Source organism: Silurus aristotelis (assembly GCF_946808225.1).
Source record: "Silurus aristotelis genome assembly, chromosome: 9".
Taxonomy (NCBI): domain Eukaryota; kingdom Metazoa; phylum Chordata; class Actinopteri; order Siluriformes; family Siluridae; genus Silurus; species Silurus aristotelis.
Genome location: NC_139582.1, coordinates 22098208 through 22241731, shown reverse-complemented (window position 1 = coordinate 22241731; position 143524 = coordinate 22098208). Strand labels below are relative to the sequence as shown.

The following is a 143524-nucleotide window of genomic DNA, read 5'->3' as shown; positions in this document are numbered from 1 at the left end:
TTTCTAAATTTTAGTCCTGGGTTTATCTCTAAAAAATGTAATTACTTTTAAAAACTGACAAACCACTTTAAGTTTTGCAATGGCTTAGTTGGCCACTTGACCTAAATACAACTGAGCATTTATGTCCCTTTGGTGGAAGGCAAAATTAAAACTTAATTGTTTTATTTTTTTTTTTTTATTATTATTATTATTTTTTTTACTTCAGTAGACTTGGGTGGATTGCTAATATAACAATAATATTGTCAATTATTTTTAAAATTGTTTTTATATTAAAACATTTAGAAATTTGTAGATAGATAGATAGATAGATAGATAGATAGATAGATAGATAGATAGATAGATAGATAGATAGATAGATAGATAGATAGATAGATAGATAGAACTTTATTATCATTGCATTGTACAGGTACACAGCAAAGAAATGCAGTTTGGCATCTACCAGAAGTGCAAAATGTAGCAGTCGTGCAAAAGTGCAGATAAATATCTAGCATATTTACAGCAAGTGGTATATATGAAAGCATATGTACAGTGAATAAATATAAAGGCTATAACAGTGCAGATATGTGTGGACATACAGGAGTACAGTGAATAAATGTAAAGGCATACAGTGAATAAATATAAAGGTTATTACAGTGCAGAGATATGTGGACATCATTAAGAATTACAGAAATGGTTCTAAGGCTATGGCATTGAAGAGGAATGTGCAGAAGTGAAAGGTTACAGATTACAAGATTATTGCATTTAAGGAGTTAGCAAGATGAATAAACAGTCTACTATATATATATATATATATATATATATATATATATATATATATATATATATATATATATATATATATATATGTAGCGCGTTACTTTATACATTTACACATTAATATCTGAGTTACTTTTTTTTTTTAAAGTAATGCGAGTTACATTTCAGTTAAATTATTTTGCATAAAAAAATCAATACTGAATTAAAATGAACGTAGTCACGTAGAATCGCGCACTCATACGCGCGAGCCGCGGGAACAGAAGCTGGTCAGAAGCGGAGATGGCAAACCAGGGCATTACATTACTGTGATGGAAGTGTTCTTATTATTTTGAAATAGTCGAGGAAAAGGAGAAAGGAATAATGGTTAAGTGTAGATTATGTGTTGGTGAAAAGCTCTTGTCAACTGCAAAAAATACCACTTAAAAAAAACCCATCTGCATGCAAAGCACAGCACTACAAATGTGTGTGTGTATATAATGTTGAATATATGCAACATTATGCAATGTTGCATATATGGAAATGGAGACAGGAATATAGAAAACGTTTGCCGACTTTCCACCACTGCAGCTCTATGGACTGCTCAGAATAAAGGTTTTCCGTGGGAGACACATGTACGATGCCATCGCAGCGAAGAAAGAGAGCAAATTCACAGCTCATTTGCTCTTTGTGGGAAGATAAACTGCCACGGTCACTGATAATAGCGCGAACTTTGTAAAAGCGTTCAGAATGTTTCAAGCTGATGATCATGGGCGTAAATCCCGGGGGGGACGGGGGGGACATCCGAGGGTTGTTCCCCCCCGTCCCAAAAAAAAAAAATTATTAAAAAAAAAAAACTCTCTCCATTATATGTATTCTCTATTATATGTAAACTATATGTATGTATACCTAAAGTAATTGTGTAAGTAGGAAAGAAAAAAAAACGCAAAAATTGTATTTAGAAACAGTTGAGTCCCCCCTCTCCTGCCTCACAGTGGTTTGACCAGCTGCGTGCATTCGCAGTTCATCTCACTTTCTCTACACACACGAGTCAGGTGTGCGGTTCATCTCACCTGCTCTACACACACGAGTCAGGTGTGTGTCTGCGGGTCAATTAATGTTCAACTCCATTAACTAGGGTATTTTATTCACTTTAAATAAAGCGATTGTCTTTAATGTAGTAGATGTAGTCTCATTCATAAATTAGTTGCGGCAAAAATGCTGATTAGCGATGTAATTTTCCATGAATCTGCTCTATTAGCGATTAAAATATGACTTATCTAGTGAACGTTAGCTTGTTTACAATAGCTTGTAGCATAGTGCACTGTCACTAACACGCCAAAGTCGTTTCCCATGCAGTGTTTTATTTGGGACGACTTGGCATAATGTTAATTTAACATTAACACACAATTAGCATATTGTTTATCTGTGCATTTACTAAATGAGCACTGTGCTACATCCGAACTGACCCACTGTATTTTTATGTATAATCAATTTCTATTCTGTTCTTAAGTGTCTTAATTAATTTGTAAATAAAATGGTAAACATTTTTTTAATTCCTTGTTTTTATTGTTGTGATTATTTATTTATGATAGTTTTACTTTATTTACGTAAAGCACTTTGAATTACTATTGTAATTGACGCAGTCTCCGTGCTACAAGAATAATGATAGAAACAAAGTTTTTCACTGTGGGGTCATATCTTTATACTGTTAGTACAATTTGACTATTATTTGTGTCCCCCTTCAAAAATTGCTCATGAGAAATTTTATATTTATTGTCCCCCCCCCTACTGTTAAATTAAATTCACGCCCATGCTGATGATGAAGCATCGAATGATGTAGACGAGGACGAGGTCATATTTACGGGATTGCACGATGTTTTACGAGATGACAGCGAAAGGTATGTTCTCCCTTCACATCACTGGTGTGCAGCCCACCTTTAACCTTATATACACGAACGATAGTTACATTTCTGACGGCGAAGGCAGATTGCAAAGCAGTGTACAGAAGAGCGACTGGAAAGTGTTCAGCCTTGTGGTCAAAATTTAGTCGATCATCTTATTGTTCTCTAAGAAGTTATTAAGAATTTTAAATGTTTAAGACATGTCTTTTGCCCTAATATAACTTATTTCTTAATGGCAATTATCTATATTACACCTGTTACATTTGTAAGGCGTGAAAGAGATACAAGTAATGCAAAAGTAATATAACGCATTACTTTCCATAAAAAGTAACTGAGTAACGTAATTAGTTACTTTTTTTGGGGAGTAACTCAATATTGTAATGCATTACTTTTAAAAGTAACGTTGCCCAACACTGTATATACAGTGAGGAAAATAAGTATTTGAACACCCGGCTATTTTGCAAGTTCTTCCACTTTGAAATCATGGAGGGGTCTGAAATTGTCATCGTAGGTGCATGTCCACTGTGAGAGACATAATCTAAAAAAAAAATCCAGAAATCACAATATATGATTTTTAAACTATTTATTTGTATGATACAGCTGCAAATAAGTATTTGAACACCTGTCTATCAGCTAGAATTTTGACCCTCAAAGACCTGTTTGTCTGCCTTTAAAATGTCCACCTCCACTACATTTATTATCCTAAATTAGATGCACCTGTTTGAGGTCATTAGCTGCATAAAGACACCTGTCCACCCCATACAACCAGTAAGAATCCAACTACTAACATTGCCAAGACCAAAGAGCTGTCCAAAGACACTAGAGACAAAATTGTACACCTCCACAAGGCTGGAAAGGGCTACGGGGAAATTGCCAAGCAGCTTGGTAAAAAAAAAGGTCCACTGTTGGAGCAATCATTAGAAAATGAAAGAAGCTAAACATGACTGTCAATCTCCCTCGGACTGGGGCTCCATGCAAGATCTCACCTCGTGGGGTCTCAATGATCCTAAGGAAGGTGAGAAATCAGCCCAAAACTACACGGGAGGAGCTGATCAATGACCTGAAAAGAGCTGGGACCACCGTTTCCAAGGTTACTGTTGGTAATACACTAAGACGTCATGGTTTGAAATCATGCATGGCACGGAAGGTTGCCCTGCTAAAACCAGCACATGTCCAGGCACGTCTTAAGTTTGCCAATGACCATTTGGATTATCCAGAGGAGTCATGGGAGAAAGTCATGTGGTCAGATGAGACCAAAATATAACTTTTGGGCCATAATTCCACTAAACATGTTTGGAGGAAGAAGAATGATGAGTACCATCCCAAGAACACCATCCCTACTGTGAAGCATGGGGGTGGTAGCATCATGCTTTGGGGGTGTTTTTTTGCACATGGGACAGGGCGACTGCACTGTATTAAAGAGAGAATGACCCGGGCCAGGTATTGCGAGATTTTGGGGAACAACCTCCTTCCCTCAGTTAGAGCATTGAAGATAGGTCGAGGCTGGGTCTTCCAACAAGACAATGACCCGAAGGACACAGCCAGGATAACCAAGGAGTGGCTCTGTAAGAAGCATATCAAGGTTTTGGCGTGGCCTAGCCAGTCTCCAGACCTAAACCCAATAGAGAATCTTTGGAGGAAGCTCAAACTCTGTGTTTCTCAGCGACAGGCCAGAAACCTGACTGATCTAGAGAAGATCTGTGTGGAGGAGTGGGCCAAAATCCCTCCTGCAGTGTGTGCAAACCTGGTGAAAAACTACAGGAAATGTTTGACCTCTGTAATTGCAAACAAAGGCTACTGTACCAAATATTAACATTGACTTTCTCAGGTGTTCAAATACTTATTTGCAGCTGTATCATACAAATAAATAGTTTAAAAATCATATATTGTGATTTTTGTTTTTTGTTTATTAGATTATGTCTCTCACAGTGGACATGCACCTACGATGACAATTTCAGACCCCTCCATGATTTCTAAGTGGGAGAACTTGCAAAATAGCAGGGTGTTCAAATACTTATTTTCCTCACTGTATTTGCAGCTGTATCATACAAATAAATAGTTAAAAAATCATACATTGTGATTTCTGGATTTTTTTTTTTTAGATTATGTCTCTCACAGTGGACATGCACCTACGATGACAATTTCAGACCCCTCCATGATTTCTAAATGGGAGAACTTGCAAAAAAGCAGGGTGTTCAAATACTTATTTTCCTCACTATATATATATATATATATATATATATATATATATATATATATATATATATATATATATATATATATATATATATATATATATATATCCCGTGGGCTCACCACCTGCAGGAGGGACCGTAAGGGACCGGTGCTGAGAGGATTGGGCAGCAGTCGAAGGTGGGGGCCTTGACAGCCCGATCCCTGGACACAGAGAAGTGTCTGGGGAATCTGCTTAGACTGCTGCCCACGTGACCCGAATTACGGATAAGCGGGAGAAGATGAAATTAAATTAAATTAAATTAAATATATCTATCTATATATATATATATATATATATATATATATATATATATATATATATATACAAAATAATAATTTTTTTATAACTTTTTATAACACTGTGCACATATATTTTTTATATATGTTATGTTCTTATATTAGGTATGTAAATTGCTAAATATTTTGCATTAATAGTATGGATGTAAGCCTGCAGTTTATCTGTTAAGATGAACAGAACAGTTGCTAAGGACTGGGTCATCTTTGAGCACAGTATAATAATTTACCATTGGTGCAACAACGAGCCAACATGTCAGCAATCAAAACAAACACTCAATGTGTATGTTGTGGTTCGACAGTCAGACGCAATGTGGTGGATACTTAAACTGTTATTTTGACTCTTAAATTGTCTCAGCCACTGACATTGGGTAGCATTTCTCCCCTGTTATGCGAAGCTGCATGTTTCAATGTATCTGTAAACCAGCTCAGTAGAGGTTAGATGGTTTGTGGTAGGTTCATTCCTGCTGAGGCCAGCATGTGTGTTTTTTAACTACACTGCTACTATTCTGGAGCATTCCATCAGGACAGTACAAAGAGTGTTTGCTAATGTAGCAAAGACATCTGAGATGTTCTTGTGAGAGTGCTGGGTTTAATAATAATCCCATCATCCTGCAAAAGTTTATGGAATGCAAGCTTGGATTGTAATAATAAGGACTTACCACTCAGCTTTTGAAAAAAAAAAATTGTTTCTTCCACTTGCTGCTGGGATTATAAACTGCAATATTTGCAATGCTTTTAACTTTAGATTAACTTTAGATTTAATGCTGGAAGCACGGCCAGCATCTCTAGGCAATTGATGTGCCACATTAGATGGGACCCTTCCATTAGACCTTGGGACTTTCAGGACTTTTGGTCGATGCCCTCTTATTGAAAATTACAGTCTTCAGATCTGTCACTTCCCAGGGCTTTGACTAAGAACGCAGTTTGTGCGCCTCCCGGTGGGAGGTGCTGGGTTGAGAGCGACTTGGGAGGTACCGCTGGAAAGCCGCTGCCTGTTTTTTCGCCTCCTGAAACCTATTGACTACCGAATTCATGGAGTGAGGGTGCGTCCAGCCATACGGCTCTGTCTCTGTCAGAGAGCTTTGACAGAGTGAGCTATAGATGCCTCTCATTAGAGGCTAGGGTGGCCATCGCCCAGCCAACAGCCTTTGCGGTCTCTTTAGTGACTCTTGTATGGCGAAGCTTTTGCACCTGACCACCCGAATTGCCTTACTTGTCTAACTCTTGTAGCAGATCAGCCTTATACGCCTGCAGCACTGCTATGGTGTGCAGGCATCCAGTGGCCTGACCTGCTGAGGCATACCCCTTACCCACCAATGCCGATGTAATACGCAGAGGCTTGGTGGGTAATGTTGGGGTCTTAAGTGAGAATGTGATACCCGTGGAGAGATCTAGCGTCTCTTCAACGAGGCTCATCACACCATACCGTTTGAGCCCCATGACGTTAGAACAGTGGTTCTTAACCTTGTTGGAGGTACTGACCCCCACCAGTTTCATATGCGCCTCCACCGAACCCTTCTTAAGCGGGGCATGTCATCACGAATCATAAGAGTCGGGTGTGTGTCTTTACCTCCGCCGAAACCCTGAGACTGACTCACCGAACCCCTGGGGTTCGATCGAACCCAGGTTAAGAACCACTGCGTTAGAATATAATGCCGTTTTAGGGATAAAGGGGCAGGCCAAGAATGGTTTCTGGGAAAGAACGGTAGACGCTGACATGGAGGTTGTGATGCCGGGAGCAAAAAGTGCTCGCCGAGCTTACTGGACGGAGGGGCTACTCAGAAGAAGAGAGGCAGAACTGCATGCTCTCATCAAAGGAGAAAGAAGCTGCTGAAAGGCGTGCAAAGGCTTTAAATAAAAGAAAAAAACTTTTTGTAAATTCACAAGATGTAAGGATATGTATTAAAGAGTAAACAATACCTAGACGGCCAACAGGAATGTGTTGTGTTATTTTGTGCTCACCAGACATATCTCCTGTGATAAAAATTTTAGCAGATCACGCCGGTGCATTGCTTTGCTTATGTCTGCTTCAGAAAAACTGGCAGGTCAAGGTGCCAGAGATTCCTCTCAGGAGGGATCTTCTCTCTCAATCAGGGGGCACAATAGACCCCACCCAGAGTTGTGGAGACTGTGGCTGTCCCCCACCGAGGTGGTAGGGGATCCAGTTAACTGCCCGGTTGGTTCAGTGCTGGAATTCCTTCAAGAACAGTTTGCCAAATGGTTGGTTCTGTCCACCCTAAAAGTATACACTTCCATTTCCTCTCTTAAGAGAGTAGGGAATTTGCAGGCCCTCTTTGTGGTCCTTTCTATTATGGAGTTCACACCAGACATGACCCAGTTCCTTTCTGTGCCGTAGAACTGGTTACATTCCTAAGGTGCCCTCAGTCGTCCTACGATATGTTGATGGCTCCAGGCATTTTATCTTCCTCCTTTTCAGGCCCCATACCAGGAAAAGCTAAATCGGCTTTACATTTACAGAATGAGTTCGTGGAGGAAGCGGAACAACTATTCATTTGCTATGGCCCTCTTAAAAGAGGCCTCCATGCGAAAAAGCAGACGTTTAGCAGGTGGATTGTCGATGCAATTCCATCCGCCTACGAGTCCTCTGGTCGCTGGACGCTTTCTTTGGTGTCAGAGCACACTTAACCCGCAGTGATTGGGTAAACTCCTCTGGAGTTAAGATTCATGACTTCTGCAACACTGCGTGCTGGTCCACCTCACTGACCTTTGTCAGTGCCACCACTGGCCCCTCTGTCCTTCGACCTAGCAGTGCATTCACACACTAGGCAGGGACTGGTCAGTCTGTCTGTATTGGACTCTTGTTCCCGAAGCGTTGTTGACTCAGCTTAAGTTCCTTAATGGGAACGTCTCCAGGTTACGTGTGTAACCCTGGTTCCCTAAAGAACTCCATGCCTCCATGGCACATTGCCGGCATCCCTGCAGTGCTTCCTTCTCCTTACAGAAGCTAACGCCTGCTTTACTTCATGTGCTTTTATAGCTTCCTGGTCGGGATGTCACCCCGCCAGCTTTCCATTAGATGGATTACACACGTTATTCAGAGCGTGGACAATGCGGTAGCGGTTTCACAGCATTGTTACTCTTACTTTTACTATTAAACATAGCCATGAGTTCTTTTGCTGTTTTGTTTATGATTTAATTTCACTAAACGTTTAAGTGATTGCCAATCACAGTCATTCAAGATTTTTTTCTCAGACCATATTTCTTCATCGAAGATGATGGTTCCCCACTATCCTTATAGTTTCCAATGTCTGTCGTTTCAGCAATCTCCTTAGATGTTTTATTTCCTTGATGCATGCCAATAATTTGATCCTTCTGAAACAGATTAACATCTTTTCCACGACCATAGGATGTGTCTTTCGACATTGTTGTTTAAAAAAAGAGAAGCTATTCACTGCATCAGTTAGGGTTAAAAAAAAAAACGTGTTGCCAGCTGAAACATAATCATCCATTCAGTATTTAACCAGTGGGAAGCTCTTAACCATTTACTTAGTTAAATCCAGGTGATGCTTTTTTTGGCAGGCAGTGTTATGCAACGGAGTAGCACATGTTGGCAAACAAAAAGCCAATAAAATAAAGACTGATATATAAAACAAAAAATGTTTTTAAAACATGATATTTAGTAATATGATGCAATGCTATATAGTACATGATGCCTATGACCAGCAAAGTCTAAATTTTAAAATGTCACAAAATTGTTCAATAAAGGGCTTTTAGTTCAGTACATGTTTACCAAATGCAATCCTTTTTACTTGCGGAACATAGTTACAATCTGAGTTTCCTCAGGAACGTATAAATTGGTGGACCAAAAGTTTGTATTCACAAAGCTTCTCTTATATATATATATATATATATATATATATATATATATATATATATATATATATATATGCACCATTATGAGGAAAAGAAATATATATGCACCATTTTTGTACCATACTTTTTAAGTAAATTCAACTTAAGTAGGTTTTAAGTAAAAATAACAAGAAAATATTTTCCCATAAACTCAAATGTTTGAGTTTACTTAACTTTAATACTTTATAAAAATGTACGACCAATAATTGTTAATTAATGACAATTAATTACAAGTTGTATACATTTTAACTTCCAGCTTCTATGTAGCTAATTGACATTAAAGCAACATAATTAATTATAACACAAAATGCAACATAAAATATAATGCTTTAGACCTGTAAATATTAAATGAAATTACCCAAACTGTTAACATTCAGTTATGTGCAACATGCAGTTAACATCCCACTATTTTAATAAACACCTTAAGCACAGTGCAAAAAAAACATTGTTTATTCTGGATGAAAAAGTTCAAAGTTTCTCCAATATATTTAGAAATACACACTTTTATTTGCTAATAAAACAACATTTTGGCACAAATGAGTTTAGACACATTTATATTTTCCTTTAACAGTAATTATCAAGCTTTTTTAAGCTTGAGAAAATAACAGTTTCTTTAACATTTACTTTTAAACATTGCAAGAAAAACAGAATACTGACGTATAATATGGAACGACATGAGTAAGCCATGTACTGTAAGGTAAGTACATGTATTTATTTTTACATATTTTTTTACATACTCAGTTTTTTACAGTAACACTGTTAAATCTGTAATTGTTAAACATTGCTAATAATAAAAATAAAAAGAACTACTTACAAAAAAAAAGATATTTTATGATATGATACAATATGTCATTTCTCTTTTTCTTTGGCAACCACTATTTAGTGCAAACTAACAACAGAACAAAGATGTGTGTCTTTCATTTCTGTCAAACAGAATGCAAAAGTATCTTTTAACAATGTAAACAATGTAGCTTCTTCTTCAGAGAAATCATTTTTGGAGAAAGTGTGCTACTGTCTAGCTCCAGTAGAATCTTCTGGAAAAATCCAAACGTGTAGTTTTTTTTGGGTAACTTAGAATAATTGCATAAATTATGTCTAGTAGCAAAACACATGCCTTTGCAACACCTGATAACCCTGTCAAGACCTTAATACCTTCCAGCACTATCACAGTCTCTAAGGGGTTGTTTCTGGAGCCATCTTTTGTTATGGTCCTAAACGCATACTGTGGCAGTTCCTGCTGGTATATGTCCCCATTAAGATCCTTTAATTAAATAAAAGCATGCCAAATTAAGGACAAAACATGATTTTTTATTTTAAACAATGATGTAAAACAACAATAAAACAATGTCTATTTATTTTTTGCCTTTTTATTTGAGAAATACATCTCTTCCACATAATTCAGGTCTATTGTTTCATTTGTAGCTTATTAATTTTTGTTGTTCAATGTATTATTTAGGTTTAGAACTCTTTTCAGTGTTCTCAGACAGGTACACTGTTAACCCTCGAATCACAACTTCTCTGCTGTCTGAGATGTGTGAGCAATGCAGTTTCTGTTGGGAATGTGACAGAAGCACAATGTTGATGAGAAAGAAAGGTGCTCCCCAGGTGTCTTTACATAATCAGGGACATGGTGCCTTTTCAAATGCGAACGAAGGGAATTTAATGACTTAAATAAACATGGGCAATTTAGATAAACACATGAACTTGATCTACTGTATGTCGACCTAGACAGTCATGTAATCTATAATGTTTGAGTAGGTCTGCTTTTTTTTTATAGAAAACTGAGCTGCAAAATTTGCATTACCATATCATTGTGCGCTAGGAGGAAGGGGAAAACTGAAATGACTAGTTGATGTTCAATCAATGTCTTTAAATAGCCAATTGAAAGTGTAAAAACACATTAAAAAAACAATAAAATATATATTGTAAATTTTAAACTGCAAGTGCTTTTTACAGGGTCCTAAAGTACTTGTTTGGGTTTTTCTGCTGCATGGAAAGATGAACATTAATAAGAAAAGTGTTAAACAAAAACAACAATAATAAACAACAGGAAATGGTAAGAGAGAAAGGGTGGAGTGCTGCAGAGATGGTTGTTCTTGTTAAGGGTTCTCTCTCCACAAAGAAATGCTGGAGTCCTGATCGCAATATCATCTGCAAACATTATCCATGGAGACTCCTATCTGACCTTGTCTGTCAACCTGTCCATCACCACTGCAAACAGTAAAGTGCTGAGGGCCGATCTTTAATGCCTTCACCTTGAACCAGTCTCCCATTCTTACTGTTCACCTCACTGCTGTCATACTGTCCTCATACATGTCCTGCACCACTCTGACGTACTTCTCTGATACACCCAACTTCCTCATACAATACCACAACACCTCTCTAGGCACTCTGTCATACTCTTTCTCTAGATCCACAAACACACAATTCAGCTCCTTCTGGCCTTCTCTATACTTCTCCATCAACATTATCAAAACAAATGTTGCATTTGTAGTGCTCTTCCTTGGCATGAAACCATACCATTGCTCACAGATGGTCAACTCTGCTCTCAGCCTAGCTTTTACTACTCTTTCCCATAACTTCATGGTGTGACTGATCAACTTTATTCTCTGTAGTTACTGCAGGTCTGCACATCTCCCTTACTGTTAAAAATCTGTACCAGCACACTCCTTCTTCATTCCTCAGTCATTCAACCTTCCAAACTTTGTTGAACAATCTAGTTAAAAACTCCACAGCCATCTCTCCCTAACATCTCCACACTGCTACTGGAATGTCATCTGGGCCAACCGACTTCCCTCTCCTTTCTCTTAATAGCTGCTCTCACTTCCTCCTTACTTGCCACATCATTCTTTACCTGTTGCTGCATCTCCTTGTACTCCTGAATACTTTTTCATCTCTCTGAAGATCCCAATTCTGTTTCACCATTCTCTTTCTCCTTTTGCTTTCCTGCACTTCCTCGTTTTACCACTACATCTCTTAGCTGTCCTCTCTTTCCAGATGTCACACCAATTACCTTCCTATCTGTCTCCCTTAACACTTCTGCAGTAGTTGCCCAGTCATCCAGCACTTCTTCACCACCACCCCTGTCTGACCTCTTGCCTGAATCTCACACTACAGTGTTCCTCCTTCCATTTCCACCATCTTATATTTTAAGGTCCTCACTCTCCTCCTCTTCATCTTCATCTCCAAAGGCATCCTACAGACCACCATCTGATGCTGTTTAACTAAACTATCCCCTGCCAACACCTTACAGTAAATAATCTCTTTCAAGTTTGTTACGTGCTGTTTTCTGTTTTTTTCTATTTTCTCGAACCCCCTTGTGTTGGCTCTGTCTTTGACTCGCTACTGTAATATAGGTGAAGTCACCTGTTAAATGTAGTGGAGGACTGGGGAAAAGGGACCAATAAAGAGCAAGAGCCTGACCAGAGTAGGCGTAACCTAGAGTTCTAAAGCCACAACCTGAAGCCCTGCCCAAGAGGACGGAAGAGGAGGGAGAGTGTTTGCTAGTTAAATAGATAGGTACATATATACATGAATATGAAATGTTAGGCAGAATGTACAGTAATATATATATATATATATATATATATATATATATATATATATATATATATATATATATATATATATATATAAAATAGTGCAGATGTATGTAAGTCACAGTATGTGTAGAGAATGAGGAGCATAAATAAATACAATATATAATATGATCTTAGTCTGAAAAAACCCAAGTTTGCCCTGTTTGCTACTTGCCCTGTTTGTTAATTGACCTCCTGCATAAAATGTAGTCCATCTGTGTGCACCTTGCTCCATTCCTATACGTCACCATATGCTTCTTCTTCTTCAAATATGTATTCACCACTGCCATTTCCATCATTTTTGTAAAATCTACCACCATCTGCCCTTCCACATTCCTCTCCTTAAGGCCAAACCTACCCATCACCTCCTCATCACCTCTTTTTCCTTCACCAACATGGCCATTGAAGTCTGCTTCAATGATCTTTCTTTCCTAGGTGCATTCTCCACCACTTCATCTAACTTACTATATAATTTGTCTTTCTCCTCCATCTCACAACCCACTTGTGAAGCATAGGCATTTCCAGCTTCACGTTCCCACCCTATCAGAAACTCTCTTCACCTCCACTACACTCTTATGGTACACTTTCTTCAGGATAAATCCTACACCTTTTCTCTTTCCATCCACCCAATGATAGAAAAGTTTAAACCCCCCCCCCTCCAATGCTTCTATCCTTACTTCCTTTCCACTTCTTCTGAATACACAACATGTCTACCTTTCTCCATTCCATCATATCATATCGGGAGCACCATTCCTCTCCACTTCACGTGTCCAAGAGCTTTGCTCTCAGTCAAGCACCCACCGAGAAACCTGAAAGAGCTCTGGTTAAAGGAGACTCTATTCTGAGGCACGTGAAATAGGATAGACCTTTAGGGGCACCAGCAGCACAGGTCATGTGTATACCGGGAACCAGGGCGCCAGACATAGCAGGTCAGCTTAGGTTTTTAAAAAAGCACAGGCTCTCTAAGATAGATTTTCACACAGGATCTTATGATATATGCCACCGACAGTCAGAGATTACTAAGAGTAAAATTATAGAGGTGTGTAAATTAGGGCTGTTAGGGCTGGACGGTATCCATCCCACTTGGGAAGGTGCTGCTCTCATTTCTTGTAGTATAGGTCATAGTCTCAAAACAGCACTAGTTAAAATGTGACTGTCCAGAGCCACACTCTTGATTTGTTATTAACATTTGAATTAAAAATAAAAAATTTAGTCATAATTTCAGTCTGAAGCTATTTCAAACCATTACCTCGTCTCTTTTAAAATCTGCCTTAGTCATTGCATTAGTACCTTAACACGTTACCATGTAAGTGTACATTCATGTCAGCTACAGCAGCGAGTTTTATCAATAATCTTTTGAAAATTACGATATTAATTAGATTTCCGTCTGACCCCGCAGAGCTTGACTGGGCCACTGAATACCTAGAACAATGTTCCGTTACACTATAGATGATGTAGCGCCCCTTAAGACCAAAATGGTCAGGGAGAAAAAATTGGCACAGTGGTATAATGATCATACATTATTTTACAAATATGAGGGAACTTCTGTTTTATGTTTTATGTGAGGGTGGTGCAGGACATGTATGAGGACAGTGTGACGGCAGTGAAGTGTGCAGTAGGTACGACAGACTGGTTCAGGGTGAAGGTTGGACTGCATCAAGGATCGGCCCTGAGCCCTTTCCTGTTTGCAGTGGTGATGGACAGGTTGACGGACGAGGTCAGACAGGAGTCTCCCTGGACTATGATGTTTGCAGATGATATTGTGGTTTGTGGTGAGAGTAGAGAGCAGGTTGAGAAGAGCCTGGAGAGGTGGAGATATGCGCTGGAGAGAAGGGGAATGAAAGTCAGTAGGAGTAAGACAGAGTACATGTGTGTGAATGAGAGGGAGGGCAGTGGAATGATGCGGTTGCAGGGAGAAGAGGTGGAGAAGGTGGAGGAGTTCAGGTACCTGGGGTCAACAGTGCAAAGTAATGGAGAGTGTGTTAGAGAAGTAAAGAAAAGAGTGCAGGCAGGGTGGAGTGGGTGGAGTAGAGTGACAGCAGTGATTTGTGATAGTAGGGTATCTGCAAGAATGAAAGGTAAAGTTTATAGGACTGTGGTGAGACCTGCGATGTAGTATGGATTAGAGACAGTGGCATTGAGTAAAAGACAGGAGGTGGAGCTGGAGGTAGCAGAGCTGAAGATGTTAAGGTTTTCGTTGGGAGTGACGAGGATGGACAAGATTAGAAATGAGTTTATTAGAGTGACAGCACATGTAGGATGTTTTGGTGACAAGGTGAGGGAGGCGAGATTGAGATGGTTTGGACATGTGCAGAGAAGGGACATGAATTATATTGGTAGAAAAATGCTGAAGATCGAGCCACCAGGTAGGAGGAACGGAGGAAGGCCAAGGAGGAGGTTCATGGATGTGGTGAGGGAAGACATGCAGGTAGTTGGTGTGAAAGAGGCAGATGTAGAGGACAGGGTGGTATGGAGACGGATGATCCGCTGTGGCGACCCCTAATGGGAGCAGCCGAAAGAAGAAGAAGAAGAAGAAGATGTACCAATATGATCCTCCACTCCTACTTAGATCAAAAGGTGAAGGCTATTGGTTGGTACCTCAAATAATGAAGACTACATCAGGGGGCAGATTTTTTTCTTAGAAAGCCCCACAGTTATGGGACAGCCTTCCAATCAGTGTTCGGGACTCAGACACAGTCTCAGTGTTCAAGTCAAGGCAGAAAACGTATTTATTTAGTCAAGTATTTTTATCAGTAGATTTTTCTTAGGTAAAGGAGCAGATCTGGAAGGATTATGGATATAGAGTGGTGAACTGGAATATTTTTATGCTGTCGTCCCCTCACTCTCAGACGTTCACTCAGGTTTGTTGATGGTGGTGTGGTGGGTCGACTCTTATCCCAGAGATCCCTCATGTCTGTGTTACCTTCTGGCTCTCCCTTTTAGCTTTGCTGCATAGCGAGTCTTGCCAGAGTCCCAACTGCACAGTGACCTTAACTTTCATACAACAATAAGGACACAAAATAATCCATATCATTCTCTTCCTGTCACCCCTCTTCTCTCTTTCTCTCGGTCGAGTTAAACATGCTCCTGAGGTTCCAGTGACCACTGTTCCTGCTCCTCTTCCCTCTGCAGATCTTGCCACTTCATCCAGGCCTCTGGATAGTGTTATCTTCAGTTGGAGGACACTGTGCAGCTAGGGATGGTTTCTTATCAACACCTTGTGTGGTTCCATGAAATTCCGGAGTACATTTACATTTGCGGCATTTAGCCCTTATCCAGAGCGACGTCCACCGCCTAATTGTCAGAACAGAGAAGAGCCCTGAAGTATACTTATCTCTCATTCTAAGAGAAGGTGGTACCAGTCGAGCAGTGCTGGAGGATCTCAGACAGCGTGGTGCAGTGCGAGATGTGATGAGGTCTCTGAGGTAATATGGTGCTGGTCCATTTTTGGCCTTGTAGGCAAGCATCAGTGTTTTAAATCTCATACGTGCAGATACTGGAATCCAGTGGAGGGTGCGCAGCAGTGGGGTGGTGTGGGAGGACTTGGGCAGATTGAACACAAGTCATGCAGCTGCGTTTTGGATCATTTGCAATGGACGAATAACTTTCAGGGGAAGACCTGCCAGCAGAGAGTTGCAGTAGTCCAGTCCGAGGTAAGAACGGGAGCTTTGAGGATGGATTTGGACTGTAGTTGATGTAATGAGGTCTCTGAGGTAAGATGGTGCTGGTCCATTTTTGGCCTTGTAGGCAAGCATCAGTGTTTTGAATCTCATACGTGCAGCTACTGGAAGCCAGTGAAGGCAGCACAGCAGTGGGGTGGTGTGGGAGGACTTGGGCAGATTGAACACAAGTCATGCAGCTGCATTGTGGATGTATTTGCAATGGACGAATAGCTTTCAGGGGAAGACCTGCCAGCAGAGAGTTGCAGTAGTCCAGTCTGAGGTAAGAACGGGAGCTTTGAGGATAGATTTGGACCGTAGTTAATGTCAACAATTTCCTGCTTCATTGACTCAGGACTACAGTTTGCTTCTGATTACCATTACTGTACCCCACAACATCGTATATCTGCAATAAATGTACATTCAGTGCAACCCAGATGAGGATGGGTTCCCTCTTGAGTCTGGTTCTTCTCAAGGTTTCTTCCTTATGCCATCTCGGGGAGTTTTTCCGTTTGAGTAAGTTTAAGTAAGTTTTAAGTTTGTGATGCTGGATGCCCTTCCTAATGCAACCCTCCATTTTTATCCAGGCTTGGGACCGGCATAAAGAGTTCACTGGCTTGTGCAACCCAAACGGCTGGGTTATATTGCTTACAGTCCTCAACAACTCAAGCAATTCGCCCTAATGCTGGCTGCGTTCATTTAGAAAATCCAGAACAACGATGTTGCACACCACAATAATGCAGATGGTTTATAATGTCTGCCACTACCAGACACATCTCAAGTTAAAATAAACACTTAAGAATTGCTCCAAATTAAACTTCTGAATGTCTTTCAGCAATGCGTATCAGCAATGTACTGACATTTCAAGAAAATAGGGTACGACTCCACTTTGCCGGAAGTAATTGAAATGTCAAGTCAAGTCAAGTTTATTTGTATAGCGCTTTTCACAACAGACATTGTCTCAAAGCAGCTTTACACAAATCAACAGTTAAGGTGAATGGTGTGAATTTGTCCCTGATGACCAAGCCCTTGTGTAGACTGTGGCAAGGAAAAACTCCCTTAGATGTTATGAGGAAGAAACCTTGAGAGGAACCAGACTCAAAAGGGGAACCCATCCTCATTTGGGTGACATCAAGAGTTTGATCATAAATCTTTCAACAATACAGAACACTGGAGAGTGAGAACTAACATGATTACTCGAGTATAAGATTATAAGTGATGTTCTTTCTGCAGTCTTATACAGTCTATATGGTTAGTAGCTCCTAGTTTTATAAGCTCAGCATTTGTGATCATCACAGATCCAGCATCAGCTTCTCCATGCCAGAGCCTTTAAACACTCCAGGAGGTCCAATGTCAAACTCCACACATGTAGCGGGATCCAAATGGCACTGGTACATCTCTAGATGGTTCAGGATGTTTGCGAGTTCGGCATCTACTTCTTCAAAGGTCCGTAATCATCACGAGGTGGGAGGTGACTGGAGCTGGCCAAACCTCAGGGTGTCTCGGGATGGGGAGAGAAAGAGAAGCAGTGGAGAGGAATTAGCGTAGCTGCTGTTCATGATATTAACAGCACAAGTTGATAATGTGCATGTGATCAGATGTTCTGGAGCACAAAGTTATGTGATGTGTGTGTTATGTGTAGGCTTTGCTAAAAAGATATGTTTTTAATCTGCACTTAAACTGGGTGAGTGTGTCTGAGCCCCGAACACTGTCAGGAAGACTATTCCAGAGTTTAGGAGCTAAATGTGAAAATGCTCTACCACCTTTAGTGGACTTTGCTATTCTAGGAACTACTAGAAGCCCAGAGTTTTGAGATCTCAGGGAGCGTGGCGGATTGTAGCATGTTAAAAGACTGGATAGATACATAGGAGCCAAACCATTTAGTGCTTTATAAGTGAGAAGTAATAGTTTGTAGTCGATTCGAAACTTAACAGGAAGCCAATGTAGGGACGATAGGATTAGGGTTATGTGATCATATTTTCTTGACCTTGTGAGAACTCTGGCTGCTGCATTCTGGACTAACTGAAGCTTGTTTATTAATGATGCAGGACATCCACCTAGTAATGCATTACAGTAGTCTATTCCGGAGGTCATAAACGCATGGACGAGCTTCTCTGCATCGGATATAGACAACATGTTTCTTAACTTAGAAATATTTCTAAGGTGAAAGAAGGCTGTTTTTGTAACTTGGTTGATATGATATTTGAAAGACAAGTTGCTGTCTAAAATAACTCCCAGGTCTTTTACCGTTGAACTAGTGGTTACAGAACATCCGTCTAACTGTAGGTTGAGATGCTGGAGCTTCTGTATACTAGTTTTTGGGCCGATGAGCAAAATCTCAGTCTTATCAGAATTTAAAAGTAGAAAGTTATGGGTCATCCAATCTCTTAATTCCTTAACACACTCAGTTATCCGAGTTAATTGAGCTGTATCGCCTGGTTTAGATGAGATACATAGCTGAGTATCATCAGCATAACAATGGAAGCTAATTCCATGCCTTCTAATAATATTTCCTAACGGAAGCATGTATATTGTGAAGAGCAGGGGTCCTAGAACTGAACCTTGCGGCACGCCATAATTTACTTGCATTAGCCTGGATAGCTCTCCATTTAAATCTACGAAATGGTAACGATCGGACAGGTAGGATTTAAACCAGCTTATTGCCTGTCCCTGAATGCCGATGTAATTTTGTAAGCGATCTAGGAGGAGATCATGGTCTATAGTGTCGAATGCAGCACTAAGATCTAGTAGAACCAACAACGAGATGAAGCCTTGGTCTGAAGCTAAAAACAAGTCATTAGTGATTTTAACTAGGGCAGTTTCTGTGCTATGATGGGGCCTAAAACCTGACTGAAATTCTTCAAAGATATTGTTCTCTTGCAGGTAGGAACATAACTGGGCAGCGACAATCTTTTCTAAAATCTTAGACATAAATGGGAGATTTGAAATTGGTCTGTAATTCGATAGCGACTTGGTGACAACATAATGTTTTCTGCAATGCCATGATTGTGTACTTGCCCCATACATAAGCTGACTTGACCAAAACTTTTGTTCCCTCACCACTACACCCTTAGAGGTAGCCAGAATCACCTTGGCCAAGCATACATGTGGGCATTGCAAGGTCCATTTGAGAGGTGAACCTGGTAGTTGCGCATGAAAACTTTAAATGGCCTGAAGTTTGTTTGAAATCACCCACATCTGCAAATAACATTCAGATTCTGAGGGCATTGTTTAGGAGTTTCAGACATTCTGCAAGGCTAATAGTGTGAACAAGCTCATTCTGTACCTTTTCAACCAGCTACAAACAGCATAGAAGAATGCTTTTTTGTGTGGATTTAAGCATGTTGTTCAAAGGGGTCACACTCAGTTTAGCAGAGGTTCCTACACTGGCATATTAAAATACCACAAAGGAATGACCTGCCATGCTGATTCTACACTGTAAGCTGTGATCTTGGATTGACCTGCTAAAAATTAACAGGGCCCCTTTGGTTAAAAAAAGCAAAGAGCAAATAGTGGCACAAATGGCAAAGCCGTGCTAAGTACAATTATCAGAGCAGAAACAAGTGGACATCTGGTGTTGTTTCAGCAAATACAGATCGAAAAGTTTATTTATTTCAGTAATTCAATTCAAAAAGTGATGTGCATATCATATAGATTCATTACACACAGATTTTCAAGTGTTTATTTCTTTTAATTTTGATGATTATGGCATACAGCTAATGAAAACCCAAAATTTATTGTCTCAAAAAGTTAGAATATTAATTAAGATGAATACAAAAAGTCGGAACATCATATTTTTTTTCCACAGCACTCAATACTTTGTGGGGGTCTCTTTGCATGAATTACCACAGCAATGTGGCGTGGCATGGAGGCAATCAGTCTGCGGCACCGCTGAGGTGTTATGGAAGCCCAGGTTGCTCTGATAGCGGCCTTTAGCTCTTCTGCATGGTTGGGTCTGGTGTCTTGCATCGTCCTCTTCTCAATACGGACAGGGGAGTTTGCTGGCAAATCAAGCACATGGATACCATAGTCCAGGTACATTTATGACATGAGCAGACACCCTTATACAAAGCAACTTACAAATGAGCAGGGGAGGGTTAAGGGCTTTTGTCATGGCAGTGACCATGTGTAGGGAGCGGGAGTAACTTAATTATACTTGTTTAAGTTCAGTACACAAACAAAAGTCCAGGAGGGGAACGAACTGTAACGCGAGTAGAATCCTGAATGCGGGTATAATCCATATAGGAAGTATAATCCGTAAAGTGGGTATTGTCCAGATAGCGAGTATAATCCAGATAGCGAGTATAAGCCAGAGTCGGAATCAGGAGCAAGAACCAGCAGGGAATGACAGTAGAACACTGTAGCAAACAAGTAGACCCGACAGCGAGTGAGGGCGGTACGGGAACTTATAAAGGGGCCAGGTAATGTGGAACAGGTGTCAGAGATTACCGCTGGGAGAGCCTGAAAGAGAGAGAGCCTCAGAGGGAGGCGGGGCAGGAGGATCCCTGACAGCTTTGCTCAAGGGCCTAGCAGTGGAGCTTAGTGGTGGTGGGATTTGAACTTGTGACTGTCTGATCCAAAGTCCAATGCCTTAATCACCGAGCTACTGCCTCCCCAGTTATTCATACTTTTGGCAGTGTGGGCAGGTGCCAAGTCCTGCCAGAAAATGAAATCAGCATCTCCATAAAGCTGGTCAGCAGAGGAAAGATTCTAAAACTTCCTGATAAATGGCTGTGCTGACCTTGGAGTCCACTCCTTGTGAATGTCCCGCAAATTCTTGAATATGATTGGTTTTACAACCCTCTTAAGTCTGCGGTTATCCCTGTTGCTACACATTTGTTTTACTGATGTGCCAAGTCTGAAATCAAGCACTAAAATCCACAATGATGCACACATCCAGCAATTAACCCTCTGGGGTTGACAAACGTGTCATAAAAATACATTTGGATAAAGCAGCCATATTTGTTCATGGCCATGTTATTTAAAGTATTACAAATTCAAAAGTATTAAATTAAGGTACTGTACATTTAGAACATATAATGTGCAATTAAGTTGCGAGTATGTGGGGGTGGTGCAGGACATGTATGAGGGCAGTGTGACAGCAGTAAAGTGTGCAGTAGGAATGACAGACTGGTTCAAGGTGGAGGTTGGACTGCATAAAGGATCGGCTCTGAGCCCTTTCCTGTTTGCAGTGGTGATGGACAGGTTGACGGACAAGGTCAGACAGGAGTCTCAATGGACTATGATGTTTGCGGATGATATTGTTATTTGTGGTGAGAGTAGGGAGCAGGTTGAGAAGAGCCTGGAGAGGTGGAGGTATGTGCTGAAGAGAAGGGGAATGAAAGTCAGTAGGAGTAGAACAGAGTACATGTGTGTGAATGAGAGCAAGGGCATTGGAGGGGTGCGGTTGCAGGGAAAAGAGGTGGAGAAGGTGGAGGAGTTCAGGTACCTGGGGTCAACAGTGCAAAGTAATGGAGAGTGTGTTAGAGAAGTGAAGAAAAGAGTGTAGGCAGGGTGGAGTGGGAGAAGAAGAGTGGCAGGAGTGATTTGTGATAGAAGAGTGTTTGCAAAAGTGAACGGGAAAGTTTATAGGATTGTGGTGAGTCCTGCAATGTTTGTATGGTTTAGAGACAGTGGCATTGAGTAAAATACAGGGGTTGGAGCTGGCGGTAGCAGAGCTGAAGATGTTGAGGTTTTTATTGTGAGTGACAAAGATAGACAGGATTAGAATTTAGTTTATCAGAGGGATTGTGCATTTTGGACGTTTTGGCAACAAGGTGAGGGAGGCGAGATTGAGATAGTTTGGACATGTGCAGAGGAGGGACATGGGGTATATCGGTAGGAGAATGCTGAGGATGGAGCCGCCAGGAGGGAGGAAAAGAGGAAGGCCAAGGAGGTGGTTTATGGATGTGGTGAGGAAAGACATGCAGGTTGTTGGGTTGAAAGAGGCAGATGTAGAAGACAGGGGGGATTTGGAGACAGATGATCCGCTGTGGTGACCCCTATTGGAGAAGCCAAAAGAAGAAGAATCATGATGAATTATTTTAATTGATTGACAGCTCTGATAGATATATACTGTATGTTAAATGTGTGTAAAAGTTAAGAATAAGAGTACGAAAAATTATGACTCAATTAATGTCACCAATGCTCTAGAGCAGGGGTGGGCAATTAATTTTTAGAAGGGGCCACATGAGAAACCTGAATTGTGTCAGAGGGCCACACCAACGATAATATTTTAGGGATGCACCGAAATGAAAAACCAAAAACCAAAAATTAGGAAAGCAAGGCCAAAACTGAAAACCGAAACACCGAAAGAAAAGATTATGTCAACTATTAGAACCATTGCATTTATGGCTATGAGTGTGTACTAACCTCACTAAAATCAATGCATTGCAATTCAAAGAATAAATCAATTACAAAAGTGTTTTATTTATTATTATAAATTATTGTTATTTATTTGTTACCATTCATAGTATTGACAGACAGGCAGCGGTCAATTATTATTAGCAACGATCTGTTATACGAAAATAATTGACTGCCGAAAGTCTGGAAGCCCATCCAAGTGAATGGAACGTTCTAATCTACAGCATTAAGAAGAACCGTGTAATAAATAATATTATATTATAATAATTATTATTTTTGGGATCCACAGGGAATGTTTCAAAGATCAACCCGTTGATCCACTGGCAACCACTGATCTAAGGCAATAAATTCCATAATTTTTTGTATTATGGATTTTGCCTTGGCACCATCACTGGAAAACTTTCCTGCCTTTTCAAAAACGTCCCCTACAGACGGAGTGCGCATGCTCGGATTGACTTTACTTTTCTGCGCCGCGTTCTTCTCATATTTAGGATGGCAATCGGGATGTTTGGATTTCAGGTAATAAATTAAACCCGACTTGGAGAAACTCTTTGCAGATACACCCCCTCTTGAAATTTCAGCATTGCATGTTTTGCAAATCGGTATCCGCACACCGCAGACATGTTTGCTCTTATCCAGATAACCTTGTGCTGGCTGCGCTTTTTTATTGTGTCGTGTTTCTGCCGTGTTGTTTCGGTGATATAGGGATTTCGGCCGAAATCTGGAAGGTGTTGTATATTTCAGCCAGACAATGCTAAATCACATACTGCATCTATTACAAAAGCATGGCTTTATCAGTAGATAAGTGTGATAACTGTCTGGCAGTATGATTGATGAATCTAGGATTGGTGTCTTTCAGGATGGCCAGAATGTATATTGGCAACAGTAAATTTTGGTGACTGTTATGTCAAAGCTACTGCATAAAGTACATTTTAGTCGATTATATGTTCCCTACATTGTAGCAAGGAAGTTGAGATCAATTAACACAGGTTTTAACAAGTTTAGTGTTGAGCACTGAGCATTTATACTAGAGAAAAAGTAAAGGCATACAACAGTATCACTGCTTACTACTTAGGCAAATCTAAGTTGTAATGTTTGACAATATCATAACAAAGTTAAACATTGTAATCTGTTAAATTAGGGAACACATAACTATCAAAGTATAACACTGAATCAATTAAACTTCAAGGATATAAATCTGTCAATCAGTTAAACCTACTGTGGTAGCAAGTATGTGACCAAGCAATGGTTTGTGAATGGAGGGCATAGCCAAATGAAGTAGATCCTTAGAATCAAACACCTGTGCTAGAAAGTGATGCTAAGCTGGTTGTTTGTGGATTTGTGTGCAAGCTTTAAACCTTAGAAAAGGCAAAGTAAATGCAAAATTGTGAATGTGGAAAGCTTTTGCCTTTCTTCACCCAAATGTGGGTGTATATCCCCTCTAAAATTTCTGGGTAACTTTTTAAACCACTGTGCAATCTGATGTCTTTTTTAAAGGTCTAGACATCAAAGCTTAATAATATTTTTTTTCCCGAAGAAATGAAAAGATTTTAAACTGTCATCTTTCTTTAGTATTTAGATTTTAAAGTAGCAGCTTTGACTCAACATATGTAATGTTTACTGAGTAAATAATGTTGCCCTTTCTGCACTATATATTTTTTAAATAGTTTATTTTGAAATAATAATGTATCTTATGTATAATGCATAACAGCTGCAAATTGTCTTGCCTCAGTGGGATGGAACAACCACAGCTGTGTTAGAAATCAATTCTTTATCTTTTTTCTTTTTTGCTGATTTAATTTCTTTTTATGTTTTAAACGTGCCTTTTCCTCTCCTCTAACAAACCTCAAGAAAAGGAAACAACACAGTACCATGAGCATTGGTATTTGGGTAAAAAAAGATGATATTGCCTCATACTCAGCCTTTTTGTAATAAAGATTAAAAGATGAGTGTGATGGAACATACAATGTGATCCTAATTTTGTGTTCTGTATTTTTTATAAAGGAACAGAACATTTTGTATTCAAGATTTCTGGCTTATCTTAGTATTCTAGCAGAGCTGCAGTTGTAATTGGTTAGTTTGCTCCCTTCTCATTTGTTGAATACAATACTGAGGATGTGTAGTATTTATTCAATGATTAAATGTTTATGACATATGCGACACATACATGTAAATAAAAAAGTCAACTGAAATCAACCGATATAAATTAAACTACATAGCCAAAGGACACCTGACACATTATACAGGGTTATTCAAAAAGAATGAACTGATTTCATTATGCAATATAACAACTGAACATTTCCGGAAGAACGCAAATACATTGCCGCTGTGGCAGCCATTCAAAACTTAGATAACTTCTCTTTTAAATAGTCACTGACTCATTCCATGACGATGTTAGAGAACTGAAGCAATGCATCATGATATCGGTTCATTCTTTTTAAATGACCCTGTATTTATAGTAAAACCCCTAATTCCATAAAAAGTTGTGACACTATATAAGAAGGATCTAATAATTTGTCAATCTCATAAACCATATATTTATAACAGACATATACATTTTTTTAACTGAGGAAGACTGTAACTGTAATGTTTTAATGAAAAAAAATAGTGATTTTGGATTTCTTCTTTCATCTTCTTTCGTCTTCTCCCATTAGGGGTCGTGACAGCTGATCATCTGTCTTCATACCCCCCTGTCCTCTACATCTGCCTCCCTTAAACCAACTACCTGCATGTCTTCCCTCACCACATTCATAAACCTCCTCCTTGGCCTTCCTCTTCTCCTCTTTCAGGCAGCTCCATCTTCAGCATTCTCCTAGAATATAAACCATGTCTCTCCTCTGCACATGATCTCTTAATCTCGCCTCCATCACCTTGTCTCCAAAATGTCTTACACACGCTGTCACTCTAATAAACTCATTTCTAATCCTGTCCTTCGTCGTCACTCCCAATGAAAACCTTAAAATCTTTAGCTCTGCTACCTCCAGCTCCTGTCTTTTAGTCAATGCCACTGTCTCTAAACCATAACTCTAAACATTGCAGGTCTCACCACAGACTTATAAACTTTCCCTTTACTCTTGCAGATACCATTCTATCATAAATTACTTCTTCACCCTGCATGCATGCTTTTCTTCACTTCTCTAACACACTCTCCAATACTTTGCACTGTTGACCCCAGGTACCTGAACTCCTCCACCTTCTCCACCTATTCTCCCTGCAACTGCACCACTCCACTGCCCTAACTCTCATTCACACACATGTACTCTGTATTACACCTCCTGACTTTCAATCCTCTTCTCCCCAGCGTGTACCTCCACCTCTCCAGGCTCTTCTTAACCTGCTCCCTACTCTCAGCACAAATCTCATATATGTATCATCTGCAAACATCATAGTCCAGGGAGACTCCTGTCTGACCTTATCCGTCAACCTGTCCATCACCACTGCAAACAGGAAAGGGGTCAGAGCCGACCATTGATGCAGTCCTACCTCCACCTTGAACCAGTCTGTCGTTTCTACTGCACACTTCACTGCTGTCACACTGTCCTCATACATGTCCTGCACCACCTTCACATACTTATTTGACACACCTGACTTCCTCATACAATACCACAACTTCCCTCTCGGCACCCTGTCGTACGCTTCCTCTAAATCCACAAACACACAATGCAACTTCTTCTGACTCCTCCTCCTCTATAATTCTCCATCAACATTCTCAAAGCAAATAATGCATCTGTGGTGCTCTTCCTCGGCATAAAACCATACTTTTGCCTTACACATGTTCACCTCTTCTCTTAGCATGGATTCCACTACTCTTTCCTATAACTTCATGGTGTGACTGATCAATTTTATTTCCCTGTAGTTACTGCAGTCTGTACATCTTCCTTATTCTAAAAGATCAGTACCAGCACACTCCTTCTTCATTCCTCAGACATCCATCCACCTTCCAAAATCTTGTTGAACAACCTGGTTAAAAACTCCACTGCCATTTCTCCTAAACATCTCCATGCATCTAGTATGTCATCTGGACCAACCGACTTTCCACTTCTCATCCACTTAATCACTGCTCTCACTTCCTTCTTAATAATCGTATCTACTTTTTGCTTCACTATTTCACACCACCCAACCTTCTCTCTCTCTCTCATTTTTCTCTTTCATCAGCTGCTCAAAATACTCCCTCCATCTTCTTGGTGTGACAGCAGATGTCACACAAAGTACCTTTCTAGCTGTCTCCCTTATCACTTCTGCATTAGTTGCCAAATCATCCAGCACCTCTTCACTACCACCAAACAGCTGTATGACCTCTTCCCTGGATCTCATACTACAGTCTTCCTCCTTTAGTTTCCACCATCTTATTCTTCTTTCAGTCCTCACTCTCCTCCTCTTCTTCTTCACCTACAAAACCATCCTACAGACCACCATACAATGCCGTCGAGCTACACTGTCCCCTGCCAACACCTTACAGTCTCCAATCTCCTTCAGGTTGCATCTCCTACATAGAACATAGTTAACCTGTGTGCACCTTCCTTCACTCTTATACGTCACCCTATGATCCTCCTTCTTCTTAAAATACGTATTCACCACATGCCCATTAAAGTCTGCCCCAATCACCAATCGTTCATTCCTAGGTAGACCATCTACAACTTTATCTAACTCACTCCAGAATTGTTACTTCTCCTCTATCTCACAGCCCACTTCTGGAGCATAACCACTGAATGCTGTTACGAATGCTGTACGAATGTATGTCTGAATACTGTTCATAGACTTTAGCTCAGCATTCAACATAATCATCCCCCAGCACCTGATTGAGATGCTGAACCTGAACACCTCCCTCTGTAACTGGATCTTGGACTTCCTGACTGGGAGACCTCAGTCAGTCCGGATTGGAAACAGCATCTCCAACACCACCACACTGATCACTGGGGCACCTCAGAGCTGTGTGCTCAGTCCACTGCTGTTCACTCTGCTGACTTACGAGTGTGTAGCATTGCACAGCTCGAATCACATCATCAAGTTTGCCGATGACACGACCATGGTGAAAGAGATGGTTGTTGACTTTAGGAGAGCACAGCGCGGCTATTCTCCACTGAACATCAATTAATTCTCCGTGAAGATCATCAAGAGCACCAAATTTCTTGGTGTTCATTTGGCAGATAACCTCACCTGGTCACTCAACACCAGCTCCATGACCAAGAAAGCATAGCAGCATCTCTACTTCATGAGAAGGCTGAGGAAAGCTTATCTCCCTCCCCCTATTCTGACCACGTTCTACAGAGGGACCATTGAACGCATCTTGAGCAGCTGCATCACTGCATGGTTTGGGAACTGCACCGTCTCGGATCGCAAGACCCTACAGAGGAAAGTGAGGACAGCTGCGAAGATCATCGGAGTCTCTCTTCCCCTTTATCATGGACATTTACACCACATGCTTCATCTGCAAAGCCAACAGCATTGTGGACGACCCCACACACGCGTCCCACCCTCCTGCCATCAGGGAAGTGGTTCTGAAGCATTCGGGCCGCCACATCCAGACTTTGCAATAGTTTCCTTCCTCAAGCCATCAGCCTTTTCACCACAGAACTGAACTGAAACTCGCGCACACACACACACACACACACACACACACACACACACACACACACACACACACACACACACACACTGTGTGACTGATCTGTACGACCTGGACTCAAACACACAATCATAATCCCTTCACACATCCATGTCTTCAGCACCACTCATATTACATTAACTCATTACTACAAATTGTTTTTGCACATCTTTTTTGACTGCTGCTATTTAATTACAACGTTCACTCCTGTACTTAGTACTCTTTTACACAGCGCAGTGTGTAATATACAACAGGTTTACTAGCGGTGCCATTTTTGTGCTTTGTGTATTTGTCCTACACTGTCTTGTGTTGCACTGTCCTGTAATGTCTTGCACTGTCTTGTTGTTGTCTTTGCACTGTTTGCACCAGGTTGCACTCAATGCACTTTATGTGGCAAAGAAACTAGTTTCTAAGTCAGGAGAATCTTAGTCAGCTCTGTGTTTTCTGTGATGATGTTTCATGTTGTTAAATGTAGCACCAGGGTTCTGGAGGAATGTTGTTTCATTTCACTGTGTACGGCGTCAGCTACAGTGAGGAAAATAAGTATGTGAACACCCTGCTATTTTGCAAGTTCTCCCACTTAGAAATCATGGAGGGGTCTGAAATTGTCATCGTAGGTGCATGTCCACTGTGAGAGACATAATCTAAAAAAAAAATCCAGAAATCACAATATATGATTTTTAAACTATTTATTTGTATGATACAGCTGCAAATAAGTATTTGAACACCTGTCTATCAGCTAGAATTCTGACCCTCAAAGACCTGTTAGTCTGCCTTTAAAATGTCCACCTCCACTACATTTATTATCCTAAATTAGATGCACCTGTTTGAGGTCGTTAGCTGCATAAAGACACCTGTCCACCCCATACAATCAGTAAGAATCCAACTACTAACATGGCCAAGACCAAAGAGCTGTCCAAAGACACTAGAGACAAAATTGTACACCTCCACAAGGCTGGAAAGGGCTACGGGGAAATTGCCAAGCAGCTTGGTGAAAAAAGGTTCACTGTTGGAGCAATAATTAGAAAATGGAAGAAGCTAAACATGACTGTCAATCGCCCTCGGACTGGAGTTCCATGCAAGATCTCACCTCGTGGGGTCTCAATGATCCTAAGGAAGGTGAGAAATCAGCCCAGAACTACACGGGAGGAGCTGGTCAATGATCTGAAAAGAGCTGCGACCACCGTTTCCAAGGTTACTGTTGGTAATACACTAAGATGTCATGGTTTGAAATCATGCATGGCACGGAAGGTTCCCCTGCTTGAACCAGCACATGTCCAGGCACGTCTTAAGTTTGAGAATGACCATTTGGATGATCCAGAGAAGTCATGGGAGAAAGTCATGTGGTCAGATGAGACCAAAATAGAACTTTTGGGTCATAATTCCACTAAACATGTTTGGAGGAAGAAGAATGATGAGTACCATCCCAAGAACACCATCCCTACTGTAAAGCATGGGGGTGGTAACATCATGCTTTGGGGGTGTTTTTCTGCACATGGGACAGGGCGACTGCACTGTTTTAAGGAGAGGATGACCGGGGCCATGTATTGCGAGATTTTGGGGAACAACCTCCTTCCCTCAGTTAGAGCATTGAAGATGGGTTGAGGCTGGGTCTTCCAACATGACAATGACCCGAAGCACACAGCCAGGATAACCAAGGAGTGGCTCTATAAGAAGCATATCAAGGTTCTGGCGTGGCCTAGCCAGTCTCCAGACCTAAACCCAATAGAGAATCTTTGGAGGGAGCTCAAACTTCGTGTTTCTCAGCGACAGGCCAGAAACCTGACTGATCTAGAGAAGATCTGTGTGGAGGAGTGGGCCAAAATCCCACCTGCAGTGTGTGCAAACCTGGTGAAAAACTACAGGAAACGTTTGACCTCTGTAATTGCAAACAAAGGCTACTGTACCAAATATTAACATTGACTTTCTCAGGTGTTCAAATACTTATTTGCAGCTGTATCATACAAATAAATAGTTTAAAAATCATACATTGTGATTTCTGGATTTTTTTTTAGATTATGTCTCTCACAGTGGACATGCAACTACGATGACAATTTCAGACCCCTCCATGATTTCTAAGTGGGAGAACTTGCAAAATAGCAGGGTGTTCAAATACTTATTTTCCTCACTGTAACTACCACAAATAAACACACCACAACTCAAAATGTAGAAATTTATTTAGATTTTGCATACATAAAATATAGAAATTAATATTTGCTGAGGAAGTTATTTCCGCAACATTCTACTTGCCACCAAAGGCAAGTACATGCAGACTGTAACATTTGCTACAATTTCTCCAATTTAACCTTATTGTATTTGTTTTACTCATTATTGATTCCAATAATAAAACAGCATTTGAGTAATTGAATTGAATTCAATTCATTTGAAATTGTAAAAATGTACATTGTCTGATAACAGTTTTACAGAAATAAATAGATTATGCCAGTGGTGACAATATCAAGGAAAAACTTTAGATGATATGAGGAAGAAAGAGAGGAACCAGACTCAAAAGGAACCCATCTTTGTCTGGGTAATACAGGATGTCCATTCTTTATAGTTACAGATTAGATAATATACCCAGTTCAAATCATACCCATCCTATGTGTGCATGATGCACAAGGTAATTATTTTGCAAAAATACGAGGTACTGGAAAACTAATGTGCAGGTGAATCAGCAATGCCAAATCACAACTAGGGCTAAATAAGATCTTTATGTAGTAAGCTAGCTAGCCAAGCTTAATGAGTGTGGCTTCACAATGGAACACACATGTCTGAATCAAAGTATCTGTAAAACACAATTTTGTCATCACCTGGTATCATCTTTAATACACTGGCTTCAATTCCATTGTTTGGCACTGCATATGTTGGCCAAATTTGATTAAATTGTTACTATTTGCTTCAAAACATGATGTTGGCATGATTGACTAGTGACATTGCTGAGAGAGTATAAGAGAGTAGACCATCTCTCCTTCCCAGAGACCACAGACAATTTTGGTCCCTTGGGTACATTGCATCTCTAGATAACTGACAATATAATTTTTTTCTAACAAATCTACATTTTAGAATGCTTTCAATAGCAGTTTAATCTGCCTCATAGAAAAATGTACAGCCAGTAAAGTGTTAAATTACAACCAAACAGGACTTCTGGATTTTCCTTTATTTTATTTTTTATATTGGAGCCATTATTTCTCTTCCCCTTGTTTCTTTTCTTCGACAAAGTCACAAAGAGTATAGTTTGCATGCCAGGGCCTGTTGCTATTTGCTTAAATTTTGTTCACTCCCTTTGGCCACAGTGAGAACAAAGCAGCATATTGAGGCCGCTGCTACCCCTGACAATTGCCTCAGGCTAAACAAATTCTTGAAGAAACTTTTTGTTTTTTTTCTGTCCCAATCTTTATGAAGAACAGATTTCTGTGCTACAAAAATGTAAGAATTGCAAACCATGTTCAAACACATATTTGGTGCAAATTATGTCCTTATTCTACATAATGCATCTATTTGTTAGGCCTCTCTTTTTAGAATAAGTCACAGCAAAATAAAATTACATGCATAGAGATTTATTATCTATCATATCCTAGCTCTTATCCTAAAAAAAAATAAATAAATACATTTTCAATTTTCAGTCTCATTGTACAATCACCAGCAAATAAACCACATGCGAAGAATTTAACCATTGCAGAGTGGATAAATAGAGAGCATAAAAAATGTAAGTAAAAAATAGTGTTGCTACTATATATGAATGAATCCAGAGTTTGCTATTGTGCTTGTTTAATAAATGTTTTGGAGAGACGTTATACTAAATTATAGGTTTGGATATACTTTACCTACTTCCCAAACAGCCTTCCTGGGAGATTCCTCTCAGGCGGGATCTTCTGTCTTTGCTTCACCCCCACCACTTCACATTTGATTAACCTGACCATGCCTTTTTTTAATGCAGTGTGCCTCACGGACATCCAATATTGATATTCGCCCTTGTCCCTTGTGCACAGAGCTATCTCCAAATTTTTCTTTGCTCTTTTGTGCTGAGGAACATTATTTTGAAATTATTCCACACTTTTTAGATGCAGTTTTGTTTTTTAAGTTAGATGAACCTCCGCCAATCTTTAGCCTTGAGACTTTCCAAGATAAAAAAAAAATCTAACATCTGGCTATGTACCAACAACCTTCAAGCAAGCAAGGGTCATTCCCATCTTGAAGAAACGTGCTCTGGATCCATCAGACATCAACAACTACAGACCGGTATCACTTTTCTCCTTTCTTTCTAAATCTCTGGAACGCACTGTTTTTTAACCAACCGTCTGTCTATCTCTCATAGAACAACCTCCATGATCCGAACCAGTCTGGGTTCAAAGCAGCACATTCCACAGAGATGGCCCTTTTGGCTGTTTCTGAGAAATTGCATGCTGCATGGTCAGCCAAGCTGTCATCTGTATTTATCTTGCTGGACCTTTCAGCAGCATTTGACACAGTCAACCACAAGACTCTTTTTTCAACCCTCAAGAGCCTTGGTATCCACGGAACAGCATGCGAATGGTTTGCTTCCTACCTGGAAGGTCGCTTATACCAGGTAACATGAAAGGGATCCACATCTGCCCCATGCAGACTCACCACTGGTGTCCTACAAGGCTCGGTACTTGGTCCTTTTCTCCCTCTATACCCACTCCATTGATGAAGTCATATCCTCAGATGGGTTTTCTTACCACTGCTATGCAGATGACACTCAACTAATCTTTTCTTTCCCTCCATCAGATACCACAGATTCCGCTCGGATCTCGGCATGCTTGACAGACATCTTCGTGGTTGAGTGTTTACCAACTTAAACTTAAGCAAAACAGAACTGCTGGTCATCCCAGGTGATTTACCTCCAGGTCAAGATCTCCAAATAACACTTCATGACTCTCTGCTCTCCCCTTCAGCCACTGCTTGTAACCTTGGGGTAACTATAGACAATGAACTGTCCTTCCTCCCACAAGTCGCTAATGTGGCTCGCTCCTGTCGATTTCTTCTCTACAACATCCGAAGGATTCGACCATTTCTGTCCAGACAGGCTGCCCAGGTGCTTGTTCAGTCTCTTGTCAATTCAAGACTCAACTACTGCAACTCTCTGCTGACAGGTCTTCCCCTGAATGCTATTCGTCCACTGCAAATGATCCAAAATGCAGCTGCACGACTTGTGTTCAATCTGCCCAAGTTCTCCCACACCACCTCACTGCTGTGCTCCCTTCACTGGCTTCCAGTAGCTGCACGTATCAGATTCAAAACACTGATGCTTGCCTACAAGGCCAAAAATGGACCAGCACCATCTTACCTCAGATACCTCATCACATCTCGCACAGCACCACGCTGTCTGAGATCCTCCAGCACTGCTCGACTGGTACCACCTTCTTTAAGAATGAGAGGTAATGATACTTGTTTAGGAGACCAAGTGGAAAGGGAGTAAAGTAAGGAACATTGGAGATGGTTTAAAACTGTAATATAATGGTGTGGATGAAAAGAGAAAGACATCCTAACATCCTAACGCAACCCTCCCCAATTATCCAGGCTTGGGACCGGCACTAAGAGTGCACTTGCTTGTGCAACCCTAATGGCTGGGTTTGATGTCAAAATACATTATATTTATAAGATTTATAATTTATAATAATTTATAAAAAAAAAGGTATATATATTTTTTTTATTAAAATATATATATATAAAAAAAAAATATATATATATATATATATATATATATATATATATATATATATGTATACATATATAAAACTTATTTTATAAATTATTATAAATTGGTTTAGGAGACCAAGTGGAAAGGGAGTAAGGCCAGGAACATTGGAGATGGGTTTAAACTGTTCTATCATAATGTGGATGGAAAGAGAAATGGTGTAGGGGTGATTCTAAAGGAAGAGTACAGTAAGAGTGTAGTGGAGGTGAAGAGAGTTTCTAATGAATGTAAAGCTGGAAGTTGAAGGGGTGATGATAAATGTAATCAAGTCAAGAAGCTTTTATTGTCATTTCAACCATATATACAGTGAGGAAAATAAGTATTTGAACACCCTGCTATTTTGCAAGTTCTCCCACTTAGAAATCATGGAGGGGTCTGAAATTGTCATCGTAGTTGCATGTCCACTGTGAGAGAAATAATCTAAAAAAAAAAAAAAATCAGAAATCACAATATATGATTTTTTAACTATTTATTTGTATGATACAGCTGCAAATAAGTATTTGAACACCTGAGAAAGTCAATGTTAATATTTGGTACAGTAGCCTTTGTTTGCAATTACAGAGGTCAAACGTTTCCTGTAGTTTTTCACCAGGTTTGCACACACTGCAGGTGGGATTTTGGCCCATTCCTCCACACAGATCTTCTCTAGATCAGTCAGGTTTCTGGCCTGTCGCTGAGAAACACAAAGTTTGAGCTCCCTCCAAAGATTCTCTATTGGGTTTAGGTCTGGAGACTGGCTAGGCCACGCCAGAACCTTGATATGCTTCTTACAGAGCCACTCCTTGGTTATCCTGGCTGTGTGCTTCGGGTCATTGTCCTGTTGGAAGACCCAGCCTCAACCCATCTTCAATGCTCTAACTGAGGGAAGGAGGTTGTTCCCCAAAATCTCGCAATACATGGCCCCGGTCATCCTCTGCTTAATACAGTGCAGTCGCCCTGTCCCATGTGCAGAAAAACACCCCCAAAGCATGATGCTACCTCCAAACATGTTTAGTGGAATTATGACCCAAAAGTTCTATTTTGGTCTTATCTGACCACATGACTTTCTCCCATGACTCCTCTGGATCATCCAAATGGTCATTCTCAAACTTAAGATGTGCCTGGACATGTGCTGGTTCAAGCAGGGGAACCTTCTGTGCCATGCATGATTTCAAACCATGACGTCTTAGTGTATTACCAACAGTAACCTTGGAAACGGTGGTCGCAGCTCTTTTCAGATCATTGACCAGCTCCTCCTGTGTAGTTCTGGGCTGATTTCTCACCTTCCTTAGTATCATTGAGACTCCACGAGGTGAGATCTTGCATGGAGCCCCAGTCCGAGGGCGATTGACAGTCATGTTTAGCTTCTTCCATTTTCTAATGATTGCTCCAACAGTGAACCTTTTTTCACCAAGCTGCTTGGCAATTTCTCCGTAGCCCTTTTCAGCCTTGTGGAGGTGTACAATTTTGTCTCTAGTGTCTTTGGACAGCTCTTTGGTCTTGGCCATGTTAGTAGTTGGATTCTTACTGATTGTATGGGGTGGACAGGTGTCTATTATGCAGCTAACGACCTCAAACAGGTGCATCTAATTTAGGATAATAAATGTTGGACATTTTAAAGGCAGACTAACAGGTCTTTGAGGGTCAGAATTCTAGCTGATAGACAGGTGTTCAAATATTTATTTGCAGCTGTATCATACAAATAAATACTTTAAAAATCATATATTGTGATTTCTGGATTTTTTGTTTTAAATACTTATTTTTTAAAATACTTATTTTCCTCACTGTAATATATATATATATATATATATATATATATATATATATATATATATATATATATATATATATATATATATATATATATATATATATATACATGTGCAAAGATTTTAAACGAACTTCTTTCACTTTGTCATTATAGGAAATTGTTTGCAGAATTTTGAGGAAAATAAAGAATTTAATCCATTTTGGAATAAGGCTCTAACATAACAAAATCTGGAAAAGTAAAGTGCTGTGAATACTTTCCAGATGCACTATATTATAAAATAAAACATTTACATTGAATCTGTCCACTGTTGTTTACCATTTACTCTTGTTAAAAGCACTATATCAATAAAATAAAATTTGATAGAGTAAGGTTCATTTACAAGTTCAACTGTGTGTAAACAAGGTGAGATCCTGCTAAAAAGAATATACTTATTTTCCGCTGTATAGGATGCCTAAAAAAGGAAAGGGAGGAAGTTGAAGTGATGTCATTTGAGACTGGGAGCCTTTGCCTCATGTGCATCCTGAAAGGACCCAGCTGCTGAGTCAGTGAGTCATGGTCTCAGAGGAATGCAGTTCTCACTCCCACTATTTATTAAAGTCTAAACAGATATAGTGTTGACATCTGGCATGTTTTTGCACTGAATCAGTTAATACAAATTTTGCCTGTCGTAATTTTCATGAGCCCTCCCCACAAGTTGTCTGTTTCAAATGATTGGAAGGAATGAAAGTTGGAAAAATGTGAGAAATTATGCATTTCTGGTAAACTCACCGTCACAGAATATTAGAACTTAAAAAAAAAAAGCGATGCGCTGCGATGTTACACAAATGCGATGCGATGCGATGTTACACAACAAAATGTGTCAAGTTGATTTTTCTGCAATAGTGTCTTAAGAAGAAACTTCTTAGGACACTAAGAAATTTCTTCAAATCTGTAGGATGTTCTATTTTATGGGTTCCTGTTCATGTTTATCATACACTTGAGTGCCATATTATGCTGAGATAAAGTTAATAGTAATCGGGTGCAATAAAAATGCAGTTCTGTTCATGTACCTTATTTCCATATGTTCTGTACCTATTTATCAAAATATCACTCAAATGGATCAAACCTCCTTCAACATATTGACATGTATTTCCTTCTTCTTTTTACATTTTCAGTGTAGCAAAACTTCCAACCTTTTTTAAACCTTTTAAATCATTTTCAGCTGTAGGGATCTGAGTGATCCAATAGAATCAGATCCAGTGGAATCAGTAGTTACATTTCTTTTAACTAAATACAAAAATAATAAGTGAAAGTACTTATTAAAATAAGTACAGTTCCCAGAAATTGTGAAATATTTTTTTATGGATTAGAGTGGGCTCACAGGAAATGCTTTGTTACATTTGATAAGCATTGGACACATAGCTATGAAACACTGCCAGATTTAAAATTAAGTTGCCAAACTATGGTTTCCTCCTCCTTCTGTAGTCATGTGTATCTGTGCTACTGGTCCCAACCATACAGCACCAGTGTCTGGTAGTTGAAAGTAAAGGAAGCAAATTTTTGACACCCACATGAACTATTGCAATGCTCGCTGGATATGGTCATAATTTACTATGTGTGTTTAATGTAATAATTTCCATGTAGAACATCTGCATTTTCTCTTGCAGGTGGATAGCATCCATATGTTGTTACCCTAATTTCAGGTCTACATTAAAGCCTGGAACCCATATATAGTTGAATATAGACCATATTATTACATAAAGAACTGTGCAAGTGAAAAAACCTGCCAGCCTGAATGTAGAAAATAATTTAAAAAAATGAACATAAATGCTCACTTCACAAGGTTTATCCAGCTAGTTTTCTCTATAAATTCATAATCATAAATTGGGTTTTGTTAGTTTGGACCAATAATTATAGTATTTATTATATATCAGTACTTGGGATGTTGTTGAATTTGAAGTAAAAACATTTGTAGATTAGTTTGTGGACTCACAAAACAAATCTCTTTTTTAAACACTTTGCAAATAGAAAGCACTATAAAAGCATTATAAATCATTATAATGTTTGTTGTAAGCATTATAATGCTTGTTTTTGCCACACTTTTTTAACCACTAGGGGTCCACTGTTTGCACCCATTTACCTATGTGCACTATGTAGGTAGGAACTTAGTCTTAGTTAAAGTTGAGTTTTCTAGTTTGAGTGGGCTACTGTGATTCTGTGTTGTGTTATATGACATTAGGTCTTGGAGGAACTTTGTTTCTATGTTCTGTATTAACTGTAAATGTTTGAAATGACAAGCCATTCGACTTGGCTAGTTACCTATTTATTTTTTTATTTTTTATGCAGGACTCTAAGGACTCTCAGCTCTCTCAGTCTCCTTGCCGTGTCTCTTTGCACTATGTCCAGCTACAGTGCCTTGCAAAAGTATTGACCCCCCCTTGGCGTTTTTCCTATTTTGTTGTCTTACAACCTGGAATTAAAATTGATTTTTTGGGGGGGTTTGTATCATTTGATTTACACAACATGCCTACCACTTTGAAGATGCAAAATATTTTTTATTGTGAAACAAACAAGAAATAAGACTTGAGCGTGCATAACTATTCACCCCCCCAAAGTCAATACTTTGTAGAGCCAACTTTTGCAGAAATTACAGCTGCAAGTCTCTTGGGGTATGTATCTATAAGCTTGGCACATCTAGCCACTGGGATTTTTGCCCATTCTTCAAGGCAAAACTGCTCCAGCATCTTCAAGTTGGATGGGTTCTGCTGGTGTACAGCAATCTTTAAGTCATACCACAGATTCTCAATTGGATTGAGGTCTGGGCTTTGACTAGGCCATTCCAAGACATTTAAATGTTTCCCCTTAAACCACTCGAGTGTTGCTTTAGCAGTATGCTTAGGGTCATTGTCTTGCTGGAAGATGAAACTCCGTCCCAGTCTCAAATCTCTGGAAGACTGAAACAGGTTTCCCTCAAGAATTTCCCTGTATTTAGCACCATCCATCATTCCTTCAATTCTGACCAGTTTCCCAGTCCCTGCTGATGAAAAACATCCCCACAGCATGATGCTGCCACCACCATGGTGTTCTCGGGGTGATGAAAGGTGTTGGGTTTGCGCCAGACATAGCGTTTTCCTTGATGGGCAAAAAGCTCAATTTTAGTCTCATCTGACTTGAGTACCTTCTTCCATATGTTTGGGGAGTCTCCCACATGCCTTTTGGCAAACACCAAACATTTGCTTATTTGTTTCTTTAAGCAATGGCTTTTTTCTGGCCACTCTTCCGTAAAGCCCAGCTCTGTGGAGTGTACGACTTAAAGTGGTCCTATGGACAGATACTCCAATCTCCGCTGTGGAGCTTTGCAACTCCTTCAGGGTTATCTTTGGTCTCTTAGTTGCCTCTCTGATTAATGCCCTCCTTGCCTGGTCCGTGAGTTTTGGTGGGCGGCCCTCTCTTGCCAGGTTTGTTGTGGTGCCATATTCTTTCCATTTTTTAATAATGGCTTTAATGGTGCTCCATGGGATGTTCAAAGTTTTGGATATTTTTTTATAACCCAACCCTGATCTGTACATCTCCACAACTTAGTCCCTGACCTGTTTGGCGAGCTCCTTGGTCTTCATGGTGCCGCTTGCTTGGTGGTGCCCCTTGCTTAGTGGTGTTGCAGACTCTGGGGCATTTCAGAACATATATATATATATATATATACTGAGATCATGTAAGACTTAGATTGCACACAGGTGGACTTTATTTAAGTAATTACGTGACTTCTGAAGTTAATTGGTTGCACCAGATCTTGCACCACTTTTCCGTTATTTATTTTTTAGAATTTTTTTTAAACAAGTTATTTTTTTCATTTCACTTCACCAATTTGGACTATTTTGTGTATGTCCATTACATGAAATCCAAATAAAAATCAATTTAAATTCCAAGTTGTAAGGCAACAAAATATCAAAAACGCCAAGGGGGGGGTGGTCTTGCCACTGTGGCTGAGTGATTTTCCAATGAGTCAGAGAGAGTTACACCCACAAGCACCTAGGACCTAAATAGAACTGACCTTATGTGGCACTCCTCACAATGGTGCACTCCCAAGAACAGATATCACCCTGTCGTTCTTGGGGCTCAGGGCCTTGTCTCTTCTATTGCACATTAATAAGGATATTACTGTACTTGATGTCATGCTCCTATGTACTGTGCCAAGAAGCAACACATTTTTGGTGAAAAGAGCTTTTTAACACTAAAACAGACCACATGATTTATGGGTAAGAAACAGAGTTTGCTATGAATACTAGCCACTTTATCTTCTGTCTTTACTTTAATGCACAGCTACCTTGTGATGCTAAAAGAGAAGTGGAATGGAAAATTATACACAGGGCTGGATATCATGTGATTGCAGCCTTCATTGTGGCTGGAGAACAAATTATAAACTAAAAGCAATTGTTCACTTTTTTGGTATTTTTCCTGGACACTATGCTATCATGATACTATTTTAAAAAGCTATGCCAACTTGGCTATTTGGTTCCATTATGATCTGTCAGGCAAGAGGTCGAGTAGGCCTGCTGTTCCCTGTAACTGTTTATCATTCTGAGTAATCTAAAGAACATAATGCCTGGTGTGCTTAGAGAGCCACAGGCAATTAAGTAAAATTAGATTTGCCCACCACTTATTTTTAACTTTTTCTATCATTAATTTATAGCATGTTTGCTCTTCATGACTAAAATACTGATTTGTAAAATAATTCTTTATGTTAAAACCGGTTGCACTGTCTGAAAGAGAATCTCATATCTAAACATTGAATGAATCCAAATGCAATTTCCATCCAACTCCTGTTTTTATGTGGAAGCCAGGGGAAAAGACATTCTGTGCCAAAGACCTGCCTGAAAAACCAGCATGCAGAAAAACAGAAATTGCATGAAGGGCTGAACTTTTTTCCAAAACAACAACATGTCAGATAATTGAGACACATTTGTGATGATTTGCAATAGGTTCCAAAATTCATTAGGAACTGATAAAAACAATACATTTATGAAAATAAAAACCTATGGTGTGTTTACTTTGTCTGGTTGTAATTGCATTCATGGTTGTTATTTTTTTTTCCCTTTTAAACTAGATGCTATTATACCAATTAAATTCCAGATCCCAGTGTAGGAGTGAACAGTTCTTTTGATGATTATACCAGTGAACAAGCTTGCTTTATTTAATATTACTTTACTGAATCATCTAAAGTAATCACTGATAATGGCTCCTGAGCTAATTCTGGCAACAATGGGCATGAGGTAATCCTACACTGGAGAAACTGTGGTCACCAACTCTAACATAGTTTCAAATGTCCTACTGAATTCATATTAAGCGCTAGTTGTTCACATTTGCTCTAAATTCAGACACACTATTTTAGCTACAGATAGCTTGCCCCAACTAATGAATTACTGTAAGTATAATTAGGCTGAAAAAATAATTTTGATTATAATCTTTTGAACACTTGCATCAATTTACAACTGGGAATAAAGACAATCAGAATACCTTTCTTGTTATGATATAGACATTTTTTCCCAGACTCTCCTAGAACAATAATTCTGACATTTTACCATTTTGGGTATTACAAATGCACAATTCTAACCCATATAAGAGAGTAAAAGAGGATAGAGTAAAAAGTATTCTTCATAACAGTTGTGAATCTACGCAAAGAATCCAGGGCCCCCAGTGACATTAAGTGATTTAGCAGAACCTAACCTCTTGTCTGCAGTCCTGTGTTTGCAAAGAAGCATGCCACTAGTAATTCACATGATCAAATGGATCAGATCCCACTAAGTTTCTCTCTTCTCTCACAAGATCAATAAAAAATTCTCTAAAACCATGTGTGACTGCCGTTCTAAAAATCCCAAGGGAGATTTAAAAACAGATAAATGGTTAGACTGTACTGTTAGGAAAGTAGCCTAAAAAACTACAAATGTAAAATTATAAGCAACAAATGCAAGTTCTATATATTATATATGTTCAAAATACCACCTTTCTTTTTCTTTCTTTTTTTTTTTTTTTTACTAAATAATTTCCTCCATCCATCATCTGCATAATTCTAAGACATTAAGTATACTAACCACTAGAGGGAGAACTGTTGTAGAGATGTCACTAGGTGAGTACATTGCCTTGAGTCATAAATGAAGAAAACCCACTCAGGAAAGCAAATACTTTGTACTGTACCATTCACATACTCTAGAAATGGTAAAATAACATTAAATATATCCCTGGTTTTCTGTTATTGACTAAAGAAAATGTATAATTAGAGCTGTTTTTTATTTATTTTGGAATTGTAAGTAATAAGTAATGTCTATGCATTCAAGTGTATTAAAGATTAATTAATAAATGATTCCAAGTGTCCTGCTTATTTTCAGAGATTTTTTTCCTCTTCAGGTTTTGTTTTTTATTGGTATTCTGTGTTAATAAAGGTTTCTTCCTCCTTCTGCTTTTATTCAAACTCTACTGAAACACTGTCAAATTTAACAAATAAATACAATAAAAAAAATGGTTAAGTTCCAAAAACATAAACTTCCTACAGACACATACACAAAACTGGCCTAGAAAACAGGTCATAGTTACCTTTAATCAGTTTACTGTTTTGATTTACTGATTTGATACCAAATCTATGGGTAAATTACATTGCAGACTAAATTATGCTATGCAGACAACTAAAGGCTGCTAAGATTCCTCATTAGAATAAAAAAGAAAAGTACTTAAGATTTACTTTTCTGTGTAACAATTCAACACTTTACTAGCACTAATATTAAGTAATAACTTTAGGAAGGTTTAAATGTAACAGTGATATAATTAATCTTAATTTGGAATTACATAACCAAGCAAAGACTTTTGATATCTTAAATAAACTATTTTTTTAACAATGGAGTAAAAGTGGTGCTGGGGAGAATGATAATGAAATGGAAGTTTTCACATGAAGCACATGCATGACTGGTTTAGTCATGTTATGAAGAGTTATGTTGATTGAGAAGTGTGTCTGATAGGCTGCAGCACATTTTCTCTAGACCGAAAGTCAGTGATGCTCTAAATAAAATTTTATATTGTATTTGTATTTATATTATAATTCTTTTATATAGTTATTTATTTTTAAGGTTTTTTTTTACAATACAATACACATACAGAATGCATTCCCAGCTCATGTACAAAGTTCCTGGAATTGCATCCAGATGCAGTCCATCCCTTTCTAGGTTTAGTGTTTACTGCAGATGAGTTGATAAATGTGAAATAATTAATTCAGGTTTTGTTTATCCTTAGGCAGACAATTTGTAATATGGTTATCATATCCAAATATTTTGAAATGTCTAAAAAATCTGTTATGTAATGACATTGTTATTCTTTTACACAAACAATAATACTCTAAAATTCAATTCAATTCAATTCAATTTATTTTTATTTGTATAGCGCTTTTGACAATAAACATTGTCTCAAAGCAGCTTTACACAGATAATGTGATGATAAAAAATGAATGTGTTCTTTATAAGTTAGTTTGTCCCTGATGAGCAAGTCTGTGGCGACCTTGAGAGGAACCAGACTAATGAGGGAACCCATCCTCATCTGGGTTGCACCGAATGTCCATTTATTGCAGATTTACGATGTTGTGGGGTACAGTGATGGTGATTAGAAACAAACTGTTGTCCTAAGTCAATGTAGCAGTCTGTTGACATTAGCTACAGTCCAAATCCATCCTCAAAACTCCCGTTTTTCCACGGACTTTCATGAAACTATCCAAGGTGTTTATGAGAAACTGTCCCCGGCTGCAAAGAGTGGCCTCCAATCGAAGAGAACACTATCCAGAGGCAGGCCTGGACGAAGTGGAAAGATCCACGGAGGGAAGAGGGGCAGGAACAGTGGCTACTGGAACCTCAAGTGCATGTTTAACTCGACCGAAAGAGAGAGAGAAAGAGAGAGAGCTAGAGAGAGAGAGAGAGAGAGAGAGAGAGAGAGAGAGAGAGAGAGAGAGAGAGAGAGAGAGAGAGAAGGGTGACAGGAAGAGAATGATATGGATTATTCTGTGTCCTTATTTTTGTATGAAAATTAATGTCACTGTGCATTTTGAACTCCAGCAAGACTCACTATGGCAGCAAAACTAAAAGGGAAGGTAACACTGACATAAGGGGTCTCTGGGATAAGAGACGACCCACCACACCACCGTCAACAAACCTAAGTGAACGTGTGAGAGTGAGGAGACTACAGCATACAAATATCCCAGTTTACCAAACACTCTATATCCATATTCCCTCCAGATCTGCTCCTTTACCTAAGAAAAATCTACTGATAAAAGGCTTGACTAAATAAATAAATTTTCAACCTTGACTTGAACACTGAGACTGTGTCTGAGTCCCAAACGCTGATTGGAAGGTTGTTCCATAACTGTGGGGCTTTATAAGAGAAAGATCTGCCCCCTGCTGTAGTCTTCATTATTTGAGGTACCAACAAATAGCCTGCACCTTTCGATCTAAGTAAGCGTGGAGGATCATACTGGTACAGAAATTCACTAAGATACTGCGGTGCGAGACCTTTAAGTGCTTTATACGTCAGTAGTAGTATTTAATAATCAATGAGAGATTTGATTGGGAGCCAGTGTAGACTGATTAAAACAGGGGTCATGTGGTCATATTTTTTAGATCTAGTGAGGACTCTTGCTGCTGCCTTCTGAACTAACTGAATCTTATATATGCACTTACTCGAACACCCAGACAGTAAAGCGTTACAGTAGTCTAATCTAGAAGTAACAAAAGCATGAACTAGTTTTTCTGCATCCTGTAACAACATTATATTTCTAATTTTAGCAATATTTCTAAGGTGAAAGAAGGTGATCCTGGTAATATTATTTACGTGAGCTTAAAGAAAAGACTAGGGTCAATAATCACACCAATGTCTTTGACAGTTGTACACGATGAAACAGAAAAAACATCCAGAGATGCTTTCCGTAATCGGAAAGTTTGCATCTAGCTGCATGTGGTCCTAGTAAAAGTACTTCCAGCTTATCGGATTTGAACAGAAGAAAGGTATCAAGCATCCACTGTCTAATGTCCTTTACACACTCCTTAACATTGTTAAGCTGATCTCTCTCATCTGGCTTTGCTCAAATATACAACTGTGTATCATCAGCATAACAATGGAAGCAAATACCATGTTTTATGTATAATTTCACCCAGAGGCAGCATATATAAAGAGAAAAGCAGTGGGCCTAAGACAGATCCTTGCGGAACACCAAACTTCACCTTAGAGAGTGTGGAGAACTCACTATTTACATCAACAAACTGATAGCGATCAGTCAAATAAGACCTAAGCCAGGAGAGAGCTGTTCCCTTTATTCCAACAATTTTCTCAATTCTAGCAAGCAGTATAGTGTGATCAATGGTGTCAAAGGTCAAACAAAACAAGTAAAGAGATGCTGTGCTACAACCTTTTCTAAAATTTTGGATAAAAAGGGGAGGTTTAATATTGGCCTGACATGGGTCAAGGGCTGGCATGGCCCTCTGACATTGGGCTGACATGGGTCAAGGTCAGGTTTCTTAATTAGGGGGGTTAATAACTGCCAGTTTGAAGGATTTGGGTACATAATCAGTGCTAATGGAAGAGTTTATATTTTTAAAACAGGTTCAATTACCTCTGGAATTATCTGTTTAAGGAAACTTGTAGGCAAGGGATCGAGAATGCAGGTTGATAATTTTAATCAGGAAATAAATGAAATTAAAAAGTAGAAGATAAAAAATATAAATCTGTGCATCTGGGTGGAAGCAGAGGGAGGCAATTGCTGGAGACCACTATGCCCTGAAACATCGGAGGTGGCAGGGTTAACAAGCCAATCTTAGCCTCCGAGGTCCTGAGCCAAATAAGGCCTGCCCCAGGATCTGGACACCTGGAGCAAAGGCAGTGACCTAGGTCCCTGCAAGTGCTTGTCTAATTTATTTCGAATACACTAAAAATATATATATTTTTTTTGTTTACAGCTTTATAGTGTTTAACTATTAAAAGTATTTATTAAAAGTAAAAGTATTATTACAAAAGTACAAGATATCAGTACAAATAAACACTGTAATGTTTGTTGAGACTTTACATTAGTTACATTTATTTAATTAGATTTAATTTAAAGAGGTTAAAAACAAGGAGTCTGGGTCACATTGCAAAATCATTTTAACAAACCACTTTCTAAAGGAATCTGCAACGAATAACCTGAACCTCAATTATTTTTGCAGACACACTTCCCTTGCGTGAGATTAACAGAAAGCCATTTCCTTTTGCCTTTTCATACTCATTAAGAGAACTAAGGGATTTGTTTTTAAAACAGTTACATTTGTAGCAATTGACAGGTATCTTTAATCAAAGTTAGCCATAAAAGTCCTTTTTGGTCTCTGTGAAAAAATATCTTTTGGTTGTAAAATTTGTAAATTTCTAAGAACACCATTTAGCAAAAACACTGCACAGCAAAAAAAGAAACACACAATCACACACACACACACACACACACACACACACACACACACACACACACACACACACACACACACACACACACCATGGTAATGTTTTTAGTGCTTAACCTGATTTTCTCTGCTTTCTATTTTCAAAATAATATACTGTACACAACAGTCATGTTTCAGCATACAGTCTATGGTAATGTTATCATCAGTCTCCATCTGCTTTTTCTGTTTCTGTTCATCTTGGCTCATTGCACCAGTTGTGCCTGGAAAAACATATATCTCTGCAGGAGGCAGCACTTGACATTTTGCTCACTAAATATCAGAGGTACAAAGCTGTGTATCCCAGTGGGAGAAAAGTCCAAAAACCATTGCAATCTACCTCTTTTCCATAAACACAGCCGATGAGCACAGAACTAATGTTCAGGCCTCTTCCTAGTAAAGTAGAGAAGCTTGTTGTGCAATAAAATCAGCAGTACTTGGTTAATTTAATAAGAATGTTTAAAAAGATATGGACTTTTGTACATTAATGGCAGTGCTCAGTTTGTCATTCATTTATCAGCCACTGGTTGTTGGCTTCCACTACCTTCGCTGTTTGATCAGATTATTAAATGTAACATACAAATTGTAACACTTAACATACAATTTTAAATTAAATTTAAAATAAAGAAAAATCACTCCAAAGGAGCTATCTTGCACCATATCATCTTTTACTTTTGTTGCAGGGAACTGTTTGTGAAAAAGTCTGGTTGTATATATATATATATATATATATATATATATATATATATATATATATATATATATATATATATATATATATATATATATATATATATAAATAATTTAGTTTTATTATTATTATTATTTTTGCCCCTAAGATTTTAATTAATAAAATATATGGATTTTTTTCTTAGTCATTATTTGTTATTAGTTTTTTTTCCACACCTGAAGCATCCTATTAAGGGCCTAATAAAAAGCTAATTAATGGATTTATGACTCATAGAGTAGTTAACTCTATAACTCATATTTTGAGAATAAATAAATAAAAATCTAATAAAAATGTGTGAGATTTTGGTTTTGGATTCATATATATATATATATATATATATATATATATATATATATATATATATATATATATATATATATATATATATATATATATTAGTATCTCACAAAAGTGAGTACACCCCTCACATTTCAGCGATCATTTTGGTGTATCTTCTCAAGAGTCAATACTAAACAAATTAAACTTGGCCATATTTTAAAGTAGTCAATTTGCAGCTTGTATAGCAGTATAGATTTACTGTCCTCTGAAAATAACTACATTATTGTCAAAATAGCTGGCAACAAAAGTGAGTACACCCTAAGTGATAACAGATGTACGTTTTTTTTACCATGAAAAGCCACATGTCCTATTTATCATGTTCATGTTTTTGTCTGCTTGACAGGACCATACAAATTTGTGTATCTTGTAAATTGTGTATCTTCAAAAACGCATGAGTACTGCCAGCATTGTTTTGGAGGTTGCAGAATTGAAAGGACTGCTTGTCAGTGCTCAGACCATATGCCACACAGGGCAACAATTTGGTTTGCATGGTCGTCGTCCCAGAGGGAAGCCTTTTCTGAAACTGACTCATACGAAAGCCTGCAAACAGTTTGAAGACAACCTGTAAAGAGTATAAATTACTGGAACCATGTCTTGTGGTCTGATGAGATCAAGATAAATGTGTTTGCCTCAGATGGTGTTCAGCATGTGAGGCGATGCCCTTGTGAGGAGTAATAAGTGCTAAATTGTGTCTTGCCTAGAGTCAAGCATGGTGGTGGAAGCATCATGGTCTGGGGCTGCATGAGTGCTGCTGCTCCTAGGGAACCCCAGGTCATTAAGGGAAGATGGATTCCAACATGTACTGTGATATTCTGAAGCAGAACATGATGCCCTTCCTTCAGCAACTGGGCCAAATGGCAGTTTTGCAAAGCAATAACGACCCTAAACAAACCGCTTTGCTAAAGAAAGCTGAAGGTGAAGGTGATGGAGTGGCCAAATATGTTTCCTGATCCAAACCCTATTGAGATCCTGTTCGCATCATCAAGCAGAATGTGGAGAAGCACTATCCAGTAGCTCTGTGAGGTCATTATGGAGGAGTGGAGGATCTCAGCAACAACCTGTGCAGCTCTGGTGAATTCCATGCCCAGGATGATTAAGGCAGTCCTAGATAACAATGGTGCTCACACAATTTTGTGTTCACCAATGTTCACTTAGGGTGTACTTACTTTTGTTGGCATCTATTTTGACAATAATGTTTGTATGTTGAGTTATTTTTAGAGTACAGCAAATCTGTACTGCTATACAAGCTGCACATTGACTACTCAAAATATATCGAAGTTTCATGTCTATAGTATTGTCCCATGAGAACAATAATAAAATGCTCTGCTAAAATGTTGAAATTTGAATGGTGTGTATATATATCCTGAGACAGGATATATATACACTGTTTCTCTCCAGAAACTCTAGAAATGTAATTGTGCACAGATTCAAACTTTTCATACCAGATATAGCAAATCAAGCCTCCTCTATGTTTCATAGTAGGTGCTGTTTTTTCTTTAAATGCTTTATTTTGTGTCTGTAACATACAGCTAATGTGCCTTTACAAAAAAATGTTTTATGCATTTTGCATGATGGCAAATGTTTTACTGCTTTCTGCATTGCTTTTCCTCCAAGAAACTATAGGAACAATCCATTATCCTGGGCAGCGAAAAAGGATTTAGATTCCATTCGTTCACTCCTATTTAAAATACCAACACGTTTCTGGAAGGACCCAGAGGACCGGAAGGAATCCATGCAAGCACGTGGAGAACAGGCAACAATCCACAAATGCGTGCACACAAGCGCACACACACACACACACACACACACACACACACACACACACACACACACACACACACACACACACACACACACACACACACACACAGTAATCTGGAGCTGTAAGAACTTGCTGCCCTTACATATTTATTGTTTAAGAATAAGAAAATTACAAAATTACAAAATACATAAATAACTATTTTCTTTTTATAAATAGTACAAATAAAAATAGAAATAGCACATAAAACTATAACTGACAAAAGAAATCTCAATTAACAAAATCAATTTCCATCAAATGGAAATAGGTCTTTTTTAAATTACATTCAAACTATTTGGTTGACACCCTTACCCAGAGCAGCTTACAATGATTTCCGTTATACAACTGAGGGCTTTGATTAAGCTGTGGCAATTCTGAACTCACTTTGAACTCACAGCTTTCCAATCAGAAGATAAATGTCTTAACCACTGAGCTGGTTAAGATGATGTCCCATCATCAGACTTTCAGTTTTTTCATTGCATGGATCCCATTAGATGTTGGAAAAGTTCCTTAAAACTTTTTTGTTGTTGACCTAATTACATCATATAATTGCTGCGGATATCTCAGCTGCACATTCATGCTCTTAATCTCTGCTTTTACTACAACCTAAAAATGCTCCATTGGATTCAGATCTGAGGCTTGAATTTATTGTTATGCATATGCAGCCATTTTGTGTCTGCTTGTTTTTTTGACATGCTTATGTTTAAAGTAAACATTAGAAAATGGGTATATTGTTGCCATAACAGGATGCACAAGGTCAACAACAAAAGTTTATTAAGTTTAGTCGAATGTGTGCCAAGTAAACATTCACTATTACACAACCGACACCAGGCTGAACTGTTAACACAGTGTTTAAGAATTCATGCGGTTGAGTTCAAATTCTGATGCCAAATTTATTTTCTCAATCATCAACTGTCTAATGAGATAATAGGTTAAAATCATATGTCTAATGGGATAAACTTATAGGGACTAAACTTCTAGTAACTAACATATATATTCAATTTAATTTTATAACCGTAGAGAACCTTTGGGACAAAAAGGGAAATTTAAATAAAGGCGCTATCCAAATAAAACTGAAATTGAATTAAATTAACGCTCGTCATCTTTGTAAAGAGTGGGTATTTGCTTTACCATCGCCTTCTCTTTGGACGGCACTAATCAACACTGTGTGTGTGTGTGTGTGTGTGTGTGTGTGTGTGTGTGTGTGTGTGTGTGTGTGTGTGTGTGTGTGTGTGCATGCGTGCGTGTGTGTGCGTGTAGCATTGGTGCTAATGGTGCGTGTGTGTGTAGCATTGGTGCTAATGAAAAAAATTATAAAACACCTAATTCTATTTCTGATAATAGCCTTTATTCACATTATTTGGGTGACCGCATTATTTCATACCCACAAGCATGTACTGCAGTCCAAGTGTAATGTGTTGAGTCATCCTCCTCATAAGAATACAGAGAAGTCCATGGTCTATGATGATTAATGCACTTCACAGAAAGCACCCTAGGAACATTTACATGCACATGCCTTACCAGTGAACAAGCACTGAAAGTCAGCTTTTACTAGTTCTAAGAATATGTTGCTTAATTCTTTTACAAAACACTAACAAAAATGGTTGTGACAAAAGAAAGGTATACAGAAAAAAAGGCTAAAACTAGATTTAAGATTTGTCAACATTTTCTTATTACTGATGAGCAAAAGTAACTAATTAGTATTACCAACAGGTTAATTTGGAGAAAAAACTAATTCACAAGGAATCCTGCTTCTAGAAGGCAAATGAGCATTTAGGCAAATTTAATAGAAATTTGGACACATACGTTTACATGTAGTAACCCATTATATTTCCTTATCATCTATTCGTTTACAAATTAGTTCATGGTTAAGCTACTTATGTAACTACATTTAATAAAAATTGAAAACTGTATCCTGATCCACCTATGACTTAAAAAATATCTTCTATGATAGAAGCATGAATAATAGTGTAGTAGGCTTACGATTCATTTTGACACTGATTAGAAAGTTAACTAGGTTTGTAATATGAAAATAAATGTTACTCTCTTGAGATTTAACCTAAAACTGTAGCCTTACCCTAAATGCACAGACACAGATGCTTTCATCTGTCTTCAAGCACGATTTATAATAGAGGCACATGGAGAAAGAGAGAAGATTCTGGACAACATTCCCGTTTTTTTTTTTCTTTTTCTTTTTTCTTTTTTTTTTTGTTTGTGTGTGTATGTGTGTGTGTGTGTGTGTGTGTGTGTGTGTGTGTGTGTGTGTGTGTGTGTGTGTGTGTGTGTGTGTGTGTGTGTGTTTTTTTTTTTTTTTTTGGGGGGGGGGTGTGAAAGTGAGCCAAAAATACAAAGCATTCCAAGTTTTTCCATCTTCCAGTAAAGAGTCTGGTTAAGTGCCTAAGTGGCTGACAGATGTTTCCTGTGTTATCTGTTTTCTGTGTTTTTTTAAAAGATTCTAGGTTTTTAAATTTTGCACATTACTCTTGTTTCTGTATTCGTGTTTTTATCAGGGTTAATGGCCTCTAGTTGCCTCTAGACATATACTATTTTCAAATACTTTTAAACATGTGTGTTTAATTAAAATACAAATATCATTTGCATTAATTTAATTGAACAAATGTTTACATTCAAATTTTATATTAGGTTTTAATTCTGTGTTCTGTCAGAGTAGCTATGCAGCATTCGCCCTGGAGGAACATTATTTTACTTCACTGTGCAATGCAGCTGTATATTGTTGAAATGGCAGTGATTTTTTGACGACTTGAATCATCACATTAGAGATATTTCTGTCAAGTCTGTATATCACAGTAGCATTATTATAATACATATATTATATGTATTATAATACATTTTGAATGCTCAATGAAATGATAAAGCCTTGGTCAGTATAACCCCAGTATTTAACATACTTTATAGTTTTAAAGCAAGTTTTGGTTTAATCTGTACTGAAGAAATTATTAATATTACTTACAGTGTACCTGTTGTGTCTCTTTTAATTAGGGGTGACTAATCCCTCGATATATCATGGATCGGACATTGCTCATATGGAACATAACTCTGACAATTGCGGAGATACCGTGTTTAGCAAAACTTTACTGTATTATTGTAGTGAATTTATACAGTATTGGTACTGTAGAGTAAAATGGCCCAAAGTGTCCACCATCAACAGCTTCTGGTAATGAAAACTAAGCAGCAAAGGAGGAAGACAACAACTCTTCAAAAAGAGATTGAACTTCTGGACATGCTTAGCAGCAGCATAAGTTTTGCTGCTGTTGGCCAGCATTATGGGGTGAATGAGGGTACAGTATGCTATATTTGTAAGAAAGAAGCAGAAATAAGGAGTGCCATGTTGGCCAGCTTCAGGCAAAGTGCAAAAAAAATTACAAAATAACTGACTAAAAATATTTTATAGAATTTTGTTTGTGCACAGTACATTATAGGGGCCCGTCAAGTTATCACGGTTTTTCATCTGAGGGATTACTGTAATGCAATACAGATAACTATACAGCCAAACAGCTGACCATCATACACATATATCCCTTGTTAAACATCTTATTTTTCCATTTTTCTGGAAAAGTTTTTCACTAGATTTCGGAGTGTAGCTATAAGGATTTGTACTCATTCACCTACAAGAACATACTGTAGTGAGGTCAGGCAGTGGTGTTGAACAAAGAGGCCTGGCACGTAGTCAGCATTCCATTTCATCCCCAAGGTGTTCAGTGGGGTTAAGGTCAAGGCTTTTTGTCAACAACTCAAGAACTCACTCAAGGACCCGAGTTCTTCTACACTGTCTGTGAAATCAAACTTCATTGAGCTCAATTTGTGCACAAGACATTGTCATGCTGAAATGCTCTCGGCATGCTTGGCAGACATATCTTCATGGATGAGTGCTCATCAACTAAAACTTAACCCTAGCAAAACCGAACTGCTGGTCATCCCAGGTGATTCATCTCCAGGTCAGGATCTAAGAATAACTCCTCAGAACTCTCTGCTCTCCCCTTCATCCACTGCTCGCAACCTTGGAGTAACCATGGACAATCAACTGTCCTTCTTCGCACATGTTGCTAATATGGCTTGTTCTTGTCGGTTCCTTTGGATTCGACCATTTCCGTCCACACAGGTTGCTCAGGTGCTTGTTCAAACTTTTTCATTCCGAGACTGGACTACTGCAACTATTTCCCTGCAGGTCTACCTCTATACTCTATTCAAATAATCCAAAACGCAGCTGTGCAACCTACCCAAGTTCTCCCACAACACCCCACTGCTGTGCTCTCTCCACTGGCTTCTGGTAATTGCACGCATCAGATTCAAAACACTGATGCTTGCCTACAAAGCAAAAAATGAACTATCACCCTCTTACCTTAGAGACCTCGTCACTCCTCACACTGCACCACACTGACTGAGATCCTTCAGCACTGCTCGACTGGTCCCACCTTCTCTCAGAGTAAGAGGTAAGTATACTTCAAGTCTCTTCTCTGTTCTGGCACAGAGGTGGTGGAATGAACTTCCCAGAGATTTCCGAACAGCGGAGTCACTTCTTCAAGTAATGGGTAAAGACCTACCTCTTCCTGAAACACTAAGACTAGCCAGGTTTGCTTTGTTTAAAAATAAAAAAAATCCTCTCAACTGAGTTGTAGGCTGATTTATTGACAGAGACTCAAAGCTCTTTTGTACATTGATCTGGACAAAAGCGTCTGCTAAATCCCACAAATGTAAATGTAAATGAAATTAAAACACAAGTAGGCTTAGTTCCAGGCAAGGGAAATTGTAATACTACAGCCTATACAACTCAAACTGTTGCCTTTGTGGCAACAGTTTGTGAAAGATCCACATAAGCATGTGATGATCAGGTGTCCACAAACTTTTGTACATGTAATGTATGTTGTGGTTCTGCCTTTATAGGCAAGCCCAGAATGGAGTTATTTCCATATTTCCTGTTTGTTCTACAAAGCTGATAAAGACTTTATTAAGCCGATTTTATTTTTATACAGCCAGCACAAGCTCAGATGTTATTATTTATTTAAATGCAATTAAATACTGTAATAACATATTTATCCAAATTGTAAAATTTAATATTTGTATTTATTATAAGAATATATAAGCCAATATATAATAAAATATAAGCTAATATTTTATTGATGTTATTTGTTTCTCAAAATTATTATTTAAATAATATAAAAATTTCGAATATTAGGAAAAAAAATATTCCGTTCTTTCACTTTCTAAGAAAGTGATTTAGAAGACAATATTTACTCAAACTATTGTAATGCTTTGTCCTGGCCTGTCTCTGGATGGTGTTCTCTTTGATTGCAGGCCACCCTGTGCAGCTGTGGATGGTTTCTCATCAACGCCCTGGGGATCAATGAAATTACATAGTAAGAACAGGAGGATGGATTTGGACTGTGGTTAATGTCAACCGTCAGCTACACTGACTCAGGACTACAGTTTGCTTCCGATCACCATCACTGCACCCCGCAACATCGTTTATCTGTAATAACATTCAGACATTTTTATTACATTCGGTGAAACCTAGATGAGGATGGGTTCTACTTTTGAGTCTGGTTCCTCTCAAGGTTTCTTCATTATGCCATTTCGGGGAGTTTTCCTTGCCACAGTTGCCACCGGCTTGCTCATCAGGGACAAAGTTACACTTATAAAAAACATATTATTCATTTGTATCAATACATCTTTGTAAAGCTGCTTTGAGACAATGTTCATTGTTAAAATCGCTATAAAAATTATTAAAAAATTTATTTTTTGGGCATTTGATATACATATAAGAATCAAAAGACAACAGTAGCTGTAGTATTAGCTTCGAATGTTTTGGGTTTCATTCTACTAAGAGTCATGAGCCACAAAGTGTTGCTAAAGAAACTGCAGGACTTAATTGTTGAAATTACCAATCAGCAGAGGGATATAAAGTATATCGAAAACACTAAATGTACCCTGGAACACTGCCAAAACCATGATCAATATGTGGAGAAAATGTGGCACCAGAAACATTGCAAAGATCAGGACGACTCTCCAAAATTGATGAGAGAACGGTTAAAAAGATTTATCAAGGAGGTTACCAAGAGGCCAACAGCAACAGTGAAGGACAAAAATTTCTGGCAGGTACTGGTCACACCTTGCATGTAACTACCATCTCCTGTATTCTCCACAAGTCTGGGCTATCGGGTAGGGTGGCAAGATGAAAGCTGTTTCTTACAAAGCAGAATATGCAAGCCCATCTAAATTATGCAAAAGATTGTGAGAAAATGCATTATGGTCTAATGGGAATGGAATAAACAAGGTGAAGAATCTTAGGTAAATCAGGTAAAAAAGAATTGGTAAAAACATCCTTATTTTATCCTCAATTATTTTAACCCACTCTGCCAGTGCAGCTGGCATGTGACGCATCACCTTATGTTGTGGGGGTGGTGATAACACACATCATGCCATTAGGTAAAGATAGGTAAAAACCCATCTCTTTTTCATCACGTACCTTGAGTAAGGCAGAATACCACTGTGCCCAAATTTAATGTTTTAAAGTTTTATGAATTCTTGTTTGGAAGGCGATCTACACTTCTAACAGACCTCTCATCTCCATCTTAAGCCCATATCCTGCCATTCCTTCATTTGCAGCTACAAGAATGCAGTGTTGGGCAATTCTTCTATCTGCCCATCAATATGATATTAAGTACAGATAATCAGAACATTATGCTAATGCTGACAGGCAGTCCCAACTGCCTTTACCTAGCACTAATCCAGAACCAACAAAGGCGGAAATCTTCTATTTTAAAGGAGATGTACAATTTCCCTGTAACGGCGGTTTAGGTCAAAAGGTACATACGTGCTGACCCAGTAATGTCCAAGATTTTGGATCTCATACTCAGAGGGGAAGGGGGAAATGTCACCACACTTAAGGCCTTATTTGAGCAGGAGAGATGAACTAGCAGTTGAATCTGGTTGTCTGTTGTGGGGCTCAAGGGTTATTTTTCCACCACCATTGAGACAACGAATACTGGAGGAGCTTCATTCTGGACACTGTGGAGTGGTTCAGATAAAATAAATTGCTCAAAGCTACCTATGGTGGCAAGGCATGAACTCTTTATCTTGAGGAGAAAGCCAAATTGTGCAGTGCATGCCAAAAGATCATCAACCCCTGGCAATGGCCTAAAAAACCATGAGTGAGAGTTCATATTGACTTTGCTGGGCTGTTGGAAGATCATATGTTTGATGCCCACAGCAAATGGCCAGAGGTTGAGTGAATGAAAAGCACTTCATCAGTGAAAACCATGGATGCCTTTGTTTCAATTTTGGGTCATTTTGGCCTTCCACAGCAACTTTTTAGTGACAATAGGCCAGAGGAGTTTGAGACTTTCATGAAGACCAACGAGATTCAACACATTCGATAAGAACCTTATCACCAGTCAAAAAATTGTTTTAGCTAAACAATTTGTTCAGACAATGAAGCAAGCTTTTAAGTTGACACATGGTAAAGGTTCAGTTAATCAGTGCCTCAACACTTTTCTACTTACTTACAGAAATACTCCCCATGTCACTACCAAAGTGTCTCTTGCCACACAATAGACAAAGACAGCTTCACACTCATCTGGATCTGTTAAAACCCAAGAAAACAAAACTGTAAGGAAGTTTTACGATCCGGCTCAAAGGACTAAATGTAAGGAAGGTTATCCGTACACTGACCAGGAGATTGTGCTCGCCTGTGTGTCAGCAAAAACACGGTACAGGATTCAGAACACTCAAAATGTATTTGATCGCATGTGATGTGATTCTTGTTGTCATCTGCCAGCTGCTGTTCGATAGGTTGCACGATGCCGTATGTCAGCTGATGCTCAGTGTTCTGGCCTTTTAAGAACACGGTCTAGAGCGGTGCACTTTGTTGTCACAGAGGAAGCTTATCATGAATAGCACTGAGAATCTCACACTAGTGGTGAAACATGGAAACACAACGGAAGGGGAATGCCTCCCTACATAAACCAACTGTTGAAGCACAACAAAACATTTAGATCGAACAATGTCAAAAAGAGAAACATCGTTGTTTTAGACCCAGAGACAAAGTGCTAGCTCGTAACTTTGTAAAGTGTGTCAAATGGCGACGGATTGACTATTTCCTCAGAGAGAACGTTGAACTCCCGATAGACTGAAAACTCTCGTTAGTGACTTACCCACAGCAATGGGGCAGAATAATCTCCAGGGTTATGTCAGAGAATAGAGATATTCTACCTTATTTCCCTAGCTAGTTGGTTAAAAAAAAAAAATAAAGGAGAGAGAGAGAGAGTTGTTATATTGTATGTTGTTATAATGCATGTTGTTTATACATTTAAATGCTACAATTGAAGTAATGTTTTTCTTTATTGCTTCAAATTTAAAAGAAAGGAAATATGTCATGTACTTAAAAAATGCAAATTGTCTCTTTTGTGTTTCTATACATTCTCCTATGTCACATGATCTAGCACAGAAGCACTGTAGGTTGTATACTGTCCTATACTGGAGAAATAAATGGTATGCTGTTTATAAGTTCACTCCTGCCTCATGTGTATTCATCACAATATAAGTAAAATATAGTTTTAGGGGTGTTTAGGGATGTTCCCTTCCTGTTCCAACATGACTGCGCTCTAGTGCACAAAGCAAGGCCTATAAAGACATGAATGAGCGAGTTTGGTGTGGAGGAAATTGACTGAGCTGTACCTCAACCCGATAGAACACCTTGGGATAATTCAGAGCAGAGACTGCTAGCCAAGACTTTCTTTTCCAAAATCAGTGCCTGGCCTCACAAATAAACTTTTTAGAGAAATGGTCAGAAATTTCCATAAACACACTCCTAACCCTTGTGGAAAGCCTTTCCAGAAGAGTTGAAGCTGTTATAGCTGCAAAGGGTGGGCCAACTCAATATACTCCATACTTACTCCAAACCCATATTAAGAATGGGATGTCTTTCAAGTTCATGTGCAAGTCCCAAAACTTTTGGCAATATAGTATATATAGATAGTGCCTGTCAATGGTTAGGGCAAAGGTATTAAACCTTTTAATTTAAGCTATTGTTATAGAAAAATCGTCCCTTAGAATGCATAAAGGATTTACACACTCTTGGTATCCAGACAATTAATTTCTCCAAGCATTCAGGTCTGCTATGCCTCTTGTAAATCTTGCCTGTGGTGTTATTTGCTATGCATCTTTCTGACTTTCATTCAAGAGCAGTTCAATAGGGTTAAGGTTCAGTGATTTGGCAGGCTATTCCATGATAGATAATGCTTACAGACACTGGACATAGACTTTGGGTATGGTGAATAGCCACAGTCCTGATGGTATTGCATGGGGTATAGAATGGTATATACCTTTTACCTGGAATAAGTCTTCAACATTCCCTGCTCCAAAACAACCCAAACCATTAAAAATCCACCGCTATGTTTAACTCTGTGTACTGTTTTGGGTTTTGGTACAGGGCAAAAATCTGAGTAAAAACATATTAAGTGTCTGACTGTACCCAAAATACAATTTGTAGCATGACAAAATAAGATTTATAGTGCGCATGTGTGAAATCACTGCCACTTCCTGCTATCACTAACGGTTTTACTAACAGTCTAGTGATATGAGTTCTTTAGTGTTTCACGCACAACTTCAAGAATTTATCTTTAATGGAGAAAGTCCTGACAAATATTATTCCGCATATCAAGGAAGAAAATTAATAAAGAATAAAAGGAATAAAGACATTTGTTAAAGTTTGCTGAAATAAGTAGAACAGTAAAGTAAAACATTAGAAAATTTGAAAATTTTATGTAAAACACACACACACACACACACACACACACACACACACACACACACACACACACACACACACACACAAATTTTAGCAAAATCTACCACCATCTGCCCTTCCACATTCCTCTCATTAAGGCCATACCTACCCATCACCTCCTCATTAACTCTGTTCCCTTCACCTACATGCCCATTAAAGGCTGCCTCAATCACCAAACTCACAACCCTATTGTGGAGCATAGGCACTGATGACATTTATCATCGCCCCTTCAACTTCCAGCTTTACGTTCATAACCCTTTTAGAAACTCTCTTCACCTCTACTACACTCTTACTAAACTCTTCCTTTAGAATCACCCCAAACCATTTCTCTTTCCATCCACACCATGAAAGAAAAGTTTAAACCCACCTCCAATGTTTCTGGCCTTACTCCCTTTCCACTTGGTCACCTACATATCTAGCTTTCTCCTCTCCATAATATCAGCTAACTCTCTCCCTTTACCAGTCATTGTACCAGCATTTAAAGTACCAACCTGAACCTCCACTTTCCTACACTTCTTCTTCTAAATGTATTCAGAACTGTCTATGGGACACTAAAAAGTTAATATTTAAATGTAGATAATTTAAATCAACCTGTTTAATTTTGATTCAAGTTTTCAGATAATACACAGAGCAAATAACTGACTATAGACATTGTATTTTGGTTACATTGATCTTGAAAAAATCAGGTTCATACACCAAACTGTGAATTAATATTTGTTTCTGTCCCATAAATAAAATTATTATATGGTTTATTCTAAATTGTTTTGATACTTTTGGATTTTTTTTTTTCATTTGTTAGTTAAAAAAATAAATACATAAAAAATGTGTGCTTTTTAAAAACCTGTGCTTTTATCTAAACTGAACTTTACATGAACTGCACACAATGATTTTAATGAACATTTGCATCCCAATGGACTGATAGGTGTTCATTTCCAACAGAACGTTTTGCTACTGTAAGTGATATTGAAGTGTAAGGCACACATCTGTAATGTTCCAGCTTGGTGTGACTTAATCCTATCTGATATGCCCTTCTCCTAATGCTGACCATGTAAAATTTTACAAAACCCAAAAGGATTAGTCTTGTTATTATGACTTTCATTTTTGTACATTATCCAGTTGTAAACTGGATTCCTCTTCCATAACACACCTTTATTTCAATGTATTGCTAATCTTAGAATCTGAGAACATACAGATCCCGTGATTACCTTATAGAGTGGCTATAAAAATCAGATCACAAATAAAAAGATAACCAGTAAAAGGGTCTAAAATTGGACACAATACACAAACTGAAAAAAAGAAATTACAAACATTTATAAAGTTTCCAAATGCATATGAATGAATATGAACATAAATCCCAAGTATAGTAAAAGGGAAAAGAGAAAAGGGAAACTGCATCTATAAATATAAGGATATGTTTACAAATGAAGATTAAACTTCAATTAAACAATACATTGATTCTTTCTGCAGTATTTCAAACAATATTTGAAAAAATGGAGCAGTTGGTATATAATGTATTATGGACAATCAATTGCTGATTCAGCTAAATTGCAGATGGAGATGAGGCTGGTGCATGTAAACCTTTTCAATAACCAGCAGTGACATTATAGTTTTTAGGTGTAGCAATTGCAATTTTATATCTCTCAAGTATAAACCATTTTGTTTGTTATGATCCAAAATTCACAACATATTTTTTGTTTTTACCAAATGAGAATACAATTCTGCAAACTGCATTCTCTAAAGCATGTTGTGAACACAAATGCGCTAGCAATATCCTAAACCATCCTAGCTCTAAAATATTGAGCTAATGTCAACATTATTTTAATTCTGAAAAAACATGTTGAATTATGTTGGCATTAGCTCAATGTTTTAACAGGAAAAAATATGCATAGACCCTGCACATCAGTGTATTTTTTGTAAATAAGAGTAAAATAAAAACACCAGAAATCTGGTACTTGTCCAATATTTTTAGAACACATATTTTCTAATATAATGTACATTTCTAAATAAACCGAAAGAATTAATCAAACATTTATAAACATTTTTGTCAGTTGTTACAAAGGGTTAATGCAGATGTTTAGCCATATGATATTTGTAAGGAATGAACTGTTTGATGGTTGTTTGATATTGCAGTGTTCCACTCAGTGCTTTTGCTGCTTCTTTACACTTTTACACTACCTCTGCTCTCTCTATGACTAAACAGGAAGCAATATTTTATGAGTGACATGTTTCCAACCCCTTAGACTTCACAATTAGACTAGCACCATTTAAGGCAAAAATAAATATTACAATCTATTAAGAGAACAGTTCTAAAGCATTATGTGCAATAAATCAATGTAAATCAACACACTGTCATTGTTCTTTGCAGACAAGCTTTTAAAGTGTAAAACCTACTTACATTTCTGATTCATTTCATAGGAACACAGTCTTTTGTCGAGGCATGCAAACTGCTACTTCTGGCAACACATTGAGCCTTGGAGGCATGTTAGGAAGTTATGAAGGCTAACTGACTCATCATATTTATCTAGACTCCCAAACCCCAAGACAGGAAAGGTTGTTATCACCTGTCAGGAGGAAAATTCAGATAATATTGAGGCCTATAACCTTAAGGCCTACAAAAATAAAGCGAGCAACAGAGCCAGTTTTCACTCATTGTTTATACTAAGAGTCATACCTGTGACTCTGGTGCTACTCTTGCGAAACTTGGAAGTCTCTATGGAATATGCACCGAAGATAAACTGACATTTACAATGAAATGTGCTTTGAAGTCTTTAAATACATTCAGACACTGGTTCACTAATTTAATATTTTGTAAGGTCAGTCCCTGGTCTCTGTACAGTTGTACAGTTTAAATAAAAAACCATTGGAAGTTACTCACTAGTTTTAACAGCAATATTATTGTAGCTATCGTTGAAGAGAAAAGGCTAAGCATTTAGAATGAGGGGGAAATGCACAATAACTACAAGGGCCATGCCCACACACCATATAACACAATTTGTACAATTTGGCACAGTCAAATTTCTTACTGGCAAGTTAGCACATGCTATGCTCAGGTGTTGTCTGCTACATCATATTTTTTATTTTCTATTGGCGAAATACAGTGTTAGTTAGAAACAGCCTTTAGTTTATAAAATTTCTTTTCTTTGCATATTCCAGTTTCATAAGGAGTTAAGGAGGCCCTATCCTTGTTTTGGTAATTTGCATTTATGTTTAACTGTGATTTTCCAGAAACAGTTACAATGCTTTTCAGTAACTGAACACACACACACACACACACACACACACACACACACATACACACACACACACACACACACACACACACACACACACACACACACACACACACACACACACACACACACACACACACACACACATATCTTCATCTGTGGAGATGTGCAGGAGAGTGTGTTTATATTTAATACCAAGCAGGAAGATAACTGTGCTCTTTTGGAAATCTCTCTCATAGCTTCTTTCAGTTATTCATTGTTTTGGGGGGGTCACAGGCCAGCAAGGAAAAGCCTTTGCATTTTTTTTACTGCTTATTTGGAGTGTCACGTCAATTATAATATCATGTCACTATCAATTAACCTGCTCGGGACTGCACCCACTGCCTGAAAAGTGTCCTTAATCATATACTTGGAAAGGTAGGATTGGTTGACGTCACCTCAGCTTTCAGGATTTTCAGTGGGAGAACTTACAAGACCTGGAGTGACGTCACTTCAGGGACAACAATGTTTATTTTTATGTTCAACTAGCTTATATAACTTTTTTTATTATTTATAGTATGTAGGTTATTATAATGTGTGTAGCTTGCAACAAATTAATTACAACCTAACTAGTTTGTAGTTAAACAAGCACTTATTGTGAAAAGCAGTTAACTTTAATATTTAAAGGAACATGAAAGGTGCTCCCAGAAATGTATCGAAATTTGTGGTCTTCTCGGAGAATATGTCTTTCTGTTTCAGTGATGGTTGCTAAAGCAGCTGGGGGCTTTTCAAAGCTAAAACTAATTGATTCATTCCTAAGGGCCAGCGAATTCTGTCATTAGTATCAGACATGCAATTGCTGGTAAGCTTTGCTTTGATGATATTGATTGATGACTTTGCATCAAAGAAAGCAAGAAGGGTCAGGTTTTATTAAAGTTAATTTGTAGTGAAACTTTTATTGGTTTGTTTGTTGTATAAAGTGCTAAATAATTTCTGATGTTCCTAATTTCCTATTAAAAGATAAAGTAGGTGCAGATTGTTGTTGGTTATTTTTCTTTTTAGGTGACAGCGGGGTGGGGTCGGGTCGGGTCATGACATTGTTCACCCAGGACACCATTCAAGCTAGAACCACCACTGCCCCTGATAATGTTCGGTGTTTAAAGTTCTTCCTAATTAGGTTAGATATATTTTTCTATAGCATGGCAGGCGGAATGTTTCTGTTGATTTCTGAATTCATTCTGCTGCTACCATCATGCATTACTTCCTCAATAAAGAAGGAAACCATGGCAGTTTCTCTACCTTGCTTAATTGAAGAATTTATGTGGATTGAATCATGAGCAGATTCCTTTCTTTGTCCACATTTTGGCATTTCCATTAATTTGGAAGATGTTTAACTTGGTCCCAGAACCTTTTATTAATTTTTCGAAAATCCAGTCTGACATTTTCATTCGTACTGCCGATAAGTGATTTGAATCTTGTGGTATGAGCTCCATGAGTTTTTTGTTTTTACAAAATACCTTCCACTCTGCTCTGTATGTTGTTGTTCATATCACTGATTGAGTTGGGTTCTTTATAGCTCTCACAAAGTTTGTCATCAATTGACATTTTTTCCTTAGCCCACTCATTCAATGTCTGGTTGTTACTACACCACTAATTTCTGTCTGTCAGACAGTATGTCAGGACAAATAAAATTTTATATGTATTGTCTATGACTTATTTGTGCAATGTCTGTGATTGATTTTCACTCTTTTGTTATCTTCAGAATTACTTGCTTTTCTTCCATAGACAGCTCTCTGGTCTTTATGTTGGTTTATTTAGTTTTAAAAAATGTAAACAAAATCTTACAGGGTTCACCAGGATTTTCCTTTAAATATATTGAAATTGGTGGGGTTTAGTTGTTTAACACATCTAGCAGTAAATATCATAAAAGAAAAGCCACCTCATATTTATCTGTTGGTCTTATACCCAAATGTATTGAATATATATCAGAAATAGAAGAATTGGTCTTGCCATTCTAATACTTCCAGAGCAGACTGTTTTTTTAAATACAAGAACTGAATAAAATGTTTTTTAATTAAATTTGTTATTTATTTGTCCTAGCAAAAGTTGCATTTACATGTTAAGTTGATGAACCTGTGACCTGGCCTGTGTATTTTGATGTAACAAGGTTGTGGAATCACTAACCTTTATATGGTGTGCAAAAATCTTTCATCAGAGATAACATTATAGTCTGGTAAAGCTTAATAAATGCTATTTTGTAAGGATTTATAGGCTCCCTTTTTGCCGAAGAAAAACCTTATACCCAAAAGACACCCTAGTGGACATACACTGTACTGTACATTTCCGAATCCTTTATTATACAATAAGCTGTACAGTGCTAGAGATTTGAAAAATTGGAATTTAGTCTAAATATCTTTTCCATATATGGTTACAAATGTTTAAAACCATTCAATAAAAAAAAAACATTTTGTACATTATAAATGGCACCAAATTTTTAATGAAATACAAAACCAAACGCAAATTCTAAAGTTGAGGACAGCCATAAAACCTCCAGTGACATTGTATTCTTTTAAAAAGCTTCACAGGAAACGCGGGTTTGGACTGAGTGCGTCTTCGAAATATTTATCCGCTGATGGAAAGTTCGACGGAATGCATATTTTCCTCGCTTATTACCCACACCTTGACGTCAGCTCTATGTCCGGCCCCCTTTCCCCGTTCTGAGCTTCTGATTGGGTGAGGCGGCATTTGAGGAATGTCCAGAAATTGGTTAAATAGCCACTGCGCTGTACCGAAAACTGTATCAAACGGTATAAGATCTAAACTTTTGTAAAGAAACGGCAGTATGAATAAATAGCCTAAAAAGCTTACCAGATCAGGTTTAACTGTGTCAACTGTGTGATTTAAATAGACGTGTTGGATTTTAGACTTCGAAATCGTGTTTCAGAAACAAAAGGATTTAAGCAACATACATTTATTCAGCTTTATAGGAATATTTGCTTTTCAGGTGAGTTATTCCAAACAAAATGTACAAAGACGAGACAGAAACGCGCTGATTGTGGTAGGTGTCTAGTACTGCAAAGACAATCTATAATCATCTGATTTATTCTCAGTGCGGCTTTGTTGAGGAAAGACCACAATGTTGACGGCATTGTGTTTGCTGTTGATGCTGTGTAAATCACAAGGCAGCGGAATAGCAGGTGAGAACACTTTTTTTTTATTTTTTATTTTACATCCACTTTAAGTACTTGCTGATTTGTGACGATCTGGTAACGCAGATGTCCAAGCGGCTCAAATGTACAGATCACTCAGTGCTTGTTGTCTATTCTCTGTTCTTCACAGAGAGCCGAGAAGACAATAGCGTTTATGATTTATTCGAGCTCGCAAAGGTAAATAAAAAGCACCATGGAGTGAGCCTAGTAAAGGGACCCGACCCTTACAGCCCTGCTTACAAAATCCTCAACCCCAACTTGATCCCTGCCATCCCTGAGCGCTTCTTCAAAGATCTCATCTACTCCATCCAAGAGGAAAAGGGCTTTCTGTTTGTGGCCAACCTCAAGCAAGCTAAGAAGACCAGGGGCAGCCTGTTCTCTGTGGAAAGGAGAGATGGCTCTGGGTCTGTTTTTGAGCTTGTCTCAAACGGGGATGCCAATTCTTTAGACCTCATTTATGACACAGCAAGTGGCCACCATGAGATCACCTTTGAAGACGCACGGCTGGCCAGCGGCAGCTGGATGAACGTCACCTTGTTCGTGGAGGAAGACCGCGCGCAGCTGTATATTGGTTGTGAAGAGATAAACACACGCGAACTTGATGTGCCTATCCACCAGATTCTGACACAGGATGTGGCTGATGTCTCTGTTCTTAGGATTGGAAAAGGAGCAGTGAAAAGCAGATTTATGGTAAGCGCTTTTGAATGAATATTCCTGAAATTGTGTTAGATTATTTGTTTTCTAGACAGAATTTCTGTTTTACCCCATTTGAAGACAAAACTATCCAGACAAAAAAATGTAAAGGACTACCTTGTTTGGAATATTTTAATTTGATTCTGTGTTGATTAATTCTATTTCTACTTTTATATATCAAAAAATATTATATATAAAAGTGAAAAAACTAAATGAACATTTATTGTATCTTAGTTTTTTAGAGCCTTCTGTTTGTCCCCCAGCTTGTCCCCCCCACCCCCCACCTTTTCAACACATCATGAAATCTTTTTCTAGGTATGTTAAATGGGGTTAGAAAAAAGGGTGGACTGCCTGGAGGGCCCTGCTACTCATGTTGATAAAAACACATTGATTTAAAAGCTCTCTTTCTGATACTTCTCATACAGGAAACCCTACATTCTTTTACCCGTTCAACATTTCCTAATTTTCTCTACAGGGAGTGCTCCAGAATGCACGCTTTGTATTTAAAACGACTTTGGAGACAATCCTTCGTAACATGGGATGTGAGAGCTGTAAGTAATTACTTTAATCATGAAAACCACCACATATTTCTGAAATGAATCATTTTTGGACAAAGCTAGAGAAACAGTACCAACATCAGTGTTTGCTTTCCGGACAGCCTCCTACATCATTGATGTCGTGACCCTTGACAACCCAGTGAATGGCTCCAGGCCAGCTATACGCACAGAGTACACTGGACACAAGACTAAAAGTAGGATTTTGTACATTCTTTGATTTTTTGTACTCTGCACTATTTACTAACCTGTAGAGTTTCAGAAAAAAAACATTTATTTCTATCTTCCTTTGATTCAGATCTCCAGGACATCTGTGGCTTCTCTTGTGAAGACTTGGCAGGCATGTTTAACGAGCTTAAGGGGCTTGGTGTGGTTGTTAAACAACTTTCAAATCAGATCCACGAAGTGGTGCGTATTAGCCTCATGCAAATAACAACAATTTGCTATTACTCTTTCATATGCCACTTGTTCCAAAATTCTGCTTTTGACCTCAATGCAGTATTTGTAATAAAATAAACATTTATTATTTGGTGTACTTTCAGAATAAAGTTAATGAAGATATAAAGAATCAAATTGAGATTTATAGTGGGGTGTGCCTGCATAATGGAATTGCCTACAAAGACAAGGATGAGTGGACAGTTGACAGCTGTACCCACTGCACCTGTCAGGTAAGATGAGAATTATTAACAGTTGCCCCAATCAAACATATTTTATTGTTGCTTAATAACCAATAAAAAATATGAAGATAGAACACAGGAGTCGTAATGAGTTGCAAATGGAAACTTGTAGTTGTATTATCTGTGCAGAATCAGTCTGGTGTCTTGTTAGGATAATAAAAAAAAAAATCATCACTCATGATGATAATATCTGGCTGCATTTACACACCGAAAAAAAAACCTGTATACTCTCGTTTCTATTTTATCATATGTACACAATCTGTCTACACTCTGCTCTCCACCACATATAAACACCTCACCCCATGTGTTCACCAGAAAATGTTTCAAGTACCAAGTTCAATTACTATATCTGATATTCTACAACTACTACATAACTTGTTTTTTTTTTTTTGTTGTTGTTTTTTTTACTTTCCATAGAACTCTGCCACTATTTGCCGGGAAATCTCCTGCCCGCTTATGCCTTGTGCTAACGCCACAGTCCCTGATGGTGAATGCTGCCCACGTTGTGGAACACGTAAGTTGGACATTTCTTTCAATGTTGCCAATTTATTGTTCCATAATATGGCTGCATTTGTCTTAACTCAATAATATGTCTAGCATTATTATTATTATTTAAAACAGCTTTGATCTGCTCTAAACAACACTCTTCTCCACCACTCTGTCCTCAGAAAATGACCATGCTGATGATGGCTGGTCTCCCTGGTCTGAATGGACCCACTGCTCAGTGACCTGTGGCCGAGGCATCCAGCAGCGTGGGCGATCATGTGATCGCATCAACAGCAACTGTGAGGGTACCTCAGTGCAGACTAGAGACTGCTACCTGCAGGAATGTGACAAACGCTGTAAGTTATAATGCATATGAGAACTTGAAAATCCATCTAATATTTACTAATCTGTACAAATTTCTACACAATGTTTCTTTAATTGAAAAAATATATATATATTATCTGTATACAACATGCAAATTTGATAAAATTAAAAGCAACATTGACTGAGTTTAAAATGTTTTGCAGTCAAGCAAGATGGAGGCTGGAGCCACTGGTCTCCCTGGTCCTCCTGTTCAGTGACCTGTGGCATGGGTGTCATCACTCGCATCCGCCTCTGTAATTCACCCACCCCACAAATGGGAGGCAAAGACTGTCAAGGAGAAGGCAGAAAGACAGAACCATGCAATATGGCCCCTTGTCCAAGTAAGAAATATTCATATTTTTATCAAATAAATAGTTATTATTGCTAGCTCTGTACACCCACACACACCCACACCCACATACACACATGTATGTAAAATGAATTTGCGTTAATGCGTCATTAATGTGTTATTTGTGACAGCCATAATATAATATATATATATATATATATATATATATATATATATATATATATATATATATATATATATATATATATATATATATATATATATATATGTCACAATTAACACATTAATGACGCATTAACGCAAATTCATTTTAACGGCACAAATTTTATTAACACACTTTTTTTATTAATGCAGTGCACATTTCTGTTTGATAATTTTTAAATAAAAATATAAATAAATAAGTATATAAGAAGCGAAATTAAAACCTTCAATGCAGCACTCATTAATTCACAAAACACCCTTTCTTTATTTAGATATAAAAAAAATAAATAAATACACTGAAAAATTATTTTTAAACACTAAAAATACTGATGCACCAAGTCCGTATGAAAACAGCAAAAGTTCAGTTTGGTGTCCTGATAATGTATGTAATTTAAAACTTTTTATTTTTACGAGCTGCCCTGTCATCTGAAAATGTAATCTTGCTCAATGCAAAGAAATGGCAATAATGGGAACCTGGTATGTTCTTTTTGAATTGTGTCTAATAAACATGAACAAGTTCTTGAAGGTTTTCATGCTCTTTGTTGAGTATGGTTTCACCAATAATTAACATTTGCATAAAGCATCCATATTTGTCCATGCCCATGTTGATTAGAGTTATAAAAACTAGGAAGTATTAATTTAAGGTAAATTTAGAACAGATAAAAATTTCTGATTAAGTTGCGATTAATCACTCGAAAATCATGCGATTAATCATGATTAAATATTTAAGTCGTTTGACAGCCCTAATATATATACTAAAGGAAACAAGAATTTTTTTTTGCACAAAATGGCAAGGTATTTAACAAAAGTTAATCTGACACACACAAATGGCTAATAAAAACCCAATCTTTGTTTCCCTCTGAATCTGTGGTTTAGTCAATGGAGGCTGGGGACCATGGTCACCTTGGGACTCTTGCTCTGTCACTTGTGGTGGTGGACTGCAGGGCAGACATCGCCTTTGTAACAGTCCTGTGCCCAAATATGGTGGAAAAGAGTGCATAGGTGATACCAAAGGTACCCGCTTGTGCAACTCTCAAGACTGTCCCATTGGTAAGCAAAACTATTTTCTTTTACCTGTTAATTTGTCTTCTATTTCCCAAAATTGTTTAGCAAACAAGTTCTTTTTTTTTTTCATCAAAGATGGCTGTCTTTCCAACCCTTGCTTTGCTGGTACTAAGTGTACCAGCTTTCCTGATGGGTCCTGGAAGTGTGGAGAGTGTCCACTTGGGTATACTGGAAATGGAATTCATTGTCAAGACATTAATGAGGTACAAAGATTGTTAAATAAAACATAATACCTATGTCACAAATGATAATACTGGGCTTTGTTAATAGTGCAAAATTTATCCTACAGTGCAAAACAGTTCCTGATGCCTGCTTTACACTTAATGGAGTCCATCGTTGTGAGAATACAAATCCGGGTTATAACTGCCTACCATGCCCTCCTCGCTACTCTGGAACTCAGCCTTTTGGCAGAAGCAGTGAGCAAGCTATAGCCAACAAACAGGTAAGAGATCTTCTGATGAAGTTCTATGCATTTGTTTTTCAGACCTAGAAGTGCGGAATCTATTTGTAGGTCTGTTTAATTCAAATATTATACAGTTGTATTTTGGCTATAGATTAATTAAGTCTTTTTGAGTAATGGTTGAAATTAGATCAAGAACAAATTATAGTTTCATGCTGTTCATTTTTTGCGTAGAGAAAATTCAGTCATATCATCTTTTCTAGGTGTGTGCACCAAGGAATCCGTGTGAGGATGGCACCCATGGCTGTAACAAAAGGGCCAATTGTATTTATTTGGGCATTTTCTCTGACATCATGTTTCGATGTGAATGCAAGCCAGGCTATGCTGGTAATGGTCATATATGTGGAGAGGATCCTGATTTGGATGGCTGGCCCAATGCTGATCTTCACTGTGTTGAGAATGCCACCTACCATTGCAAGAAGGTAACTACTTTGATTGTTTGTTTATAAGCCTATCACATTGAGGTTGCAACCCCTTAATTTTAATTTAATTTTTAGGACAACTGCCCAGACCTTCCCAACTCTGGGCAAGAGGACTATGACAAAGATGGAATTGGGGATGCTTGTGATCATGATGATGATAATGATGGAATCCCTGATGACAGGGTGAGTTAAAGAAACTTTTTCCACTCCTGTGCAATGCTTATTTTTACAAAGTACTGCATGAATTCAATAACAACTGAGGCATGAACTGGTCTACCAGCAATAACAATAATAGGCATAAAGTCAGTGATTTAAAACCTTTGGGTTTATATGTATAATTTAAAGCGCTATTTTGGGGAAAATGAACTGGATAAATAAATAGCACCTTCTCCAGAGCCAGATCTTAAATACCAGATGGATTTTGAGTCCTGCAGTCTGTGGTGTGCAGCTCTGTTAATGTAGTATTCATGTTGATGTGGAAAAATGGCCCCCAGATGGTTGATTTTTACTTTATGTCTCTTTGACATAACATTGTCTGCACTAATGTGCTCAGTATTAAATACATTTTTGTGTGAAACAGGACAACTGCCCATTCGTCTTCAACCCAAGGCAATATGACCAAGACCAAGATGAAGTCGGTGACCGCTGTGATAACTGCCCCTATAACAGCAATCCAGACCAGATTGATACAGACAAAAACGGAGAAGGCGATGCTTGTGCAATTGATATTGATGGTGATGGTAAGAGTCAAGCTTAGCAAAAAAGCATAAAGGAAACAGTCTAAAACATTCCTTTGCTAATAAAATTATTTATTGGGCAGGTATTTTAAACGAAAAAGACAACTGCCCGTATGTCTACAATGTCGACCAGAGGGATACTGACCAAGATGGGGTTGGAGACCACTGTGACAACTGTCCATTGGAGCACAATCCGGATCAGGTAAGTCACACTGTATTCCTTACATATTTCTAATGACCAAAGTTGTACTTGCACAACTAGTGTTTGAGTATGTCTGAGTAGAAAGAACAGAACAAAGGTAGAATTTACAATCTAAGTTAAATAGGCAGCATTTTTGTTGTGGTATTCGATCATGAGCCATGAATGAATATATTCATGTGGGAGTAAAGACAGAGAATGATATTTCAGGAAAATATCTATTGAATTTTTGTTGCAAAACTAATTAGCATCCTTTCACAGTGGTGCTATGCACAACAGCTTCATTCATTATTTCCCTCCTACAGATTGACTCTGATTCAGATAACGTGGGTGACAAATGTGACAGCAATCAGGACATAGATGACGATGGCCACCAGAACAATCTGGACAACTGCCCATACATTCCTAATGCTAACCAGGCTGATCATGACAAGGATGGGCTGGGTGATGCATGTGACCACGATGATGACAATGATGGTATCCCTGATGACAAAGACAACTGTAGACTGGCTGCTAATCCAGATCAGTTAGACTCTGATGGTAAGCACAAAATACAATAGTAGCAAAATGTATAACTTGATTTTTAGTCAGTTTTCTTTTTTCTTTTTCATTATTTGACCTAAACAATACTTTTCTTCTAGGTGATGGACGTGGTGATGTTTGCAAAGATGACTTTGACCAAGACAACATTCCTGATATTATGGATGTTTGCCCTGAGAACTTTGCCATTAGTGAAACAGATTTCCGTAGGTTCCAGATGGTTCCTCTAGACCCTACAGGAACTTCCCAAATTGACCCTAACTGGGTGGTGCGTCATCAGGGTAAAGAGCTTCTTCAGACAGTCAACTGTGACCCTGGCATTGCTGTTGGTAAGCACCGGATAATTTCCGAAAAATTTAGTAGAACAGCAAAACTGAGTTTTTACATACATATGAGACAAATGTAATTGTCTTCTTTTGTCTCTCAGGATATGATGAGTTTAATGCCGTGGATTTCAGTGGAACCTTCTTCATCAATACAGACAGAGACGATGATTATGCTGGCTTTGTGTTTGGCTATCAGTCCAGTTCTCGCTTCTATGTGGTGATGTGGAAACAGATCACACAGTCCTACTGGTCCCAGACACCTACAAAAGCTCAGGGTTACTCTGGACTGTCCATAAAAGTGGTTAATTCGACCACAGGTCCTGGAGAACACCTTAGAAATGCTTTGTGGCATACAGGAGAAACAGTAGGACAGGTAAATAGCATTTTGACCTTAAAAGTACTGTTCTAAAAAAAAAAAAAAAAAAGCAGGTCAGAAACGTTATTGAAGACTGTTATATACATTTAATTTTGAACATCTTGATTTAAGGTGCGCACTTTATGGCATGATCCCAAGAAAATTGGCTGGAAGGATTTCACTGCTTACAGATGGCAGTTGATCCATAGACCCAAAACTGGACTTATCAGGTTAGTGGCCATCTTTTTCTTTTTATAACAAAAACTGAAAGGTAATAGATCAATAGATCACACCTGATCATCTCTCTGTTTCTTTTTCCTAGAGTTATCATGTATGAAGGCAAGAAAGTCATGGCAGATTCAGGAAATATATATGACAAAACATTTGCTGGTGGAAGACTTGGCCTCTTTGTCTTCTCTCAGGAGATGGTGTTCTTCTCAGACCTCAAATATGAATGTAGAGGTAAAATACATTAAAATATGTTTATATTACAGATTTAAGCACTTTGGAGATTGGTTTTTCTAATATATTTTTTGCTTCTCTTTTCTTCCAGATGTCTAACAGGATGATTTTTAAAGAAGTTGCCATCACTTATTTTTGTTTTCATCCAAGATGTAAAAATGTGTGTTATGAGACCAGGCCTACCAAACTCTATTATGGTGGAACAAAGGCAACAGAAGAAAAAGTTACGAGGTTATGTGACTTTCAAAACAAAACCAACTGGATGACGAGCATACACCTGCAGATAAGCAGGTAAATCACCATCTCTGCATGGAACAGGGAAATAAAAAGACTTTCCTAAACTTGTCTCCTGTTAGTAATGATTAGAAAAATAGCTATTGTTTATAATTTAAATGTACAGATCTGCTGTGGACTATGCTCCTGAGAGAAAGAAACTTCTTACAATTTGAAGTAATATAGCCATTCTTTGTGCTTTTAATGCCCAGAAAAAGGCTGTGTGCTTCAAGCAAATGAGTTTTTTTCTGTATGAATGTTTGTCAGAAAGACCCCACTTTATGGTTGTGTGCTAAATGAAAAGCCACTTGCCCTTTTCTGGAGGCATGAAATATATTCTGATGTTCTCAGGGTTAAAGGGACCTTTGTCATCAATGTTTCAAAATAAAACAGTATGTACCACAAAGTTATTTACTTACCATATCAAAATAGGAAATTGATTATTGCCTGCTACTATGTAACAGGCAAATAGACATTTAAGCTGTTACATTGTATTAATTTATATTAATAAAACAAACTGGATAATTTTTAGTAGAATTTCTTTTATTATATATTTAATCATAATAATTTCTTTCTCCAAAATCCAAGTTTTTAGCCAAGCTTGTACAACACTCTGCATTCTAATCAGCAAGGAAAGACAATATACAAATAATACCTCATATTAGAATATAAATAAATAATTTACATTTTTGTATTTAGTTAAACAAGTGTAGTACAAATGTATATTTCCAAAATGTATATAATACAAAATATTTGCCAAATAAAATATCCTAACAGGGCATAAATAATTTTTTTAATGTTCTAAGTGAATGAATTATGCATTTTTATATAAGTTATTATTGATGTTTGTATTTGAAGATGTAGTTTCATGTTTGTAGATATGTGCTATTTAATTAATTTATCAGGAAGTGTGACATGTGTTTTGGAAGTGTTCTGTATGTATAAACAGTTTGCACAGTAATTTGAGAATGTTTTATTGTCTTTTTTTATTGTCATTGTTGTTGTTGCTGTTATTTCCCCCCCCTAAAAAAAAGTTCATGGAGGATTGCCTTGTACTATGATGGTTGCCTTATTTTTTAATGTAAAGTCTCTTCTACAGAAATGGTGTTTTTACACATTATTTTTTAAAAGAACAAACCAATAATAAACAGTTACAGATTGAACTGGTGTTTTCAGTTTTATCTGGGTTTTTGTGCTATGTTTCGAATTAGCCCCTGCAGCAACCAAAATAATTCCATTTAGGGTCTTAATCATACAGCTGAGAAAATAACAATCATTTTGTTTTGTCTTTTCCCCTCTATGTGTGCTAAAGAACATAATCTAAATAAATCAAACACACTGATACTGTACAAATTGTGCAATTCAAGGTGCACAACCTTTTATGTTCTATTTAGTCCAAAAAAATCCCCTAAACTGGATTACCTTTGTCATCAACAAATTGTGTTTCGTTTTTTGCATCATTTTGGGTAAACACTTGGAAAATTCCTAATAGCTCAGCAGTTACTGATATAACCAAACCAGCCCATCTGACACTAACAACATCTTTCCTTCTTACTGATATTTGAAATGAAGACAAAAAGATCTTGACCTGTCAATTAACACACACAGTACGCCTGTACTACTACAATTACTACAACATTTGTCGAGAATTGAGGGAAGTGGTACAGTAGCTCAGTGATGTTTTCAAAAGCTTCTACCACTGGACACTTGAGCAAGGCCTTTAACCATACTTAACCAGGTATTAGTATAAATAAGATAATTGTATAACAGTAAGCTGCTCTAAATAAGAGTGTCTGCAAAATGTGAATGAAAATAAAATTTATAAAGAAAAAAGGGAACATAAAAGAAGACCAAATAAATTCAGCTCTCAGGGGCAAACATAATTAGAATGTTTTCTCCCCATAAATCATTACTTTTTGTTTATATTTTAATGTAACTTTGGATTAAGTATAACTTATAAAGTAATGGTTAATAAAGATCCTGTGCTAGTATGTCATTACCAATATTTTGTACATATTAGGAAAGACACAATGTTCATAATATGACATAAAATCATTTTCTGCCCCCTCCTGACTCTATATTTGCTGTTACTACTGTTGCAAAAGAAAACCCACCCTTATCTGGGTGGCACCTAATGCCCATTCATTACAGGACTGGTTTTGGAGGTTAACAATCTTCCTGCTGCATCAGAACTGGATAGATTGGGTGTGCAGGTCTGCAGAGACATCAGTTGCCCTTCTTAACTACAACAGGGTTTGGACTCTGATAAATATTCTGTACCTTTATCAGAACATTCCACCAGCAAGCACTTCATCTGCTCTTTAGTTAAACTCTGCGGGTGCAAACATTACAGATTAGATAAACACAAAATCTGCATGGAACACAAACAGATTCTAGCATCTACTAGTAAGTTTAGTAAGATAAGTGAGAAAAAAACATCTTTAACTTCTGACAACCCCTTCAACCTTTATTATTTGCTGTAGATGGAGTAGTTTATTTAATGTTGTTATATTACATGACCTAATAACACATTTACACTAACTAATCAAATAACAGGTTTTTGTTTGTTTGTTTGTTTAATGAGATTCATATTTGCTGTATTTTCAAACAATTGTGTTCCAATGAATAATAAAAAAAACTATGGGAAAAAAAGGTAGTTAATCAAACAAGATCACCAAGATTTAAAAATCTCCAGATGCAACTACAGCCTGAAAAATAGCTATATTTCCACTGTTAAAACCGATGCAGGTCCCCTGATAAAAATGGTTTTTGATTATGTTTTAACATGACACACTTTTGATTTGGTGGAAATCAAGTTTGTATGCTGTACCTTCATCCTATAATATCCCATTACTACGAATCATACATACACAACAGTATCTGAGTTCCCATAGGATCTACACTATGTCAAATTTTTCACTCAGACGTCAACTGTCGCATCGCATCACATGCTGTTTGTGCCTTACATGATGATTATAAACAGTTTCCTGTTTGTATAACCAGGATCACTAAAAATCCTTCTCAGATTATTTCTCTAGTTCATATATGTTAATTTTTTTCCTTAAACTGTCAACACAGGCTCCACAAACGTGACATATGCTTTTAAACTTGACTTTAACCTCCTCCTCGGCTTGTTTAAATGGAGCATTTATCAAAGAGAGGCATATACCAAATAGTAGTCTTTTCTTATTAAAAGCAACATCTAGCCATTATAACAGCAGATCTCTTTTACATTTAGACAAAATCAATCCATGACCATTGGGAAATTATGATCGATTCTATTATACTGTAATGAAAAAGACTTTTGAAAAATGCAAAAGTAGGTCAGTGGTCAGGATTTTACACTGACTTTCTGCTGCTGGAGTCTTATGTTGGCCTGGGGAAAACATGCCTTGGATCAGGGATTTATGTGCTTGAACAAGCTCAAACTTAAAACAGTTGCACAAACTCCTGGTCCACCTCTGCAAGCTGCACAGGAATTGCATAGGCATGTTAAATACTAGACAGTGGTGTAAATATTCTAGATCACAGCTTAAAACAAAGTTTTGTGCTTTCAGTGTGTGTGTGCCCATTTCTCCAGACATAATATTGGACTGTACAATAAAAACAACCATAGTTAGAAGTAAGTATGGGCAATTTTAAATTATAGCATTATCAAATAAAGACTTTTTCTTTAAAAAAGTATTTTGTTAAAAGATTAGGTTTTGATGTTAGGGGTATTTACCTTGTTAAACACTTTGCCTAATAAAAGGAAAACATCACTATGATACGTAATTTAAAATATCATTATAGAATCATAAAACACTATTTTACTTAATGATTCCACCATTTAAGAAACATTAACTGTTTTTAAATTTGTCTTTAAGATTTGTTAGATGAAATGTATATATATATATATATATATATATATATATATATATATATATATATATATATATATATATATATATTACATTTTACTGAGTTACTGGACTATCAATGCTACCTTTAATAAACATTGCCTTTAATACATACTAAGTGCTCTATTCTAAATCCAGATATAAGAACCTATGTTTAAATCATATTTAAAGTCATGTTTTGTGGATTTAAACACAGAGCTTTAATTAAAACACTATTCTGTACAAAAAGCATGGGCTTTAATCTGGAGCATTAATCAAAGCCATCTTTTCATTCTATGCCTGCTTCAGTTTCCACTCTAAAAAGGCAGAGTTTATCTTCTACGTTGTGGAAAACTGTTATGAAACAGAATGCTTGCACTTCAAAGGAGCTTACCACCTGCATGTTTAATTGCAATTTTGAGGGAGAGGGGAAACGTGGCAGTACTTAGGAATTAATCTAAAGCTGATGCATGGTGTTCCATATTCCTACCACCAGGCTCCACACCTTCCTAAAGTCAAATATGTATATATGCTATGAATTTAAATGTAATGTGCAAATTCTAAATTTATATAGATTTTACAACACTGTGATGATCTCAAGCGAAGGTAAGAAAGCCAGTAGTTACTCAATGACCAAATATCTTTAACTTTTGTGGTTTGTACAGATGAATTTATTCAAAACTAAGCTGTGGTGCCATATTCTTTTTGGAAATCATGTGCTTTTTCCTAACCATTGTTCAATAAAAACATACTTGTTTAGTCTCTTAGGATTATGTGCATCAGATGAACATCAACTTTTTATATTTTCACAGAGGCCTGTAGACCACATTATGTAGCTCTTGGGTTTTTCTTTATAACTCTAGAAATTAAATGACCTGACCTTGTAGAAAACATGCTTAGACTTGAATAAAGGCATACATTCTTTTTCCCATGACTGTATACTCTAGTCAGATCAAACAAACAAAAATCCCTGCTTGTTATGAAATACTAATGTGGTAATTTATGGCCAAGAAATTTTCCCCATCAATTTCATTTGGATCTTATGACTACTTTTATGGCAAAATGCATTATATGAGTACATTTAAAGTGGCTATATGCACTTGAGGCATCTTAAATAAAAAGGGGTTATACATATTATACAAAATACGTATTACATAATACATCTTTACCCTCACTTTATATGCACTACTTTAGATGACACAAAACAAGTTTCACCCTTTATAACTTTATGTTTCTGCATTAGTAAATGTAGCCTGGTGAGCAGATTACATTGTCGTAGTCAATTCTTGTTATTGCTTCTTCAGTGAATTTGGTATCTTAAAAATAAAGTGCATAGCAAATCACATCATCATGGAGAACATCAAAGGCGTCTGTTTGCCTCCTGTACAGAACATCATTGTGCAGCCCCAGTAAAGCCAGCAGTCCATCTCCCACCCCACCAGTAAATTCTTTGTTCCTATGCCATTTGAAAAAAAAAAAAACAACTAAAGTATCCAAACCAGGTTGAGATTCCATAACAGCTTATTTACACATGTTGTTAGGACCATAAATAACATACTGCCTCTCTGTTAAAAAACATATTACACTTTGCCCTTCAAAAATATATTCACATCATATATAATTAATTTGGTACCTGGGCCTTCAGTGGGGACTTACACGACTTAATCCATCTCTTAATACCACCACAATCATGTTGCAATTATAGAAACAATCAATACTATACAAAAACGCAATATGAGGGTGAATACCATTTTACTAAAGCAAGCTCCAAACCTCTACAATACAACTGCAACTGTGCCACCTACATCATCTGGAGCAGTTCAGAATCAATATTTGTCTAATAACATGACAGAAACATGAATAATAATAAAATACAACCTACTCAGCAGAGATGCAGACTTATAATTTGCAGCACTCCTCAGAGGCTGTAAGCCGGTGGTACAGAGAATAAACTATATGAAAGTAGTGTATTCTCTGTACTGGAGAATCATATATCATTCTACTAGTATATGGATTGAATCAGAGTGACTGCATGTTATCCAGTTACTGTATAGTGGTCACTTCTCTACTGTTGCTCCTTTCTAACATGACCGGCTCAGGAAACTGAGGCAATGGAGGAATCCCCTAACCAGAGCCACTGCCATGCCAGTTATAACCCAGAGGAATGCTGTTAGGACATCACTGACAAACTCAAAGACCTTTACATAAACTCAAATGAACAGAAAAATATAGATCCTCTAGAGAAGGTTCAAAGATTATCCACAATCACCACTCACACCCACCCAATGACTTCAATCAACCCAACCTAGCAGAACAAGCTGGCTATAGAGGAAAGATTTAACAGCCTGCAAAACATGCTGCAAGTAGGTGTTTGCTACATTGTGTGCTCCTGCCATGGAAGAAGGATTTGGCCAGTAGGACAATATCCAATGCAATTTTCATTTTCTTAATTTATGGGTTTGTGCTGGTTTTATTTTTCACGGTCTTAATTTAATGCTAACCTTTTTGTAGTCCCTGACCTAGTGAACTAGAAAGAGCCTTTTTTAAAGACTCCAAAGCACTTTCATAAGTTGCACTAAATAATGGTGTTGATACAAGCTGTAAATGTAAATAAAAAAGAAAACAAATCTTTCAAACTTTCAAACTAAAACACTGGTAAATATGGCCCTGTCACAACTTTTATGATGTATTTGATAAAACATATTGCAGCTGTCAAATTTTAAATGACTTCATATTTTACACATTTCACATATCATTTACACATTTGATGCTTTCTATGTTATATTGTGGCAGAAATATGGGTTTATGAAATTATAAATTATTTCATTCTCTTTTCATTTACATTTTACACAGTGTCCCAAAAAAAAAATTTGAGACATTGGGTCTAAAATCAAGCATGTAAAATAAAATGTAGCATAAAATAAAGCACAAAACATTCAGCTGCCATCATTTTTGTATTTACTGTATATAACTTACTTCCAAAAACAAAAATTGTGTTCATGGTTTATTTGTTTTACTTTAATGTTGAACTTTACAGGATAGATCCAGATAGAAGGCTGATGATAATTGTCAGGTTTCAGAAATATATATATATATATATATATATATATATATATATATATATATATATATATATATATATATATATATATATATATATATATATATATATATATATATATATATATATATATATATATATATATATATATATATATATATATAAAACATGTTTAAATATTTGGTCATTTGGTCATTTTTTGAAATTTCAGGGGTAACATGTTTACAGTGTGCACAAAAAAAGTAAAGTTTTAGTTTAAATTATTTTATTTAATGTTTATTTACATGTACAGCTTATAGCAAACACCATTATGCTGGTAAATATTACTATTTAGTGCAACTTTAGTGCTTTGGATTCCCTATAGAAATGCTCATTTAAAATTTAGTATTAAATAAAGACCATGGAAAATCTGGAGACCAGTTTCTATAGTTTCAGGAGGGAAATGTTGTACTATTTGTGTCTGACACAGAATTCTACCTGCCCAAAAGTCCTGGGTAATAAGATAAAATGGGAACCTTAGTCTAAATTGTTCAACAATTTGTAGATGCAGTTTTTTGCAGATTAGTGATCCTATGCCCATCTTCACTTTTGAGAGACTCTGAAGCTCAAAGATTTACTTTACCCTGACCTGTTTTAATTTAACCTAATTAGTTGCAAAATGTCTCTCCAGCTTTTTCTCTTTAGTAAAACTTGCATTTCCATCTTATTGTTGCCCCTCTCCCAACTTTACTGTGATGTGTAGCAGCCATCAAATTCAGAATTACATTATTTTGACATTAAAAATTTATATTTCATCAGTTTAAACATCTTATATGTTTTCTATGTTCTACTGTGAATAAAAAACAAGTTTATGAGATAAAAATCTTAAACAGCGTCCTAACGTTTTTTGGAATTAGGGCTGTAATATGGCCTTTTTGAAAGTAGGTTTCTTCTGGCCACTTGCACTAAGGTTCTCCGATTTCAGTCAGTCTGTACACAGGGGATTCATAATGGAATGGGCAGCCATATTATGGAAAGTATTACATCAAGTGATTGCTTTGCATGATCAACAGCCAACAAACATGAGACAATTTTACTAGCCCAAGCTACCACAATTTCCTGATAATGGTCCCATATTCCAGGATGATAATGTCCCCTATATACTGTTTAAATAAAGCAAGTGACTTTTAGAACAACAGAATCAAGTCAGTGGTAGCCCTACTTTTATTGGAAATTTGAAATATAATAATATAATATTGTTAAATGTTCCTCTTATTGGGATTAATGTTGAAATGAACTTAGATGTCTTTGCTTTGCTTTTAACAAAACACCTTTTTTATTAAAAAAGGGTTTTAACACCTGTATTCCATGCATGCATACATCATATGAATACGATTAAATCAGAAATCTGACACCTTGTGCTACAAATGATAAGAAATGTAAAGCACACTGCATGGAATATAACGTTTGACCATAAACCAATAATAATTCTAAACATTTTAAAAAGGTTGCCTCTATTACATTGTAAAAAAAAAAAAAAAAAAGTCTGACTATATAACCAGCTGAAAAGTACAAAGCTTTTGACTCTCTGTGTGTAATTAGGATTATAGGATAAAGCTAGGCTCTTCTGTAACTAAACTACATTTGCGGCATTTAGCGGACGCCCTTTTCCAGATCGACGTACAAAAGTGCTTGGGGTCTCTAGTAATGAATAAATCTACACTGGTACACAAGATAACAAACTTAATATAAATATATAACTCTTGAATTCTACAAACATGGAAAGTGCTAATTTAAGTATTTCAGGAAGAGGTAGGACTTCAGTCGTCGCTTGAAGATAGTCAGGGACTCTGCTGTACGGACATCTAGAGGAAGTTCATTCCACCACCTCGGTGCCAGAACAGAGAAGAGCCTTTAAGTGTACTTACCTCTCATTCTAAGAGAAGGTGGTACCAGTCGAGCAGTGCTGGAGGATCTCAGACAGCGTGGTGCAGTGCGAGATGTGATGAGGTCACTGAGGTAAGATGGTGCTGGTCCATTTTTGGCCTTGTAGGCAAGCATCAGTGTTTTGAATCTGATACGTGCAGCTACTGGAAGCCAGTGAAGGGAGCGCAGCAGTGGGGTGGTGTGGGAGAACTTGGGCAGATTGAACACAAGTCGTGCAGCTGCGTTTTGGATCATTTGCAGTGAATGAATAGCGTTCAGGGGAAGACCTGCCAGCAGAGAGTTGCAGTAGTCAAGTCTTAAAATGACAAGAGACTGAACAAGTACCTGGGCAGCCTGTGTGGACAGAAATGGTCAAATCCTTCGGATGTTATAGAGAAGAAATCGACAAGAACGAGCAACATTAGCGACATGTGGGAAGAAGGACAGTTCATTGTCCATAGTTACCCCAAGTATATGAGCAGTGGCTGAAGGGGAGAGCAGAGAGTCATGAAGAGTTATTTGGAGATCTTGACCTGGAGATGAATCACCTGGGATGACCAGCAGTTCTGTTTTGCTGGGGTTGAAACTATCAACAATGCTCAGAGAAACTGCCTGGTTGGGGTTGGTGCATACACACTAAGATTACTTCCAAGTGAACCAAACTGTGACCTATGCAAATTGAAGAAGCTCACAAAGTCTGGTGTAATTTTGTAAAACACACACACACACACACACACACACACACACACACACACACACACACACACACACACACACACACACACACACACACACACACACACATTCATTTGGGATAAACTAATGGGGACATTTATAAATGTATAATGTATATTCTTAATTTATTTCTGTAAACTGCTGTGTGATGATTTGTTTTATTAAAGTACTATACAAATAAAACTAAAACAAACAAATCAACAAACAAATAGGGAATAATATTGCTTTGAAGCCTATAAACCTGACATGATTAGAGACCATGTTTAAGGTTGTTTTCCCAAGCATGGCTTTGGACAATAATGCCATTATCTACAATAAGACTTGCTAATACATAAAATTGTCCTTAAATTTCAAGGGTTTTATTATTCAATATAGTCTATGTTGAGTCAATCCACAGTTAATATTTGCACACTACAGGTATATCAGAATGTACATGTATAATTTGCAGGAACAACTGAATTAAGTAGGCTTTAAGGCATGTTTAGTTAGAGAAGCTTTGTCTGACTGTTATATAATGCCAGGCTTATTAGAAAGACACTCTCCTGGAGACCTGACTTTTCAGTCCCACTCCCGCAAGGTTCTGTCCCGCTCGCACAAAAAAGATATGCCCTCCCTTCATAAACTGGGAAGAACGGCAGTTTTCCATCATGAAAGCGACCCCACAGACCCTTGCAGCCCAGCGCAACAAACAAGTAGGCGTGGTATCCTTACGAGACATGGCTGGAGCTCAATTGGAGTGGTGGGTCATCACTGTCTTCAAAGCCGGCAAATCGTATATAAAAGGCAGCTGAAAGGACAGTGAGTTTGAGAACCTCGGGCTCCCGATTAATGGCGGCTCTTACCCCCTCTTTCTCCCACTACAGTCTACAGACCAAAGATGCGAAAGAGGAATTCCCGCCGGACCCGCGCAACGCCTAGTCAGTGAGGAATGACTCCTCAGCCATGCGGCAGGAAGACCCTGACCCCTGGTAATGGTGGCAGAGCCAGCCGCCCGACGGGACCTGATACATTGGATCGTGGCGGGAACGCTCCGCTCCTTCTCCCGATCCAGCCACTTCTCACCTCCTTTTCTCACCAGAAAACTATTCCCCTTCAACATTATTCCCCTTTTCCTTTACCCTCACTTCTGATCCCAAAGAGAAGACACTTTAAACTTTAATATATATATATATATATATATATATATATATATATATATATATATATATATATATATATATATATATATATAAAGGTAAAGAAGTTTTCTTTTTAAAGGAAATCGTTTTCTTTTTAGTGGATTACATTTTGATTTGAGAATCTGGTGTAAATTAGGGCCTTTTCACCCTACCAGCAGTTCCACTAGTGGTAAAACATGTGTAGACAGTAAAGGGTTCATTTTTGGCATGATTTAATCAATTGTGCTGCAACTTTATTTTTATTAGGCGCATCTGATACCAACCAAAGTGATGAAGACGCATTTGCACACACAGTGCACACATTTTACAAATAGTGTATGAAGTATCAATTAGCCATGACAACTGATGTCAATGATCACTACTAACAGATTCATGTAGCATTTTTCAATCATGTCTGCTATGTTGCAAAGACAAGAACAAGAATGGCAACAAGCGTGTTCCGTTTTTGTTCTTGTATGCTTATTCACTAAAATAAATAGCCAATCGGGAGTTCTCTTATTTTTTTCTCATTTTTGTATTGTTATCCCATTTGACATGGTTATGTTTTTATCTCAGTCATTCATTCATTAATTTTCTCCCACTTATCCGTAATTCGGGTTGCGGGGGCAGCAGTCTAAGCAGGCCCCCGCCTTCGACTGCTGCCCAATCCTCACAGCACCATCCCTTACGGTCCCTCCTGCAGGTGGTGAGCCCACGGGAAGGCGGCCCCACGTCACTCCGACGTCACAGACCTTGATATTTTCCCCGCAAGGGACCCCCGGAGCATAGAGGGTTAAGGGCCTTGCTCAAGGGCCCAAGAGTGGCAGCCTTTTTATCTCATTTTGTTTATTTTATTTCAGTCTTATTAATGTATCACATTTCACATTCACAGTTTCTGTTTATATTATTATTAATTTCATATTCTGTTTCTGCTGATTATCTTTTTTTTAAAACAAAGAGGAAAGGTCTCAGCCACCATTAGATCATTAAAAAGTATCGTACAGGCTGTATTTGTGCTGTAACCTTGGAAGTGATGGTCTACTTTGTTTCTGTGGGAATAAAGCCTAAAGCTTTGACATCACAACCCTGGATTCTGTACTCAGTCTTTTGTTTTTAATTAGAGTATTCTTCCTTTTACTGAATATATTTGTTCTTGTTTGAATTAGCCACTACAACGACATCCGTCTAGAACCAACAATGTGGAAAAAACTAAAGCTGATCAATGCTCAAAACCCCAAAACATTTCCCGAAGGCCGACTGCAGCTTGGTGTGTCCTTTGCTTTAAGTTCTTATCTATATAAGAATAAAACCTATATCCGCATTTTGTCTTACAACTACTACACTTAGGAAATTACAATTTCATTACATTCATCACATGTTAACAGTGCAAGTGTCTGGTGTGGCTCTGTGTGTGTTTCCCCTAGTTTGATGGAAGCAAATCCTCTCTGAACTCACATATGGGTGTTGTCTTTCTGTGTGGAGCTGCAGCTGCTGTTGGATTTCACACAGAACCACCTTCTGTTCTCTCAACTCCTTCATGTCCTGCAGGACCCTCTCGCCCAGTTCTCCAGCGTTTTTGTCCTAAAATTCAGTAGATTTATACGATTATCAGAATTAATCATTTTATATATATATATATATATATATATATATATATATATATATATATATATATATATATAAATATATATAATTCATTTTATATATATATATATATATATATATATATATATATATATATATATATATATATATATATATATATATATATACAGTGGCGATCAAAATTAGAGAACAATTTATAAACAATTGAACAATTCTGAAATAATGTCATCTTCACTGCTCAACAGTTGAAGGAGTTTTTGTCCTGTCTACACCATGCTACCAGAACACCCTTTCCACAAATTAACTAAGGCATTAAAAAAAAAAAACATTATTTTGCAGAAAAAACACTGATCAAAATTAGAGAACACTTTCAGATACCTCCCAGTTATTGGTGTTAATCTGGTACCTGGTGCTAATTTCCTTGAATATCTGTCAACCCCTATTGAACTGGCTGCCTAACTTCCAGTTTCACTGACTCTGCAAGATGGTGGGCCGTTCTAAAGTGACTGAAAGCCTCCGACAGCAGGTTGTCCAGATGAAGGCCAAAGGGATGACCCTATCAGCCATAGCAAGACAAGTTGGTCATTCCAAATCTGTGATTTCAAGAATATTGAATGAGTTTGTGATGTTGTAAAGATTCAATATTCTTGAAATCACAGATTTCAAGAATATTGAATGAGTTTGTGATGTTGTAAAGATTCAATATTCTTGAAATCTGTGATTTCAAGAATATTGAATCTTTACAACATCACAAACTCATTCAAGTCCGCCAAGAAGACTGGTCGTCCACGGAAGACAAATACAAGAGAGGACAGGATACTGCGGAGGATCTCAATGGGCAATCGTTTCCACACTGCAGCTGGAATTGCTCACCAGTTCAGCGCTGAACAGGGTAAGGATCTGTCTCGTCATACAGTGTCTCGACGTTTAAGAGCATTTGGACTAAAAGCCCACTCTGCAGTGACCAAACCTCTCATTAGCAGAAAGAATCAAAAGGCTAGACTAAGCTTTGCTGAGGAGCATGTTGTGTGGACAGAGGAGAACTGGCCCAAAGTTCACTTCAGTGATGAAAGCAAGTTTAATTTATTTGGGTCCGATGGGAAACATTATGTTCGGCGACAAACTGGAGAAAGACTGAACCCAAAGTGTGTAAAGATGTCAGTGAAAAGTGGAGGAGGAAGTGTCATGGTTTGGGGCATGTTTTCTGCAGCAGGAGTTGGGCCTCTTATACAGCTACATGGCAGAGTGAATGCAAATGTTTATCAGAACCTTCTTCAACAACATATTGTTCCTTCCCTGCGTTCATCACCCAATCAGCCCGCAGTGTTCATGCAGGACAACGCTCCATGTCACACAGCAAAACGGGTAAAGCAGTTCCTTGAAACTGAAAACATTGAAATAATGACATGGCATGCCCAGATTCCTGATCTCAACCCAATAGAGAACCTCTGGAAAATCCATGGCGACAAAGAAACCCACTACAGTCACCGAACTGTGGAGGAGACTGGAAGAAGAGTGGACCAAAATCACACCAGAGCAGTGTGAGAGACGAGTGCTGTCCTGTGGCCGCAGATATGCTAAAGTCATTCAGAGCAAAGGCCTGTACACTTCCTACTAATTGCTGACTGTTGTAACCTTCAGAAAATTTTGTTTACTTTTTACATGCTAAAGTCATTGTTGTTCTCTAATTTTTTGTTTTCTGCTAAATAATGTTTTTTTTTTTTTAAATGCCTTAGTTATTTTGTGGAAAAGGTGTTCTGGTAGCATGGTATAGACAGGACAAAAACTCCTTCAACTGTTGAGCAGTGAAGATGACATTATTTCAGAATTGTTCAATTGTTTATAAATTGTTCTCTAATTTTGATCGCCAGTGTATGTGTATATATATATATATATATATATATATATATATATATATATATATATATATATATATATATATATATATATATATATACACACACACACATACTATGAAGCAGGACCTTCAAGAAATCAAACGAGCACAAAGTTCAAATATATAGCTTATTCATGACATCAGTTAAAATTGTTACATTAATTGACATCAAAGTATTTTCTAGGATCAAACAAAAGTTTGAATGAACCGATGTTTTTCCTTTAGTATCGTCAGGCACTGGTATAAAATGGTTTAAATCTAGAGTATTTGAGTGGCTACAAGCAGTTTAAAAGCTGTTTCCAAACCCAATGTCTGTCAAGAGGAGCAAATGCTAGTCAATAAATAGCAATGATTGTGAGATCTGTGAAAAACCAGCATTGAAATCACTAATAACATCCATTGGGTGAAGGAATCACAAACTATCACTCAAATAAGACATCCATGTCATAAATATAGAGGCTATATCACAAGATGCAAACCACTTCTGATAAGTAAGTGCTGGAAGGCAACGTTTATATTTGAAAAACAAACAAACAGATGAGCCACAAAAGCTCTGGAACCAAGATGAACTTTTACCAAAGTGATGGAAAGTGATGGATTGCTTAGAATGGGTAGACCTGGAACAGGCTCACTAATCTTTATTGGTGATGTCTTTATATGGTAGCAACAGAATGAATTCGGATTCAGTTAAATTGGAAGGAACTTTATCATGCAGCATGACAATGGCCCAAAACACACTGTAAAAACTTAACAAAGGACACGGTCCAGAAAAAAGGACAATTTTATACTTGCCGAATCAATTATCAGACAGTAACAAAACCGAACATGAATTTGGGTTTGGATTGCAATTAATATGACCATTTCTGTCGTAATTGCTTCAGACCACTATTGCCACAAGTAAGGTAAGTGATATGCAACCAAAATATTAATATCAAGTAAAGTGTTACTTACTGGGGCTGTTATGTATTGGGCTACTAATATGCTGTTTTATAAAGTAAAAAAAAAGAAATCCAAAATGAATAATTAAACAATGAAAACCCTAACCCTAACCCATTCTTTTTATATAGCTGGCTGTAATGTAATGTTTCTTATTCAACACCCATATTTAAAGAGGCCTTGTGGCAATTTATTGTCTCATAAAGCAAGGGAAAGATGTCTAAATTTAAACCTTAACCTAAAATTTACAAGAATCCTGTGTAATATATGCTTTATAAAAATTTTCCCATGTACAAAGAGGCCATGCCAACATAAACATCAAGATTACTTTTTACAAATAATTTAAATAAATTTACTTGAAGCTGCTTTAACAAAACACATTCTTAATATATTAGTTCCTGTTGTAATGCTTTAGCATTCTGTAATCCTTTAAAATAAAGGTGTTTAAAGTTTAAATATGTTAAACCCTTTAACGCTTTTAAAAATAGTTCAGAACATAGTGTTTTTTAAAAAAAGAAGAAAAAAAGGCTTTTTCCGATTATAATATCCTATGGTAAATCTATTAAGTTGTACTAAATTCAAACCTGTTATAGCCTTGTTCTAGTGTCAGATAATTTTGGTCATTAATAAACATAATACATTTTAAGGCCTAAAATTATCAATACAAAAGAGAAACTTTTAAGAATTGGATAAAAAATCTTATATTAGGCTTAATGCAGTTTTATAGTAGGGGATACTAGCTGAGGCTGTTACAGCTTCTTTCCACTAAAAAATTCAAAGTGAATTACATCAAGCACTTCTTTTAGCGCTCAAGTTATCAGGTCCAAATGGCTTTCTCATGAAAAGCAAAACCAGGCAGAACACAGTATGTATTGATCAGAATGTTGTGAACTTAAATATTGAACCAGCATATAGCAAATTTTGGATCAAAAAGCAACCTTTGATTGCTTATCTCTAGGTTTTCATTGTTTTCATTGTATTGTCTCAGTTTTACTTACATTTTGGCTAAAGGTATTAAAAAAGTAAAACAGAGATCAGATTTATATTTGATTGCAGGCCTAACTGCATGACCCAGATTCCAAAATGGGGTGTATAATGTACTCCTAACAACTATCTAACCACAAGTGTTTTACTTTGTTTTACTGCTCACACATGTGCTGTAAGAGACAAATAAATTAAAATAAGAGCACTTCAAAGTAACTTCCTGTTGCTTTTCCCCAAGCATAACAGGCAGTGTCTGATATTGCATTATGTTAGGAGGAGATAACACATTGTTAACATCTTTGCAAATCTGCTTCTCAGCTGACATGTGTTAGATCATGATTCTAGACACTAATGTTAGCACTAGGTGTTAATACATATGTTACAAATGCGGCACAGTGTACATGTTTATTGCACAACAATTTCTAATATTTTATAATTCAACACAACAAATACATATCTAAAAGATGCAAAGACTCAAAGAAGTGCATCTACCAATGATTGTAGTGAATTGAATTAATATTTAAAAAGGATAATCAAAACTGTCACTAATAATATCAAAACATCCAATCAAAACATCAAAACATTTACTAGCTACAAATATTATGCTCTGTGAGGAGGAACTATTTATCAAATATAACATTACAGTGTGTTCTTTACTGCAAACACAATTAAATGCATTTTAGAAGACCTTCTAGAAGACTTCTAGATATTATGCAACAAAATAATTATAATATTAGATGTTTTGTACAAAACAATGTGAAGCTATGGATATTGTGGTCATTAAAGCAGTAACAGTGTGAAAAACTGTTTTTTGAACTTTATAGCAAAGAACTATGGAGTGCCATGTGCCCCCACAATCAGACTATGTAAACTGAGCTCTGGAAGTTTGGCATAGCTCTAACAAAAACAGAGGCAGCATGAGTCATATAGTCTGCCCCTCCACTTCTGGGCTTTCACTTACTGCCACGTGGAAGGAGGATCTCACCCAAAACTCTTCTACATACAATCCTTTCCAGTGGCTATACTAAAGCTGTGGAATCCAGCATTGATATCATATACAAAACTTCAACACTAACTTCAACAGAAAAGAAACACTACAAACAGCTGATGACACAAACTTAGGTTGATATATAAACGGTCAAATTTAAACAGTTTATTGTAGTTTATACATGCTACTACTTGTAAGCAAATGTGTGTGTGTGTGTGTGTGTGTGTGTGTGTGTGTGTGTGTGTGTGTGTGTGTGTTTGTTTGTGTGTGTGTGTGTGTGTGTGTGTGTGTGTGTGTGTGTGTGTGCGTGTGTGTGTAACAAGGGGTGTCCTATTTAAGTATTTCTACCTCATACCGACTGTTATAGATCCACTATGACCCTGACCAGGATAAAATGGTTACTGAAAATGCTGGGAAGTATTGTAGAAATTAACAGCTAAAGGGTTTCCTCACAATAAATAAATAAACAGTGCTCACAAATCTCAATCACAGATGGTACTGTGATGGCCAAATATTACTGGAGTATTAGAATATCAGCTTGGGCATTGTAACTGCTTTTGGAGATTGAGGTTAGTCTGGATAAGCACATCTTTTTAACAGATCAAAACCAGAGGGATAGCAAAAAAACAAAAAAAACCCAAAAAAACACACAAAGCATGTGGAAAACACAAAAGCGCAAATAAACCCACTCAACTGCACATTCTTCAATCCAAAAATAAATGTAAGATTTATGACCTATGTTTCAACATCTCACTGGCTAAGCAAAATTCAACAAAAGACTTTATAATCTTTGTGAAAGAAGAACGGTAATGTAATAAGGATATCATACTCCATACTTGCTTTCTTACTTTTGTTCTAAATTATGTTTGCATAAATAATCCTAACATTTGTTTTGTCTTTAAAATACAAATCACAGAACATATTGAGCTTTATTCTTCTATATATATATATTTTTATATATATATATATATATATATATATATATATATATATATATATATATATATATATATATATATATATATATATATATATATATATATATATTTTTTTTTTTTTTTTAATTTATATATATATATATATATATATATATATATATATATATATATATATATATATATATATATATATATATATAATACTACGGAGTACTTATATATTTTAGAACATGTAATGTAATTTGTGTTTTACAAAATTCTACATTCATTATAATCCTGTATTGATATGGGATCCCATTATGGCATACTAAAAATCTGCCTTTTGTGCTACAATTACTGTTATATGTTTCTGTTTAGTTGAAACACTACACTTACAGAATGAAGCAAATGATAAACTAATAACAAAGGAGACATTTAAAGAAAATCCAAAATAAATAAAGATGGTTGTTTTGTTGTTGTTATACCACTTATGCAAAACACAAGTGTGCTTTTACTGAATTCACCAGAATTGCCAGACGTTTTTTTACAATGAAGAAGGAGATAAGCCAGTACTTTTTACCACCAAAACAAGCCCCTCTTTACGTCTCTGCCCATGTGGTGACCATATGCTGACATTCAGAAGAGTGTTTTCCAAGTCAGAGTTCCTGGCATGCTACGGCTGCACCGAAATGCTACAACAGCAGTAACAGATCTCCATGGCACATGTTATACATGGCTAACTTACAAGGTTGGGAAATAGTAAGCTATTCTTTCATTTAAGACTCATCCACTGCATTTGCATTTGCAACTGTAAAGTTAACCATAATAAGCAGCTAATTCATCTAAATTGTAAGAGGTGTAACAACAAGGACAGAAGGCTAAACGGTGCCTTGTAAATGTAATGTCTTTGGTAACTCAGCTGCTTATATATACATACAGTGTATATATACAGTATCAAATCTAGTCTTACTCCCTTTAATAAGCTTGATTACACTATTCTGAGAAACTTTTGTCTAGGTCAACTAAATTCCCCTGGTCAGGTTATGTCAGTAATATATGTATGCTACATATGTCTATAAATATTGCCTTGTTTTAGTCATTTTCCAGCTTTTATTTATAACAACTTGCCTCTCAACTGTCATTCAAGTACAAGTTAGCCATTGGCATAGAATGCATGTGGAAAGTATTCACACTACCTCACTTTTTCCACATTTTGTTATGTTACAACCTTATTTCAAAATGGATTAAATTTATTATTTTCCCCACATGTGCATAAGTATTCATAGCCTTTGCCATGACACTCAAAATTGAGTTTAGGTGCATCCTGTTTTCACAAATCATCTTGAGGTGTTTCTGCAACTTGACTGGTGTCCACTTTTGGTAAATTCAGTTGATTGGACAAGATTTCGAAAGGCACACACCTGTCTACATAAGGTCCCAGAGTTAACAGTGCATGTTAGAGCACAAACCAAGCCATAAAGTCTAAGGAATTGTCTGTAGACCTCAGAGACAGGATTGTATCAAGGCACAGATCTGGGGAAGGGTACAGAAAAATATTTGTGCAGCACTGAATTCCCAATGAGCACAGTGGCCTCCATTATCCATAAATGGAAGAAGTTTGGAACTACCAAGACTCTTTCCAGAGCGGGCCACCCAGCCAAACTGAGCGATCAGGGGAGAAAAGCCTAAGTCAGGGAGGTGACCAAGAACCCAATGAACACTCTGAAAGACCTCCAGCATTTCTCTGTGGAGAGAGGAGAACCTTACAGAAGAACAACCATCTCTGCAGCACTTTACCAATCAGGCATGTATGGTAGAGTGGCAAAATGGAAGCCACTACTCAGTAAAAGAAACATGATAGAGGTTCTGCAAAGAAGAACAAGAGAAACTGCCCAAAAATAGGTGTGCCAAGCTTGTAGTATCATACTCAAAAAGACTTGAGGCTGTAATTGGTGTCAAAGGTGCTTCAACAAGGTTTTGAGCAATAGCTTTTTTTTAATTATTATTATTATTTTAAAACATTCTAAAACACACATCACGTTGTCATTATGGGGTAAAGTTTGCAGAATTTTGAAGAAAATAATGAATTTTATTAATTTTGGAATTAGGCTGTAACATAACAAAATGTGGAAAAAGTAAAGCCATGTGAACACTTTCTGGATGCAGTGTAGATATTGCCAAGTACAAGTTACCTGCATAGTATGCTTAATATTCTAATGACTAGGTATTTTTTCCTACTTTTTGTTTTGTTAATGTCAAACAAATTAATTTTTATTTGTATAGCGCTTTTAAAAATGCAAAGCAGCTTTAAAAGCAGCGGTGATAAAGAAGGTTCTAATAAGGTTCTGATAAGGTTCTAATCAATCTTTCTAATTAATCAACCCTAACCCTAACCCTATTTTTTTATGTTTATATTCTTTAATTTTGCTTAATTAAATGAAATGAATTTAAATAAATGCACTATTTAATAATAGTTTAGCTTTTTTTTTTCCATGCAGTTTTTTTTATATTCTTTGCAGTTTATCTTTCTTTCTGTGTTTTTCATACATCAGTTTTTCATACTTTAGCCAAAGTATTTTTTAGATTAGCATTTACACCTTTCCTCGAAAAAGAAATTTTCATACTGTATTTCTATTTCAAAAGAAATATTGCTTACTTTATTTTACAATCTGTGAAATTTGATGCTCTCAGCAAATGCTGACTAGCTCAAAATGCAACATAATAAATACTAGAAACAATATACTTAAAAAATCATGTGCAATAGTGGTTTTATTGAGTTTCTCTTTTCGGGATGTGCTAACTGCATTTCAAGTTTCTTATTTAATTAAATGACTTCGGAAAATTTACTTCAAGCCCAGACATGCTCTTTTGTTCCAGGCAGAAGAAACTCTAGCTGTGTTCCTATACAAGAGCATGGAAACATGGCTTCGGCCTCACACGTCTGACTGACAACATATGGTAGGGTTAAAATCTGACAGAAATCTTGAGAAGAGTTAAGCTAGAAAGCATTTTAAATGTTTCCATTGTCTGAAACAAATCTAACCAAACCCTTCCAAAAGCAATTCCGTCAGATTTTCTGGAAGTAACGTGCAATGATGGAACAGCCCAGAAATGTACTTCTGGCCAGTGAGAGAGACAGCAAGGGTTCACTAGGTTACTCAAATGGTTTTAATCATCTATGGATAGAATAGATAGATAGATAGATAGATAGATAGATAGATAGATAGATAGATAGATAGATAGATAGATAGATAGATAGATAGATAGATAGATAGATAGATAGATAGATAGATAGAGATAGACAGACAGACAGACAGACAGACAGACAGACAGACAGACAGACAGACAGACAGACAGACAGACAGACAGACAGACAGACAGATAGATAGATAGATAGATAGATAGATAGATAGATAGATAGATAGATAGATAGATAGATAGATAGGGGGAGGAAATGCAAAACAAATGGCTTGCCATTTTATATTAACACAGTTTATTACTATTAACATTTGTGAACAACAGTTTACATTTAAAAAATTTTAATAAAATATTTAATAATAATGCCAGCTTGGTTATAATAATATAATATAAAAAAAATTATTTAAAATAATCTATATAATAATAGTTTATAATACTTAATAAAGACAAAATCTATAAAAATAAAATAAAAATTCAAATAAATGCAATACACTTTTTATTATACTAATTAAATTAAATTTGCAGTAATTAAATTAATTAAATAAAATTCAATTCATGGAAAAATTCGATAAAATTGTTCTTATTAAATTATCAAAAAACTGGCCCTGAATCCTGCTGGTTCTGGTGTGTATGTTCCTATATCTCCTTCTTGTTAGAAGGAGGTTAAAAAGTTTAAGACTGGGATATGATGAGTTCATGGTGATGTTGTGTGATCTGCTGTGGTGGTGTCAGGACCTTCCGGGCATGTGGCGTGCTCTTTCAGGTCGTTTTTCCTGCGCCTCCTGGTATTTAAGGACACCAAAGACTTTAGCTCAGCACCAGATTATCTCACTGGCTTCCTATAGTCCCTGGGATTATTCTTGCCACCCTGCCTGATCTTTATTCTGTTCCTGTTCCTGTTCCTGTTCCTGATCCTGACCCTGACCCTGACCCCTGTTCTGCCCTGCCTCTGGTTTTGAACCTTGGACTGGTTTTGTGGTTTGTGTTTTTGCTCTGCCCTTTTGCTTAGTTTGCTGGCTTTTGGATTTTTTGGATCGTTTTCAGGATTTGGCTTTGATTCTTCCTGCCTTGCCCTGTTTGCTTGTGTTTATGACCCTGGACTGTTTATTGAACTGTTTTTGCCTGTGCCCCATTAAAGCCTGTTTTCCTTACTACCTGTGTGCATCCTGCATTTGGGTCCTCACTCACCTAGTCACCCACAAGTGATTTCTGACAGACTAATCTGGCCATGCACCATGTTTCCGCAAAAATCACTGACAGGTGGTGGTGGTCAGTGGCAGGTATTTGGGGGCCAGTGATACATTGGGCAGTTTTGACCACACATTGAAGAGCTATCCATTCACACACTGTGGAACTGCCATACGAAAATATGATGGAGTTAGTTAGGATGCTTTCAATGAGGAAGCAATAAAATCTAGTTAAAATCCCAAGGACAGATAAACTTTCTTAAGTCTCCTCAAGAAGAGTAGACACTGTTGCACCTTCTTAACAAAAGCTGAAGTGTTCTGGTGCCAGGACAGAACAGAGATGTGGACTCCCAAGAACTTAAAGCTGAAGATCAGATCTACTTCATTTCTGTTGATGTAGATAGTAGAGTGCCTCCTGCTGTTAGATTTCCTGTCCACATTCCTTACTGGAAGTCCACATGCCTTCATGCCAGATGCTTTCCTGCATTTTACACATTAGTCATTTCTACACTACAATAAATTATTTTATATATATTATCAATAATTACAATAAAATCGTTTCCTAGCAGTATCGTAAAAAAATAAATAAATAAATACACAGTCCAACAAGATGTGTTTATTATTCAAGAGAACTTGACATGAGAGACATAACAGGGAAGCTTCATCCATCAGTAGAAACTCATGAGTAAGCCTTGAGTGGCCAAGTCAGCAATGGCCATGTTGGTAAAGGAAACAGAGGTGAGGAGGAGGTTATGGGTAGAGATGGCCGTAAGTAAAGGAATGTGAAAGGGCAGATGATGGTAGATTTTGCTAAAAGGATGGAGAAGTCGCCACCGGCTTGCTCATCAGGGACAAACTTACACTTATAAAGAACATCTTATTCATTTTTATCACCACATTATCTGTGTAAAGCTGCTTTGAGACAATGTTCATTGTTTAAAACGCTATACAAATAAAAATGAATTGAATTCTATTGAAATGGCGGTGGTAAATACTTGTTTCAAGAAGAAGGAGGAGCAAAGGATTAGTAAGGAGGAAGTGAGAGTAGCTATTAAGAGGATGAAGAGTAAAAAGTTGGTTGGACAAGATGACATACCAGTAGAAGCGTGTAGATGTTTAGGAGAGATAACAGTGGAGTTTTTAACCAGATTGTTCAACAAAATTTTGGAAGGTGAGAAAATATACTTAGGGTGCTTAAGTAAAAAGTAGCCAACACAACTACCTGTTTTAGTGTCATGCTGGTAACTGGACCTTACATCATATCAAGGTTTAAGGGTCAAGTTTGTTTTTTTTGTCAATGCCACCATATGTACAGACATACAGAGAAATCAAAATACCGTTTCGTTTCTCTTTCATCAAGTGTTTCCATTGTCAATGCAATATATAAAGTTTTGTATAAGCAGTCAGTGCAATATAAAACAGATTTTGTATGAGGAAAGAGCAGTAAACTTGTAATAAATAGCCGGGTGAATATATCTCTCGTAAATATCTGAATGTGTAAGTTGCAAATGTACATCCTAGTATATGTAAAAAAAAAAACAGTATTAAGTATAAAGGTGTTTGTAAGGTGCAAGACAGATAGCAGTGGTCTGACAGAAGTACAAAAAGACTGTAATGTGTAATAGTGCAACAGTCAGATTTAAAAGAATTTGTACATGTAAAAGTTTTTAAATATGTGGTTGTAAACATGTCCTTCTGTGCAGAATTCTGCAGAGAGTATAAAGTGTCTTATGTGCAATGAAGAAGTGTGGTGTGAGCGGTATATGCTTAGAGTTCAGGAGTAGGTGGGAGAGGGGGGAGGTAATGGACAGAGTTCAGCATCCTGACAGCCTGATATTTGTTTGAAAGTCTTGTGGAGCGAGCCTGGAGGCTCTAGTAACTTCTCCCTGAAGGCAGGAGGCTGAAGTGGAGATTTAATGGGTGTGATTCATCAGCAGCTATGCTGATAGCTCTGCTAGTGAGGTGGGTCTGGTATATGTTTATAGGGGAGGGCAGAGACACAGCGGTAAACTTGTTGGCTGCATTCACAATGCGTTGCAGACAGGAGGCAGTGCAGTCTCTGTACCACACAGTGATGCAGCTGGTGAGGATGCTCTCAATGGTGCCCGGTAGAAGAAGCACATGATGGGACGTGGGGCTGTTGTGTTTGTTATCCAGGCAAGGTCCTAAGAGATATGCACTCCCATGAACTTGGTGTTGCTTACCCTCTCCACTGCAGCACCGATGATGGTTAGTGGGCGATGTTGTGGAGGTCCTCTTCTGAAGTCGATGACATTTTCTTTGGTCTTTCCCACATTGAGGAAGAGATTGTTGTTGTTACACCACAGGACCAGTCAGTTAACCTTACTCCTGTAGTTGGCCTCTTTGTTGTTGGTGATAAGTCTGCAAACTTGACATGACAGACACAGTCTTAGTGTTCAAGTCGAGGTTAAAAACGTATTTATTTAGTCAAGTCTTTTATCAGTAGATTTTTTTTAGGTAAAGGAGCAGATCTGGAGGGAACATGGATATAGAGTGTTTGGTGAACTGGGATATTTGTATGCTATCGTTCCCTCACTCTCACACGTTCACCAAGGTTTGTTGACGGTGGTGTGGTGGGTCGTCTCTTATCCCAGAGATCCCTCATGTCGGTGTGTCCTTCTGGTTCTCCATTTTAGCTATGCTGCCATACAAGTCTTGCCAGAGTCCAAACTGCACAGTGTCCTTATCTTTCATACAACAATTAGGACACATAATAATCCATATCCCTCTCTTCCTGTCACCCCTCTTCTCTCTCTCTCTCTCTCTCTCTCTCTCTCTCTCTCTCTCTCTCTCTCTCTCTCTCTCTCTCTCTCTCTCTATCTCTCTCTCTCTCTCGGTCGAGTAAAACATGCTCCTGAGGTTCCAGTGACCACTGTTCCTGTTCCTTTCCCTCCGTGGATCTTCCCACTTCGTCCAGGCCTGCCTCTGGATAGTGTATTCTTCGATTGGAGGCCACTCTTTGCAGCTGGGGACGGTTTCTCTTCAACGCCTTGGGTGGTTCCATGGAATTCCGGAGTAAGACTGTACTTAATGTCAATAGTCGGCTACATTGACTTAGGACTACAGTTTGCTTCTGATCATCATCACTGCACCCCGCAACATCGTATATCTGCAATAAATGGACATTTGGTGCAACCCAGAGGAGAATGGGTTCCCTCTAGAGTCTGGTTCCTTTCAAGGTTTCTTGCTTATGCCATCTTAGGGAGTTTTTCCTTGCCATAGTCGCCACCGGCTTGCTCATCAGGGACAAACTTACTTATAAAGAACATATTCATTTTTTATCACCACATTATCAGTGTAAAGCTGCTTTGAGACAATGTTCATTGTTAAAAGCGCTATACAAATAAAAATTAATTGAATTAAATTGAATTGAACTTGACAATGTGGTTGGTGCTGTAACTGAATACACAATCATGGGTCAACAGGGTGAGGAGCAGCAGGCTGAGCATGCACATTTGTAGTTCCCCTGCGCTTAGCGTGAGGGTATTAGATGTTTTTTCACTGACCTGTACATTTTGTGGTCTCTTTGATCCCCAGCACCCAATTACAGAGAGGGGAGTTGAGTCCCAGGTGACTTAACTTGTTTATTAGCTGCTGGGGATGATTGTGTTGAATGCTGAACTAAAATCCAAGAACAGCGTTCTCACATAGAACTCATTGAAGCCCAGGTGTGTAAAGGCTGGATGGGGAGCAGCTGAGATGGCATCCTTCGTGGACCTGTTGGTTCTATATGCAAACTTGAATGGGTTGTGGGAGGGAGGAACAATGGATTTAATGTTCTGCATTATCAGTCGCTCAAACCACTTCATAATGATGGGGGTCAGTGCAACGGGCCGGTAGTCATTGTGGCTAGATATGGATAGGGGCTTCTTTGGGACTGGAATTATTGTGGTGGCCTTGAAACACTTTGGAACGACTGTTAAGAATCAGTTAAATGTTAAAGATGTCAGTTAGTACATCCTTAAGTTTTTTGGCACAGTCCTTTAGAACCTGCCCAGGTATGTTGTCTGGTCCAGCTACCTTGTGTGGGTTGATCTTCATGAGGGTCTTTCTCACGCTGACTGGGGACATACACACAGCCTGCTCCTGTGGGAAAGGTGGGATCTTCTGTGCCTGTGTGGTGTTTTGAATGTCACATTGGCCAAAGAATTCGTTGAGGCTGTTAAGCAGAGATATGTCACTGTCACAGATCCGTGGTAGGGGTTTATAGTCTCTGGCAAGTTCAGATGCTTTGCCAGAGACTCTGTGTGTCTCTGATGTTGCTGAAATGTCCAGAGATTTAATTGCTGTATTGGTGATTTGCTTTCCTGATTACATGGAACAAGTTAGCTCTTGCTGTTGCTAGGTCTGCAGTGTCACCGGCTCTAAAGGCTACGTCCCGAACCCTCAGAAGCTTGTGTACTTCTCTTGTTAGTCATGGTTTCTGGTTAGGCCGAATAGTGAGGATTTTCCTGTGTGTGATGTCATCAGTGCTCTTTGAGATGTAAGCAGTAACAGCCTCAGTATATTCCTCTATGTCTGTGTGGTCATTGTAAGTTGCTGCTTCTTTGAAGATGTCCCATTCTGTTGTGTCAAAACAGTCTTTAAGGGCGGACTGCGTCCCCTCTGGCCACACATACCTCCTTCTTGGTTGGTCTGGTAACTCTCACCTTCGGTCTGTACACAGGTCTGAGCATGATGGTGATGTGGTCAGAGAGTCAAAGTTGGGGGAGGGGGAGGCTTTGTATGCTCTTTTGTTGTTTGTGTATGCGAAGTCAAATGTATTTTGCCCCTTGTGAGAAAGTATATGTGCAGATGAACTTTTGGTAGAAAATACTTTAAATCTGCGCAATTAAAGCCCGCACAGTGATTTGAAATAAATTATTGATAATAATAAACTATACAAGCGTTAGAACAGTGCACCGAGCATCACTGATATAAACACAAACACCCCCACCACGAGTCTTACCTCCCTCAACACAGACACAGTCAGCGCGGTAGCATGTTATCCCAGCTAGCTGGATAGTGGAGCGGTATGTTGTCATTTAACCACGTCTAGGTAAAGATTAAAACACAGCATTCTCTCACCTCACACTACACATATCTTATAAGTTGTATGTGGTCCACTTTATTATCCAGTGATCTTTTGTTTGCTAGAATAAAGGATAGTATCGTGGGTCTGTGTGGGCTAGCTGTTAGCCTAGCCCAGATGTCTCTGCATTTGCCTCGCTTCTGCTTTCTCTCGCAAGTGTTGTGTTGTCAAAGATATGTATTTTTTTTGTCCTTGTTTCGATTTCCAAAAGGAAATGGCGACAGTATTTTGCATGGGACAAAGATGACGTAAAGAATGCAAAAACATGAACGAATAGCATCCGAACATGCAAAGTAAACACCGATGTCGGAAAGAGAGGGGCCGCTGCATCCGATCGCGCTGCCATCTTGGTACCTCCTTCTTTTTCCTTTTTTAAACATTTTTTTTGGTAATTTTACAAAACAAATAACACAAAACAAATTTCACAATTTTGTTACCTAATGAATGTATTCAGGCTAAAAAAAAATAAACATTAGCTTCGTAAACGAGCCTTCGTGGTGCATGATAGCCAGAAATTGATACGCCAGTGGTGGGTTAAAAAAACACACAAAGACAGGAAATAGGTTATTGTGTTGAAAACGGCGTGCAATTAAAAGAAAAAAAGGGTAATTTCACCAAATAGATTACAACTAAAGTAACGAGTCTGGTTGAAAAATGTAAGAAGTAGACAGTACAGTTATTTGTGTAAAAAAAATTTTTAATGAATGAACGTAAAAATAAAAATAAATAGTGAAGTAAAGTACTGATACCAGAAAGTCTACTTAAATACAGTAACAAAGTATTTGTACTTCATTACTTTCCATCTCTGTTGTCTACTAGAATTTGGGGCATGGATGGATGGAGTCAAAAGGACATTGGTGAAAATAGGCATTGATGTCAATTGAGGAAGCTTTTAGTGGTTCTCCAACACCATTTGTAGCAAACCATGTCTTATATATCTTGGTTTTTACACATATTAGGCAACAGACCACTTAAAAGATAACTAAAAATTGTACCTGGGACTACTTATGTTTTTTAAAGGGTTGCCACACATAACAGCAAGCCTTGAACTGGTGGAGTAGATGGCCCATGTAAGTACACACTTAAAATGCTGAGTTCGGAAATAAGTGGACTCCATAAGTGGAAAATAAGTGGACTTGCGGGGTTGGAGCTGTTTGCCCCCTGTATGTTTCTGTAGAAATACACCATACAAAAGAATGTGTGAGATGTCCTCCTCTGCATCTGTCAGAGTCTCATGGAAAGGAACTCTCGGAGTTATTGTGTGTGGCAGAATACATAATCATCTGTATCTGACCAAAGTGTCAAGGATGTTCTTCTAATGTCTGGCAATGAGGAATAATTAACAATAAGTTGTTTCAGATGAATAAATTTGGAAACCAAGACCTTTGCTATGCAACTGTGCAAGTCTTTAATTTAGAGCTTTACAGTTGATGCTGAATTGTGTAGACTTTGACAGTGGGATCTGAGCCAGCTAAGCTTGCCTTCTCATTTATGTCATAGATCACTGAATTCCGATGCTATGCTTTGTTACAATGGCTTTGATGTTAGATGTGCAATGGGTGCACTGAATCTTAGAGAATGGCCAAATAATTAATGAGTCTGTTTCTAGATTTGAAGCAGCACTGTTACATTGCTGCTAACAGATCTTGCATTGGGTCCATGGATGCTGCCAGTTACTCTATGTTTATACACCCCTAAGGGCACTTACTTTCTCATCTCAATGGGACTGAGAAATTAACCCCGTGTCAACTGCTGTTTTTTTTTTTTTTTGCTGGCAATACAAAGGAGCTTGCCTTCTTTTTCCTGGCAAGCAATGTAGTCACATAAGTTAAAGCTTTACTCCCTACTGCAACCTTAAGAAAGGTTTCTCAACATGCTGTAAATGTTCTATAGCCTGCAACATACACTGTCAAAATTTACATTATACTGCAGTTTTGCATTTGTCAAAGATGACCTGCTTGCAAGCAACTTGGGAATTGGTTATGTCCATTTCCAACTCCATCTCGTCTTGACAATTTGACAACTCTGTCCTGATATACTGATTTCTGGGGCAGTGGCAAAAATCTCAGTAATTCAGTAACTACAGTTAGGGACATTAAGACATACAAATTGCACACGATGCACTTTATGTGGCAAGGATACTTACTAGTCATTAGCTCTGTGTTTTCTGTTATGTAGTTTTATGTTGTTTAATGTAGCACCAGGGTTCTGGAGCAACATTGTCTCATATCACTGTGTACTGCATCAGCTACATATGGTTGAAATGACAATTAAAGCTTCTTTACATGACTTGACTTAAGGATGGAGAAACAGGAGGAGTGTCAAAGTTTACCCAAAAAAACTGTCATAAGGTTTTGCTACTGCACTAGGCTAGGAAACAATTGCGTGAGAAAACTCCACAAGTTTGGGAGAATTCCATTTTGAAAAATCTATTCTAATTGTGACATGACATTAAAGTGCGTTTACTGGAATTATATATTTTCATTTGGCACCTCAAAGGTTAATTAAAGCAAAACTTGTGAATTTCCTATGAGTTATTGCAAGGTTAGCACCAGTTTTTTTTTATGTTTTTTTTTTATTTTATTTTTTATTTTAAGTTATATGGTTGTGTTAATGTTCTCTAGAATTTATTGCATGAGGCTGTTTCAAAATGCTATACTTTTTAATGAGAGCTGTGTGAATGATAGCTGTTGCTGGATGTGGATTTGGTAAAATGTTAACTAGCAATGTAACAACACTTATGACCAGTACTAGCCACAGGGAAAACATATGAGCAAAGTTGATGATCTCTAACAACCTTCTTTCTGCTTATAGGAATGTATTAATACAAAATACCTGACAACTTTACATCAAATTATATTACATTAGTATCTCTATTAAACTAGTAAACTCTAATAGAGCTTCACCTCTAAAGACTAACAGATTTTCAAACATTCTGTGCAGACCAAAGAATGTCAGAAAGTCTTTTTGAATATTAAGCCACTGTTATGTAACTCCCAGGTTATAGCAATGTTACATAACTCTCTCCATTTTAAATCTGGGTTTGATCATCCTATGTTAATCTTTAGACTGAATCCAAAAAAGAGAGAAAACATTTTTTTTTTTTTTACATAAAAAGACTAGTACACTTCACTACCTGTAAACGATATTAGATTGGGTTGTAAAGTGTGCACTGGTATCAGAAATACAGGACTATGACAACTTTTTTACTATTTTTACATAACTTATGCACACATTATGAAACCATGAAAAGCACAGAGAAAGTGGCACAGCAAAAAGTGGTAACATATATTTTTTTATCATGATGTCACTGTGAAAACACAATAGATGGTATATTAGAAGGAAAGAGTGAAGTAAGGAAAATGAGAACAGTTTTGTTCCCTTTGTTTTTAAGATATTGTTCTCATGTAAAGTTTTTTAAGGCAAACATGCACATGGCTCTTTTTGGGATTAATTTATGGTGGTGTCCTCACAAGCTAAACTAATGTTAATAAATCACTAAATAGACCGATATCATGTAGGCTGAAAATCACATTTTCTGGACTAGAACAAATTGGAGATGCAGGAATTTGTGGAGGTTAGCTATATTTAAAAAAAAAGAAAAAACTATTGTACTAATTGTATTTTATTATTATTTCTCAACCAAGATTAACTAATAAAGATAGCATAATAGTTTGATGGGCCTCTGAAAACACAAAATTCCTAAACGTGGCAAATCCAAGTGCATCGGAATATGACACTAACCTGGGAAAAGCAGTAACCATAGGAGCTTTGCACAGACAGAAATCCCTCCACAGGAAGAAGCTGCAGTTTAGCATCAATTTGTAAGAGTTTTTCAAGTTCAGCTGCGTCAGGTGTATAACCCTCACCCGGTGTCCCTGACACAAAACACATGGAAACATCTGCCTATAAGGAAGACAGAATAATGTCATAAAACAAAACATTGTTCAAATAAAAAGCTATCATCCAGTTAAAGACTGATGATTTAGTCTTTATTAACAAACAAAATCAGAGCACAATAATCCAGGTAAATATAAACTATGCTGGCTGCCTATTAAGTTACACACTTGCTACAAAATTCTTCTTAGATTGTTTTAAACTCTGAGCAGATTATCTCTGTTGTACCTTACTAAACTCCTGATTGAGCACTTTACTTAGACAAGGCAGGTTCATTCCAAGTATTACATTTTCAGTGCCATTTGAATATAATAATAGTAATCATCATCATCATCATCATCATCCTCATAATCATATTATTATTATTCAAATAATTTTTAGATTTCGACGTTAAGACTTCCAAGTCTTGATAGTAACATACACAGGTACCACATACAACTGGGAAGAATAATAAATAGTTAGTAAAAAGTGGCAGAGATTAAGTGGATTCTTTTGTTTAAAAAAATATATATTTTTAGATACAAAAATACAAATATTTTTCCTTCATTACAGATGAATTATAAATGACAACACAGAGAAATGAACATTTGGTAAAATAGTGAATTCATTAAGTAAATAGATGGACTACAAATATAGGATGAACTTTAGTATGTAATCATATCTATATGGTTGTATCTATGTGTCCTTTATCTATAATTTTATTAGAGTGGTATTGCTAAGTCTGGTTTGATTACAGATTTGGATGGATTGGACAATGGTTACACTGGAAGAACCTGTGTTTCAAATGAAATCAAATGGAAAAATAAAATAAAATTATGAAATGACCTGCTAACTCAGCTTGGAGCATTGTTTTATGTGACCCATTTATGATTCAGTCCTGTTAGTGTTTTAAAATAGTTCTGACAGCCAGTGCATCTTCAGAATTGAGAGAATTCTGTGGATTAATATGCAACCAACATTTTGGGACTTGACCATCATATATTGGCCTTTCCCAGTCTGTTGTGACAAAGTTTGGAGCACATGTCTTAGTATGCCTCGGTATATCACTTTTCCTCCACAGGAACTGCAAAATTTAGAACAAATATGTTCCAGCTTGACAATGCTGATGTGCCCAAAGGAAAGTCTATGCAGACATATTTGCCAAGGTTGGAGTGGAAAAACCTGAGTGGCCTGCACACAGCCCTGAAATAAACCCCAAAGAACAATCAACTGAAATGGGAACTGCAACCCAGGCCTCCTCACCAACATAAGTGTCACAATTCTCTTGTAGCAGAATGAAGCCCATAATTATATTCCAGAATCTACTAGAAAGTCTTCATGAAAAAATAGAGATTGCTATAACATTATAACAAAACATACTGTATTGATGTAATGTTCAGGTATACACAAACATTTGGCCACACAGTGTATGGCTTGTGATGTCAGAGTTCGATATCGGTAATATGATTCTTATTAGCAGTCTGAGGGCAGTAGAATTTACATTTGAACAATTTGGGGACCCAATACCACAGACACAGGATAATAAATGTAGAATAAAACAAAGCATCTGTGTTTAATCATGATGTCATATCAGAACCTGCCAGTTTTTCTGCATCTGGTCATTCACATTCCCATGATTCCGATGAGCCAAAGACATAACATTGTCTACACTTTGCACAATAGCACGGTCTCACAATAACAGGAAGTCTTTTAGCCTGGCCCTTTTGAAGGCCTCTGAGTATCTGCTCTCCTCTGTTTGATTGCCATGCATAAATAGTGACAAACCTATTGCAGACCATAAATGCAGGAGAAGCACACCATTAATGCAGCTAAAAGAACCTCCTGAGGAATGACACTGTGCAGTATAAAAAGGAAATTGTGGAAAAGGTGCGGCTTAGCCCTATGTGTACAGTTAAAAAATATGTGACAACATCCAGAGATATATCATTAAATTATAAAAAATGTTGTTCACCACCCAGATGATGTGCTGCCTGAGATAGATTGGATAAAATGTGTGTGTTTGTGTGTGTGCATGCATATGTGTGTTTGCATGTATGTACCTCTGGTTTGGCAGTTGGATCCAAATTAATCTCCTCTCCATCAATATCCTTGAGGAGTTCTTCTAATCGCTCTTTCTCTTCCTGTGTCATTGGCCATGAGCTTCCTGCATTACTGGCTAGCTGCATTTACACATACACAACACATTCTGAATGGACAAAGCTAAAAAGATTTGCTGAGAGTGCATGCTGAGACAAACAAAACAACCATAATTCAACGTTTAACTTGTGACTCAATTCACTTATTTTGGTAATTATGGTCTTTCTGAAATAGAAATTATATATATATATATATATATATATATATATATATATATATATATATATATATATATATATATATATATATATATATATATAAGCGATTATAGATGATTTTATGTTATTTAATCGCACATTTTAATCTGTGCTAAATGAACCTTATGTAATTATGGTGTTTTAAACTACATACATCAGCAGGACACTAAATGGAACTTTTGCTGTTTCCACACAGACAGTTTAAATTATTTCCAATAGTTTGCTGCTATTTGATTTGTATTTTCACATCAGCAGTAGTTTGCTGGGGCCAGTAGAACAGTTAATTAAATAATGAACAGACCATGATGATTTACAACATTTAAGCAAATGGACTCATCTGTGATTTTTCAGTTACACTGCCATGGCCTTTTAAAATTTTTAAGTATGTTAGTCATGAATGTCTTTTTCAGTCATACATTCTGCCCCTGAACAAATGTGATGTCAACATACCTCAATGTTCTTCTTGATGAAATCTTGTCTGTGCTTGCTCTTGTCCATCACACTCTGCCTGCTTTCTGTCTGCTTGACGTCTTTTATTTCGGGACCCACCTTAACAGAGCTTGAAGACTTGCCATTTCCTCTGACTTCTGATCCAAAAACTACAGGTTACATTCCACAAAGCAGTGTAGTTTATTATTAATAACATTTTTGAACATGAACAGTTTACATTTTCAAAACAATTTTAACAAAAATGCCTGCTTGTTGAAATAATATTTAAAATACTATTTTTATTAAAAAAAATAATATACATAAACATATATATATATAACATATATATATAATTACTTTTTAGTTTATTCATTAAATGTAAGTATTGATTAAATTGTGTGTGTGTGTGTGTGTGTGTGTGTGTGTGTGTGTGTGTGTGTGTGTGTGTGTGTGCGCGCGCGCGCGCGGGTGTTTTACATTTAATATTTAATTTTCTTAAGATCGGTTCTACTTATTTTTTAGTATACTTTTAACTAACGTCTTTGTTTTTTTTTTATCCTTCATTCATTCACTTCCTCGATATGCAAAATTGTCAGGATTTTCTCCTTTTAAGAGAAATTCTTCAAGCAAACGTTTATTAATTCATATTGCCGTCATAAAACCGGACGTGGCCACGATTTCACGCATGCGCAAAACAAAAGTCTTACAACGCAATACAAAAAGGATTTTCAGTACGGAGTGAGTAGCCATGGTGACGCTGTGTTTGCTCTAGTTTTATACCCCAGGCGTTGTTGTATAAATATATAACTAATTCATTAAAATGCCCGTGTATGCTAAAGTATTATCTTTCTGAGCAATTCTAATAATGTTCCACCTTAAAGGTAAACTTTAGCTGTACTATACACTACAATATTAAATGTGCCTAAAATTCTAATACAAATAAAAAGATATGGCTTACCCGTGAGAATAATTTGTAATGTAAGTAGGCCCTCTAGTGCAGCAATTGAGCAAAACCATTGTGCACTATGAATGTATTAAGCATTGAAGCTCACATTTTTTGTTGTGTTCATTATAATGTACAGACTAAATATATCTTGCCTTTATTTCCAGGTTTGCAGCTTAGCTCTTGATCTGGGACTTGGGTTCCAAACACAGCTACATAGTCCACCATTTCACTGCAATCCTTGGCTAGAGTGAATCAAGTTCATGTGTAAAACAGTAAGTATGTTTTTCTCAGATAATTAAAAAATATAGATATTTTACAACTTAATTTCATTAATAGAAAAGATTTTAACTAAAGACAAGATTAACATTATTACAAGATTTCTTTTACACCATTTGTGTCTTCCTGTGCAATTTTCTTGTGAAAAATCACAACAAACTTATGTAGGTATGCTTTTATCTTGACTGTTTGTGTTAGACAATTCAAGTGCTGTTACTGTGGAAACAATGGAATAGGGTAATAACATGCAGAGCACTAGGCCAATCTAACATTTAAACTAGATCTGTTAACACAAGTCAGAAGGAAAGTTTTGATTTTACAAACTCAGAACTAAGTCACAGAGAGCACTAATATTACACATTACCTAACACTTGAGATGCATTTAGGTTTACTTTTAGCTTCATTAAATTATATCAAAGCCTTAATTCCTGAAAGCATTGAGAGCCCAACTCATTAAACTTACTGCAAAAGTGTCGTCAGGAAGAAAATAGTGCATCAGGGCCAAAGTGCCTGATGATGTTCTTTTCAAGATGTTTTCAGGATTCCAGAAAAATCAGCTCTACCTTTAGATTGCACAATACCATCTAAAGGTATTCTTACAACTCTGATTCCATTGTCTATGCATACCAGAACTAATGTGTGTAGTTAGCAAACAAGACTGGTCTAAAATGATATCGCTGAAAGCTATATCATTTTTAAAGCAGTTTTAATATTTCCACATTAAAACTGTTAAAAGCTTTTGCTCACTGGAAGCTAGTATTTTAGTGTACAATTTTAGATTTTATGACAGAAGATGGTTTAAGTAACTATACTGAAATCATTCAACATAAACCCCAAAAAGTAAACATACTCTGTTCAATGGGGAGTAGCACACAGTTTGTTGCTGAATGCATGAACATTTTAACGTTTATGAGCTTTGCAAATAATTGCATTCAGTTTTTATTTACATTTATTTATTTAACATTTTCTGCCATTCTCTTTAGAATCGGGGTCATAATTGAAATGGGCTCCAACCACTGGAATGTAGAGTTTGGCCACAATGTGACATAATTGAGTTCTTGTCTCCGACACTGTGCTGATTAACACGTGCAAATCTGATCAGAATCAATTGTGTCATATTGTGGCCAAAACTGGCATTCCTCATGAAGATATTGGTGCAGCAGCATATTGATATTCTATAACAGTGTGTAAATGCAAGCCCTATGATTAATGAGGGTTCTGATAGCTAATTAATATGTCACTCACCAACTATGATATAGTAAGGACAGGGTCTCATCTATGTTACCAGATTTTACCAGATTGAATAATAATACTTTTTAAGTGGGCAATATTGTTGATATTTATCATTGATAAACATCAATACTAAAATTGTGAGCTATACTCATCCTCAGTGAAGTATTGTATGCTGTCTATTTACTGTATATGCGGTCAGTTAATGGTGAGATGCTCTATGGACGTATTATAAACAAGCATGACAATGAAAATGTATATGCTGTCTTTACTCCAAATGAAACCACACATGCGTTTAAATAATTTTAATAATACAATATATATCTAACCAAGGCTCTATGCCTAAGACCAGTTCACACTAATCTATCAGACTAACAAGAATGGCCAGAAAACAAATGTGATGATGAGCCTATATAGGCTAACCAAAATGCAGGCACAGTCAGATAATGAGTGTTTTGCTACTCAGCATACTCCACTACTCTACTACTTCTGGAATACTCAACTAGTTCTAAAGAAAGCAATTGACGTAGCATAGACATCTCTCCACAAAGCATTGTGAAGATAAATGATGCAAAAAAACCATCTAATTTATAAGTTTGTGTATATTATTTAAGGCCACATATTTTACATCAAAAAACATCTTATATTTACGGGAGAATGCTTTTGCATTTAGAGAGACTTACAGGTATTGGAGGTAAGTGCTAGGAACATCCCGGTATTTTCTGCTTCATCAGTGCACTCTGAACTACTTCCATGTTCGTGATCCTGCAAAGCATTTTGAAATAATGTATCCCACTACATGCATGTGTACGGCAGAAAACACATTTCTACAGATTTGCATTTAATCATACCTTAAATTCCTTCCAGAGTTTTTGATGGAGCTCTCTTCCCTGCTTTTTCACTTCTTTTTCATTAAAGAGCTTGCTAGCCAGTATTTCATCCAGTCTTTTCAGTTTCATGATGGCCCTCTCCAGCCCAAATACATCTATTAAGAAACATAATAGAAAAAAGAAAAAAAAGACCAGTTTGATATTTTAACAAATAACTCAAAATGAAAATTATAAATTCTCTGCAAGCTCAAAACAATTCTCTGTCTTATGTCTACGAATCTAGCAACCCAGCCATTAGGGGGGCACAAGCCAGTGCACTCTTAGTGCCGGTCCCAAGCCTGGGTAAATGGGGAGGGTTGCGTTAGGAAGGGCATCCAGCGTAAAACGTGCCAAATCAAATATGCGGATCACAAATGAGAATTTCATACCAGATCGGTCGAGGCCCAGGTTAACAACGACCGCCACAGGTATCGTTAGCCGACAGGGTACCAGTAAAAATTGGGCTACTGTTGGCCGAAGGAGGAGAAGGAGAGGAGGAAGACGTCTACAGAGACGGCAGGAAAAGGAGCAGTGTAGGAGAGTAGAGGTTCGGGTTGGTACTTTAAATGTTGGTACTATGACGGGTAAAGGGAGAGAGGTAGCTGATGTGATGGAGAGGAGAAAAGTAGATATGCTGTGTGTTCAGGAGACCAAGTGGAAAGGGAGTAAGGCCAGGAACATTGGAGGTGGGTTTAAACTGTTTTATCATGGTGTGGATTCTGAAGGAAGAGTACAGTGAGAGTGTAGTGGAGGTGAATAGAGTTTCTGATAGGGTGATGATTGTGAAGGTGGAAGTTGAAGGGAGGATGATAAATGTCATCAGTGCCTATGCTCCACAAGTTGGCTGTGAGATAGAGGAGAAGGAAAGATTCTGGAGTGAATTAGATGAAGTGGTAGATGGTGTACCTAGGAAAGAACGATTGGTGATTGGGGCAGACTTTAATGGGCATGTAGGTGAAGGAAACAGAGGTGATGAGAAGGTGATGGGTAGGTATGGTTTTAAGGAGAGGAATGTGGAAGGGCAGATGGTGGTAGATTTTGCTAAAAGGATGGAAATGGCAGTGGTGAACACGTATTTTAAGAAGAAGGAGGATCATAGGGTGACGTATAAGAGTGGAGGAAGGTGCACACAGGTGGATTATGTTCTGTGTAGGAGATGCAACCTGAAGGAGATTGGAGACTGTAAGGTGTTGGCGGGGGACAGTGTAGCTAGACAGCATCGGATGGTGGTCTGTAGGATGGTTTTGGAGGCGAAGAAGAAGAGGAGGAAAGTAAGGATTGAAAGAAGAATAAGATGGTGGAAACTGAAGGAGGAAGAGTGTAGTTTGAGGTTCAGGGAAGAGGTCAGACAGGGGCTTGGTGGTGGTGAAGAGGTGCCGGATGATTGGGCAACTACTGCAGGAGTGATGAGGGAGGCAGCTAGAAAAGTACTTGGTGTGACATCTGGAAATAGAAAGCAAGACAAGGAGACGTGGTGGTGGAATGAGGAAGTGCAGGAGAGCATTAGGGGAAAGAGGTTGGCAAAACAGAAGTGGGATCGACAGAGTGATGAGAAAAGTAGGCAGGAGTACAAGGAGATGCGGCAGCAGGTAAAAAGAGATGTGGCGAAAGCCAAGGAAAAGGCATATGAGGAGCTGTATAAGAGGTTTGACACTAAGGAAGGAGAAAAGGATTTATACCGATTGGCCAGGCAGAGCGACCGAGCTGGGAAGGATGTTCTGCAAGTTAGAGCAATAAAGGATGGAGAGGGAAATGTGTTGACTAGTGAGGAGAGTGTGTTGAGAAGATGGAGGGAGTATTTTGAGCAGCTGATGAATGAGGAAAATCAGAGAGAGAGAAGGTTGGAGGATGTGGAGTTGGTGAAGCAGGATGTAGATAGGATTAATAAGGAGGAAGTGAGAGCAGCGATTAAGAGGATGAAGAATGGAAAGTCGGTTGGACCAGATGACATACCGGTAGAAGCATGGAGATGTTTAGGAGAGATGGCAGTGGAGTTTTTACCAGATTGTTTAACAGTATTCTGGAAGGTGAGAAGATGCCTGAGGAATGGAGAAGGAGTGTGCTGGTCCCGATCTTTAAGCATAAGGGAGATGTGCAGACCTGCAGTAACTACAGGGGAATTAAGTTGATCAGTCACACCATGAAGTTATGGGAAAGAGTAGTGGAAGCCAGGCTGAGAGAAGAGATGACCATCTGTGAGCAACAGTATGGTTTCATGCCGAGGAAGAGCACCACAGATGCCTTATTTGCTTCGAGGATGTTGATGGAGAAGTATAGAGAAGGACAGAAGGAATTGCATTGTGTATTTGTGGATTTAGAGAAAGCGTACGACAGGGTGCCGAGAGAGGAGTTGTGGTATTGTATGAGGAAGTCAGGTGTGTCAGAGAAGTATGTGAGGGTGGTGCAGGACATGTATGAGGACAGTGTGACGGCAGTGAAGTGTGCAGTAGGTACGACAGACTGGTTCAGGGTGAAGGTTGGACTGCATCAAGGATCGGCCCTGAGCCCTTTCCTGTTTGCAGTGGTGATGGACAAATTGACGGACGAGGTCAGACAGGAGTCTCCCTGGACTATGATGTTTGCAGATGATATTGTGATTTGCGGTGAGAGTAGAGAGCAGGTTGAGAAGAGCCTGGAAAGGTGGAGATATGCGCTGGAGAGAAGGGGAATGAAAGTCAGTAGGAGTAAGTACATGTGTGTGAATGAGAGGAAGGGCAGTGGAGTGATGCGGTTGCAGGGAGAAGAGGTGGAGAATGTGGAGGAGTTCAGGTACCTGGGGTCAACAGTGCAAAGTAATGGAGAGTGTGTTAGAGAAGTAAAGAAAAGAGTGCAGGCAGGGTGGAGTGGGTGGAGAAGTGTGACAGGAGTGATTTGTGATAGTAGGGTATCTGCAAGAATGAAAGGGAAAGTATATAGGACTGTGGTGAGACCTGCAATGTTGTATGGATTAGAGACAGTTGCATTGAGTAAAAGACAGGAGGTGGAGCTGGAGGTAGCAGAGCTGAAGATGTTAAGGTTTTCGTTGGGAGTGACGAGGATGGACAAGATTAGAAATGAGTTTATTAGAGGGACAGCACATGTAGGATGTTTTGGTGACAAGGTGAGGGAGGCGAGATTGAGATGGTTTGGACATGTGCAGAGAAGGGACATGAATTATATTGGTAGAAAAATGCTGAAGATGGAGCAACCAGGTAGGAGGAAAAGAGGAAGGCCAAGGAGGAGGTTCATGGTTGTGGTGAGGGAAGACATGCAGGTAGTTGGTGTGAAAGAGGCAGATGTAGAGGACAGGGTGGTATGGAGACGGATGATCCGCTGTGGCGACCCCTAATGGGAGCAGCCGAAAGAAGAAGAAGAAGAAGAAGATGTCTACGAATCTAGCCTCAAATGATACATAATAAATAACTCAATCAGGCATGCTGTTAGATGAAAATAATATATACCAGGGTGCAATCCAGTGAAGCATTGGGGCATAGTTTACACTTGACACTTGTCTTTGTGTGTGCATGTGGAATTGGTGCACAAGCAGCAATAAAAGCAATATCCACTATAGTCAGAAACCTCGAGGTTTAACTGTATTGTTTTTTTATGCACAATGACAATCACACTGATGAGCTCTGTTCCTCTCCAAACTTTTCATTACCACCTTGATTATATATCAGATAGAAAACTCTGACCTTGAAAAATATTTTCTGCCTTGGACACTTTAGAAGATTTTTTCACAACACCTTTCAGTAGATGAGAGGTTTTCAACATTCAAACACTAACTATAACAGGAAAACTGTTTTAACTTTCATTAATGATCTAGGATCTAAATTAACTGTGCAATTTGTAAAAACACTACTAATTGTTCAGTAGCAATACATGGATATGTTTTTGCTGAGCTTGGGAAGTGCAGCATGTAAGCATTAAAATTGCATTTATACTCACACTTCATACATAGTCTTCTCCCAGACTCCCAGGATCATTTCAAAATATTAGCACACATGATCCATTTTCATAGTTAACAAAAATTCCATTGTTCATTTGGAGAGAAAAAAAAGTTAAGACATAACTTCCTAGATTTCCTTTACTTTAACTAGAATTTTTAATAAAAAAAATAAATAAAAAAAATAAATAAAAAGATAGGTGGTTGGCAACTAGCCAATCGTTTACTTGCTAACAGTCAAAGGGGACTGAATAAAAAAAAAGCTTTTTAAAATAATAAAAAGAAAAGAAAAAAGTTGTATAAACCAGTGTGTATGTCTTAAAATTAAACATCATGCTGCACTTCCACTTCAGAAACTGATTTTAAATGCAATTTGCTGGTAAACAAAGTCAAACCAACACACTGTTCAAAAATGTGCTCAATATGCCCCATTCAGAATTACATTCAAAATGAAAAATAAACCTTTAAATGCATGGGCACTGTACACAGATTTAAAATATGATTGATTATACGAGGTGATTTTAATCAAAATATCACCAAAAGGAGAAAAATCTGCCAACTCTCCAGACTTTCTCTCTAGATTCTCTTAATGAAATACAGTGAAGATTTCTATTGTTTATCAGCATTTCCTTACCCTGGTCAGGGCCAAAGCTTAGTGATGGGCAGTCCAAGTTATCCTCCTCTATATTCGGTGGATCCTAATATAAAGAAAGCATCAAAAACAGTTTATTAAGCTTTAGCTTTTTATAAACAAACAACTGTGACAATAATGCGACAAAAAAAGGCATAAAAGAAACATAAAGAAAAATTTGTAATTACATTATGAACTTACAAATGTTATATACTAAATATATCTAATTAGCATGACTTCTCTGGCTTGATAATATTCTGATGTCTAATTATATCTTTAATAATATATATAATAATATAATATATAATCCCCTAGTACAGTGACATGTTTATCAATTGTTGAAAGTGGAGTTACTGCACATTCTCTAGTCATGGTTAAACCACACGCCTCTGCTAACACTAAGATAAAGTCACACCACTATCACTATGTAAAACTACAATATTAGAAGGCAGAGAGGAGGTCTGTGCCACCTGAACGTCGAGTATCTCAGCGCTAAGGACCTCAAGGAAACCAGTCCTGTCCTGATTTAGTTTCACCCCCTCGGAAAGGACCACAGTGGACACTCGGCTCCCAGGCCGGCAGCGCTCAGTGGAAGCTGGTCGAGATATGTCATCCAGGCTGCCCTTTGTAATGTCCATCTTCTATAATCGTTCCTAAATAATAATAAAAAAAAATATTGACAAGATTTGTAGATAGCGGATACTCAATCTTTCTCTCGGTCTCTCTCTGTGTCAGCAAAGTCCACACAGCCTGTCTTTTGTTTACGACGCGGTATCCAAGCGCAACAAACGTTGCCAGGTTGTTCGAAATCCCCGCATAGGCCAGTATAAATTCACAAGAGATCGAAAGAGTACTCAAATATTCTAATTAAGAATAGTACTATTACTTTAATGAGGTTTTACTCCATTACAAATAAAATTTCGGGTCTAAAACTCGACTAAAGTAAAAATGTACTCATACTCATAGTAAACGTGACTTAGTCAACGTTATAAAGGTGAGGTCTCTCCCATACTGTAGATATATATATAAAAAAGACGCCTCATTCGCCGCTGAATTGTACGTCAACATTTCCGCCATCTGTGTCCGAGCAAGAATTCCCGAGATCCTTGCAAACAAATGCTACGTTACAACGTTTGTATTTATCAACTGTTATCAGTGGTTTATGTTGCAAAAACAATCTTTAGCTATCAATTGCAGAATACAAACAATAACAATAAAAATACTATCAGTCTAACATAACAATAATATAATAACAATAGCAAATCGTTTACTAAAAATATGAATCATAACATAAAATCATCTATAATATATATATATATATATATATATATATATATATATATATATATATATATATATATATATATATATATATATATATATATAAAAAGCGATCATAGATGATATATCTATATATTAGGGCTGTGAATTAATTACAATATTTAATCATGATTAATCGCAACTCACGGTTAATTCGCAACTGAATCGCACATTTTTATCTGTTCTAAATGTACCTACAATTAATACTTTTTTTTGTTTGTTTTGTTTTAATACTCATCAACATGGCATGGACAAATATGCAGGCTTTATGTAAATGTATGTTTATTTTTAGTGAAACCAAATTCAACATAGAGCATGAAACAAAATATTATTGTAAATGTTTTAAAGTAATTATGGTGTTTAAGATTACGTGAATCATCAGGACACCAAACGGAACTTTTATTATGTTTTCACACATTTTTTTTTTGGACAAAAAAACCTATGAGCCTATGGGCCTATTTAGAATACGTTTTAAAAAATAACATAGGGCTGTGACGATGGCACTTTTTTTTTTTTTTACCACCGCGGTGGTAGTGGACCAAATACCGGCGGTGTTGCGGTGGTTGGGGGGTTGTTTTGAAATAATAATAAAAAAAAACCCAAAGAAACAACACACTAAAGCCTGTAAAGCATTGAAATAAATATCAGTAAATACTGGTAACTTACATAATATAATAAAGTTGAATCCATTTAAAAAAAAAAAAAAAGGGGGGGGGTTTTCCCACTCAAAGACGCGTTATAGCCTACCACTCTGCGCTTTGAGAGGGATGTGGAACACGAGCAGGAAAGAGACCACCAATCTCTTTTTCTGATATCTTCATGTTGTTGTAAAAGGTACGAAGAGCTAATTTTATCTTCCACAAGGGCAAAGCATTTAGGCTATGTTTGCGCGCTGCCAGAGTAGGCCAAACTAAAATCACCCGCGCGTGTGAAACGCGCTTTACAAATGAACTTGAAAAATCAATATAATTAAAATAATCAAAATAATTAAATTAAAATCCAAAATACACTTAATAGCCTACGTGTGTCAAAATCATTTTCTAAAATATTCATAAGGAATTTATAAATTGTGCAAAATATTTTTAATAGGCCCACATTTTAAAAAAGATCTCTCTCTCGCCAATAGGGGGTGCTGCAGCACCCCCAGCACCCCCACTTCCTGCGGCCATGAGTAAAACTAATGTTTAGTAATAAAAAAAAAAAATTCTTTTAGAATAGCAGAATAACAGAAATACATGCTGCATTAATCGTGCATTAATAAAAATGAATGCCATTTAAAATTAATTTGCATTAATCCGTTAATATAGACGTAATATATGTGCAGAACATAGTTAAAACGTGGCAAAACGCGTTTGTTTAGTCTCTGCCTCACACTATGAGTGCATTTTATATATTATTTTAAACTTGAAAACATACACAACTGGGGTATAAAAAGAAGCTAGAGTTAGCGCAGTGTCACAATTCCTATCAATTAAATAATGTTCTGTCTAACTATCTAACTATCGGGATTTTAAGTAACTGGATTTTGTGGCCCTTTATGTAGAGCATAAAACACTGATATCAGTTGATAATTACAAACATTGTTTTATTTTAATCCAGAAAACCACAGCTCTTCCGTTTGGCTGCCCGGACTAAGAAGGCGGACGCATTGACGTACTGCAGCAATGGACCAAAGTGGCCAATGAGGCGTCTAGGCCATATACAGTGTGTCTCTAACCACTCGATCAAACAGTGAAATCTACTTATGTTGCTCTTCCAGGGCAAGATTGTACCTTGCATTTTATATACATTTATCAATTTCTTTTTATAAAAAATGTACATTTATTTGATCAGTACAGAATGTAATGAAGTAAAATCACAGATCTTAAAAACTACTTGAAACACAAAACTACTGTTATAGAAGGCGCGTAACTCTGGAACCACTATCACAGCAGTAAACACATTTCTGATCCTTTCTTAAACTAACTCTGACTTAATGTATGATTGGTTAACAGTTGGGCTGCAACTAACGATTATTTTGATAATCGATTAATCTGCCGATTATTTTTTCTTTAATCAATCGATTGATCAGATAAACAAATTAAATAAACTCGTTTTGCTTATTATAACTATATATAACAATTATTGAGGGTATTTGTGTATATAAGAGTACTTTAGAAAAGGCAAAAGCCAGATATTGAGTTTAACTATCTTAAATTGTGACATTTTAAAGCTTATAGTGGCTGTTTGTTAAGGAGTTCGTTTCTCCTTTGAACAAATCCACTCAGGCTGGGTTGTTTCTTTCTGTAAAAAAGGCATTTGAGTATGCAAGGTGTGAATTGTGTAAATAAACATTTTTAATGATAATTGCTTTAAATTATACACAGACATTTTGTATAAATTACGTTTGAGATAAGTTACTGTTGTAGTAAACAAATGGTATAAAAAGAGAATGGAATGGAGAAAAAACAGTGAGCTAACAGGCTTAAAAAGAAAGGAAAATATATGCATTGGTGTACAGATGCATAAGCATTCACTGAAAACCACAACAGTGACTAAAAATGTAATCGTTTACTGCTGCTGTTATTTGCTGCTATTAGATTTAGTGTTTATTTGCACTGTTTTAATTGAATTCAGCACTATGTCGCAAGCTAGTTGATTACGCAACCTGATGCTCGCGAGTCACGACAGAACAGATCCAGTGACTGTCCTGAAGTTACAATTTACACAGTAGCACTTCATTAAACTACACCATTTTCACACGATGAGGATTTTACAGTTTTTGTGTACGGTGCTGATGTTTCGCCTTCGTTCGTGACGCCAGTGTGTTTTTTTTTTTTGTCTTTTCGCAAGCGCCTGTGTTATTTTGCCATCACATTAACCTGTAACTTGAGCAGCCCAATTAATAGATAACACCATTTGTTGACAACGATTTTCATTATCGATTATTATCGATTTTAGCGATTAGTTGTTGCAGCCCTGGTTAACAGAGAGTTCTGGGAATCTTGTTATGTAACTTAACTGTTATTAAAGAAAAGCATGAAAACAGAACCAAATTCAGAAGAATGAATGAATTATTTATAAGCATTTCATGTTTGATGACAAAAAAAATAACACTGTACAGATGGCTTTTTATTACAACACACAAATGTTTCATGTTATTCCAAAATACTTCTCATTTCTCAATAAAAAAATAATCTCAAACACTTTGATCTACTTTCTCTTCTGTCATGTTATATAACATGTTTGTATGTTTGCTGTTGTAGGACTGTTGTACAGCAACTTTCAGTTTTAGAATATAAAAAATGTTGTAATAAAAATCTTTTGGTTTGTTCGCTAATTTGTTTGTGTGATGACATACAGGACTAGTCAAAACTTTGGAAACACCTTCTCCATCAGCGTTTTTAATTTTTTACATTTTTTTATTGTGTAGTAAACAAAACATTGGTAAACCCAGTTTTGTATTTTCGAGTCTTCAAAGTAGTGACCTTTTTATTTTTATGACAGGTTTGCACACTCTTGGCATTCTCTCAGTCAACCTCAGGTAGTCACCTGGAATGGTTTCCAACAATCTTGAGGAGATAAGTGCTTGTTGGCTGGCTTTTTCTTTACTCTCCAGTCCAACTCATTCCAAACCTTTTAACTTGGATTTAGATCCGGTGATTGTGGAGGTCAGGCGAGGTCATCTGATGCAGCACTCCATCACTTTTACAACAACAGTTAAAACAAATATCTTTTACATAACCTAGCAGTGTGTTTGGGGTCATTGTCCTGTTGTAAAACAAATGACGGTCTCACTGGTCTCAAGTATAAACCAGATGGGGTGGCATGCCACTGCAAAATGCTGTGCTGTGCTGTGCTGTAGCCTTGCTGGCTAAGTGTGCCTTCAATTTTGTTGTCATCAAAGTTTAAGGTAGATACTTTTGAAATATGAAGCCTCTTAAGGGTTGTTTACATTTTTTTGTTTACTACATAATTCCACATTCTTTTATCTTTTGGTTTGAATGCCTTCAGTATTATTGTACAATGCTGAAAATAAAAAGAAAAGGAAACCACTGAAGGACCCAACCCCACTGGGGACACCATCTGTTTGACCTTTTATTATTGGGTAGAAGCTTCAGGTCCATCACATCACACACAAACAGACTCAGGAACAGTTTTTACCCCAGAGCCTTTAGAGAGCTGAACACCAAGTGCACCAAGTCCATCAGTGCATTTATACATTTCACAAACTTCTACCTCATAGTTATTTATTTCCAACCACAATCTGCATAAAGACCTTGAATGTGCAATACCTTAATATTTAAATGTGCAATACCCTATTGAACGTGCATTTCCTTCATATTATAACAGATCACTAATGTTTCCATTTTTAATACTTTATTATATTCTATTTTATGGACTTTAAAGACTGAAACTTAATTTCATTGTACCCTGTGCAATGGCAATAAAGAAATCTGTCTGTCTGTCTGTATGTCTGTCTGTCTGTCTGTCTGATAAAAAAATCTCAAAAAATATTTGGTGGATATTTTTCCATGGATATAATTATTATTTATAACTAAATTATTATGTTAGTGATGGGGACCATGTGGACAAAAGATATAGTCATTAAGGACAACAATTTACAATTTTATTGTTTTTTTACATTTGTATTATATTTTTCTGTGATTTTTTGACCCATGCATGCACAATGACTTTAATACATGTTTATTGTTTTGTCTTGATAACCCTGTATTCCTGAACTGTAGTCCATACCTGCATACATACATACATACAAACAAACAAACAAACAATAACAATAAATAAACCTTAAATCAGCACAACCCAAACAAAGATTTGGTGACTATAAAAAGAAAAACAACAAGTAATACATAAATATTTAGGTGCTACAAAAATAAAAGCTGCATAATAATAAATGTTTAGTCATTAAATATATGTCATGATTAAAAATTTATATTTCAGAAACCCCAAGGCATTAAAATTACTTTGAAACGGCTCATTGTAAATACAATATAATTAAGCTTACATTTAATCCCATTATGAAAGCTGAGATTGAGTACATAATACTCTTAAAAACACACTTCATTAAAATCTAAATGAGTTTGTGTTTGTGTTCCAGACTTGACAAAAACAGAATTTTTAGATACTCTATTAACCATTAAATGTTTTTCTACCACACCTCTTTTACCTTTGTATCAGGTGTTGTGGATCTCCTCTCACTGGATCTCCGGCTCTCTGAGGCCTTCTTCTGAAGTGTTAGCCTTAGCAGAGGTGTTCCACATATCCTGGAGGTCTGAGTGCACAGCTATCTATCACTATCTATGCCTGTTAAACATCGCAATGTGGAAATATAATATAGGCACAAGCCATGTTGGTTCAATATTCCTTTGACTCAGAATAAGTCACCAACCTTCCCTGCTCCAAAACAACCCCAACCCATTAAGCTTCCACTCCATCTTTGGTGAGGTAGTCTAGTAACATCTCTTCTGTTTTACATCTTACATGATCTTAGTTCTTCTGTTCTTACTTCTGCAAAAAATGTCTATTTTGAAATGTCTAGTCCTTCACCTAGTTTGCTGCATATAAACAAAATGAACATGCATGGGTCTCAAAAACCATACAAAATGTGTTTCCAAACTTTTGACAGACACTATATATGATATGTGTGGGTACATTATGGAGTAAGACTAAGCTGTTTAAAGGTGTATAGGGTTTCAATTTCATGAAAGAATTGTGATTATGTCATTAATTTGTAAAATTCAATTGTTTTGACGTTTAAGTTTTAAATGAACACCAGAGGGCAGTGTAAGTTTTCTTTAGAAGAAAGAAGAAGCGAGAAAGCATTTATATATTAAAAAAAAGTGAGTACCATGTGTGGCAATGATTCATAATGACAAAGTAGCCTGATTCATTTCAACCATCTTAAATGATTTAGTGTTTCCTCATTGTGTGGCTGTAATTCGCAGTGAGTCAGTTTATCTTAATTTCCCCATAGATGATACTTATGCAAGATATGCACCACTAAAAAAGTGGCAAATAGGTGTCGGAGAATCAAAATTAATAATGTCTACACTAGTTGATGTATAGTGAGCTGAATAAACCTAAAGCCAACACACACACACACATACACACACATACACACACATACAAACACACACACACACACACACACACACACACACACACACACACACACACACAAAGAGCTGGCATGTCTACATATAATTGCCTTCAGGCTAGTGTGTGTTAACAAGCTTCCAGAAGATGATCTCATGGTTACCTGTGGTGCTAAGTTGCCTGGAGGGAAATCATCACATACTTTTTCTGTAGATAATTAAAAACAAGCAAAATAAGTTAAGTATACAAATCTATGTAAATCACTACTTATTTATTAGGAGTGCCTCTACATCTGGACATTTATGAAAATATGCAATTATATGACAGGAGTGACACATAAAAATAAGAAGATATGAGTCAAGAGCTTCTATTAATGTTAAAATCAAAGCTCAGAATAAGGAAAGGTGTGAATCCTTAAGGAACAATACATAGCACCATTTTTTGTTTTCTGAGTAGCTTTAGATATGCTGTGTCTAAATACAATTTTACACTCTGAACAATGAAAGACTCTAACCTCATCTATTCAGCTGCAAAATAAATAGACATACAATGAGCTATTGGGTTGTAATGTCTTTTAACTCATAAAATAAAATAAAAACATGAAATAGGCTTTTATGTGTTCTTATTGGTATGATCACAGATATTTATATATATATATATATATATATATATATATATATATATATATATATATATATATATATATATATATATATATATATATATAAAATAAGGCAGCTGGACAGTGTAATAATAATTTAGAATTGTAGAGAATGTGCCTCATTAGATGAAAATAAATGATTGTTTCAACTAATATATTTACCTCAGCATAGTACAGAACTGAATTTTTCATAGGTATTAAAAGTAACGGTCGATCTTGAGCAAGCATTTTGTGTGTTGAAGTGAACACTAAATGCTCTATAAATCGCCAAAAGAAAGAACAAAGCTACTTAACAAAAGAGCAATCAAAATCATTTTGCAGGCTTAATTAATTTTAATTGTTTAATTCCAACCAAATTATTTTAGCAGTTTTAACCCCATATTCTTACAAATTAGTTCTTCTCCAATACAGTAGATAACAGCTGCCTATTGTTCATAATAATGGCATGCACCCCTTTTTTAGAAATTAATTATGGAGCTGCTAAATTATATTGTATGTTAAAATATAGATTTAATAATGAGACTGCCATGGACTTTATGTTTGTGCATCGACTGACAACTGCCATTCGATGAATGGGATATAGGTTAGACTATGCAAAACACTAGCTTTTGCTTGTGCATATGGTCTTCACAGTACAGCCACAGGTCTATATCCATTGTCTCATTAGCTATTCCTTTTTTTGTTTTGTTCAGTCATTGGATAATTGATACAGCATTGGCTAAGCTCTATTTCACTGAATCCAAAACACATGATGGGCATGCAAACCATGTTAATTTCCAGTCCTCTGGTGAAGCCATAGTGGGTGAGCCATGTGCATTGCAGGCTAGCTGAAAGACTCATCCATTCAGTAATGGCAATAATCTCAAATTATTCTGCTAGTCTAACACCATTAAAATAAATGGTGTTGTCCAAAGTATTTGCCAATGTCACATCATGGCATCTGTTGCAGAATCTCATGTATTCTGGTAAGATCTTCCTTTTAGTGGACTTCTATTTATGTCTTTCAGAGATTCTTAAAAAAATAATAACGTATACAGTAATTATTAATTAAGAGACATTAATAGTGATGCATCTCATGGCTCTAGTCTTGAGTCATGTATCACTGCCACTGTGTGTCAAGTCAAGTCAAGTCAAGTTTATATGTATAGCGCTTTTCACAACAGACATTGTCTCAAAGCAGCTTTACAGAAAACAACAGTGAAGGTGAATGGTGTGCGTTTGTCCCTGATGAGCAAGCCGTGGCAACAGTGGCAAGGAAAAACTCCCTTAGATGATATGAGGAAGAAACTTTGAGAGGAACCAGACTCAAAGGGGAACCCATCCTCATATGGGTGACATCAAGAGTTTGGTCATAAATCTTTCAACAATACAGAACAATTTGTGATCATCATAGATCCAGCATCAGCTTCTCCATGCCAGGGCCTTTAAACACTCGGCATCTACTTCTCCATGATCATCCATAGGTCCATAATCTTCACGAGGTGGGACGTGACTGGAGCTGGCCAAACCTCAGGATGCCTCGGGATGGGGAGAGAAAGAGAAGCAGTGGAGAGGAATTAGCGTAGCTGCTGTTCATGATATTAACAGCACAAGTTGATAATGTGCATGTAATCATATATTCTGGAGCACAAGGTTGTGATGTGATGTGTGTGATGTGTGTTATGTGTAGGCTTTGCTAAAAAGATATGTTTTTAATCTACACTTAAACTGGGAGAGTGTATCTGAACCCCGAACACTGTCAGGAAGACTATTCCAGAGTTTAGGAGCTAAATGTGAAAATGCTCTACCACCTTTAGTGGACTTTGCTATTCTAGGAACTACTAGAAGCCCAGAGTTTTGAGATCTCAGGGAGCGTGACGGATTGTAGCGTGTTAAAAGACTGGATAGATACATGGGAGCCAAACCATTTAGTGCTTTATAAGTGAGTAGCAGTAGTTTGTAGTCTATTCGAAACTTAATAGGAAGCCAATGTAGGGACGATAAGATTGGGGTTATATGATCGTATTTTCTTGACCTAGTAAGAACTCTTGCTGCGGCATTCTGAACTAACTGAAGCTTGTTTATTAATGATGCAGGACATCCACCTAGTAATGCATTACAGTAGTCTATTCTAGAGGTCATAAATGCATGGACGAGCTTCTCTGCATCAGATATAGATAACATATTTCTTAGCTTAGAAATATTTCTAAGTTGAAAGAAGGCTGTTTTTGTAACTTGATTGATGTGATTATTAAAAGATAAGTTGCTGTTTAAAATATGTGTTTGAAAAATATTTTAGTTCAATTGTGAAATCATGGCACTATAACAGCTGTTACAACTAATAAGACTTGCTGTGCCCTGAAGAGAAACAGGTGTCAGAACATGCAGTGCATCACAGCTTGTTACATATGGGACTGCTTAGTCACACACTTTCGGTCCACTATTGAAAGCACCACTAATGGTCATTTGAGCATTAGAACTGAACCATGGAGCAATGGAAGCAGGTAGTCTTTTCTGATGACGATTTCTTTTACATCATGCTATTGCTACCTTAAGGAAGAAATTAATAAAGGGTACTATGGGAAGACGACAAGCCAGCAGAAGATAGTGTGATGCTTTTTGTGGTGAACTTCTATTCTGTTGTGGTCACACTATTTATACATGAAGTTTAACATATCTGGATATGATAATATTCTAAATACTTATATGGGTCATGTAATGTTATCATGGGTAGGAATAATTATTCCTTTCAGGTACTTAGTTTTAGTGGGACATAAACTGATGTTGCTATGAACTTGAGGAGTGATTGAAGTGCATTCTCTCTGGACACTGGCAGACACACAGTATATGTTAAACCATGTAATTAAACACTGTTCCCAACCAAGTACAGACCTTCTGGGCAACAGTTCCCTGATGGCATTTCTTTTTGGCCGCTTTCAGCAGAATTATGCTTCCTGCCACACTGCAAAGAATGTCAGGAATGGTTTAAAGAAAATGACAAAAAATGCAATGTGTCAACTTTGGTTTTACATTCCTTAAATACAATTTAATCAAATATCTGTGGGAAGTGATGGGCAAAAAGTCCATTCCATAGGGTCCTAGCCTCACAACATACCATACTTAAAGGATCTGCTGCTAACATCTTGAAGAAACAACGGCACACCTTCTGAGCTCTGGAGTTCATGCCTCAATGGGTTAGAACTGTTTTGGCAGCACAAGGGAGGCCTGCACAATATTTGGCAGGTGGTTTTAATGTTATTGCTGATCCATGATCAATGTATTTTTAATAAAACAATGTCATATGACCATATTCCATGGGGTTCCAAGGATAAAAAATGATAAAAAAGTGAAAGGTAATAAAAACCTTTAATATACCCTCCATATCTTATTTAGACTAAAATAAGATTCTTTTAATAGGATAAATCTCTATATTTATCATTTCAGAGAAATTGCATACATTCTTCAAAATGTATTCAATTATGCTTCAATTATGCTTCAAACTTATCTGACCAATTTACAATATTTTTGTGTGAATTAAATTAGACATAGGGGTCAAAATCTCCCATCCCATCTCATATCCCACCTCTATCAATAACAGAAATAAGATAATCAGAAGCAGGCCAAAGCAGACTGGGTTTTATGTTCTCCAGCTTTTTCAGGACCCACATGACCTTCCCCTCAGTTCCCTTCTCTAATTTCTGAAGCGATTCATTCCCTAGTAACTATACTCATGAAATTGATGCAGATCTTGAACCCTTTGGAGAGTAAGGTATTCCTGTCGTGCGTGTGTGTGTGTGTGTGTGTGTGTGTGTGTGTGTGTGTGTGTGTGTGTGTGTGTGTGTGTGTGTGTGTGAATGAATTTTTTTTTTTACTGTCCATTCATTTAAAGTTCAGACCCATATACAAAAAGAACTGAATGTATATACATACTACCACTTAAAACCCTTGCACTTACACACACCTGAGCAAATGTGCCACTGTCTATAATAATTCAATGAATTGCAACAAGATGATCCCGATCATCATCATAGTCCAGCACCCCAACAATGACAGTATAGAGCTTTTAATGATGGTCTTGAAGCTAAGGCTTTCATTGTTAAAGATACAGTATGTCAAATGTTTATTCATCTTTTAAAAAGCATCTGTGATATTACCATTAAAGCATTTTAATTGCAGATACTTCCCAATTATTGTATCTTTTGTAGGTCTTTTTCTAATTTAGGGGATAAACCTCCTTATGTCCAGTATATTTGGGTGTGCTGCGGCAAAAAGTGGCTGTCTAATATTTTAATTTATATATACAGTACAGACCAAAAGTTTGGACACACCTTCTCATTCAAAGAGTTTTCTTTATTTTCATGACTATGAAAATTGTAGAGTCACACTGAAGGCATCAAGGGCTATTTGACCAAGAAGGAGAGTGATGGGGTGCTGCGCCAGATGACCTGGCCTCCACAGAGGGTTTAGGGGTGAGCTGGACCACAGAGTGAAGGCAAAAGGGCCAACAAGTGCCAAGCATCTCTCGGGGAACTCCTTCAAGACTGTTGGAAGACCATTTTAGGTGACTACCTCTTGAAGCTCATCAAGAGAATGCCAAGAGTGTGCAAAGCAGTAATCAAAGCAAAAGGTGGCTTCAAAATTGGCAAATTTTGAAGAACCTAGAATATGACATTATTCAGTTGTTTCACACTTTTTTGTTATGTGTATAATTCCATATATAATTCCACATGTGTTAATTTTGAGTGAGTTGGATGAAGTGGTAGAAGGTGTACCTAGGAATGAACGATTAGTGATTGGGGCTGACATCAATGGGCATGTAGGTGAAGGGAACAGAGGTGATAAGAAGGTGATGGCTAGGTATGGCTTTAAGGAGAGGAATGTGGAAGGGCAAATAATGGTAGATTTTGTAAAAGGATGGAAATGGCAGTGGTGAACACTTATTTTAAGAAGAAGGAGGAGCATAGAGTGACGTATAAGAGTGGAGGAAGGTGCACACAGGTGGACTATGTTCTATGTAGGAGATGCAACCTGAAGGAAATTGGAGACTGTAAAGTGTTGGCAGGGGACAGTGTAACTAGACAGCATCAGATGGTGGTCTGTAAAATGGTTTTGGTGGTGAAAAAGAAGAGGCGGAAAGTAAGGACTGAAAAAAGAATAATATTGTGGAGTACAGTAACTACAGGGAAATTAAGTTAATCAGTCACACCATGACGTTATGGGAAAGAGTAGTGGAAGCCAGGCTGAGAGAAGAGGTGACCATCTGTGAGCAACAGTATGGTTTTATGCTGAGGAAGAGCACCACAGACGCATTTTTTGCTCTGAGAATGTTGATGGAGAAGTATAGAGAAGGTCAGAAGGAGTTGCATTGTGTGTTTGTGGATTTAGAGAAAGCGTACGACAGGGTGCCGAGAGAGGCGTTGTGATTTTGTATGAGGAAGTCAGGTGTGTCAGAGAAGTATGTGAGGGTGGTGCAGGACATGTATGAGGACAGTGTGACAGCAGTAAAGTGTGCAGTAGAAACCACAGACTGGTTCAAGGTAGAAGTTTGACTGCATCAAGGATCGGCTCTGAGTTCTTTCCTGTTTGCAGTGGTGATGGACAGGTTGGCGGACGAGGTCATGGACTATGATGTTTGCTGATGATATTGTGATTTGTGGTGAGAGTAGGGAGCAGGTTGAGAAAAGCCTGGAGAGGTGGAGGTATGTGCTGGAGAGTAGGGGAATGAAAGTCAGTAGTAGTAAGACAGAGTACATGTATGTGAATGAGAGGGAGGGCAGTGGAGTGGTGCGGTTGCAGGGAGAAGAGGTGGAGAAGGTGGAGTTTAGGTATCTGGGGTCAACAGTAAAAAGTAATGAAGAGTGTTAGAGAAGTGAAGAAAATAGTGCAGGCAGGGTGGAGTGGGTGAAGAAGAGTGATAAGCAGGAGTGATTTGTGATAGAAGAGTATCTGCAAGAGTGAAAGGGAAATTTTATAGGACTGTGGTGAGACCTGCGATGTTGTATGGTTTAGAGACAGTGGCATTGAGTAAAGACAGGAGGTGGAGCTGGAGGTAGCAAAGTTGAAGATATTGAGATTTTCATTAGGAGTGACGAGGATGGACAGTATAAGAAACTAATTTATTAGAAGAACCGCCCATGTAGGACATTTTGGGGACAAAGTGAGAGAGGCCTGATGGTTTGAGATGGTTTGGACATGTGCAGAGGAGGGGCATGGGGTATATCGGTAGGAGAATGCTGTGGATGGAACCACCAGGAAGGAGGAAAAGAGGAAGGCAAAGAAGGAGGTTTATGGATGTGGTGAGGGAAGACTTGCAGGCAGTTGGTTTGAAAGAGGCAGATGTAGAGAACAGGGGGGTTATGGAGAAGGATGATGTGGCGACCCCTAATGGGAGAAGAAGAAGATGAGCACCTGTAAACAAGCAGGATCACTGAAGGAACGAGAAACAAGAGCAGAGAAACGTCCGGCCAAAGCCAAAGATAAAATAAACTAAAACTAAAACACATTTAATCTCTCATGATCTTAGCAGAGGATGATTAAAAACAGCATTGCCAGCTTTACTTATTACTAACTGGTGTGACTTTATTTCTGTCATATGTGTCCAAAAGCTCTAACTGAGATTTTAGGTGTTGTACTTTCATTTGAAGTCACCATAATAAAGATCAGTGTTTGCTTGGCTCTTAAACCTTGACATTAAAAAAAAAAAATGTTTAGAAAGAAAAAACACAGATTAACACCGCAAAACAGTCTAGTGAAGTGTCACAACAAACCAAACAACTCCAAAATAAAAGAAAATAAAGAAAATAGTAATGACGTTCAGCAGGGTAATTTATTCATGTGGCAATGCATGTTGGGACTTTTGTTCTATTCTGGCACCCAGCATGCTTTGCAGCATTAAAGCTTGTTAATATCTGCCATTTTTGAGTTTCATGTGCATTAACATTGACTTTCTCAGGTGTTCAAATACTTATTTGCAGCTGTATCATACAAAAAAAGTATTTAAAAAATCATACATTGTGATTTCTGGATTTTTTTTTTTAGGTTATGTCTCTCACAGTGGACATGCACCTACGATGACAATTTGAGACCCCTCCATGATTTCTAAGTAGGAGAACTTGCAAAATAGCAGGGTGTTTAAATACTTATTTTCCTCACTGTATGTGAAACAAAGAGAAAAATGTATATACAAAATATTCTTATGGCAGTAGACAGTGAAACATTAAACAAATGTGTAACAAAAGTGTAAACAATAGACAATTTTTATTGGTGGGTTGTCCATAAAGTGTCCGTCTGCAGTATGGTGTGGTGTAAGGGTCCGTGTGCGGTATGATGTGTTGTAAAGTGTCCATAAAGTGTCCGTGTGCGGTATGGTGTGGTATAAAATCAATAAATATAAAGTGCACTTTGCTGTGCAAGTCCAGAGTTTAAAGGTGAGGTATGTACAGAGAAGTAGTGTGATGATGGAGAGAGTGGGCCAGTTTTTAGATCCTGGGTGTTTCCTGGTTTAAACACCGAATGGCCTGCGGGAAGAAGCTCCTCCTCATTCTCTCTGTGTTCGCTTTCAGGGAGCGGAAGCATTTCCCTGAACGCAACAAAGAAAAGAGTCCATTGTTGGGATGGCTGAGGTCTTTCACAATCTTCCTGGCTCTGGTCCTGCACCGCGTGCTGTAGATGTCCTGCAGTTCAGGGAGCTCGGTGTGGATGGTACGTTCAGCTGAACGCACCACCCTCTGGAGGGCTCGCCTGTCCTGCATGATGCTGTTCCCAAACCAGGAAGTGATGCTACCCGTCAGGACGCTCTCAATGGTGCAGGTGTTTAAAGTCTTAAGCACCTGAGAGGGTAGTTTAAAGTCCCTTAAGCGTCTCAGATGGTACAGACGCTGCCGGGCCTTCTTCATCAGGGTGTTAGTGTGACAGGACCAAGAAAGATCCTGTGTGATGTGAACACCCAAGTACCGGAAACTGTCCACGCTTTCCATTGGAGTCCCGCAGATGTTTAGCGGTTGGTATGACCGCTCCCACTTTGTGCTGAAGTCCACGATCAACTCCTTAGTCTTGCTGACGTTCAGGAGAAGTTTGTTCTCCTGGCACCATCTCTCCAGGTTTTTTAACCTCCTGTAGGTAGGCCGTCTCGTCGTTGTTGTTGATCAGGCCCACCATAACAGTGTCATCAGCAAACTTGATGATGGTGGTGGAGTTGGAAGTGGCCACACAGTCATATGTGTACAGCGAGTACAGCAGGGGGCTCAGAACACAACCCTGGGGAGCTCCAGTGCTGAGGGTGAGGGTGGATGAGGTATGTTTTCCCACCCGTACGGCTTGTGGTCTGTCTGTCAGGAAGTTGGAGATCCATTGACACAGCGGCTGGCTGAGTCCCAGGACCTCCAACTTAGAGGTGAGTGTGGAGGGAATTATGGTGTTAAACGCTGAACTGTAGTCCACGAACAACATCTTTGCATAATTCCTTTTTCTTTGGTCCAGGTGGCTCATCGTGGTGTGGAGGAGATGCATTGGTGTCCTCAGTAGAGTGGTTCTGATGGTACGCAAACTGTAATGGGTCCAGTGTGTCTGGTAGTGATGCAGTGATGAAGTCTCTGACCAGTCTCTCGAAGCACTTCATCACTACTGATGTCAAAGCTACAGGGCAGTAGTCATTGAGGCAGGCGGGCTGGGGTTTCTTCGGGACAGGAACAATGGTGGACTGTTTAAAACATAAGGGGACAACAGACTGTTCCAGGGGGAGGTTGAATATCTCAGTGAACACCGGTGCTAGCTGGTCAGCGCAGGCTTTCAGAACCCGACCTGTGATGCCATCTGGTCCTGCTGCCTTCCTGCTAATTCACTCTCTTGAATGCCCTCCTCACGTCATGCTCTGAGATGGTGAACGTGTTTACCTCTCTGGGTCTCTCGGCGTGCACGCTGGTTGTGCTGCTAGCGCCACTAGCGTGGTTAGCTTCAGCCTCAAAACGAGCGTAAAAGGTGTTTAGCTCATCTGCCAGAGAAGCGTCCACATTCACCATTCTAAAAGATGGTGTTTTGTAGTCCGTTATTGTCCCTGCCACAGGCTCCTAGAGCCACCATGTTATAACTGTGACTCTAGTTTCCTCCCGTAGCGCCGCTTTGCATCCTTCACCGCTCTGCGAACACTGTAAGACGCAGCCTTGTACTCTTCCATGTCCCCCGTGGCGAGCCCCGTGTTGTACGCCCCTAAATCCCTAAGTTCTGGAAACTGCATTTAGGGATACATTTAAAGTTCTTGGGATTTTTTGTAATGGCTGCCTGTATTTCTTAAAGTAATGATGGACTGTCTTTTTTATTAACTTAACTCAGTTTTTCTTGCCATGATATCAATTTGTACAGTAGTAGCAATCATCAGAATCAGAATCAGGTTTATTGCCCAAGTGTGTTGACACATACAAGGAATTTGGTTCCAGCTGTTTGTGACTCTCAAAAGTAAAGACATAAATAAAACCTATACATAACAAAAGAGACAAGACAAGACAAAAACAGACTATACAAGACAATACAAACAATACAGACAATATGAGACAGTATAGACCAGGTGTCGGCAACCTTCACCACACAAAGAGCCATTTGGACCTGTTTCCCACAGAAAAGAAAACACTGGGAGCCACAAAAACCTTTTGACATTTACTGTAAATTGAAATAACACTACATGTAACGTTTTTTTTTTTTGCCTTTATGCTATGTATAATCAAACCATAATGTGTTGCATTTATGAAATCAATGAACTGCAGAGAGAATGAAATTACATTTCTGCATGCAACAAAAAAATTTTGAACTCCTTAAAAAAGACATTGGGTTGAAGGTTACTTTCAAGTAAAATACTCAATGTCTATTTGAGTCCTTCTTGTATTTATGAAAAAAACGCCGAACATAAATTATCCACTGGCAGCAAACCAAAAATGCCGTCCTCTTCTGTGTGCCGTCAACCAAAGTTTAAGAAGTCGCGTGCCGGTGGGTGTCGCACATTAGCGGTTGTGACGCATATGAAGAGCGACAAAAAACTTTAACACGTTTTATTTAGATTTTACAAGATCACCAAAATCTTTAAATTTTAGAATTACATTTTAAAAACTAACGGACTAAAATAAAATACATTTTAATGAAATACTCATTATTTATTTTCCAAAGCCACATGGAGTCGCAGAAGAGGGATGAAAGAGCCGCATGCGGCTCCGGAGCCGCGGGTTGCCGACCCCTGGTATAGACAGTGTGGGTAATAAATAGGGAGACAGATCAGTAATGTACATAAAGTGTGAGAGTGCATGGTAGTGCAAATGACAGTATTGTGTGCCAGGTATGATTAGAGAGTTTACTATAGAACTTTGTACAATATATAGCAGCCATAGTGTGTGCAACATATACAGATAATGTTATAACTGACAGTTCTGTGCAGTACTTAGATAGATATGAGCAGGGACTAATTATGGTCAGTTGTTAATGAGGGTGATTGCTTGGGGAAAGAAACTGTTCCTGTGTCTGGCAGTTTTAGTGAACAAAGTTCTGTAGCGCCTGCCAGAAGGGAGGAGCTGAAAGATGTTGTGTCCAGGGTGTGAAGGGTCATTAATTATTTTTTCTGCCCGATTTCTTGTATGGTACAAGTCCTGGAGAGTGGGCAGGGGAGCACCAATGATTGTTTTCTGCTGTTTTAACTGTTTTCTGCAGTTAGTTTCTGTCCTGTTTTGTTGCTGCTCCAAACCAGATGGTGATTGATGAGCACAGAACAGATTCAATGACTATCATAGAGCTATTGACTCTTTACTCACCCTTCCTCTGCACAAGACAACAGATGTTCGAAAGCACATTAAGAAGAAAATAATTATTTCAAATTAACTCTTGAAAAGGCACAACTATGAAATGAAGACCCTTTAATTTGACAACCTCATGAATCTGATGAGAGAATGCATGAGTGTTGCAAGCTTAATCAAAGTTAAATGTAGCTACTTTGGACAATCTAAAACATATTTTGGGTTGGTTAACACTTTTTTGTTAACTACATAATTCCATATGTGTTATTTTTTTGTCATTATTATTAGGATACAATGCTGAGAATCATAACAAAACATAAAACAAGAGAAGGTGTGTCCAAAATTTTGACCAGCACTGTACTTTTGTGTTCCCCTCCAGCTTCTATTTTTATTACTACCTTATTATTTCCTTGTGTCTTTTAAACTGCCTTGTGCCCCAAGTTGCTCTTTGGTTGTTTAAAAACAGCTCACATGTGGGCAGTGAGCCAAAACAAATAAACCAGCAGCATGCAGCTTAAAGGCATGTACTGTAAGGGGTCAGGGGTGAGCACAGTAGGAGGAGACCAGGAGGTGACAAAAGGGAGGGACTTAGTAACCCAAACACATCGGCTTCCACAACTGGTTCAAGATGTGTCACGCAGGAGTCTAGAGTTTATTTTTTTATCCGACCCTATTCCAACAAAGACCATTATGTGATAACCAGACAATTTTATTCACTTTAACAATGATTTGCCTGATTTATTCTCCCAATAAGCCTATTATAGTAAGAGTAAATTGCTCTCTCATAAAGAACTTAGGTACAAAATCTAAATCTAAATAGAAATATTATGTCTTCCTAGTCTTGATAGCAGTTATAAAACTAAGAAAATTTAAATGTTCAATTTAATAGGTTATTGAATATCCCATATTGGAGATATTTATTCTGCATTAGAGCTCTCTTAACTCTCTCTTTTAAACAAGACAGTTAGGGAACTCCTTCCAAATGGATTGTAGAAGTGTAATGGATTTCTTTTTATTAACTACCAGTTTAAACCATATTTAGATAGTTGATTGGGAGTTACATGTACTGAGCAGTATTTGCCAAGGTATGTATTAGTTACACATGATTCTGACCTTCCTGTCCCGAAGAAGCCTCAGCCCGCCTGCCTAAACGACTACCGCCCTGTAGCGCTAACCTCAGTAGTGATGAATGCTTTGAAAGACTGGTCAGAGACTTCATCACTGCCACACTACCAGACACACTGAGTCCTCTACAGTTCGCGTACCGCCAGAACCACTCTACTGAGGACGGCATCGAATTATGCAAAGATGCTGTTTGTGGACTACAGTTCAGCGTTCAACACCATTTTTCCCTCCACGCTCACCTCTAAGTGTCCTGACAGACAAACCACAAGCTGTACGGGTGGGCAAACACAACTCATCCACCCTCACCCTCAGCACTGGAGCTCCCCAGGGTTGTGTTCTGAGCCCCCTGCTGTACTCACTGTACACATATGACTGTGTGGCCACTTCCAACTCCATCACCATCATCAAGTTTGCTGACGACACTGTTGTGGTGGGCCTGATCTCCAACAACGACGAGATGGTCTACCTACAGAGTTTAAAAACCTGGAGAGATGGTGCCAGGAGAATAACCTTTTCCTGAACATCAGCAAGACTAAGTAGTTGGTGAAGAAGGCCCGGCAGCATCTGTACCATCTGAGACGCTTAAAAGACTTAAAACTTTCCTCTCCCTTCTACAACTACACCATTGAGAGCGTCCTGACGGGTAGCGCCACTTCCTGGTTCGGGAACAGCACTATGCAGAACAGGTGAGCCCTCCAGAGGGTGGTGCGGTCAGCTGAACGTACCATCCACACCAAGCTCCCTGACCTGCAGGACATCTACAGCATGCGGTGCCAGACCAGGGCCAGGAAGATTGTGAAGGACCTCAGTCATCCAAACAATGGACTCTTTTCATTGTTGCGTTTAGGGAAGCGCTTCCACTCCTTGAAAGCAAACACGAAGAGAATGAGGAGGAGCTTCTTCCTGCAGGCCATTCCTTAAACCAGTTTAAACCAGGAAACACACAGGATCTAGTACTAGACCTCTCTCTCCATCTTTGATTTGATTTAATTTTGACTTAATAAGTGTATATAATTTTTTTTTATTATTATTAGCAGAGTGCACTGTATGTGAGGTATCATTTACAATTTTTTCCATCAATCACAAACAAACATGAGTCCACCAGTGAAGGTGAGAGAGCCATGCCAACTGGTCATACATCATTGCATCAAGAAAAACAGGAAACAGCAAATACACAAAAAGAGAGAGAATCTGCCTCAATTTTGATCTATGAAATTGAAATGCAATTTCAAAGCAGCTGTCACTTCATGTGCTATGCATAACAGCTACAAAGTTTGTGGTGACCAAACAAAAATGCACATAGCATTGGAAAATACAGGATGTGGTAGCTCAACAGTTAAAGCATTGGCCTCAGAATTGGAAGGTGACAATCACAAAGTTCAAATCACAGCACCAGCAAGCTGCCACTGCTAGGCCCTTGAGCAAAGCCCTTAACCACTTAACTACTTGGTTGTAAGTCACTCTGGATAAGGGCATCTGCCAAATTGCATTAATGTAAATGTACAAGAAAATACTAATCTTAATGTTTTTTGAAACAGACAATTTCTCTGTTTTTACACTGACATACCAGTTTCTCTTTACATTTACATTTAAGGCATTTAGCAGATATTGATGTATATCTACCTCTACCCATGAGAAAAGGTGGGAGCATTTAAGCAGTGCTAGAAGATCTCAGGCACCGTGGTGCAGTGTGAGGAGTGATCGCGTCTACGAGGAAAGAGGGTGCTGGTCTGTTTTTTCCCTTTGTAGGCAAGCATCAGTGTTTGGAATCCTATGTGTGCAGCTACAGGAAGCCAGTGAAGGGAGTGCAGCAGTGTGGTGGTGTGGGAGGACAGATAGTCCAAGTCATGCAGCTGCGTTTTGGATCATTTGCAGTGGATGAATAGCGTCAGTTCTCTGACTTAGCTTTAACATTCAGGGTGTTTATTTACTTCCATATCTGGTCAAATATGTGTTGGCACAATCCCAGAAGGAGGTGTTGGACAAGACACACTTCTTGATCCTACATGTTGAACCACTAGGACCATGCTGCTGCTGACCAAATGGGTGCCCTAAGCAGAAATTTACTGTGGTAACAACTTTTACTTTTTAAAACATGAGTTTCTGTACTTCTATTTGAGTGAAGGATCTGTGTACTTTTCCACCTCGGGTGAACAGACAAATCATTGTTCAGTGTTTTTCACAGACAAAAATAAGACAGAGGGTTTGGGCCTGGAGATGTTACTACACTATAGTCAATATATTTCAACAGCTACCACATTTGTGTGCTACTGTAGCACAATGAGAGGAGGCAAACAGTCATATTCTGACCAAATATACCATGATTCTGGGTTTTGTCAGGCCAGACGGATAGATCATTGTGGTACAATAGACATTTTTTATTCTGTTGTATTACTGGTGCAGTATAATGCTGTAAATGCCTTGCTGTGGACAAAACCATAATGCTTACAAAAGGTAGTGTTAAAAAAAGAATCATAATAATAAAAAACCTTTCAATCTATAGTCAAGAAGCAGAAGGAGTTGGGGAAGCTATACAGCATCACTTAATAAATCAGGTTAATACATGCACAGAGTAACTAAAATTCTCCTGACATTGGCAAGATATCCATATTAAGTTTGTTGTCTTCAAATGCTGTACATAAAAACATATTTCATTTGTAAATTGTTTCCAGCCTCTGTTTGGAAAATCACTGTTACTTGATTTGGTCTTAAAAACAGTAAAGACATACTCTCAGTGATGCACCAAAGTAAAACATATAGTTATAATTCTGCATGCACAGTAGCACAATGCAATGAGTTAAGTACTGCACTGACCACACTACAAGGGATGCACTGCCCTTCCAAAAATCCAAAAACCAGAACCCCTGGCACTCTGTTGGTGCTCTGGGGCATTGGCTTCCCTGGCCATTGGCTAGCAGTCTATTCAGAAAAATCTTGCTTTTACTTAACCATCAAAAGCAGGGGAAATTATGTAGGCTATTAATGCAAGGGAAATTATAATTTTAATTCCAATTGGTGTACTATTGTTGGCAGTTCATCAACTGTCATTTTAAACAAAGCTATGCATAGTGTCACTGGTGTGCATTTCGAACAGTGTTGTGATTCCACTTATTTTGGACCATATTTTGGTTTCCTCTGGCCACTGTGCTAATTTGAGGAGTTTTGCATACTTTGATACAAAAGTTCACTGCAATAAGTAACAAAAGTTCATGGTGATTCAATTGAAGAAATAGTTAAGATAACAGATGATTCCATACTATATACTGGTATAATTGTGATTATAAGTCGGTCTGTCATGTACACATATGTGCTTCACTGATTATTTTTCTTTTTAAACTGTTTTTCTTAACGCTTGCAATCCAATCTTCTATCTTTCACATCACATGCATCACGCAATGCTGCCATGTGCTGCTTTATTTGCTTGACATGTCCTCAAATTAATATTTATGTGTTGCCCAGGTAAATCATTTACTGTATATTCTTAAATTGTTGTATATTCTTCAAATGTGCTGGTGGTAAAGCTGTGGTGGTTAAGATATCTGTGTTTTTCCGACTCTGCAATGCAAAAAACACAGTGCAACACTAATTTGAAAATGTTTCATGTGAATTATGTATTAGGTGTGGCAGAAGCATGCAGTCTTGTTTCTTTTTTGCTTTCTCTCTCTCCCTCATGTGTTCTCTTTCCTAATTACAGGTGCAGTTTACAGACGCCAATCTGATTCTGATGTCCTAATAATATGACTTTTCTGGAGTAACGAGTAAAGTAGTGCGTTACTTTATAAATTTACACATTAATATCTGAGTTACTTTTTAAAAAAAGTAATGCAAGTTACTTTTCAGTTAAATTATTTTGCATAAAAAAATAAATACTGAATTTAAATAAACGTAGTCACGTAGAATCGCGCACTCATACATGCGAGCCGCGGGAACAGAAGCTGGTCAGAAGCGGAGATGGCAAACCAGGGCATTACATTACTGTAATGGAAGTGTTCTTATTATTTTGAAATAGTCGAGGAAAAGGAGAAAGGAATAATGGTTAAGTGTAGATTATGTGTTGGTAAAAAGTAAAAAAAAAAAAAAAAAAAAACATCTGCATGCAAAGCACAGCACTACAGATGTGTGTGTGTGTGTGTGTGTGTGTGTGTGTGTGTGTGTGTGTGTGTGTGTGTGTGTGTGTGTGTGTGTGTGTGTGTGTTATATGTATTATGCAATGTTGCATATATGGAAATGGAGACAGAAATATAGAAAACTTTTGCCACCACTGCAGCTCTATGGACTGCTCAGAATAAAAGTTTTCCGTGGGAGACACATGTACGATGCCATCGCAGCGGAGAAAGAGAGCAAATTCACAGCTCATTTGCTCTTTGTGGGAAGATAAACTGCCACGGTCACTGATAATAGCGCAAACTTTGTAAAAGCGTTCAGAATGTTTCAAGCTGATGATAAAGCAGAGAATGATGTAGACAAGGACGAGGTCATATTTACGGGATTGCACGATGTTTTACGAGATGACAACGAAAGGTACGTTCTACCTTCACATCACTGGTGTGCAGCCCACCTTTAACCTTATATACACGAACGATAGTTACATTTCTGACGGCGAAGGCAGATTGCAAAGCAGTGTACAGAAAAGCGACTGGAAAGTGTTCAGCCTTGTGGTCAAAATTTTGTCGATCATCTTATTGTTCTCTAAGAAGTTCTTAAGAATTTTAAATGTTTAAGACATGTCTTTTGCCCTAATATAACTTATTTCTTAATGGCAATTATCTATATTACACCTGTTACACCTGTAAGGCGTGAAAGAGATACAAGTAACGCAAAAGTAATATAACGCATTACTTTCCATAAAAAGTAACTAAGTAACGTAACTAGTTTTTTGGGGAGTAACTCAATATTGTAATGCATTACTTTTAAAAGTAACGTTGCCCAACACTGCTCACCACATTTTTCTCTCCACACTGTTAATGATTTGAGAAGACAACACAAATAGCGCAAATGGTTCATTTTAACAGCTCAAGCAAAGCACAAATAAACAGTTGTTCATATACTTTAACATTAATTAACAAGCTGTAAAACAATGCCCAACCTGTCTATGTAAAGACATTTTTATGTGCATGACATTCCGAAAGTGTTCAGACCCCCTTCACTTTTTTTTTCAATTTTGTTATGTTGCAGTTTAAAACTACAGTGGTTCGTTTTTTTTTTTTTTCCTCACTACAATCAGTACCACATAATGACAAAGTGAAGATCTAGAAAAGTATTCTGACCCTTTGGAAACATTTACTGATTGGACATGATTTGAAAAGGCACACACCTCACAGCTGACACTGAATATTAGAGCAAAAACTAAGCTATGAGGTCAAAGAAACTGCCTGCAGAGCCCAGAGACAGGATTGTTCTGAGGCACCTATCTAGGTAAGTCTACAAAAATTTTTAGCTGTGCTGAAGATCACAGTGGCATCCATAATTCTCAAACAGAAGTGTGATACAACCAAGACTCTTTCAAGAGCATGTTGGCCAGCCAAACTCAGCAATTGGGAGAGAAAGGCATTAGTAAAAGAGGTGACCAAGAACCTGATGGTCACTCTGACTGAGCTCCAAAGATCCTGTGTGGAGATGGGACAAAGTTCCAGAAGACTACCTTCACTGCAGTGCTCCACCGATACAGGCCTTGGCTAGCCTCTCCTTAGTGCAAAACCCATGATAGTGTCTTGGAATTTGCCAGCAGGTACCTGAAGGGCTCCAAGTCTGTGTGGAACAAACATTTCTGGTCAGATTAAACCAATATTGAACTGGCCTTAATTCTAAACATTATGTCTGGAGCAAATTAGGCACCCCTCATCATCTGCCCAAACCAATCACAAAAAAAGAGGATTTGCCATAAGGAAAACCCCCAATCCAGGTGTGCAAAGCTTGTTGTGTCATACCGAGGCTGTAATTGTTACCAAAAGTGTTAATTGTTACCTAAGTACTGAGTAAAGGTGGAAAGTAATGAATTATATTTACTCGAGTTTCTGTAAAAGAGTAGCGTTTTGTGCACTTCTACTTTTTAAAGTGGTTTTTAAAATCTGTAATTTTAGTTTTACTTAAGTAAGTTTTGTTTGAGTTATTGTACTTTGGTACATTTCAAATCACATTACTGAGTTAAAAAATTCAGAAAAAATAAATAATGCAAGGAGGAAATAAATTGGGCCCTGGAAACTACTGCTCGTGCGTGAGGCTTTTAATTAACATAAAATAGAAATTCTATCAGTTACTCACCCCAATAGAATCAATTAAAATTTGCGCTGCAAGTTTATCTAGTAAGTGTTGTAATATTAATTAGATTGTTGTAATAATGAATCGTTAAAGTCACTTTATTTCAATGAATATCGTTGATAAAAACCAGCCGGAATGATTCACGAATTATAATAGGAACATTAAAGCCATAAAAAATCAAGTAAAAGTTTAAAGGGGAGCATTTTTCCTGGAGGTCACTGTATGTGTTAACATAGCTTTAGGATCACTTGTTATTTTGTGTAATCCTCAATTCTATTCAATAAGGTTTGTATATTTCTGATTGGTGCTAGCGCAGCTTCTACAATGAGTTAAACTCAGTTAAATCAGGGTCATCTGGAAGCCATTTCACTGGGTAGTGTTTGTTCCCCCCCTTGTCTCTCCATCCCATTTTAATCTCTTGGCAGAATCTCCTCCCTGAAGCTCCCCAGGGAGGTCGGAGCGCAGTGAACGGGAGCTGTACACGCTATAGACCTCCATGGCACGCAAATTCATCCCTGCACGCGAGAACAGCTTTCAGCACCAACAGGAGAGTATGTATAGATACTGAGGCAGGATGCTTCTCCATTGCATCATACCATATAGAAATGTTACAGAGGCTTAAAAGAAGAAAATAGACTTTATAGAGAAAGTGAGAAACCCCAACTAAAGACATTTCTTGTAATTAAAATAATGTTTTAATGTAATTGTTCTGCACAGATGTGGCCACCACATTGTTCTCTATTGCAGCATCTGGTTGGTAGTATACTAGAATACTAATTCAATAATTTGGAAAAAGAAACAACACATACATATAGATTTTTGAACAAACACTGAGATTGGATTTGATCATGAAACATGAATACATTATTATTACATTTATGAAGTAAGTTTAAATGTCAGAACATGCACTATGCCGTTATTTTTAGCAGCTTTTTAACCATATGTAATTGCCAAACAAATTTTATATTTTCTAACAAGTTGAGGTACTTCACCACGGAGATTTATCCCAGCTAAGAATGCAAGTATGAATTCCAGGTTTCCCAAAGCAACAATGCATACTAACTAGTTTTTATTATTGTTAAGTGTGTTACTAAACAGTTTGTTTTGTCCAAACATAAAATAACTTTTTTTTCACATTATTATGACTGACTATTACGACTGTGAAAGAGCAAAACATATATACAAGAGACTGTATATTAATAACCATCAGCAAGTAATCCTAATCACCACATCTTACACAATTACTGTTGCTGAGCACTGCTGTGAGTATCTAATTAAGATTCCAGTGCATGCTAGGCTTCCAGCCTCTGCTATTTCTCTGGACGGACGAACCATTAAACGTCCTGGCCAGTGAAGATTTTTTACTGATAAAAAAAATAATTTAGAAAATCTTTTGCCTTTTTTTTTGCTCCATCATTTTTATACCCAGTTCTTTACAAACCACCAATACAGTCTTCAATCTCTCATTCCTATAGCAAAACACAGAACTATTTTTCTGTGTGTGTGTGTGTGTGTGTGTGTGTGTGTGTGTGTGTGTGTGTGTGTGTGTGTGTGTGTGTGTGTGTGTTTGTTTAGTTTTGTTTTTTAATTATCTATTTTAATTTTATTTTATGTCATTTTGTCTTGGTACGTGTGACACTGCCCCCTAGTGTATATAAAGGCAGTGCTCATGAAGCATCTTTGACTTGCTTATAGATGTAGAAATCAAGGCTAACCCAACCTCAGAGTCAAAACAAAAGTGAATAGAATTTATAAATTTGTGCATAAGAACTGCCAGTATGCAAATTTTCTATTATCACTATTCCAATTTTTGGAAAAAAATCATCATTGTCTTTTAACCTGA

At 37.6% G+C, this 143524-nt stretch overlaps 2 protein-coding genes and 1 long non-coding RNA gene across 4 annotated transcripts; 2 read left to right on the top strand and 1 right to left on the bottom strand.

The window, feature by feature from the left end:
* Window positions 1-64810: 64810 nt before the first annotated feature.
* Window positions 64811-73498, top strand: thbs1a (thrombospondin 1a). Its single transcript, XM_083550435.1, has 23 exons — window positions 64811-65069; window positions 65176-65262; window positions 65405-65964; window positions 66443-66518; window positions 66626-66718; window positions 66820-66929; window positions 67064-67189; window positions 67616-67712; window positions 67867-68040; window positions 68212-68388; window positions 69435-69608; window positions 69699-69826; window positions 69913-70065; window positions 70287-70505; window positions 70581-70688; window positions 71086-71245; window positions 71326-71444; window positions 71747-71981; window positions 72083-72310; window positions 72409-72680; window positions 72795-72892; window positions 72985-73124; window positions 73216-73498. The coding sequence occupies exons 2-23, from the start codon at window positions 65202-65204 to the stop codon at window positions 73221-73223; spliced, it is 3516 nt and encodes a 1171-aa protein (XP_083406561.1). The 5' UTR covers window positions 64811-65069; window positions 65176-65201; the 3' UTR covers window positions 73224-73498.
* Window positions 73232-116318, bottom strand: fsip1 (fibrous sheath interacting protein 1). Its single transcript, XM_083550506.1, has 10 exons — window positions 115944-116318; window positions 115477-115540; window positions 110900-111033; window positions 110732-110813; window positions 108695-108784; window positions 107618-107766; window positions 106874-106993; window positions 104682-104843; window positions 85589-85714; window positions 73232-75729 (listed from the first exon to the last, which is right to left on the bottom strand). The coding sequence occupies exons 1-10, from the start codon at window positions 116109-116111 to the stop codon at window positions 75637-75639; spliced, it is 1188 nt and encodes a 395-aa protein (XP_083406632.1). The 5' UTR covers window positions 116112-116318; the 3' UTR covers window positions 73232-75636.
* On the top strand, window positions 108313-122757 carry LOC310731148. Of its 2 annotated transcripts, none has more exons than XR_014535076.1 (3): window positions 108313-108334; window positions 108707-108814; window positions 121972-122757. It is a non-coding gene; the product is annotated as an uncharacterized lncRNA (long non-coding RNA). The 2 variants fall into 2 exon arrangements; XR_014535077.1 differs by lacking the exon at window positions 121972-122757 and adding an exon at window positions 118393-118467.
* Window positions 122758-143524: the final 20767 nt, after the last annotated feature.

What these genes read in the sequence shown, in the direction of transcription:
- thbs1a (XM_083550435.1), top strand. Translation starts at nt 65,202, where the DNA reads ATGTTGACGGCATTGTGTTTGCTGTTGATGCTGTGTAAATCACAAGGC. An exon ending in CACTGGACACAAGACTAAAA is followed by an intron (nt 66,719 to 66,819) that starts GTAGGATTTTGT and finishes CCTTTGATTCAG; the next exon opens with ATCTCCAGGACATCTGTGGC. An exon ending in CTCTCAAGACTGTCCCATTG is followed by an intron (nt 69,609 to 69,698) that starts GTAAGCAAAACT and finishes TTTTCATCAAAG; the next exon opens with ATGGCTGTCTTTCCAACCCT.
- fsip1 (XM_083550506.1), bottom strand. Translation starts at nt 116,111, where the DNA reads ATGGACATTACAAAGGGCAGCCTGGATGACATATCTCGACCAGCTTCC. An exon ending in AACTCTGGAAGGAATTTAAG is followed by an intron (nt 110,814 to 110,899) that starts GTATGATTAAAT and finishes AATGCTTTGCAG; the next exon opens with GATCACGAACATGGAAGTAG. An exon ending in ATCCAACTGCCAAACCAGAG is followed by an intron (nt 104,844 to 106,873) that starts GTACATACATGC and finishes TCTTCCTTATAG; the next exon opens with GCAGATGTTTCCATGTGTTT.